General features: G+C 41.2%; 1 protein-coding gene across 1 annotated transcript; it reads right to left on the reverse strand.

Moving 5' to 3' along the window:
- Window positions 1–8,699: 8,699 nt before the first annotated feature.
- PHEX (phosphate regulating endopeptidase X-linked) lies at window positions 8,700–118,785 on the reverse strand. Its single transcript, XM_075775052.1, has 22 exons — window positions 118,122–118,785; window positions 114,033–114,101; window positions 111,635–111,796; window positions 95,677–95,763; window positions 94,396–94,622; window positions 91,120–91,188; window positions 86,272–86,388; window positions 83,365–83,448; window positions 82,921–83,066; window positions 76,092–76,185; window positions 71,606–71,734; window positions 68,059–68,160; window positions 47,253–47,330; window positions 45,519–45,622; window positions 38,381–38,439; window positions 26,939–26,993; window positions 23,644–23,711; window positions 21,858–21,988; window positions 18,494–18,559; window positions 18,287–18,391; window positions 16,423–16,499; window positions 8,700–12,987 (listed from the first exon to the last, which is right to left on the reverse strand). The coding sequence occupies exons 1-22, from the start codon at window positions 118,231–118,233 to the stop codon at window positions 12,885–12,887; spliced, it is 2,244 nt and encodes a 747-aa protein (XP_075631167.1). The 5' UTR covers window positions 118,234–118,785; the 3' UTR covers window positions 8,700–12,884.
- Window positions 118,786–121,896: the final 3,111 nt, after the last annotated feature.

A 121,896-nucleotide genomic window follows, 5' to 3' on the forward strand; every position in this document is an offset into this window, starting at 1 on the left:
ATCTCACAATGCACATTAATTACCAATTGTATTTTAACATTCTGCCAGCACATTATATCTATTTTCACTTGGAAAACTTTTGTTTTTTCCCCATGGGGCATTAAGATAAGCACTTTATTAATTAAGCTGCCTGGAATTGGATTCAGATGATTGGGAGTGCTACCACTTCCGTCAAGTGTGAGACATCATTGTTTGGAAAGATGGAAGACAGCTCTGGGAAAAAAAAATTAAAAATCCATGGTTGAGCACACACTGAGGGGACAAAGCACTGTGTCCTCCAAATCCTTGCTCCCTAAGGCCTTCCTAGGAGAATCTTGGTGCAAACAAAATTTTGGAAAACAATAGAGGTCATATTCCCCTTTGTCTTCACAATGAAAAATGGCAATGTTTCCAACATGTAAATATAACAAAATCTAGGAGAAGATAAAATGTGCTCTTGATCTTTCCTTTAAAGATTCTAGTTTGCTGCCAGGCATCAATCTTCATATTTCGTGTGAACTAGGCTGTAGCTCATAGAGGGTTCAACACATTCACTGTCTTCACTACCAGAAATTTGTGACATTTTCTAACGAAATACATCAGGTGTGAAAATGACAGGAAGAGAGAACAGCGACTATCAATGAGTTGCTGCCTGGACTCCTGTCTTTTTTTCAAGTGACTTTCCAGCCTGAGGTTGTCACTGCAAAGCTAAGAGAAGAACTGATATCAGCTATCTTGCCAAAATTATCTCTTCTTGCCTTTGCTGGCAAATGTTTTATCTCTTTTTAAATTTTTGCAGTGATGCATAAGGGATGAGTTCCAGCTTCACTTAATTTTCCACTAAAACAAAGCACAGACCTAGTCACACATTTATGTTTGCTACTTACTCTCTTAACATCTAGAGCCAGCCTGGCTCCTCCTTTAGCCCCTGCCTTCAGGCACACTGCTCTTTCCATGGTAGGGACCTAAGGCAGCAGGTCTCCAGTTGTATTCCAACTTCAAATGGCAAAATAGTATATTGCTTTGAATTGCTTATATATTTGCTATATATCTCTTGTGCTGTCGTCGATTGCCCCTGTGAAAGACTCTCCTGCGATGATATGACTGTTACTGTCTGCATTTCCTACACCGTGCATGTTTTTTTAGCTATTGAAGCCTCTTCCCACATCAGCTGGAGAATCACCTTTCTGTTTCTCATTTCATGTGGTATTTTGGCTGATGTCCTCCCAGTTAATGATTGTCTAACTGCTTCAGTCAAGGCCTGGGAGCTTCACCTGGCAAATGAAAAGGCTTTCATCAGGCATTAGTTTTAGATCTTCCAGTATTCTTGCTGCATATTTTTTCCCAAATCCCACTCGGGACCTGCTTTGCTAACGCTTTCTCCTTTTGGCCAGCTTGCAAGAACAGCTTTTAAATCCTTCCTTTAAAAACATTCATGAGCTCTATTGTAGATTCACATCTCTGTTGTACCACACTTTTAAAATCATACTGCTTATGTGTCATCTTGAAGTGCAGAGCAGGGCTCTTCCCATTCCTGTACTACATAATCATAGTTAGTTAATTCCTGCCAGAATTATCTGAGAATTATTTTTTAAATCACATATATCAAACCCAACTGTTTTCAGGACTAAAAGTGTTCCTTCTAAACAGTTGTATTTATTGGTGATATCCACCTTCTGCACAAGCAGAACCGAGTAAGTCTTGGGCACTCTTCAGGTGCCCTCTGAACTCCTGGGAAATTTGACTTTGATGAGGAGACGTTCAGTGTTTCTCTTCTATCACTTGGGACCTATCCCACTGGACTCCTGACACCAAGGATATTTCACTCAATCACCCGGAGAGAAGAACCTGGACAGAGACCTGCCACCTTCAATTCTACCTCATCTGTCTTTGTATCGTGAGCTGTTGCCTACTGTAACGCCGGTCCAACAAACTGATCTGGAAATGCCTTAAAATGAAAGTTTTCCACAGCAGGCATCCAACCAAAATCAGCCATTTCATAAGCCCATAAATTCATCTCTCTCTAGCTGAAACATGACATCCCTCGTGCACCCTCCCTGCCTTGCCAGCTGGTTAGTAGTAAGGTGCTCCCAGTGACCCGGCTGTGGTACAGGGGTTGGCAGAAGAGGAACAGTATGCGTGTGGTCCCCGTGCTGACATAGGTTTGCCCCTACCCAAGCTAAGCCTTCCTCTTCGGGACTTCCAATACTTTTGACAACGTAAACACTTGAAAAACATTGGAAACACCAATCCACTAGAAGTTGGGCTCTGAAAAGTTTTAACACTGAGGGATAAAAAACCTTTCTAAAAATACCTGGGTCCATTGGTGGAACATTGGTGGGAATGTTATTCTCTACAGAAAAAGAGAAAATGTGATTTTTTCAGAGACATAGAATTTCATAAACAAAATGATTCCCCAAAGGATAAGAAAAGGCACAGCAGGAATTATCCTTTTATTCATTGATTTTAAGGCCATAAGGGACCATTACGAATATCAAGTCTGAGCATCTGAATAAGGTAGGCCACAGATTTTCCACTTTAATTCCTCCATTAAGGCCACACTTTGTAGTTGAACAGAGGAACAGGTTTTAGACTGGCATCCAATTAGATCCATTAGCAAATGCCATTTCTCGCTCCAATTCCCTCTAGTAATTTATTTTTTTTTTTAATAGATACACTTAAAGTAATTTGAAATCTTTTAAAATGAATGTTCAACTTCCCATCAGAGCTGGACCATTTACACCTCCTAGAAGAGACCATTTGCTGTGAAGAGGACAAGTGCTCAGACTTGGGAAGCAGGTAAGACTGATCAGTCCTGCTAAGAACAAACCCCATCGGTCCCAGCTGAACATAGGGTAACCTAGGAGAGCAGGAAATTATTATTGGCAGGAACCATTATTATTGGCAGAAAAAGACGAACTTCAAACTGGAGTTCTCCATCTGACAGAAAGCAGAACAAAAATGGTATGTGCAGGGACAGCTCTGGATTCCAGACAGAAGGCAACAATTTCCCTGTGTGTATGGTCAATGTTCCTACACCTATAAAAGCAGGCAGAAAGCGGGGCTGGACCTGGGCAGCCCAAGGCAGCACATGAAGTCCCATATTTCTGAAGGTGTCTGTGATCCTTTGCTCACAAGGGATGTGCCTGAAGGCTCTTCACTCCTCTGGTGCATCATGGGGAGGTCACCCTACGTTTGCACCGTGGTGTAAGGTCCTGCTTGCAGGTGGTCTGCAGGAGGTGCTGTGTGAGCCGGCGGTGCTGGTGGGCAATGCACGATGCAGGGCTGGAGGAGAGGAGAGGAGCCGAGCCTCAGACCTCCAGGTGGGATGCGCAGAAGGTGGCTGCTGAGGCAGGGAAAATGCTGCTGGTGCTTTGCTTTTGGACCCTGATATGCACGCTGTAGGTAGGAGCAGGATGTTGGACAAATCCATCTAAAAGCTTTTAGGAGTGACAAGTAGCAAATTCACACCTTGCACACACCTTTCTTTTTTTTATGTAATAACGTAGTGGTTTACCCAGCCACCAGTGCCTGGCTCCTGATGACGCAGAGACGTGGCCTTTCGCAGCAGCGCAGCTCCACACTCCTTCCCTTTGCTGTGCATGTGTCACCCAACTCAAAAGGTGGCACTGGGGAGATGCTTTGCAGCAGCGAGAGTAAGTAGACAAGGAGCAAGACAAGAACATCAGACCCTGAAATTTAGGGGAAGACTGCAGCAGAGCTGCTAATCCCACTTGAAAGAATGGGCTCATGTCCAATTACAGTTTTTTTTCCAATCCACTGGGAAAGCCATTACACTGATGGCAATCGGATTGGTGCAGCTATGGCAATCTTGAAAGCATTTAGGATATCTTTGATTAAATGATATAGTGGGCAAAGACTGAAATTGCTTCTTTAGCAAAAGCCCAGCATGGATAGTTTTGGGTTTTTTAATTAAAATGAGCTAATATGGCACTTTTATTTGCAAAAACACATGAAAGGGAGAAAATAAAACTGAGGGATACAAGAGAGGGAAAACACCCCTTTGTTTTCTCTTCTGGCTGATTATCACCACACTGTTTTAAAAATCCCTTTGCTTCACTGTGTAATCGGGTTGATTAAAATCCTCCAAAGAAATAAAACAGCTGCACAGACCTCCAAAATCACACTCTTCTCTACTGCGTGTGCATTGTATTCTTTTCAACAGCTTTGTTTTCAAATTATTCTTTTCCCTTCATTGCTTCTGAAAGCCTATTACTGGATTTATTAAAACAAAGTCGAATAAGCATGCTGAATACAGACACGGTGATTGCCTCAACACATGTTGTTCTTGCAAAGAGTACCGTGCTAGCAGGTCTGAACTGCCGGCTGCTGCTGAACTGACTGTAGAACAAAGGAAAACCCAGCTGAACTAATGAAAGTATTCACTAAAGGAAGGCTCCATATTTTGCCTTTCTATCACATGCTGGAGAGCTAAAATAATAATTATTAGGCTGAAGTCAGACCATGATATTTTACTTCAGCCCAGGCTAGGAGGAGAAACGTTCCTGTATTGTCTCTAAGATGACCTGACCCTTCCCACTGTCTCGGGCTGGTACCAGGTAGTGCTGTTACGTGCGGTTGCTGTGAGCCGTGCCTTCCAGCAGATTGGGAAGGGGCCATGCTGCTTCCTTCCTGCTCCTGCTTGGCCTTGTTTTGCCTGGCTGCAGGAGGAAGAGGGCACGAGGAGAAGCTGGTGTGCAGGCTGGAGGCAGAGCACGCTGCAGATGCACGCTGCAGATGCACACTGCATGTACACACACTGCACGTACACGTACTGCACGTGCACACCGCACACATGCACGCTGCGTGTCTGCACGCCCCCTCCCCGCTGGCACGGCCCGGCTCCAGCAGAGCAGCTGCCGCTGCTGCAGGAGAGCTGACGGTGACAGCAGGCTAGCAGGCCTGGCACCTGACCGAAATGGCGGGGAGGGGAGAAACGCATGGACCCTGGCAGCTGGTCAGGTGGCACACCTGTGTTTCACCAGTCCTTGCACCAATGCTTCTGTGAACCAAGCTGTGCTCAACCCCTACAACAGATCTCTCTGTCCCCAGCCCCTTCTACCTCCCCATTCTTTGTGTTTCTTCGCAGGCAGGGTTCCCTGAGGAACCAGGAAGTTTAACCAAACGGGGTTAAACCTGACAGCGAGGAGGGTTTAACTGCTGAAGTGGGAACTGGTGAAGTGGGAACTGGTGCTGGAGCCACTGGTGACTCCTGTCTGGGTAGCACGGGGGGTGCCCTGTTCCTTACCGAGCCTTTCTTCTGTGCTGCTCTCCCCGTGGTGGTGGGGGTTGTTCCTCGCTCAGCCCATCCAGCCTTTTGCATCTTCTCCAAACGAAGGGGAAGACACACCTGCAGGCAGAGGTGGTTCCGCAGATGTCCATGGGTGTAACCTTCCTGGAGCCTGAACAAGCAAGACGCGGGTGCCCTCAGCCAGCATGATGGCTCAAGTTTCCCCTCCTTTTTGATCTTCACAAGCAATTTACTTCAATTTCTTGGTCAGAACAATAGATGTCATTGTTTTGCTAGGCAGTACCATTCAAATGACTTCGATGCAGTGCGAGGTGCACAGGGCAGGCACTCCCTGCCTTCTCACCAAGCAGCTTTTCCTGCCTGCGGTGGACCACAGGCCTCTTCCCCAGCCACCTCACGCACGGGCAGCACCGTCCCTGCCACGGGCACCGCTGGGTTTCCCTGTCCCTCCGGTAACACAAAACTTTTCTGTGTCATCATGGAGACAAAAACATCTCAGTGGCATAAATAAGCCTACACTTAGTTTGCTAGGACATACCGTGTTTACTTTAATGGTTAATAGAGCCTTATCTGGGAAAGTCAAGTTGAAAAAACTGCTTTGCAATTCTGAAACATTGATAAAGTAATTCTTCAAGTGTTTAAAAAGATGAAAATGCAATGCCTGCTAGATAAGAGTAAACACAGTCAGGCCTATGCAAATGACTGAGGACAAGGCAGCTTTTGAAAATCCCGAAGGCTAGAATATTTTTTTTTCTGGCTAGAAGAAAAAGTGTGTTCCAAATATTTTTAAATCAGTAAAGTCTATGTGCATTTATCTGGATGGAGTAAACTGCTGGCCCCACAGATGTTAATCACCCGATGAAGTTAGGGGGGTCAGAGTTCTACCCTGAGACTCTATTTATTTCAAAATAATTCATATTTCTGACATTTTTATATACACTTTCATAGCACAGACTTACAGACTTCCTGTGCTGTGCCCATATATATATATATATAAAATCTTTTATAGCAGTACTTGTACTAATGCTTTGTAAAATCTTTTAATGATTTACAACACTAAAGAAAAGAGTTTCTAATTTCTCTTTATCATCCTATTCAGAGGTCACTCCATATGTTGCTCTCCTCGCTCCAACACAAACCACTGAAGCTCTATTTTAGGAGAATAACATGGAAGCATATGTCTGGAAATCGTCTGATTAAGAGCAGCCCTATTCCAAAAAACATGCCAGTGTTTTTAAGAGGCGGTGATGCTGCATTCTTTTGCAGCATGGACCTATAAAGGCACCATTTTTTTTCCTTTAAAATGCCATGATAGGGAGATTGGTTGATTTATATGCCTGTTACGTACTTGGGAGAAAGGAAAAAAGGATGCATAAAACTAGGAGTCGGTGACAGACTAGCACACAGAGCCTTTTGGGGTCTCTGGACACCCTAGAAAAGGCAGATAGCCCCTCCAGCCCACTGGCCGATGGGGCGAGCTCTGAGCAGGCGTGGTGCTGGGTCCTCCGCACAGGAATGAGCTGTGGCGCCCACACACTTCCCCGTGAGTTAAAAGGCAGACAGGTCTCCTGCGCTCAGGTTTTTCTCTTAGCAGAAATGATGTGGCAAGTTTGTGAACCATTCCCCTGGCCCACTTGGGCAACTGCATTTTCTACAAGAACATTTTTTTTTAATTGCACAGTGTGCCATATATTCATAAATGCATTTTTCTGTAATTGTTGTATTACAGAAGATTGGGGGGGGGGGGGTTGCTGGTTTTACCCAAATACTTCCCTAGTGTTGAAGTAAGAGGATGTAACATTTTTTTTTCAGATTCCTGTACTGAAATCTCTGCTACTCACATTTCAGAAGGAGAGTATGTATTGTCCATATAAACCACCCAACACTGTCATTGCTCAAAGCAGCGCTGGTATCTTAAATAAACTTTGTGGCAGAAAAAGTTTTAAAATCCCTTTTGAAGCCTTTCCCCAAGCTTTGTTAAACAGGTCACTTATTCACCAGTTCCAACAGTAGATAGAGACATTTTTAAAAATCTGTGTCTAAGTTCACACCCGCAGTTAATATCTGCATCTGTGTATGTATCTAACCTCGTACGTAAAACTGTTTCAGCCGTGGTGCTTATGGATGATTAAAATTATATCATTATATCTCTTTCTTTGATCACAAATTAGTGTAACACATTATCTTGATTCTCAGTAACTTCCAACTTTGATGTAGTATTTAATAAAACATAATGCTGTGTTGGAGAATCCCTCTGGAATCTTTAATTTCTTTTCTTTTTTTAATATATATTACATTTTAAATGGGATTAAATTGTCTGATTAGTGAAGCAGGCTCTTGCTGTAGCAGATAAACCCTGAATTCCTCAGGGTGATCTACAGCCATTGTTAAAGCATCTTTCCAAGATGCCAGCAAGCTCAGCAAACCCTGCAAGAGTTAAGCAAAACATTTTCCTCATGCTGAGGCTGGTTTCATGCTCCAACCCCAACCTCTGCTTTTTTGCATTCATCTTTCTCCATGCAAACTTCTGATTTTGCCTGTAGAAACGCTGGTAACGCTGCACTGTAAAGTAGGCGACAGAACTGATGCAGGCTTTCAAAGACAAAATCTCCCTGCCATCCCAAGTCCAAGAGCTGTGTGGAGAGTTGCCTGCACAAAGCTACGGGCTTTGAGAGGTTGCGTCGCCACAGAGCGTCACTCAACAGATGCAGCAAGGCCAACTTCAGCCATCGTCCACAAGGGCTACAGTTGCACAAGGGGTACAGCACCGCTGCTTATGGGAACCTGAGCAGTGTCAGGGAACTCGTCAGAGCCCAAGAAATAGGGCAATTATTAATGTGTAAGGCCTTGGCACAGTCCCTGTGCCTGAACAGCCCTTGAGCAAGTGTTCGGTCAGGCTCATGAGGAGCAGGGTGAGGAAGAGCAGCAAGCTAAGCTACCTGTGGTCACCCCCCCGCCTGGGAAGGCAGTGAAACCCTCCTTTGTGCTGGCTGGGAAGAGATGCCGCTGAGCTGCTGTTCAAGCTCGGGCATGGTGCTAGGGGTATCCTATTAAAAACACTTCTGGAAAATGCTTAAAAGCATTTGAAAAGCAGGTGAGGCTACAAAGGGTGGGTCGATACAGGAGCAGACTGGGGCAAGAGGAGAAGAGTGAGGCTGACAGGCAAGTGGATGTTCTCCCAGACCTTCTTATCCTCCAGCGGCTTATGTTTGGGACAGCTCAGCCACCTGCCTGTCTGCAATTTCTGCAGCTTCCAGCCATCATTCACAGTAGTTCCTCCAATTTTAACTTTAATTTGAATTTTAATTTTACTTGCCTCCAGCAGATTGGTGGAGGCAAGTGAAGCTTAATAAACTCTGGCTGAAAGGTCTAGATGACTCTGAGAGAAGAGGTCCTTCTTAGGCTGTCAAGCAGTAACAGTAGCCTTGAGAACCTGGGGCCATGTCATTGTGCTCTTTACTACATTTTATAAAGACGAAATATTACAGAAGGAACATCGTAGAGTTCGACAGTAGCTTTTGCCATACTGCAACATAGGAGAATTCTTCATCACTTTGGCTTTTATTGGCTAACACAACTGTCTTTAAAACAATCAACATATTATGCAAGAAGAAATATTAAAAAGTACAATAGACTGACTAGTAAAATAAAAAACCAGATTGAAAAGACATAAGCACAAAAGACCTTTTAACTCACTATAGTTCTGCTTCTTGAGTCGTCAGGTTTTTAATATTTCTTTGGAGACAGATATATATATAAAAAACATTGTTGTGAGATATACTTCCAAGCATGTAATTTGTTGAATAATACTCAATGAAAAGTTATACATAAAACCACCTGATTATTTTATAAATAATTCAAGCATTTAGCATCATGATAGCGTTCCTACCTAAATGCTGAAGTCCCTCTGCATGAGGCACAGCTTTATAATGCAACTGGGTTTTTTGGTCCTTCAGCATCAAGACCCAGCTTGGACGTCATTTATATACTGAAGCGGTTTGCACAGGTGAATAGCACAGCCATCTTTTCAGACAGCTACTCATGTGTAAAGCTAACTCTTTCACAATGCGATCGGCAGAATTACTCACAGTGTGTAAGGTGGTGTTTTAGCATTTTCAGGGTTGGACCAAAAAAAGGAGTAGAGTAGAGTAGGAATAGAATAGAGTAGAATAGAATAGAATAGAATAGAATAGAATAGAATAGAATAGAATAGAATAGAATAGAATAGAATAGAATAGAATAGAATAGAATAGAATGTTTACATATTTTCAGGACCCAAGAAAGGGGATGTGGGACAGGAGTAGGGATTGTTGCTTTATGCCTACACAGTACAAAAATATCTCTTCAAATTTACGCAAGTAAAAATATTTTGTTCATAGGTGATTCTTCCTCTCCTGATCACTGGAAGAGAAGATTACCAAGTCAACAGGAAGAAGCATTTCTCAATATGCTTAAAGGAAAAAGAGTTTTGACATAATTACTGGCAATTAAAAAACCACACCAATTTAAAGCTCTGGGAGAAGAATATATATGATGAATGATCTGTTTGCATAGATTAACAAGTGAGCCTGATAGCAACACAGCAAGGCATTGCTAGCATAGACCCAGGAGGCACAATGTGAAAGCAAAGCAGGGCCAGGGAGTCTGGTAAAACAGACGCATCGGGAAGAGCCCTCACAAACCATCACTATGCTTTAGCTACCTTTGGTGACCAAGTTTTAAGAATGCATTTCATTACTTTCTGCTTTGCTTTCCAACTGGTACCTAAATAGCTGACTCCAAAGTGAACTATAAATTGCATCATCAGCTGTTTGGTTTGAGGTAAAAAGCAGGCAGGTAAGGCAGGACAGGATCCTCTCATGGGCATATGCAAGACCTAAGCCCAAGGCACTGAAAACCTGCATCAACAGCAAGGATTCCCCAAACTTGGATACTACTGATGAATGTGCCAGTCAGCAGCAAGGACTTCTGTCCTTCCTGGCAGCGTCTAGGCCCCCTCTCAGCTGCTAAAATCAGGGTGCAAAATTTGGCCATGCCCCCTCTTCCTCCCTCCTAGTGCATTACCTCCAAACCCTCCAGCTCTCTGCGATCCCCCCCCCGGCCCAGGACCCAGCCCCCTGCCTGCTGTCGGAGATGGGTGCTTGCCCTAGCAAGGATGAGACCATTTTGCAGCCGTTCCTGTGCTGTTTGGCATACGTATACCACAGATCAAAAATCCTTGGTACTAAATGTGAAAGACCCGAGCCTAGCAAGGAGCAGCAAGAGTGGTGTTTAAGGCAGTGAACATCAGGCGTTTTGGCAGAAATCGCTATCCAGTACAGAGAAACAACCTCATAAAACACAAAATGACAGAATCTGTCCCACTGGAAAATAGCCATGAGAGAGAAGCTCTTGCAAATGGATCTCTGACCTGAGAGATAAAATTAGAAAACCCAAAGCTGACTGTTGTGAAACCGGTTTTGCATAGTCTAGGAATTTAGAAAGTTTAGATAAGTGTTTGAGTTGATGGCCTGACTTTTCTGAGGACAACGACCGTATTGGTACTACCTTTAATGGGGCCAGGATATCACCCCTGAACTTCGTGCTGCTGATCCAAAGCAGCCAACATCAAGTCATGTCAGTGCTCATATGAGCACAGGAATGGATTCAGTACAGTACTCAATTTGCTAAGGAGCTTTCCCATCAGTAGGCAAGCAGTATCACTTTGCTCAAGCCCCATACCTGCTTGTTTGAGGAAAGTCTCTATGAAAATGTTGCCATCTAAACAGTTTATGTGAAAAATATCTCCAGAAGAAAAATTTAGTTGTGGCAATTCAAATGACAAACTGCAATCCATGGAACTCAAGAACAGAGCTGGCTTGAAGGGAGCAAAAGTGCTCTTCCTCTTAAGAAAACTTCAACTTTTTCAGGGAAAATTTGAAAAAAAAAGAAAGTCCTGGTCCCAAAACATAATATTTTGTTTCTAAGAAGTGGCAACAGTGCCTTGAGTTCAGGAGTCTCTGCTTCCTTCTCTCTGAAAAGTAACTTGAGGGCCTGTCTCCTTCCATAAAATATATTTCCATGATGTCCCCCTTCTTTGTAAACAAACATAGGAAACTAACTCCATTTGCAAAAACTTAGCTTCACTTGAACCTTCCTTCACCTTCATTGTTGAACAATATTTCACCAATCCTTGTAAAAAAAGTTTATCTTACTAACATTTCTATACTGATAAAATTTAAGGAAATAGAAGAATTTATATATTTTTGAATATATATATATAAAAGTATATACACACAGAGGCATAGAGATTTGCAGTAATTAAATCAATCTAAAGAAACTCTCTCTCTATTTGAATCAAGTCCACCATGTGAAAATGAATTAATGCACAAGGTATAAATAAATACCAGTTAAATATGTATCTTTCTGTTGGGGAAGAAATGGCTGTTTGGTTTTTTTCCCCCCTTAGTAGTAGTTATGTGTTAAAATTTTTCTGCTGGAATAAAATATGGATTTTTATGAATGGTGTTAGAAATCAAATGAAAAACTCAACTGGCCTGCATGTATACTGTATTTAAAAGTCCTCTACTCCTGAATTGCTCTTTTATCCAGACAAGTCAAGTGATGGTACTCTGTTTTTCAATCACATATTCTTTCCTTAAAATCACAAGTCACCCTGCCCCATCCAGAACATGAGGACAAACATACACACTACTTACGTTCCTCTGTAAGACCTTGACACTAAGAAATCCCTAAATTAAAACTGGCACAGTATTACAGGCTTAAAAATAAATTTAGGTGAAGCTACCTTCAGCACAAGGTAAAAATCCCTCTTGGAAAAAAAACTGCCCACACCGTAAACAGGAATAAGTGCTATAATATTTCTGAGTATCATGGTGCTGGGAATTCCATCTGTTAGCCTCTGATATTCACCATACATTGATTTTTATCATAAGTTGTTCTAAAATTAGAAAAGGCCGTGATCTGACAAGTATCCTTTCTGTGTAGTCCTAGCAGATGGAAGTCATGAGGTACTTTCTCAGCTTGAAATTGCTCCAAAACCTGAGGCACTAATCTGACATATTAAACCGAATTTATATAAAGTCTTGTGTCTTTACATCATGCAACATCGTTTATGGCACGCTGGGCAGCGACAGCTTAAGTTATGAAAATGCTGCATCACACAGCAGATCAGAGCTGGCTTTATAGCAGGTCTCGTGAATTTCTTCATCCAGAAAGAATAAATTTTGTGTGGGAGCATTCTGCTTAGCACCCCTGCAGAGCAATACATTAAAACTGGATTTTAGCATTTACCTCTTGCTCAGCTATAAATCAGGAATTAGAATTGATAATGGCAGTTATCCATCAACAGCAATGCAACTGCAGATGAGCAAGAGCAGTTTTATGGATAAAAGAAGTTCTCTTTTTATTATTATTAAAGAAAATCTATCCTCTTCTATTTCAAATGTTTCTAGGCTCTGAATAGAGAGTGATTAGATCCACGCAGGTCATCAGCATGGATAAGGAAGATGCATTTGAAGTAATGCCTCTCCAGACTGCAGAACGTTATTCTGATACTCTAGCAGTGGGCTTGAGCTCAGGTGCAGCAGTTCACATTGCAGACCCCTCTTGACAGAAGACCTGGAAGAGACGTCTACCACAGCCGGCAGGATTCTGCCCCTCGGTTCATCGTCGTATTTGTTGGGCAATTGAAAGCTTTACGAAACTCTTCAAAGTTGCTCATGGCACCGATAACTCTGCAAAAAGAAAAGTGATTGACATGCAGGTTGTCCTCTGTTAAACACTACAGGACCGCAAGTGTTTCTGCGTGTTCACTTCAGGTTGAATTTTCAGGCTATGTCATTTTTCCACAAATAAAACAAAAAAGTTCAGGAGAAGCACTCCCACATAAAGTTAATGTGAAGACAATGCTATTTTATTTGGTGCTTTGCGAATCATCTTACTTTGCTAGAAACTCAACCAAAACCAATTGCGTTTTGTGGGTACTAGGTCGTTTAGAACAATTTTCTAATCCGACCCTTGGCAGCAAAGGTGGGAGATCAGCGGCAGCCTTGCACGGTGGGATCCTTCCTCCGGCACCTGCCCAACCGCTGCAGTCCAGCAGGCAGGAGCACGTAAGCACACGCTGTGGTTGTGCTGGAAGTGGCTTGATTTAGCTCATGCCTTGTAACAACACCCGCTGCACACCCACCTACCCACGTACACACACGCGTGCGCACACACACGCTGGCTCCCTGGGACTTTGCAGCCTGAGGCTGGGGGCAGGCAGAGCCTTTCTTACCGGCCACCTCAGCCTTACACCTGTGAGCACCTCAACTCCTCTGATATTTTGGAAATACATTTTCTGAGGCTTCTGCCCTGACGAGCTCCCAAGCTCTCTTGCTTCCACCACAGACAGAGTGATACTGAAAGAGCAGCACATCCTGCCTCACACGAGCTAGACGATGCGTCTGCATCCCAAACTGGCACCTTCAGGCACAGGGGAAGAGCTCGCTGTTTGTATGCAGTTATCCTTGGCTCCTCCTTTCATGTTTATATTATTTCATGCAGTCAGAAATTATTATTTTACCATCGCTAGATTAGGATTGTGGTGTTTGGTGATTTTTCCTATGCTTTTAAGCGTCTTGGAATTTACTAACATGGAATTTGCAATAGTATTAAAGTAAACGTTTTCCCAAGGTAAAAGCAGAAAAGTATCTACTGAGATATTAATTGTATGCCTTTCCACCCTCTTTGTTATGCAGTGGGAAGGCATTTTTCTCCATTGCAGACAATCAGCTTCTCAGCATAGCTCAGCGTGGTACAAAACATTCTTATTACATTAATTAGACTTTCTGTGGGTAAGAAAATTTGCAGTCAGCTGGTGCAAAAATGTCTAAAGGTCAGTTTTGTTGGGTGAATTACAAAATGATGTTAGGCTTCAAATAAGATATACAGCTTTACTGTAAAAACATTGCAAATTCATATTCAGGGATTCAGGAACAGCAAGAGCTGGTCATGCAGAACTGCTGCTGAAGTTGTTGGGAGTTCTGCCTGCCATGCCAGGGATTTCACTCTGAAACAGGCATTCAAAAAAGGTGAAGACACCTGCTAATACAGAAAATCTGCCAATTAAAAATAAATAAAACCAGAATCTAGCCAGCAAAAGATCTTTATGTGTCCATGCATGTGACTTTTCTACCCATGGTTTGACATTGTCACACATTAACTGTGGAATCAGAGTGGGCTGTCTCGATTTCATCCCATTGAACTACAGCAGAGACACCTTCCCCTGAATGAGTCACCCTGGGCTCCCTTAACAGTCAATAGAAAGATGTACTTGCAGAGTATAAATAATCCAAATTTATTACTTACAGAAGATTATACATGTGTGCACGCATTTGTGTATGTATGTATTTCAAAATGTCTATTCTTTTTTGACTGTGAAGAGAACCTGGGGTGACTAGCTCAGATGCACACACTGATGCTCAGGATATGTGTTGCTCATTTCTATAATCTTTTATACTTACTTTTCATAATTACTTTAAAAAGGGCTGTTTGGGCTTTTTGGATAGCAAGAATTGTCAATGTTGAAACTAGCTGTACTGCTGTTATAATGGTCTTGGGATATAAATGAAGCAAAGTTGTGGGAAATAGATAATATAATTCGTTAGCCCAGTTGATGGGATTTACAAGAAGAGACAAGCATCACAGTTTCTCTTCAGGTCTGAAACAGCAGCCTATTCTGAATATCTCACATCAAAACTAAGAAAAAGTTTTGTCTGTATTTTCTAGACCCCAAATTCATCTAATCTCTGGAATTTTCTTCCTTAGCCCGATTCCTTCATGAGCTTTCCTCATGAATGCTCTAGACCCAGATTTCTGTGTATATTTTGTGATATGCACCATCTCATGGGACTGTAGCTATGTAACGAATATATAAATATATATATAGGTAAATCAATCTGAGGACTTTAAAAGGCAAGAGATGGTTATTTTACCAAAATCTTAACAAGTGTAAGAATTAGAAAAAAAATAGTGCTCTGTAGGCTGACGATCAGACTGATACTTCTGTCCTCATTGTCATGATGTATTTTCCATTGTTAAAAGGCATACAGATTTGCATACTGCACTAGTTTTACCCTAGCTAGCTGGTGTAACAGGTAGTGCAAAGGTACAGTAGCGCAGGTTTCAGTGCAGAGTATGGAAGTCTACCAAGACCAAGCATATACATCTGCAATGCTTATATTAAACTTGTGTCATCATGTTTCCAGTTCCATTATTTCTTAACCCATTCTGGTTATAAGTAGCCTAAGGTGTGTTATGCGTGCCATGTTTATATCTTCAGCTTTGATGCAGCTGTGTCAAGGGAATATGTCAGAGTACCTGTGAAGCAACCTCACACCTCTCCTGTGAAGGTAATGTAGCACTTGACTGAGGACAAACTCACAATTCTCAGGTAAGTAAATACAACTGACATGAATCCCAGCAGAAAACCACTTGCTCTTGGTCACACAAACTCTGTGGAGAAGCAGAGAAATAAACTCTGGCTTCCTAACTCTTATGAAGCCTTGAAACCTTCCTCCTTTTCCAGCCTTTCTTTCTTGAAGTTGAGGGGTGTTGGTGGTTAGAAGAGCCTGTGGGGGTCCTTTTGGGCAAGGAGACAGACATGCTGTTACGGCTGGACTACCACAGCTCCTTCAAGCAAAGTGTCTCTTGAAGGGCAACTCAAGAGTTTAATCTTGAACTGAACTTACCGGGCATGTTTTGCTTTGCATTGTCAATATAACTCAAGGTACTCACTTTAAAGCTTTTCATGAACTCAGGTAGATTAAATCAAGGACCCTCCTAATATTCATTGTTTTCTAAAGTAGAATTGCGTAGGAAAAAATAAAGTGATAGATTAAACATTATAGATACTCAGGGCATGATTATAGAACGTCACAGGGATCAGAATTGTGTTCTGGTTCAACTGCTTTTGAAGGTAGATGCAAGACCCTCATTTTTACAGAAGAGCATTTGTAATAGTGAAAGATAAGCTAATAGAAACAGTTCAATTTCAATCTAAGCCAAGAGCACAGTCCAATTTTGTATTTGCTCTTAAACCCCTCTTAACATGCTAAATTTCTGCACTTGTGTGCTGCAGTGATAGATTCTGTGTGTATACCAAGTAAATACATTATTTGCACTACCTGAACTGAGGAGGGCTGTGAGCTCCAATATATATTTGCTCTCTCGCAGATTCTGGTCTAAAGGAGTTGCATCTTACCTAATAAAAGATAAAAAGCAGAAATAGGCATGTTATCTGGGATGACTTTGGAAGTAAAGTAGAATGTAATGTTTCTGTCCTTAAGATGACTTACACAATGTACAAAATAGAAAGACACCATGAACTCCTGTTTTGTTTCACCTTTGCTAACCTGCAGTTTTCGTTGGTATATTCTCTTGTTTTTCAAATCCCTTACTGGATCCAGTCTTCATCCACTGTTATTCTCCACCCACTCATTCCCATCATCTAATCATAGTCACTTTAGTAGTTCTTTTTCTTGAGGTTCTCTATAACAGTGGCTTGCTTTTCAGCTTGTGCTGCAGCATCTGATGCTTAATGATTATCAATACTTCATGGTTTCAAAGCTATGTAATGTGTATAGAAGGTACACGTAATGATGCTTATCATCTCTAGAATGGCAGCTACATTACCTGGCACACTTGTTCTATGTTGGAATGTCAGTTTCTTTTGAAATTACACATTTTTTCAAGTTTCCATCAGTGGTCCCCAATTCACTATTCCTAATACAATACTTGACCCAGTTGTAGTGAGCACAAAACAGGGTAGGGAGAATATTTGCACAACTGAGTAATCCCTCTTATGGTGTACCCATCGCATGAAAAATCTCTTTTAAGCAGCCCCTGCCTTACCTAAGCCCCTGTGTTGAATATTTCCTATCGACAAAATCCTTTAGGCCAGACTGCCCATAGGACGTGTGTACTTCAGTGCAATTTTGTCTGGCTGGAGACAGCCCTGGCAGTTTGAATGAGTCTGTTGAGTGTCTTGAGCTCTGTGGAAGTAAGCTGAGTTCAAGGGTAGCTGGCATGCACTGCTCTCACTGTGCATGTACCTCCCCTCAGAAGGTCCACTGGATGTATGATTCCTGCAGTGGTCCTGTAAGACCCCAGAGCTTCCATATGGCGTCAAGGTTTTCCCAGGGGAAAAACGACACAGTGTAAAACTCAACTCAGCGTAAACAACCAAAGTGAAGTCTTTTCATTGGTGAATGTTGTCAAGCTTAACTGGCCATAGACCCATACACAGCTGCTACACTGGCTTTTGGCAGAGAAGTGATTTTCAGCCAGGGCTGGTTATAAAACAATATTGGTTGCATTGGGTCCCATTTCTTCAGTTTTAGATGATTCATTCCTTCAACTGGTGGGCAAAGTTTTATAGCCCAGCTCTTATTCCTTGTATAGGGAGTCTGTCCCAATTCTTTTAACCAAATAAATAATTTCTGATTCTCTCTCTTGTTCTCTGAATATCTCACATCCCCTATCAAAGTTTAACTAACTACAGCATATTCAGTGTACAGCAAAGAAAGATGGGGAAAAATAAACTAAGATTTTCTTCACTACTGCTTAGTTTCCCTGAACAACATGCTCAGTAAAGAATGGTGAAGATATACTTGCAACAGGAGTCTGTGGTGGAAGCAGTCAGAAACTGCTGCATATGGCAAGCACCAGAAAATTGGGAATCTAAAATGGAAAGAGGTTAAGGAGTCAATACATGCAAGAAGAGCCTTGCAGCGGAGGGAAGCAGTGAGAGGAAAGAAAGCTGCCATGACAACGCTGTGCAAAACCAAGAGTAATTTCAGCAGTTCTAGCACCATGGTTAGATGAGAACAAAGAGAGAAAGAGAAATGAAATAATAGTCCTGGGAGAAGTCTCTGCTGATACCCTGAAAAGTCTGGGTTTGGCTGGTGTTGAAACAAAGCAGTCTCATCTCTGCACTGTACGTTGTGCAGATTAATAGATGGGAACTTGAAACACATTTGTACTACTCACATGGGCATAACTCAGAAAGAAAAGCTGGTTGTGTGTGAACTCAAGGCCTGGCAGTAAAGGCTCTTCTTCTCCTCCCCTCTTTTCTGCAATCCATCTCCTGTATGCCTGGTAAGAAAGAGATACTGAGCACCTTTCGGCAACATGGAGCCTAACCACAGCTTTTTCTTTAAAATAATACTATGTTTCAGATATTTTTCATCTACTTACCCTGAAAGCCTCTCGCAAACCTCCATTATCTGCAATGTTCTCTGCCAAAGTCCTCTTGCCTTTCACCTGGCAGAATGAAAGATCATCAGTCATTTGACCCATTTCTGAACTTCCTTCTTGATCGAATTTAATGTAGGGACAGGACAAGGGGTAATGGCTTTAAACTGAATGAGGGTAGATTCAGATTCACTGTGAGGGTGGTGAGGCACTGGAACAGGTTGCCCAGAGCAGCTGTGGATGCCCCATCCCTGGCAGTGTTGAAGGCCAGGTTGGATGGGGTTTTCGGCAACTTGGTCTAGTGGAGGGTGTCCCTGCCCATGGCAGGGGGGTTGGAACTAGGTGATCTTTAAGGTCCCTTCCAACCCAAACCATTCTATGATTCTATGAATCAAGAAACAGGGGAAAAAATAGAATAACGCAAAAACAAGCTCAGCCAATTTCAACCATCATATGTCCAGTTAAAAAAACTGTTTCGATGTGAAAACTGTCAGTAAACAATTCTCCATGATGAGTTATCCTGGATCTGGTCCTAGATCTCTGTAGCACAAAATGTAGTAGATAAAATGCACTCAAGAATCCAGTCCCTAATCTTTGATCTGAGCATCAATAATTTTCCCCTGAAGACTGTTTTTCTGAGGTTACATGTGAGATCCTGTAGCCCCTTTCTTAAACTTTTATCTAAGGTTATATTTGTTTCTCTATATAACTCTTTATATATTACTGGGATGCTAAAATAACTTTTAAGTCATAACCTAAACCAGCATAATTAAAAATAACTGTCAGCGGCAGAATTGAAATTGATATTTGAATTGAATTCAGAGCTCTAAAAATATCTGCGAAGGAGTTGCATGTTGCTTTTCCCCAGTATTGATTCCAAGGGCAAGAGCAATAGCAACAAGAATATATTGTGCGAAGCAGCGCTACCTAAACTTTCTGAAAAAGCCAGTCTCCTCGTATTACCAAGTGCAATATCATTATAAAGAAACCCTAATTTCTGCAAGTGCAGCATTATCTCTGATCACCCAGCCTACAAGGGTCTTGGTGTTATCAAACTGTATTTGTACTTAAGCAGTTTTACTCTCTACTATGCCTTGAATGAGCAAGGTAATTGAGCACAGTTTTGAGCAGAGCTCTGAAGGACAACGCTGTCCTGCAGATCCTCTGATGACAGGCTGTCCCATGCCGCAGGGATGAGTATAGGAGGGTTGGTGTCAGGACCCACCTTAGTTTCAGGATGGTAAAAGAGGGGAAAATGGGGGAGAAGAGATAAAAAGGACCTGGAGATACCTAGGTACATGTGCGCAGCCCCACCACTCAGTGGAGACGAGCACTCAGATTGGACTCAAGGCATTTTGCTTGATGCCTTGGGTCCAACGTTACGCCCAAGAGCGTAACAAAGGAGAAAAGGGAGCAGTGGAGGAAAGTGCACCCCTTTCCTGCCAGCCCTCCCTCCTCTCAGGAGGCTGGGGATGGAGGTGGAGGGAGGCATTTAGGAAAAAAGGTGCTGGGACACCAGCGAACACGCACGCACAACAGCTGCCTTTTTTTCTGGCCTACCTACTCATACATTTTTTCTTGCAGTGGGCTTGTGAAATAGACTGATTTAGAGCGTAAGATGAGAGAAACCTAGCAGTGGCACTTGGGCCATAGGGCATTTTAATAAGTGGAAGAAATCTTTCCGCTGATTTCAGGCAGCTCTGGGTCGGGTATCTGAGCCTACTGTGTGCAGACAGTTCGTGACAGGGCTCAGGGACCATGATAAGCCCTTTATTTGATCAGATGACTTTATTTGATTACTGCACTCTGAAGCTATTTCTATATCCACTTTTTCTTTCATTATGCTTCTTTTCTGGAGATATTTTTATTGCAAACTGGATGAGAAATGAGAAGAGTAAATAGGTTTCTTGATCCATGTAAAATATTCGTACAGGGGTAAAAATTCTGCAGAATGTACACATATTGATGTAAATGACAGGCAAAAAAAAACCTCATTGCGTGCATAGCTCTTCATACAGAAGCTATAAAATATGGCAGAAAAATATCAAGATTCTTCTTCTATCATCTAAAAAAGGGGTTTAGGTTATCCCACGGAAATAGGAGGAAAAAGCCTTACAAATGCCAAGGCTGTGGGTAACAGAATGTCTCCAGTAAGCCCATCCATGGACTTCAAAGGCAATAGCTGCATTGGAGGGGAAATTCAGATCTACCCCATCTCAAGAGACACCATAGAAAGTAAAGGAGATGGCCAAGCCGATGGCAGGAGCATGGGAAGAGCTTAGTCACACCCTTGGGGAAGGTTTTAATGACCTTCTTTCAGTGGCATTTTTGTATTGACAGTTTTTGTCCTACAGATATGCAGGAATGAGCCTGAGAATTTTTATTGCTAAATTAGCTTATATGAAGTACTTCAAGACTGAGTTGTTGGACTTCAGACTGGACTACGATATGGCCTTGTTATCTCTGAGACTAATACAAACAGCCTGGGGAAAGTGTTAAAATTATTCCTAAGCATTCAATGTGACCAACTATTCTTAAAAGGCAAAGAGGTAATTGTATTTCTGATTCTAAAATATAAGTAGAGGTGGTAGAATTGAGTGGGGGGTGGGGTATGTGTTTTATCCTGAAAATTAAGATTAAAATCATGTCCCAGCCAACATTACTGAATTTTAGCTATTGATTTCTGAAGGTCTGGAATTTATCCTTCATTTTGGACACTTACATAATGTGCACATTTTCAGGGAAGCCCATAGCTCTGATAGACGATGCAACAGAAACCATTCCCTTGCACTTCCTTTCTCAATCCTTTTCTATGAGCTACTGCTATCATACTCCCTTCATTTGAGATACAAATTGGGTCTGCGCGCACACGTGGAAGAAATAGCAAGAATTGAATCAGAAATAAAGTAGGGTTTATGCATCCGTTTTATAGCTGTAATAAATAACAGGTGGAATTGCTAAAGGAATCTATAAAACATGCTATTATATTCTTTTTAGAAAGAGTGGCTGCTCAGTTTTCATTATGGACCTCATTTTCAGAAGACACATAACATGCTCATAGTAATTAGACCAGCCCTGCTGAGTGGCTTCATCCTCTTTCTCCAATTCCAATACAATGTGTTGGGAAGAAGAGGTTTAACCCTGTCGCCAGGGTGTGGGCAGTGGTATTTGACTGGACTAATCAAATCTGACAGACAATTTTTATCACAATTATTCACTTCAAAAAATGATTAGTTGTAAGAAATGAAGTTGGTAGCCTAATATCCCAATATATTGGGATTTATAAAAAGATAACTTCAAAAAACAACCAAACCAAAAACCAAACTTCTAATGCACCACTGCTTTCAGTCACTGATGTTCCACATACATGTAAGCCAGCTCTCTTCCAGTAGTAATTGCTGTATTGATCAATCATGCATTTTGTTTTCTCTTTAAATTTTTCTTCAGAGTCTGTTGTCCACCAAGGGTCTAAATTTCCATTTTTGTCATATTTCCGACCTCAAAAAAGAAAGAAAGAAAACAATTTTTTTTTTTTTGTAGGAGAAAACCCCATACTTTTCCAGTTTTGGAATCTATCACCAGTGCAGAAATGAGAGGTGAATATACTCACCAAGTATGTATACAAAACGGGTAAGATCAGATGGCAAAATCTTGACCCCACTCAAGTCAATGGTGAAAAGCTGACATTCTATTTATTGTCATAATTTCCATTTTCAGAAAAAAATAGTAATGACTAATGAGTTCTATAGTACATTTTATAATTACATAGTATAAGAGGCATATGAGTTTTCTTGTAAGTATAATTACAAGTATTTTTCATCCTCAGCCCATATGTCTTTGACTCTGCAAACGTGATGATAACTAATTTATTATTAATTAATTATACGCTTGACCAGAAGAAAAATCCACTTCATGGGAACTTCTGAAGTTTCCATTTTTTGCATTGGAGCAAAACCAGAACATTTGAACCGTATTCATGGAAGCAAGGAGAATATATATGTATATCCCATTCCCTAGACTTATGGTTACAGCAATGGCTTGTGGAAGATTCAGCCTCAGGTGCCTGAACCACCTCATTTGTAGGAGAGTATCTAACCCTCAGTGTGTCTCCAGCCAGTCACAGAGGAACCTAAGATTTGCTCCCCTGGTTCCAGAAGCCAAGTTTATCAAATCAAACTATCCACTCAAATACACGGATGTACTTGCTACACCATAACCCGTATGATAGGGAAGCAGTAGGGCAGATGGGAGTTTGTGAAGAAACATTTCCCCGTTCAGGAGTGTTTAACTATGCAAAATGTGGCAGAGCACTGCCAACAGGATACAAGGTTTTCCTTTTATTTTTTAAAAGGTATTCGAAGCAACGCAACATAAGCAACCTAACTTTAGTTATGCAGTGAGCTAGAAGCCTGCTTTTCTTTAAGCTTCCTATATTTTCAGTGGAAAGAGATTTCTCTAGACAGTGAGTCAGACCAGGATATCAAGTCAGACAACCAGAATTGCTCCCTGAAGGAGGAGGTTTATATTCTCTATCCCCCTCTCTCTCTGGAGCTCGATTTTAAAAAGCACTTCACTGAGATAGCCAAAGTTAGATGATGGTAATGCCCCACTCCACTCAGTTTTTCAGGACAGTTAGTTTGATGGTTTTTCTTTCTCTCCCTGCCCCCCCCCCCCCCCCCCCCCCCCCCCCCCCCCCCCCCCCCCCCCCCCCCCCCCATACGTTTTCTGTTCCACTTTTGTTCTGGTATTGTATTTTAATATTTGTCTATAATTGTCTATCAAAAAAAGTCAAAAACTGAAATGAAAAGTTTTCTTGGAAGACATTTTTATCAATCAGAAGTTAGCCCTTTGCCTTTCCCACCCCCTACCCTCCAACCAGGATTTTCTGAATCTGTTGTTGATTTAATTTCCATTCAAAACAAAAAGAAATAGTCAAACTTGTGATATTCCTTACCAAATAAAATCTGGTTCAGACAAGTAAGATTGTATGTAAATAAATAAAAATTTACAACTTCATAATTTTTTTCACAAAATTCAGCATGGTTAAAAACCAAAGCAATAAAAAAGCTAAAGCATATACAAGTCAGCTTTCTAACCTGTCAACTCTGTTAGAGGGAAAAAAAAAAGTTATCAACATACAGAAAAATACTCACCGTTGCTATCAAATCCATGAGTAAACTCATGGCCAACAATTACTCCTATGGCACCATAGCTTAATGACCTGTAATGCAAAGATGCAGTTTCTTCAGAAAGTGTCCACACTCATGAGCATCGAAGGACAGAAGACAGAAGAATCAAACAGATTTCTCTCTCAGGAAAGATCATTATTTATTTAAACTGATGGTGGGGTCGGGAATGGGACTAAAAATCATACCTGCGCAATTTTGACAAAGTTGTTGAAAGTCTGAATGTTAAACTCCTGCTTGTTTCAAAACAATCTTTAATATAAAACTTTAAAAAGCATTGTGATGGTTCACCCATCTAACCAAATATGTTGTTAGCATCATTGGCACTCCAAAATGTCTCCTTCAGCTGACTGCATTGTGTATATTCTAACTGCGAACAGGACCAAGTTATAGGTGAAATTATTCTCTTAGCGTCATCATGAAAAAAGAATATATCAAAGGCTGCAATAAGTTTCCGTAATGCCAGCTCCAATCATTCTTCACTGGCATGCAACAAACAGACTTGCAAATGACTGACTCTAGTTTGTAAAGCGTTAAAGAGATCTCCCTTCTGAGATCTGTTTTTAAAGAGGGGTCATACAATTTCCTTGCACCTGCCCAGGAACAGGACATGATCTACAGTCAGATCTAGCGCACCAGAGAAACAGACTAGAAAGAAATATTTTGTATTCCTGATTGATAATTAATTATATTTTCCTCATTGTAGCCAGATAAACATGCATCTGGGAGAAATAGGGATGAAAGAGGGAAAGGTTCAGGGCTTTTTTATATCAAATGCAGTGGATATCATGGGGGGGAAGTGATCCGCTAAACGCATCTTTCATTTGTGAAATTGTTCTTTGTGATTTTAATTATTTCAGTTATTGAGATGACATACTTCAAAGTAGCTTATAGTACTTCTAACACATTATATTGAAATAGGAGAAAGGAAGAGGGTTTTGAAGTAACATGTTATTATTGGACCTAATGATCCATAGCACACTAATTGCTCATCTCAGTCATGCCCAAAAAGTATTATATCATTTAATTCCCCTGCTCCCATGACAATTCTTCACTTTGTTTTTTTCTTTCCTGAAAGGTAATTTGCATGTGATAAAATCTTCCCTACTGTTTTTTTCCCCCCAAGTACTATTGCAAACCTTTACTAAAAAATGCTGGTTAAAATTATATATTTCAGCAATGGAAATATCATCTTTTCATGTGACAAATTTGTAATCTTGTGTAGCACACAGTGATAATTATCCATACTAAGTGTACTATATTAGACTTGTCTTCTAGATCTGAAGTGGTTATACAGGATCTTTTGCAGCTGGAGAAGTATAAAAAGAATGGCGCAAAACATTTAAAGAGGTCAAGAAGAACCAATAAAAGCCATATTACTAAATGCATCTGATTTTTCCTCTAAGGTTCTTGGTCACCGTGAGTGGCAGGGACGAAGAACAGGCTGATGCCCCAGCACTCCTAGGGCTTTCCCCAGCTCCAAAAGACGGGGTGAAGTTTGGCCTTTGATTCTGTGAATCCCCTTTAGCATTTTGTCCAGCTCAACAACATTTTTGCCAGAAACGCTCCCAACTCTGTTCATGCTCTTCACTTCTGAGGCAGAGCTGGACAGAGGTGGAGGGGGTCAGGTGCAACCCAACAGGTACCATATTAGAGGGGAACTTTGTGGGACTGGGGAGGCTCAGAGAACTGTGAGGAAGCTACCAACTCAGGTGGTTTGAAGTCTCTATTTCAATATGTCTGGCATTGAAGACTCGTAACTATGAAAGGTGGCAGCTGAATAGTGTTCTGTTTCACATACTGAGATGTAAAGTGGTAACTTAGCTTTCCTTTATGCAAATAGGTGCAGCTGCTTTATGGTGGTTATGCTGGAACTGAACACTAAAATGCCACTAAATGTTAAATATTTGCTAAATAATTTTTTTCCAGCAAGTGCTGATGACTTTTTGATGATTTTTCTGTTCCAGTGCCATATACTGTTTCTTTTAAGCAGACAGAAGACAGATCCAGACTATTTCAAGGACAAAAGCAATCTGTTGTCTGCTATAAAACAGCTACATTTGTTTACTAAATTTCATTTTGATACGTACTCAAGCAAAACCAATTTAAGCTAAGGTAACCTTTAAAGAAGAGAAATGAGCAAAGTATAATTCTTTGAAAGAACCACGATTTTATCGCTGTGACAGAAGGTCAGGTTACAGAGAAATCACTTCAGAAAGCAAAGCTGGAAACAAGTCTACAATAACCACAGCAGAAAATAAGTTCACCTTAACAAAAAAAGGACTTTCTTCTCTCCCCAATTACCACTTAGAAAGTCACCTGGCTCATAAGAATTACCTTTGAATGCAAATTCATTTGTTCCTAAATTGAATGTGTCTCTCTGCATATATTGCCAAATTTCCTGTTTACAAGGACACATACAGATTGGAAGTTGGCAAACCCCAAATGTTTCAAATGTTTGATTCATTTTTTTTTTTAACAAAGATTTATTAAGGATACTTTTCACCAGTAACTGGCTTTATATAACTGCAAAATAACTTTCAGAAACTACTGTCAGAAACTTTTCATGGTCTTATCCTGCCCTAAAATAGAAAGCTATTGAATTGCACAAAAGCAGTAATTTTTCAAAATTAAATATATGTGACCTATAATTACTCTTCCTCAGCTATAGTAGCACATGGGCCTGCTCAGGCAATCACTTATGCACAGGGAGATATTCTCATCTACCTCAACAGGCACAGGCACAGGCCAACTGTTAATCTTAGATATTAGCAGAAAGTGAACAATAAACTGATAATAAATGGCTTCTCGGGGTATTCACTTCTGTTCAGGAAGTGTTAGTTACCTGATTTACAATTCCCTTTAATACCTGCCATGTGCACACTGCTGCATCTGCATGCTATAGCACTGAAACACTTCCACTCAGGTGCACTTAATTAGCAATTCCTGTGAGAAATCAGTCATCAGTTTAAGACAACACCAACACATACAGCTCCCAAGGGTAAGAAAAGTTATCGCACAAAGCAGCAGTTTTCAAAGTCTGGTTTTTCAAGAGTAAAAGCAGGACGTAGCAGGGAAGAACACACAATCCAAGGGCCAAGCTTTCCCTACAGGACAATTCAGTACTCCTGTGCACTACCTGTTGGTCATCTTCAGCAGTGTAGCCTTCTCCTCCATGCCCTCTTCTCTGTCTGTATTTCCAGTACCTTTCCCTGTTATTCCTCATTTCCAGGTGTAAGAGCTTCCCTCGTGCAGTACTTACCTAGGATACTCTGTTCCCCAGAAGAAAGGCTTTTGCAGTTCTCCTGCTGGGAATCCTGCAATAGCAAAAACAGTAATAGTGAGGTCCCTAGTTCCACACAGCTGAACAACAGTCACAAAGCCCAAGGATTTGGATTTTATGACCTTTTCTGTTTAGTTTCAGAAGGTTTTGCTAGAGGAGCTTTCCCTCAGGCGGTAGTTTCAGAATGCGGTAGAGAGGATCTTTGAGAAGAAACAGAGATCCTCCCTCCTTCAGGACCACAATGGCAACAAGATGCTGCACTGCAAGAACTTTATTTTCTTCTGTGGCTACACACATGTCTGCGTGTGTCAGTGCATGTGTTCCTGTGAATAAACACCTAGTGTTTCCTGTGAAAAAGAAGAAAACTATTGCATTGCCCTCAGATGTTGACAGATCAATAGAGAATATATAGGCAAAATGCAACAAGAATTAGGAAACTGCTAGCTTAGTGAGGCTTCAGTGCGGCAAGACATATGGAAGTGGTAAAATGTAAGCCTAGTTCTATATAGTCTATGAAAAACAAAGGTAAATGGATGTACTTAAGCACTTTGTTAAAGGAGACCTGTAGACTATTAAGGCTGTAGAGTCAGTCTAGCTACAGGAATTACTTGGCTGCTTCTGGCAGACTAGCTAGTCACCAAAAACCTGTAAATGGAGACACTCTAGAAATGATCCACTGATGTTGCACATAGAAACCAAAATGTTCCTCAAATCCAAAGTCATAGGTCTATTTCTAATTCCTGGATGACATTTCAGTGCCACGATTCTGAAGACAGCGGAGCTGAACATGGTAACAGTTTAACAGCCCAAAGGACTGCTAAATAAAAGACACCTATGGTCAAAGTTTTCAAATTCTGGTGAAAATTGCAGTCCTTCCAGCACCAAATGTGGAATATGATGTCTCGTGTCAGGAATTCCCATGTATCAAGTACAGGCATATACCTACTTTGAAGGTTACCTGAGATGGACATCACCTTGTCAATGAGGAACCAATTTCCTCTGGTTATTCGCTTGCTTTCCCAGGAACCTCTGCTTCAGTCTCTCTTCAAGAAATCAGCTGGCCACTCAGATAAAAAAAAACCCAAACCACACTCATTTGATTCTGACCCTCTGCAGGTTTTTGTTGATAAATAGGACATGGATTTCTTTATATCTGAGATAAATTGTCAGGCAAGATTTGTGTCCTTTCCTTACAAAGTCTTTAAAGACAATATGCTGAGTGTAATTCGTTTCAAATTATGTGGCAAGTGGCATGTCCTCCTGGCCTGCCCATCTGCTTTTTTCTGCTGCTCCTCCCTTGCTGCCTTGACCACCTATTTGCAATTAGCTTACAAAAAGTGTGGGTTTCAAACTTATTTTCTAAGTGTGGTTTTTTTTCTTTTACTTCTCCACATGCTGCTTTGTTGTTTCAAGCATGTTGTCATTTGCTTTTCCAGTGCTACAAAACACAATTGTACCAATGTCAAGGACAAAGTTTTCCTGATCTAACTCCTTGCCTCCCAGCATGCACCGAAGAGTATTTAGTATTTACTATGTACATTTTAAAACATCTCACAACTATGGTACACTCACGCAACCTGCTGAAAACTGCTTATTAGTACAGTAAGTTCAGAGCTGGTGTTAAGAGCTGGAAATGTAGTCTGAATTACATTGCCTGGTTCCTTCCAAATATTGCACCTCAGGAAAGGGTTTTGGACATGCTAAAAAGATCATTTAATGAAGGAATCATTAGGGGCTGCTGACCCCGAATCATCCTCTCCCCCCAACAGTAGATGAGAGGAACAGTGGCCAAAATGAAGAAATGAGCCCATACTGAAGATGGTATGCACCCCACAAATCACGTTTAGGGGTCACACAATCCTGTGTGCCTGTCACGGCACCAAGAGGCTATCAAGATCTTGTAAGGAGCTGCAATTATTTTGTCCAGTTATAGACTTGTGTGGTGAATTTGCACTTGTCTGTGTGCCAGGTGGATGTAATATACATTAAACTAGGTACACTAGGTGCAAACCTTCACTCAGGCTCATCCATCTAAGAAACATAACCTGAAGGTGTCTTCATAGGACACACAGTCTGAAACACAGTCAGATATGAGTTAAACCATGAGGTAAAGTTTTCACTAAACAAGTGACGTGAATGCACGGGAAGAAGCTCCAATCCTGAGTCCATACAACAGGTTGATAATTATTTTACTCAAAGTCAGGATCCATTTTAGGTAAGACATGCCTGAGCGTAGAGCTTGCTGATGGAGTGGTTTCTGCTTCTGGGCAGCTGTGTGAAACACCTTTGTATCTTCATTGCAGTAGAGTAAGCTTAGGAGGTATTTTCAGGCTAAAGCAGTGTCAGAAGCCACTAGAAGGTAAGACACATTTAAAAAAACCCTCAGGGAACCAGAATGTATTACCCACAATAGGATTTTTCTTTTCTTTTTTAAGAAAAAAAATACCTAGTTTTGAAAGTGATTCTTGGGCAGCTAGTAACGCAAAAGTGTCCTGTTCTCCAGAGATTAGTAGCACTAAATGAAGGAGGGTGCTTGTCCACTACTGCAGCAGTACAAGGAACAGATTTGGAGTTGGCAACACAGGGCATCACTTTATGCAATGTCTCCCTCAGGCAAGCATCAACCAGATCGTCCTTGCAGGGAACAAGGATAACAAAGTCCTAGACCTAGAATCTCCTAGAAATTATAACAGGAGAAAGATCACCTGACAGTTTCTTATTTTGTGCTGTTTTGAATCTCTCAATTTAGGCAATTCCCTTGTGAAGTCTGTTTCTTGCTTGCTTGGCATATTGTACCTGAAAGAATTAATGACAAAACTCAGAGAGCTCATAGTAGGCTGTAGAAGCAATAAATACTAACGGGATTATTTACATGCCACTGGAGTTCAAGCAAGCAAAGTACTGATCTGCAGGAGTAAGTCAGCCAGACTTCAGAGAGTTTCACATCTTAAGGAATGGATACAGGCACTGGGAAGGTACTTTAAGCTAACACTTCACCATAAATTTAGCCCGTAGTGCATCTTTTCATGCTTTCTCCCTCAACACAGCCCCAAAAGAGGGATATGAGATGAAAGCCTCTCAATAAAGTGTATGTGTACACTGCATTGCCAGTGCAGGCTCAGCAAGGTCATTACTCACCAACAGCAGATGGAAAGAAAACTGTGTTGTCTTATTACAGACCCCACACAAACCTATCATCTGCCATATGTAGGACCTGGACTTGCAGAATCAGGCTTGCCTACCTTCTTACAACCTACCTACTGCTGGAACAATCATAGGACTGCAGCATCATTCTGAGATGGGCACTGGTGTCACATGCCACAAGAGCACTGGAGGTCTGGGGTCAGCACCGTTCAAGCTGACACAGAACAGCAGTGATATCCTACATCCATGCATCTTACAGGTGGCAAGGTGGGACAGCCAGGCTAGACCATCCTCCAGATGGACTTTATGCCACTGACCACAACACTTTAGAGCCCAGCAGTTCTAATCACAGCTCTTTTAGCCCAGCAGTTCAACCAGTTTTCAGTCCACCTCAATATCCACTTGTCTAGCCCATTCTTCAGCAGTTTGTATTTGAGAATGTTATGGGAGACAGTGCTTAAAATCTTGCTAAAGTCAAGATGAATCACATTCATGGCTTTCCGCTCATCCACCAAGCTAGCCATCTCATCATAGAAGGCTGGTCAAGGAAACTGTTTTCAGGATTTACTCCATCATGTAAACAGGGGTTTACATGTGAGGCTGATGTGAGGCTTGCCAGCTTGTAGTTCCCTGGATCTTCCTTCTTGAAGATAGGAGTGACATTTGCTTTCTTCCAGTCCTCAGGAACCTTCCCCAATCACCACAACCTTTCAAAGATAATCAAGACCCTCACAAAGGCATCAGCCAGCTCCTTCAGCACTCAAGCACTTGTAGGTGCACCCTGTCAGAGCCCATGGACTTGTGTCTGCCCAGGTCTCTTTAAATATTCTCTAACCTTCTCCTCCTCCGCTGAGGATAAGTCTCCTTGCTCCAGGCTTCCCCTCTGGTCTCAAGGGCCTGGGATTCCTGAAAGCCAGTCTTACTATTAAAGACTGAGGCAACGAAGGCATTGACTACCTCAGCCTTTTCTGTTTCATTTGTCACCAGGTCCCCTGCCCCATTCAGCATTGGACCACATTTTCCCTGGACTTTCTGCTGCTGCTGCTGCTACACTTGCAGAAATGTTTCTTGGTGCCCTTCACATCCCTCGCCAGCTCCACCTCCAGGTAAGCTTTGGCTTTCCTAACCCCTGTGTCAACAGCGACTCGTTGCTGAACTTTCCTCTTACTTACCTTACTGCTCTGGAACACAGGGGCATTTGTACCTCTGTCTTTCTTCAAATATTTCACTCTAAATTTATGCTGATCTTGAAGCTCTGACAGCACTCTTTACCTGTGCAGGACTGCTTTTAACTTAATTGAAGGCTTCTAGATTAATTTTATCCATTATATCAATTTTCAGCCTCTCTCTGCAGCAAGGTGCTATAAAGCTTGTTAGAATGTATTTCAAATTTGAAACGTTAAATATTTTTTTTCCTCACTTTTACAGGGGCTTTACTGCCATTAATGAATCCATTTACCAGCTAATACCTTTATGGTATTATTATACACATTTTGCAGATGAGCGCCCTGAGACTCAGTGTAATATTGTTACTTCACTGAGGAGACACAAGCAATCACATTTCATCTGATATTTCACTGAAATGATGCAGATTAATAACGGATGAAGTAAACTAAAAACACATGAGATGGCTCACCAAATCATAAGGAAATTTGGAGTTCAAATCTAAATACGAATTCAAATTATATAGTTCAAGTGCATTATTCAGTTATATTGAATGAAATTTTTAACTGAGCAAGAAAAGACCTAGTAAAGCCTTATTCCAAGTCAGTGCATTTACAGTTTCCAATTATTAGTTGTCTTTTTTAAAGCAACTTCTGACAGGCTAGTGAATCCAGTATGTAAATAGTGGATATGGGAGACAGCTGTGCTAAACTGTGTGATATACAGGGTGCTCTGCTGACTGATGTACTGGCAATTCTCAGATGTGTTTAAAAGCTGTAACTTGTTTTTCAAGAGTCATTGAATGAATTCAGGTGGAGAGTTTTAGAAGGATAAGATATAAGCAGAAGATTAACTGCTGGTCAGTAAACAAAGGATATTTAATTCACATAAGGAATTAAACATGAAGATGATTAAGGTATTGGTTAGTTATCTGAAAACAGCACAAAGTGCCTACATTTATTTAAACCGGTTCCACAGACTTCTGTTTGGACAACTGAATCTCTTCCCAGTGCCTTTTGAGATCATTCTACATGTCCTACTTGGGCTCTGGGTGCCAGTCTTGATGGGCAAGGGTCTCCTGCAAGTTGTCTCTCAGATATGGCAGACATGAGGAAATGTATCAGATGCTATAGAGCATCCCAGACAGCTCTGAGCACCTACGTGTACATGATTAGGATCAAACTGTCATAACTTGGACCCGAATCCTACACTTCAAGTTTTATCCTGTGGACAAAAAGGATAGAAAACATAAATTGTGTAAGGATAGAAAATATAAATTGTGTAAGGCACAGTAACTGTGAATACAAAGCTTAACTTTCTGAGGAGTAGTGAATAAATTCATTAACAGACAAAGAGAAGAGATGGTCTTAAAGCAGAGGACTAGGCAGCCTCTGGTTCAACTCTTGGCTCAGTTTCTGCCTCACCTGACAAGAGGCTCTTTGCTGCTCATGAAGAAGAGAGAACCCAGCATTTCCCCGCCACAGTGGGGCAATGTGAGGAGAAACGAGATAGTTTGTGAAGAGCCAAGGAATGCTGTGGAATACTAAGGGACTAGGAAACCTCTGAAAACACCTGTAATCTTTATTTTCTAAAGGAAAAAAACTCACTAGATTCCGGGGGGGTGGGGGGAGAACAAGTTCTCCTATTTTATACATTTATAGATAATTATAGGAAGAAGAAATAAAGAATGGATGTAAGGATCATGCATAATCTCACCTGTGACCATAATCAAATAACAGACAATACTGGTCATTAGTAAATAGGGAAAATTGAAAATGAGGGCTCACTTAAGAACACTTAAAGCTTACTTAATAACAGGGCTCAGAAAGTGTTCAGTCCAAATCTGTTATGTTCATTAACCTCCTGGAAACTAATGGCACACTTGAAACTACTTCATCAATAACCTTCCAATTAGCCTAGTTCTTAAGGGAGGAGAAAGTGCCCCCAACGCACAAGTCCCCTCGTCCTCCCCCGGCCGCAGCACCGTGTGCTGTTTGCCAGCACTTCCCTGGCTCCTGGCAAGATAAGAGTTCTCCCTTGCAACTCGCAGCATCAGCAAGCTGCCAGCATCACTATCTGCATGCTGCTTTCCATAAAGATGACACTTATTGGCTAATATGAGCTCTCATCTGTGGTTTTCTCTATGGATGCTAATTCGAACGTAATTTTAAAATTGTGTTTCAGATTATATCTTCTTCCTGTAACATGTAATGAAGCTGCTCTGTAAAGAGGCCTCTTGACTTTCACTAGAGAACTGCAGTACAAGCACAAATGACTTGGAAGGAGCATGGGTATAAACTTACAGAGATAATATCAACAGCAGTTAATTATCCAATACATCTATTCAAGCTTACACCTCATGAGCGTATTGCTTGTATTTGACACAGTTCACTGTAAATCTCCCTTTCATTACTGTTCACAACTCACAAATGTTACTTTTTTGATATATTCTAGAGGCATATATATTTACACTTGGAAAGAAAATTAAATACACCAAATGTCTAATGAGCAGTTCCCTTCTATCCTTAACATATTCAAGGGCCAATATTTTAGTGCTGTAATGAAATAAAACTTTTTCTTCAACAGAAGTATGCTAGCATACTTTGATCATCATTTGTATCTATTTTCAGCACATATTTGTTGACTGCTCTAGAGCTCATTAAAACAAACAGAGCCTTTCAGAAAGTGGGTTTTTGTGTTCCAATAACGATAATTAAAAAGATAGTATTCATGCTGCTTAGATTATACAAGTATACTTAGGTACCTTTTTAGAATCTAAAGGCAATGACAGGTACCTGTTGTCCTTGCTCAGTACCTATAATTGAGGAGAAATTGATGAGCAAATGCAAAGAAAATTGAAAAATGATCCAAACTGGGATTGAGAAATTATTAACAACCATTATAAACATGCATGGTTGTTAATCTAAGATACTTTAAATTACGGAAAAAGAGGAAATAAATAAATAGAACTCATGTAGAGAACATCAGGAGTAAACTTGCATAATACTTTACTCTCATGTAAAGAGAACATCAGGAGTAAATTTGTATAATAATAAGATAAATTATATGTACCGTACTTAACTCTGCTCTTTGCAGCACATCTTATCTTGATACATCTACTTATTTCTCCTTTGCAGATATTAACAGAATTGTTGGCCATTCAAGTTATCAGTAGTTTAGTAATGAAAATGAAATGAAGCAATAGCAAATATAAGGATCCTCACACTAAAGTGCAGCAAAATTTGTTACAATCTACCACATATGCAAATTTTGTTGTATTCTCCTAAATCTAATAATTTTCTAAATCACCTTGTTTCTACTCTCTATTAATTTTCACTTTTAGTGAAGAAAGACCTTGTCTTTCAAGTAATTGAGTAGTCAAGTTAAAAACACTAACAGCTTGCCTGTGTATGAAGATTGCATGAACTTGTATGGAGATTGCAGTGATTTCTTGTTTAATGCTTATGTCAGTGATGCAGACTACAGAGACAGAAGAATTTTTAATCCTTCCATCAGCAATGTGTCAGACACCTCCCTGTGCTCTGAGCACAGAAATCAAAAGCATCTTCCTAAAGTTCAGAAGTGATCAGGACCTCCATGTTCTCCTCCAGTTCTGCAGGTACCTGATGATAGCTCCTTTTCAGAATCCATGGTTCAAGGCATTGATGTTGCTTTTTCTCAAACTCTTTCACAAAGCCTTCAGTGACTAATCAAGTTTGGAGTTGCTGTGGTTATGCTGATAACGTCACACAGTACATTCCCATTTCCAAACTGAATAGTCTTAATTTTTAGAATGAACTTTGGAACCAAGTATTTTCCAGTTAATGTAGAAGCTGCTTTCCAAAACCAATTTCTATTATGCATTTTAAAATCCTCATTTCTCAAATTCTCCTTCTTAGTAAACTCATTTACCAAAAGCAAAAACAGATATGCCTTTTACACACTAAAATCTAGTTTTCTCACTGAAGAGCAGGAGCACTCAAGCAGATGAAGAGCCTATCTGGTTCATTCTCTTATTTCCGGCAGTGATCAGTAGTAGATGTGTCAGGCACCTATCTGTGAGGTAATTCTTCTACTAGTGTATCTTTCTACCTTCCAGCAATCAGTAGCAGAGGGACCTGTCTTCCTGGACCAAGTGTATATCTATCTGCTCTTTTGCTCAGAACAGAACGTCCCCTTTTTCAGATCATCTGCTAATACAGTGACCAGCACAGGTCCTCGTAACACACCCCTCCAAATATTTTGATAACAAGTAATTTGTTCCTACCTCCTTTTCTTATCTCTAATTAGTCACTAATTTATGAAAGGACCTTCTTTCTTGTCCCATGGCAACTTCCAGTTAATAGCGTCAGGAAAGAACTTACTCTTATTCGTTCATGTTGTGGTCATGACCAGTTTCCTTCATATAGGGGCTAGAATGACTTTTTGTGCAGATCCTCCTAGATTATCTTTTGGGAAAAAAAAAGGATTTTACACTTGCCACACCTATTCTTCCTGAGCTAAGGCCACTATAAGTGATAAGCTATACATCAAAGCTGGTTGTTTGGCAATTTCTTGTCTAAGTTCCTTTGAAATACCTGAGAGAATATTATCTGATTTTTATATTTGCACACTTCATTTTATGAATTTCTTCCAAGTTACCTTCTATTGACACTCAATTTGAAACACTTCCTGGGATTTACCTCCCATAAGAAAAAGCTCCAGGATAAGAACTTCCCAAACCCTTCCAATGCAAAGAATTATCTTATTTTTATGCCTTAGAGACTCTCCTCTTTCAGTGTGTTTGAAAAAAGGTTTTATTATTAGTTCTTATGCTCTTAGAAAGTTGGTCCTCAAAATCTTTGTGGCTTGCTATATAACAACTTTACATATAACTTGCTAGGGTTCATGCTTATTTCTTCTTCTCAAATGACTCCTATTTGCAGAACTTTTTTTTCTGTTGTTTAACTAGGCCTTTAAAAAGGCCACAGTTTTTGTAGCATATCACCAGCCCCTACAGAAATTTGTATGGATTACTACTGGAAACATAGCTGCAAAGCAATAAGGTAACTGCTGGGTGTGAGATTTGCCCAGCAGATCCATCATGCAATAGCTGTATGCATAGGCTTGCAAGCTTCGGTCTCCCACAGTGCAGTTGCTTCCCAGCAGCATTAATATGAAGTCAGTAGCAATGTATCAAATATTTATCAGCAGCTTCAGACCTGAGCACGTTCCTTCCACATCTCATGGGGCCTCTTCCCCTGCAAATCACACCAGCCAGCAGTGGAAGACTTTTTGTACTGTGCATTTCTTTGAATCTTCCCTCCTATTGCGCATCATTTTTAGGGCATGATTGCATTTGTACCTCTCTTTCAGGTAGGAGAGGGTTTTGTTCAGAAAGAGTCACCTAAATCCTTTTCCTCTTAGGAACAGTCCTAAAAGGACAGTGAGCAGCACTATCCGAACTTCAAGGTCAGATGCCAGCAGTACAAGAAGGTCAGCAGTTATGACAGAAAATACAATTGCCTCTGCACCCGTGACTGATCGGTTACATTTGACAGCTCTCTGCTTCGTGACACCGTTAGACACAGCGAGCATGAAATTTCGCTTCAGTGACTCCAGCCTCTCCTTACAGCTTTCTCTAATGTGCCATGGCAGAGAGGCTGAGGGAGCTGAATGCTGCTGAGACTTCAAAGGACCCAATATTAGAGAAGACATAACAGTGATAGTTCTCGTCTCATGCTGGCTGGGATTCCTCTCCATTCACACGAGACATCTGAGGCAGCAGTGGTGGCCGGTGCTTAGTTGAGCAGGAACAGGAGCTGTGACGCTCCACATGTACCTTGGAGCTGCAATCAGGTTGGGGAAGTCTGCCTCAAGCGCTCCCTCAGACGATCAACAAAAATGTGGCTGCTTTATGATGGCAGCCTTCTAATTAAGTTAGAGCGGTCTAGGCCTAAAACTAATTTTAATCAAAAGAACTGCTTAATTATCACACATGCTTTACAAATGAGGTCACGCAGACACAAAAGAATTTAAGTGAGTGGTTCAAAGCCAAATATTGTTTACAGAAATTAGTAGGAGCTACCAATACCAGCAGACCCAGATTGCCAGTCCTCTGCTGTAACCTCTTCAGCGTGATACATTCATTTTGTGCCTTTCAAAAACTACTTTTCTCTGAGACAAACAGAGATTCAGAAAAAAAAAGAGGAGGAGTCACTCAACGATTTTTGACACACCTGCCCTTGGCAACCGAGATCACAGAGGTTATGGCAGCCGCTTTCCAGACCCTGGTGGCACAGAACAAGATGGCTGGTTTAACTTCCAAAGCTAATAAGAGCTAGGAGAAGCGTCAGGGTAAAGATAATGCTGTTGTACACAGAAATACCGGTGTAGACATTTAAAGCCAAACAGAAATTTTTAATGCAAAGTCCCATTAAAGCAAATGGGAATGAACATCCAAATCCATATGTTTCTTTCAAAAACTCAGGTCTTTTACCTCATATGCTTCCAAACCAGGATTTATGCTCTCTAAAACAAACCAGTAACTAAAATTAGCATAAGACAGGTTGTATTGTACATATCAGATAATTTCATCAAACTATACAGGCAAGAATTTTAAGTTAACTACAGATATCACCCCTTGTCCTTGAAGGTATTGAACAAATCTGCTGGACACCACTTCTTAGGTTTTCTGGTCTATATCACAGTTTCCTCTAGTCACATTTATTGCTACATATTTGTTAATACTAGACGACTGAGTTACTATCACTTAAAGAGTTTATATTTATGGACGTATGTGTACACATGTTTTTGCTACAGAAAACAGAAACGTAAAGCTTTAATAAAAATGATTTAAGCTAGCATTTTCAATGGACAGAGTACTCACACAAGTAGTCACTGCAACTCAGCTGACACAGGGTAACTCATTAAGCAACAGTAATTCAAATTTGTGGGAGCCCTTGCTTTTCCAGCACTATCCTCTCACTTAAGATGTCTCACAGCTGAATTACCAGGTTTGAGCTTCTGATTTTCAGTCACAAACACACAAACTGTACAGATATTATCTGAAACTTGATACATGCATTTGCCAAACAGGCACTTTATAAGAAGGCTCAGAAGTCAGATACTCACTGATCTGGTTGGTAGATGCACTATAAAAAGCATTTACAGTAGTTGGGCTTGTGAACCACCTGTAGTAAGAGCAAAAGAAATCAGCTGTCAGTACACTTACACATCTTTATGAATACAATGAGCAGAGATAAAAAGTGAACTCAGGGAAGGAATAAAAAATGTGAAAGTCCTAGGATACATTAAAGTTTACATATTTTTCCATTTCCACACCTGCTACCTAGTCTTTCTAGAACATTGAAATCTATTGTTTAATGGCTTTAAGTGTATATAGTCAATGAATGTTCAACAGGAGCGGCTGTTAAGCTTCCTATTATCTAATCTGTTTTATTTCTAGACGACCGCTGTGCTCGTGGGGTACGCCGCGCTGACAAACTGAAGTTCACCCAACAGAGGCTGCAACACTGACAGTAGCTGTGCAACTCTCTTAGGTGTCTTTCAACCATGTGTAGAGAAACTCCCTCTTGAAATTAGAGGAGAGCATTTTGAAAAAACTGAAGGGCCCTCAGATGTTTTGGTGAGCAACTACTTGAACAATTAAGATTATGCCAGCAACATGAGCAGGCGCTTTCTGGGAACCTAAATTCAAAATAAACAGCTTCATGTTCTGTACCCTACACAATGAACATGGCTATCAGCGTGTTCATAAACAAATGGACTTCTTGCAAGGCAAAACAAATTTAAAAAGGAATATTAGCATTTCTTCTCACAGTTAGATGTCTCATACATAGTGGAGGGAAACCTAGATTTGAATAACAAATAGGATTTACAAATTTCCTTAGCCTAAGCTCATCTGTATTGACACTGGTTTCACCAATATGAGTGGAAAGTCTCAGCTGGCGTCAGCAAGATCCAAATCCCCTCTGAGTTCAGTGAGGCCAAGATTTCACTTTATGATTTTATAAGGAATAACTGAGATAAAAGAAAAGTAATAAAGATGATCAGAATTAGTGGTTAATTCATAATAAATTAGAAGCAACTCTAGTAAGTGTCCAAACAGGAACATCCTGATGTCTTTACCAATGCATTACTCAGAATTTTTGTAAAGCCAAATGAATGCAATGCAATTGCTTTGGAAAATTTCTTTCAGAGAAGAGATGGGAGCTGCAAAACAAAGAGTAAGACAAAGGAACATCTATCAGAACATGGAAAATGTGTGTCGTCAGTGACATTCACGTACACGATCTGTGCTTTAAAATAGCACCATCAAATGAATGAGTTATCTGCAGATCCTGACTGTTTTTCTGGCAACTGATGTCCTCACGTAAACTACACAACAAAGGGGAAAGTTTTAGAATGACAGCATTCTGTCTTTTATCAATAAATTAATCGACTTCTCTCATCTTCAAAGCCAAGCAGCTTATTTTACAATGCAGCAACTAGAAAAACTAACCAATGAAAGCAAAAGGTGATGTCATTTAAATATCTTAACTATCCATCGCATTATAGGCTCTAATTGCCACAGATAACTCTGTTTTGTTTACTAGGAGATTCTGAAGAGGAGGAGCAGGGTGAGTTGTTTTCTGATGTGTTTTCTGTTTCCTCTATAATAAAGAAATTAAATGTTAGAGGTAATGTAGTGAGATAATGGAAAATTGAAGAAAGAATGCTTATGGTGAGGGGATAAGGAAAAGATTAGGGGACTTAATTAACCACATTTCAATTTCATGTTTGTTCACAGTAGCAATCAGCTGAACCGTTTCGAAGGATGCAAGCCAGCCACTTGTGCGATGGGACCTGCTCTCCAGGCTTAGCTGTAGCTCTGGAGGACTCTGTCCCTTTTTTGACAAGGAGAAAACCCATCTGAAAGGGAGTAATCTGAAACACTCAACACTTTAAGTTAGATTTTACTGTAAGTTTGAACAAAGACACATAGCGTTGTGACTTCCACCTCACCCTGGTGCCTTGTTCTGCTTACTACAGCCTTTCTGTTCTCTCGAACAGCAACTTTTAAGCATGAAAAAGGCTTCCGGGACAACAAATCCTCCCTTTTTGCAAATCCTTCTTAGAGCGAGTGTCTTAGAGTGCCTCTCATCTCCAGTCACAGGATCAAGGGCCTGAGACAGATAACAGATACTTCAAAACAAGCTAATGTGCTTTGCTCTTCTCCCCATCCTCTTTGCTGCTGCAGCCCCAGGGGCTCACTGCAGGTAGCTCAAGATAGGAACCACCACGAACAGAGGTAAAAGAGCTCTTCACTGACAAGCGGCACCTCTCTAAAAGTACAAGTTTGCACCCATTTTTATTGGGTGAGGAGCTAAGCAGTGATGCACGTACTTGTCACCACAGGAGTACCTCACTCAGCCCAAGAGCAACTGCAAATGGTGTTGCCATTTGGTCTGCAGCTACCGAGGAGGACGTCACACCACTGCTGGCCATGCTTTCATACCTGTAAACTCACAGACTCGTAGCTCATAGACTAGCTGCCAAGACTCATCACAACATCTCAGTCTGAGATTGCTTCTTCCTTCATGATCTACCACTGCAATAACAGAGTCCATCCTGCTTCCTGAGTCAGCATGAGCCAAAGACCGATAGCAGCCTCGATTTTCTCACTGTAAAACTGAACTGAATTCTTTATGAGTCACTCTTTCATAATGAGGCTTCAAGAATGACCCTGTATGAAGTTTGTTATGTTTTTAACAAGCTAGGAAGAAATGTAGCAGCCATACCAAGGAGTAAGGAAGAACAAGAGTTCTCTAGTGACAAGTATACTGCTGAATTTCATATTTGATGTTTAAACACTCGTCAAGGAGCATATTAACACTCCAGCATTTTGTTGTACCATTCTGAGCCACTCTCAAAAAGATTTAGAAAGCATTTTCCACAAAAGAGCAGAAATAACTGAGACTGCTTCCATTCAGGCTAGCAGAACAACTTCACCTCTCATCTGTCATCCTCCTTCAGTGAGCTCCTTGAAATGACTGACCCTTCAGTGACAGACCTTAACTAATAACACATCAAATTACTATATGAAGGCCTGTAATAAATAGCTGTCGCTGTTAAATTTTAAGGGGAAGCAAATTCAAAAATAGCGCTCTCATTCCTATTTGAAGTCAGGATGCCTGGGCATTTGCTCTAGGTCTGGTTACAAAGTGCATTTGATGTATTAGCAGAAGGACAAAAAAAAAAAGACAGGCATAACAAATTCTAAGCTCTTATTAATTACAAACTAAATAAAAAGATATCTAGAATTGTTTACACTTTTCCCATTTGCTATTAGCATGTGAAAAAAGCTTTGAATGATGTCCTGTAACATTACCTATCAACTACTACAGCAGTCAAAACCTAATGCTGCAGACTTGACACTTGTAAGTTTGAGATTTCTCTTGTAGAAATAAAATCCGAAACCTGTACTGGGATAGCAAGTGGGACATCTACTCTCTTAGGTTTTTGTTTCTTCAGGCTACAATTTTCTCCACTGTATCTTCCTTTCTGAGTTGAGTATAGCGTGATACATTGCCAGTCCTGAAGAAGGGTGACAGGGAACATTTACCATGCAGGGAAAAGTTTATTAATTTATTTAATTCTCTACAAAGCACAAACTGAATTTGCAATTTGTTCTCTCAACTTTTTGAGTTAGAAGTAATCATTCAGGTGGAGCAGAATTTGGTGTTCAATGTCCCAAGTAAGTGGTTGTTTTTTTTTTTAAATCATGTAAGTAAAGAAAATGAGCTTGTGAATGTAGAATGCACTTAAGCTGGTTAGAAGTGAAAGGTCCTACAGAGTTGCTAACAAAGCTAGAATCTGGAAAATCTCTTCTCAAGAAGGGACTACAAAGAAAATCTTCTAAGGGGGAGGCAGTCTTCAAAGTGACTTTCAAAAGTTTATCTCCTCTTCTCCTGTTTAGTCTGTTTTATGTGTTTTCCTGTGTAGAAACAGAGGATTAGCCTCCCAGGTCAGGCTGCCATGTCTCCCCTCAGGGCTGGGCAAAAAACTGGGATGATAAGGCTGGGCCCAGCCTCCAGTGCTACATCACTGCTTAAAATGAGGTTCAAAGACCAGGAAAAGGCTCCAGGAGGCTCCTTTCCAGCCTCTCCTCTCCAGGACAGGTCCACCCACAGGATTTCTGAGTCCTCCATCAGCATCTCCCCAACAGACAACAGCCTGCCCAGTGTCTTTCATGGCTGCTTTTCCCTTTTTGCAGAAGGAGCTTTTTCACTGTCCTTGATGGCATCCAACCCAGCACCTCTCAGAGCTGCTCTCCCCTGCGGCAAACCAAGAGCCAGGGCTTGCAAACAATAGTGTGTGGTCAAGAAACTGGAATAAGTCCTGGGGGAGACCCAAGAATCTTCTCATAGTACACTTCCCGTGTCATTTTATAGGGTTACTAGATGCCTACATCTCCAGCATTGAAGGTTGAGTGAAACATGAAGAAATATTTGGCCAGATCTAAAAATCTTTGTGGAGATGTCCTGACTTCAGAGGAGAAAGGTTAATAATAATGAAGTGGTACGCCCAAGAAGTACTCTGATCCCCTGCTATTTGCAAGTATGATATCAGTGTTAAGAAGGATAGACTCAGTCACTGTTAAAAAGGTGGTGGTGGGGCTGTGTTTATATATATATATATACACACACACGCACACACATATACACACACCTGTGCATGTATATTTATACGCATGAATGTATATGGTTCCACGGATGGATAAGCAAATGCCACTAAACCCCTGATTCTCCTTTATCTCTCCCTTCCACGTGGCCACCACTTCCCCATGCCTTGCCTTTCACCTCCCTCTGCTCTAGTCGTGTCTCACGTGGATTATTACAATTGTCTTCAAGCCTGGTCCCCTTCCTCCCACGCTCCCCGCTTCCAGCCTCGCCTCCTCCATTCAGCCCTCTCAATCCAGCCTGTGCTGTTTTGCGCATCATATTCCTCAGCTCCTGCCACAAATCCCTTTCGTACGTCTCCTCCTGATACCTGAGCACTTTTTGTCTTGTTTGATCGAACCAGCTGTGAAGATGATGGCCATCTCCCCAGCTGGCATCCAAAGCGGGTGTTGAGGACAGCAAGTTGCACCTCCTGCCACTGCGGTGCCCGCGGGGGAGCCTGGCCCTGGGACCGGCAGAGCAGGTGGCTCCGGCGCCCTGATGCCCCATCACAGCTTCTTGGTACCAGCTGGGCAGGTACGTGCCCCCATCCATGCCCCGAGCAATCCCTTGCCTGGCTGCCTCCATGCTCCTTTTTCCTGTAAGGCAGACAACTGCGAAGGAGGGAGGGAGCAGAGGAGAGGACAAAGAATTTCAATAATTACTCCTGCTTTGGGAGATTTTTTTTCCTCTTTTTAGATTACAAAATTGTTGAATTTCCAGAATAACTTATTTCCACTTTGATATCCACATTCCCCCTTGCTTTATCAAATTCCTTTGCCTTGTACCTCCCAGCTCCTCTGTCTGTCCCCTGTTCGTGTTTCACTGGTGCTTTGAGTGAATCATCATTTTGATTTTCCGTTTAGCTGACTACGCTGAGGAAAGTGAGTCCAGTTTGAAATAATATTGCTGAGAAATCTGGACTGTCTGTAAATGAATAAAGTGTTTTACCTCTTTAGGGTAATATTACTTTACTAGCTGGTAACTTTTTTCCTTAAACCCTCATTTTCTTATTTATCTATTTCAGTCCACAACCTGGACCACCTTATAATATCTATCTCTAAATATAAATGCTATGCTAAAAGCTACTGAACTAAGGAAAAGAAGAAATGAAGCAAACCGAAACAAAACCCCAAGGGTCATTCTCTATTAACACAGGCTTCGTGTAGACCAAAGAGTTGTGGAGTTCTAGGAAATGTAAAAGCATAAAGAACAAAAGCGAAAGCAATAACGAAAGCGAAAGCAAAAACGAAAGCGAAAGCAAAAACAAAAGCGGGAAAGGGGGAAGGGAAATAAGTCAGTAAAGACATGATGAAGTATTCAATCTTGTAGTGGGCAATTGGCTAAAACCTTCATTTTCTAAGCATGCCCACTTGATGTGACAGTTCTCAGATTACAGCCCTTGAGGCGGACAGTCAGGGATTAGCTGCCAATTAATTTCTTTACAGGGGAGATTTCCCACACGGTCTGCGTTAGAGATGCCGCAACACTGTTCGCAAGGTGGAAGGATCTCCGTTGCTACAGAGAGGCAAGTGTTACTTCACTGCTCTCATGGAAAGTGTTGGTCTGAAGAGAATATACTGTGGCGATCTAGCCCCGGCACGCAGGGCTGCAGGAAAGCCCACACAATCATCCCCTGGGATTAACCATTGCCGTGTCAGAGAAAGGTGTGGCGAGATGGAAAAATTCACAATTAAAATTTAGCTATAAACAACCCCTTGAAAATATGGGGCCACATTACAACGCTCTAACCAGGAACAGCCTGTGCCCGTCCTGCTGACGTTATCTACCTGCCTCACGGACAGCCCTGAGCCACCCCCGAAACAAGGCGCCATTCCGCTTGAGTGGGAATTTCTGGAACCCTAAGGAAAAGCCACCACAGAAGCTAAGCAGCAGCACTGATTTCAGAGTCTCTGTGTAAAAGGAGTCATTTTTAAGTAGCATGATTAGACTAATTAAATTCTGTTTAGGTTTTAATTTGCACTTTAAGGATATGATTACCCACCAGTAAGAAAAGAGACCGATTCTCTCATGTATTTGATGACAGTATGTGACAAATTGCACTCTCACGTTTACAAATAAATAAAAATAACATATGTAAATTAAATTATGTCTTATTCCATATCATTGCTATCAACAGCAGGTAACTAACAATGCTGATTACTATTACTAGTAATCATAATAATAACAACATTATCTCTTACTAATGGTTCCATTAGAAAATTTATTTCATAAATCCCTGCCGCACCATTTCAAATTCTAACTGTGACCAAGAGACATAATCCATTTTTAATTGAGATCCAATTACCCCTTTTTTCATTAAATTAAAAGTTAAAGCTGCAAGCATATGATTACTGTGCATCAGAATAGAGATACCTAGAACTTACGAGAAAAATACTCACAGGAGTTTCTGAATAACTGGGGGGGGGTTTGCCCATAGGCTTTTTGTATCATGATATGTCGCTGTGTCTCTAATTCTATTCAAACATAAATAATATAAATGAAAATACTGATAGAAGATTATGTAAATTTGGCTTTTGTCTACTCACTCTGTTTTTGGAACTTCTTTTCTAAGCCAGTAGAAATCAGATTGGGCTGCGTATTTACGAGTTTGCAACACATTGCCAAAATAGTCACTTTCTGTAAACTTCAGCTGTATAGATAAAGCACAGGTATTTTTAAAGCATGTCCAAAGAAACAAAAGCTGACATAAAACAATCAGAACTTTTATTTTAAACAAGGTAATCACCTAATTTTTTAGCTGTTATCAAAGCAAGTTAAATTTTCACACTTGGTAGGAAGAATAAATATTTTGCGAGTTTAGTTAAAAACAGTGGCTGAAGAGTTCTACACAAGGGATTGGGACTGGAATAGCTTTTCCCTGTGCAGAGAGGAGCTGAGGAAATCAGAAGTACCCAACAATGAATTGCAGACTGCACATTTCTATGGCTATTATTGACGGCCTCTTTTCCAGGAGGAAATAGGTCTACTTTTATTTTTAAAAGTGAATTTTAAAACCACTTTCAAAAAATAGAACAAAGCCCCGCTTTTCAGTTTGTTTTACATTTTATTACAAATACTTTGTACTCTGTGCCCTCCAAGGGTTCTGCCACTGCTTTCTGACTGTCTCACATTAAATATTTACAGACATAGGGATCCATGCTTCTATAAGCCTCCGAATCTAATAGCAACACCACCCCCCCACCACCACACACAACTAACCATGCAAGAAAAAAGGATGTTAATAGTTTATAAACCCAGCTGATATCCCTGTCACCAGTTTCAAGCAATGCTAGGACTTGTGAGGAACTTGCACTTCAGACGTATACTATGGTTTTGCAACTGTGATTAACAAGTGTTTTTCACTAGATATTACCATTTGACTGGGCAAATAATTCCATACACTGAGTGATAAAGTTGGTCATGTCCTCCATCTCATTACGCTGTCTTCGTAGCACCATCTCACCCTACTCTTTCCAGTTCTTCAAAGTTGACGGACAAAGAACTTCTTCAAAGTTTTCTCAATAAATTATGCCTCTGTTTAGTGTTTGTTCATGTTCTCTGGCAAAGATGACTGTCACTCTTGTATTTTACTGGTTCAGGACTGAATTTGTGATTCTACTTTGCCTGTGTCTTTCAGTAATACAATTTATCACATGCATCCAACAGTTGCGCCTTTGGAAAATGGTAAAATATATTGTTCTTCATCATCTGCCTTCTTTAGTCAGGCTGACCAGCTCCTGGGTCAGGAAGGAGTGCCCCCACAGTACCCTTGTCCAGCAGCCAGCACAGTAGACCTACACATTGGTTAGGACCTCTCAGCACAATTATAAGCAGCAATCATGAGTAAAATTCATAGCCTGGAGAGATGAGGACAGCTTATACAGGGCATCATAAATTGTGATATTCTGAGGAAAAATGCGTTAGTGTTTTTGAAGACCATAACTTTGAGGAGAAATGTTTTGTTTTGTTTTTATAACTAAGTGCAAAATGTATGACAGTATACATTTAACCTTTAAAATGCTTAATAGCAGGAAGGTTCTTTGCACCCAGGCACATTTTACTCCCAGCAGGCCTCGTGGTCATCTCTCTTACACACACCAGCATTAACAATTTAGACATCAGAGCTAGCGTACTTAATTCAACATCTAAAAATAACCAGGCAAACAGAACTCCAGATGCATGCCAAACAAAAGAGGAGCTTTGATTTTTAGACAGCAGCGAAACAGAGCAAAGAATGGCTGTAATATGTAAAAGAAGAAAGCTGCAAGTCTGACACTTACTGTTTTGATGTCTTCATTAATATATGTGTCATTCATTATAAACTGAGGGTAACCCACTTTTGCCATAACTGCTTTTGCCTTTAAAAAAAAAAAAAAAAAAAAAGAAAAAAAAAAGTGTTGGCAGATATAAGCATTTCTCAGCATATGGGGTTTTTTTTTTCCCCATTCTGTTTCCACTTTGTATTATTATGCCTCCCTGAAGGCATCCTAATTTAACTTCAAACCAACTTGCCTACAAGGTAAACTTGGAGCCGCAAATGAGCTTTGCGTCACAACGTGGAGGGTCCAGGTTCTGTTGTCGGATTATCACAGTGGGCCTGTTGTTGCCTGCAGAGCTTTTGCAGACTTACAGCAATCTGTTTGAGTGCAAAATCTTAACAGCTGATTTTCCGTACCGGATTTTGTGTTAATCAGATGGTCAAATGCCTGCTTTTACAACGTTTTCCAAAAGACAACAGTAAATGGCCCATTTCGCTATGGTGCAGTAACTGGTACACATCCAACTGTTAAAATAGATTTGATACACAGATATCCACGAATCTGGGTCCCAGCAAGTGCAGACTGGCATATTTCCATTGAGGGTCACTTCTATTTACACCTGAGGACGGTTGCACACTTTTCTGAGGGACACTGTATTTTCCTAAAACCATATGTCTAATCTTTGTTTCATTCTCCACTTTCATCTCTCTACTTTGCAGCCTTTGCCCTTAAGGTGATAAGACAAGAGACTTCCCTTTTCATTAACTTTTTTTTTTTTTTTCCCTCTTTCAGTCATGACTTGGTCCCAGTGTTTATGCACAATCTGTGTAAAGACTCTGGTGTGAAGCGATAGTAGCTGTAGATGAGTATTCCTGCTTTGTAAATCATGGTGTAAGTATATAAACAGCCTTAGTAATGTCTCCACAAAAAACACCAGCAGGCCACCCAGCCACCCAGAATCTCTCTGGAAACAATATATTTCCAGAAGAAAAGCAGAAGGACACAAAAAGGATAAGGCGACATACAAAGAAGTGAAATATGACAAGTCCATGGAATAAATTAAAGCCACGATGGACTATGATAGCACAAAGCCACTTTTTGTATGTTTTTGGGATTTCGGGATCATGAATGTAATTCATCCTTGAATCTCTGGAATTCCCCCCACCCCTCAAAAAATGCTCCTCTGGAAATTTTTTCTTCGAACTCAAGTGTCTAAACCCCAATGAACATTGCAGGATATGAAATGCAATAAATGGATTGGCCTTTAAACCAACCGCAGCCATACGAACTCTGCATTCTGCTCACTGTGAGCAGAGCCCGGACCTCTCTGGGGGCCCACCGACTTCTGTTTCCCTCTTGCTGCACTGGGTGGATGTTCAGGGGAAAATTCCCCTTTCTCCACAATGAAATACTTGTCCCCTTCTTCCCCTCCACAGCGTCTCAATACAACAGGGGGCCCTATGACAGCAAGAATTAGAAACCTCTGTTCCACGACTGTGTGAAGGAACCTGTTGGAGGACTGCCTCTGTTTAACCAAAATTATTTTGTCTCCTCTTTTATTTTCAAGAAGAAAGGCTTCTTTGCTTCTTCAAACTCCTTCAATTTCTCAATCTCATTTCCAATCCAAAGACATAATCCTCCATTTGTGACATCACAATTAATTGTGGTTGAGATAATTAAGATGTCACAAACAGAAGATTACAACTTCAGGTAGAAAATTAGCAGCAGGAGCAGATGAACTCTTAAGCAAGAAAGATCCCATTGTCATGCAAATATCCCTAGTGATAAAATAAACAATGGAAGACAAATGCTGAACAGGAAACATGAAATGAGCCAAATTAACTCACAACAGAATGTTTTCTCCTTTTTCCAAAAGGTAGAGCAGCCTTTCAAGATATTTTAAATGCCTAAGGGGATAAAAAGTGGGGGGTAGGGAGCACAATTCATCTGCAAGTTTGCATATAATCAAGAGCACCTATTTTTTTTCCTGGTGGTATTGTCAGGTCCAGCTGACTGAACTTTGCAAGGAAATGAAAATTTTCCATTTTCCATTGCAAATGTTTCAATCCTAGTTGTTATACAGTCTTGAGAAAGCAAGGAGTAAAAGCTAAAGCTGATGAGTTTTGTAAAGTCAGCTGCTTAAACAAGTTCAGTGAATCTCAAATGTTCTGCATGTGTTCCAGAGTACCCATCTGAATCACTTAGAGTAGTTTCTGTGTTGAATCTACTTAATTGAGCCCCTTAGCATTTTGATTAAACAGATTTAATTTAAAAGCTAACTTATATGATGAAGAATAAACCCTTTAAAAAAATTATAATGCAACTTGCAAAAAATCAACAGGGGCTTTAAAAAAAAAAAGTAAGGATTAACTGTGTCAGTACACTGTCATTTCACTAATGATTTAGCCAGTACAATGTTGATCAAAAATTGTTGATCATATTTTGGCACATAAAAGAGCTGTTTTGGCTTTGAGCTATATTATATCCTTTAAAACCACTCAATTTCTAGACTGCCTTCCAAATAAAAGCAAATAAAGTTATGCCTCACTGGCTGTAAATGCAGAGGACTATGAAGCCAACCTAGATCTGGCAGTGCATCTTTCCTGAAAGAAGCAGAGACGGAGCCTGCCCTCAAACCCATGGTGCTAGCTGTCTGGTTGTGACCACAATATGTCTATCTCCACTTCACCACATGGACATTTTGGGGTCTTTGTGGAATACAGAATCATAGAATAGTTTGGGTTGGAAAGGACCTTTAAAGGTCATCTAGTCCAATCCCTCTGCAATAAGCAGGGACATCTTCAACTCGATCACATTGCTTAGAGTCCCATCCAACCTGATCTTGAATGTTGTCAGGGATGGGGCACCTACCACCTCTTTGAGCAACATGTGCCAGTGTTTCACCACTCTCACTGAACACGTATCTGCCACATCCATCTCAGTGTCTTCTTCCATAGCAGCCCACAGAGTAGCAGCTTGGAACGGCTAGGTTTTTTCCCTTTTAGACCCCATTCCTTAACCAAACATCTTCAAGGGTGAGGATGATTCATCCAGCCTCCTTAATAGCAGGTCTGACATAGGTTGACCTAAATATCACATATAATCTATAATGTCATAGATAATCTATAATTAATATTTAACATTAATTTTATACTTTAGAGACACTTAAATCCTTTAGTCTTGTGATGACCCTGCTGCATTAGAAAAGGGAGATGGGAAGAGTTCTCTCAACCAGACTACCTCAGGAGAGCTGGGCTCACTTGTCAGGTCACACATACTCTTGCTTTCTGTCTTTGACAATTGACGTCATGAGCTGAAGATTTCCCTGTACAAGGTAAAAAAATGGTCAGGCACTACTAAGATACTTTGTTTTAAAGCCTATATAAACCTCAAGTAAATAACAGAGTTTGTCTCAAAGATCTTTTTGAAAGTAAACTCAAAAGGTAAGGCTGCTCCTAGTACTTTGATGTTTTACCAATGGCTAAAGCTGTCTATTTTCTAAGATATATAGATATATATGAAAGATGTTATTTTATTGCATTTGTTACTTAGAAGTTTTTGCCACAATATGTGTGTTTGAGAAGTCTGAGCAAGAGACACAGACAACTATATATTCTGTAATGACTAAACTCTGAGGTAGACCTTACTAGCACTCCTAAGACCTTACTACCACTGTAATTCTGATACCTTCTTAAATGTTCCACCAGTCATGTAGGTTAACAGATTCAGAAAAGTACACGCTTTGTTACTACACCACCAAGTTCATTTGTTATTAGAATACGTAGGTACATGCTTAAACACCATTACAAAGCTTCTGGGCCATCTAAAATCACAAATGAACAATATCCTTTAAGAGCCTTTATAAGAACATCTAGAACAAGAGCTGAAGGAGAACAAACTGGTACAAGGTTGTCATGTGCAATCCATGTCTTGCTATACATCTTCTCCCAGAAAAGGAATGTGTCTCAAATTGATCCTAATGGTATGTAAAATGGGGCCAAAAATTTAGTGGTGTGCCATGCTCCCCTGAGATCCTACTGAGCTAGTGGCCCACAGCCACCTTATCTCCACCATGAAGCACATACTGGTGTGGGAGGAATAGAGGAATAAGCTTGCTTGATCTGAAGAAGCAAGTGCATGTCTCTTTTTGAAGGACTCCCCCCCAACATCCTGACTCCAGCCTAGGATGAGGTCCAGGCCCATGCAGCCCATGCAGGCACTTCGGGCAGGAAGCGTGGGTGGCAGGCCAGAAGGCTGTGGCACACCAATAAGTTCCCTGATGCTGACAGTGAAGGACGTGTGGCATCTGGTGGAGGGGACTGTTTCCTATAGCCAGAGCAAAACCCGCGAGAGGACCTAGGAAGCCCTCTGAAGTCCTCGGGAATCCTTCCAACTGGGATTCCTCCCAGGGGCTTTGTATCAGGTATAAACCTGTTCAGCTGAGCCCAGCACACAGACCAATTTATTTACACAACAGACAAGTTAGAAAGCATTGTGTTAAGAGCAGGTTTCTAAATTTGCGTGTTGGAAGTCTCTTGCTTCCTTGGCTATCTTTTCTGTTCACTTGAGTAATATTTAAGAGCAGTTCAAAGACTCTTTACTCATACAGCACAAGAAAGTGGAAAACTCTTCTATGACTGGCTTGCTCTTTGATAATGAAGTCAGTATTTTCCCCTTGATAAGATTAAAAGTATGTTTAAGAGACCAGCCTTCCAGGAGGCATGCGCACACATACTGGGAAAGCAAATGAAATGTGACAAATGTACAGGAACCAACCATGTGGTAATTGCACTTGAATCCGCCGTAAACGCACCATGCACAACTTTTTATGGCTTAAAGGCTCATTTAATTCCTGTCTCTAATTTGCATATTAAATAACCACGCGTAGAGGGAGAAAAGGGGTGATAGGGTATTTCTCCCAGCTATTGTTAAGTACTCAGACTACCTTAGGCTGTTGGGTAAATTAAGAAAACTCATCTCCGCAGGCTTCGTCTCCTGCCACGGAAAGAGCGAGGCTCTTGCAGGAGGTGACGCAGAGCATCGACATGCTTTAGAGTAAGTCACGATAACACGGTAACTGTTTTCTGTCCCAGCAGCCAGAGAGAGCAGGCTCCGAGGCAGAGGACCCCAAGTGGGACTGCTCCCCCGACACTGATTACACAAGGAAGTTTCCCCACTGAATTCAAGACAGCCAGGATTTTATCATCAGCATGTCTTTCTGTCATTGTGAGAGCATTGCAAATCAGTTTACTACAGAGACAAAATAATAAAAGACCTTTCACTCTTGACTTAACAACTTGCCAATGTGGGACTGCATACATGCGTTTCAATGCTACAAAGCATCCCAGTTTCCAGTCCGGTCAAATTCCCACTTGGTAACCAAACCTGGGATGTGAGCCTTCCAAGAGCCCTTTTTGCCCATCAGAGTATGATTTGGATATTTTGTAGGCCTACTAGCAACACCAAGTACTGACATATTGTACTTACTGTTAAAGAAAAAAAAAAATCCATCTATTTCACGACCAACAAAGTTTTATGAGTCTGACACAGATCTTCTGTATATCATCTTGACTCACAATAACTTTGTGAAGATCATTTTCAAGTTTCTAAAAATATCAAAAATTAATACAATTACAGTTCACTGAAAAATTAGCATGAAATACATTCTGAAAGCTAAAATCATTCACAGCAAAGTAATGTTCCATTTAATTACAAAGATTAATTCAGCCTTTATGTACGTGTCTGGTCTTTTCATTTTTCATTGAAAACAGATGATTCAAGAGCCATCTGGTAAAATTGCTGCATAAATATCACTGCATCTATTTAGGTTTTACTTATAGAAAAACTAGGAAAATAGAGTGATGGATCTTGGTAAAACAGAAAAGTTCCACCACAGGGCTAAAGCCCAGTCCTACAGATATCAATAGGAAGTGACCCACCAACTTGAGTGGGAGATGGACTGGGCCCACCTTAATAGTGTATTTTACTTCCTATGCAGGGGCCACATGAAATGTCAGGGATCCGCACATCGTGAACTGCAATCAAAGGTGAAGTGGCAACTCAAACACAAACATTTGGCCTGAAATGATAATTTTTAAGAATACTTGATCTACAGTGAACTGGCTATGATCCATACTCCAGACTATAGCTAAGCATCCAAGTATTTATTTTTAAACTTTGCCTTTAACTTTCCTCTTATATTTGCATATCACAACAATACACACTGTGTAGACTTTTTAAGATTTTTCAGAGCTAGTGTTTCATTTAATAATATTGCACATACCACCACCTCACACTGCAACATAATGCTCCCCTCCATATTTCAATAATTGTTTTGAATGTTCTACATTAATCAGTTATGAAGATGGAAAATACAGCTATTGCTCTAGTCTTGTAATAGCTTGAGTTCAGGGATAAAAAAAAAAAGTGACTTATATAAATAATCACATCCATGAAGTACACATAAAATTGTTTTCAGTTAAATACACACTGTGGTTTCAAAAGTAGCTGACTCCATTTAAGAGCTTTGTGCTGCCAAATGAAAAAAAAGGGAAAAAAAAATCCTAGTCCTCGGTCTTTTCCCTTGCTCCTCCCATCTCTGTCTGTCTATCTGCTCATGCTGCCTGCACCCACAGCCTCCAAGGAGCCTCAGCTCCTTGCCACATCTGTCTGGGAGGTTGCTTGGCTCACTAACATAGCAGAAATTTATCCACGTTTTTCCCCAGCTAGTTTTCTGCCAGATTAGTGAGCTGAATCACTACACAGAGACACTCAGCAAGTGCTGGAACTAGCACCAGACAAGTGCTGGGAACACATAATGTGGGAAAGTAGAGAATGAACAGCAAAGGGGTTATGTGTTACATTTGTTTCCCTCCTCTTCTGAATCATCTTTTGAAACCAAAGTCTCACTCAAAGAAAACTTCCTGACAAGAAAATATTACCTAGCACACTTAAAAAGGCACTATACCATACATTACCTTCCTAGGAAAAGGAGCGAAGAAAAAGGGACAAAAATTTTCTAAGCAAATTGTTAGTTGAGATTATATATTCAGTCTTAATATCCACTAGCTATCAAGACAATATCATTATTACTAACCATAAAGTTGCAAGCACCTAGACGTTTAGTAGAAACACCATGCACAGAAGAGAGTCAACCATGTCAACAACATTAGTGCCACTCTTTCCTGTCCCAAATCCCTTTTGCTTCTGGCTCTCTGGAAGACAAAGACTCAATCATTGGTTCAAGCACTGTGACGGTAGTTTCACTGGAATTAATTTTTCAGTTTAAACTACTTTTTTTTTTTTTTTTTTTTTCCTAGCAATAGAACTGAACTAAAACACAGAAAATCTGAAACAGTCCTACTTATATAAAAATACAAACTGACTGTGGTATTTTCACAAGCATAACTTGTTAGGTCAATGCAGCAGTATAAATAATAGACCTACGCATATTTTCTCCTACCAGCTTGGTTCCAAACTCATTCTGCTGCCAGCAATGCTTTAATTTTGCTAAGAAAAAGAATTCCTTTGTCCATTTTATTTTAATTCCCTTTTTCATTTGAAATCACTGTACGACAGTTATCACGATTCCATTATTTTATACATAGAATATTATGTATGACAGACATAAATGCTGTCTTTCATGAGCAGAACCACAGCTCTGTAAATTGAATACATTTCTTCATGGCACAGAGCAAATATCTTTGTTATTATATGATACATGAATGCACTCATACAGCAGATCAGCACAACAGAGTAGCTGGCCAAAGATGTGTTTAACATCAAACCATCACTGTCCAAAGCTCCCCAGATAGTTTTAAGGACCTCTGGGTTATCAGTGAAGCTGGGATCATGCCTGCAGACCAGAAGAAAGGATGGTGCACATCTATGCAGACTGACTCAGCCTGCGGTAGGTCCAACTATGGCATCACATCACCACGCCAGCAGTGACTCCAGCACGGGGAGTTTTGCACTGGATTCCCCTCTGTGCACCTGTGGATCACTTAGGGCATGACTACACCGGGGGTTGGGGGGGTGCGGACAGCTAGGAGCTCCTCCAGCTGCACTTCACACAAGCCAGAAACAAGCGTTGTGGTCTGAAGGCACAGACCATCATTACTATCATGCTGGTATATGTATGCCCCATAGGATATGCTGCTAAGATACCTTTGACGTGGCCCTAATAGCTCACGCACCTCAGTTAAACTTAGACACATCCTTAGCACTTTAGAAGACTGTAACCTCCTCATGCTTTTGTTTTCAGGCAATGCTCTATGTTTTCCAATACGATTGTCTCTTAAAATAAAAAACAAAACAAAGCAAAAAAACCCCAACCAACCAAACAAAAAACCCTCTACAACTCAAAATTCTCTTCATCTGTCTTTAAAATTATATTAGATAACTTCACCCAACAAATTTTGTACCGGAATCCTAAGGATTTGCAATGACACAAAATAAAATCCACCTTTGACTGGCCTTTGGCACATAAGTGAGCTGCAGAAATTATGATGTTGCATTTTTTGTAGAAACTCCTTCCTGGACTCATTTTACTGCTCACCGCCAGACCTCCTCATCAGTTGACCCATACTCCCACTGTCGTGGCACCTCTTGCTAGAAACACGCCCACCTTGCTGCAAAATCTTTTCTGCTGTTTTTGTTTTAGCTCTGGGAAAACAGTAGGTTTAACAAAAAAAGCACTCTGCTGACAAAATAAAGGTCTCCAAGAACCCAAAAAGCCCGGTGTGCTGAAGATATCTCTGGCACGGCAGGCTGAGAGGAGGACAGCCCCAGGGACTGGGGAAGGGAAAGGAAGGTCTCTCCCCATCACAGCTGTATGGGATATGAGTTACCACAGCATGTCTTTTGGCAGTTTTATGCAAAACTCTGAATAACCTGTTCCAGAGAGGGACAACTTCTGACCTTAGCCTCTGCTTGCATCAGTTTATTTCATTTAACATTTTCAGGGTTATCTTTCCTTAGCAAAGGTTGCAGAACAACTTTTTTTTTTTTTTTTTTAAATTAATAGAATGTGAAAAATTCTCTTTTCATTTCTAGCCACAAGTGAGCATCAGACCATCTAGATACAGCTGAGATCAGACATGGCAGAGACTTATTCTTACACTACTCAAACTGAAATGGGGACTGAGGACCTAAACACAAGCATTACGTGGCTCAGGACCTGGAGGTATTCTCTCACTCTGGGGAGAAATTCCTTTTGCTGGAACAGGGACCCTGACCAACAGTGTATCAGTAAGCATGCCACCATCAGTTGTACGTGCCATATAATAACTGGGGAGAAAGCAGATGCATACATAGACAAAAACGTAGGCTGCAGAATACAGAAAAAACATATGCAGGAAATGCTCTACTTCCTACTCAAGACCAAATCTCTCTCTGTTCCAAATCTTTGCATATTTTATATTTAAATAAGTTATATTTATGTATTTATTTCCACATTAATGGAACTCACCACTTACCCAGAAAACTGAGCACAAGTCACCTCACAGCTCCCTCATGAAGGCGCACAGCCAAGGAAGCCTTTATTCTTAGGCACAGCGTCCTGGCTTCTGAAAGGCCACTAAGGAAGCAAATTTCCGTGTCTGATGACCTCCTTGCGATAAAGCTCTTCTAAAAGCAAACTCCATAAACACCAGTACTTGAAGCCATTTAGACATTTCACAACTTTTCCTCAGACCTCCGTGTCTAGTACAATACCTGAGCAAGTTGAAGTGCTGCTAAGGCTCCTGGTCCTGGACGGCTTGGTGCCTGAGGGTCCATGCCAGAGCCCCAGCCCACATCCCTGCCTTGCCACGCTTCCCGCCTGCTCCCAGCGAGCAGGAACCTTTCCTCTCAGTGGCTCAGGTGGGCATATACAGGACATGGAGATCACCACAGCCAGGAAATGCACATTCGTTGGAAGCAGAGAGGGAATACCAAGTAGATACCTGAGCATGCCCTCACAGACTCCTCCTCCATACAGAGGATGGGTCTCCCACACCTCAGTATCTGTTACTGTTGAGCTGGGGCATTATAATGTCTGTGTAACTGTTCCACTACAGAAGGTAGTTTTACTTGTTAAAACAACAAAGACAACAAAAGTTAAAGCTGAAACTGTCTGAGACTTCCAGGGAGTGGTGGAGGACTTCCTGCCCTTTGGAAGAATTAATCTGTCTTTTAGCATACCAACACTTTCATGTTGCATTTCTGCCACAAAAGCTTCAGATTCACCCCAGTCCCCAAGCATCTGCAGGTAAGTCCATCCATCTGTCTCCTCTTTCTATTTCAAGCATGAGATTTGTCACAAGTGTTTTGATGTCACACACCCATTCTGGCCTTATGGAGTCATGGCGGAGTCTGAAAAATGACAGCTGCAAGATCAGGGTTAAATACAATTTCCTCTCCCTTCACCTGTTTTCCACTATCTGTTTGCACGGTGCTCAGGTTATTAATGGAACTGACATCCCTGCACAACTGAGTGAGCAGTAGCAGCAGCCAGATAACAAGGGAGAAGCTGACAGCAGCGATCCAACCCCAGAGATAAGAGATAAGCAAACATGCCATGGCTATTAGTTTCAACTCTGGCCAATGTAGAAGAACATCTCCTGTGGTTACTGAACAGGAAAGCCCAGTCCTCCTGAGATGGTTAAATTAAATTCAGGATGTGAGAGAGATTATTCTTTGAGTTCAAAAATTAAAGTTTGTGATGAGCAACAAACATTTGACTTAAAAAAAAAAAAAAAAAAGCAAAAGTGGTGTTAATCTGATGGAAAGTGAAGACTTATTTTTATTCAGATGAAAGCATGGGACACATCTATGCCAGAAGGAAAGTACCTTTCATTCGATGTGTCTTCCAGGTGAAAAATGTTACTCTTAACACTGGCATTTTCCAAACAGCTATCTCAGGGATGGTGTGGGAGTGGTAGCCTTAATGTCTTGATGAGATTCCAAACTAGGTAAGTAGAACAAACTTTTCAAATTCCCTACGTCGTTTCTGAGCTGTGCAACATCTGCTTCTCTTCCTGCATCCTATCAAGTTGTCCCCTCCTCTTTGCATGTCCATGCACACGGTAGGATTAAGATGAGTTACACCATGAAGATAAGCTCCTGGTGATACATCTAACGCCCAAGGAAACTGTAGACATGTAGGAAAAAAGTTAAAATGGGGCTCTGCCTCTTCCGAACTCCACCCACGTTTCAACTTTATCAGGAGACTTGCTCATTGCTCCCTGCAGTGCAACTGCTACAACACAGGCAGAACCTTGCATTTTTTTGCATCCAGACAGAGACTACCCTAATTTCAGAAAGTGCACTTCCACAAAGCAAAAGTGTGGCCAAGATTCAATTGGCACTAAGCAGAAGTACGCTTTCCAGTTTAGAAATGAGGAGGCTGTTTCAAGAAGATCTGAATCAAACTTTCTAGTAAAACCAGTAAATTTGGAAGTCAGCGGTCGCGCCTATTGGCTTTTGAACAGGGATGAAGTGCTTAAATGCAATTAGAGCCTTTGGAAATTTCTCCCTCTTTTCCTAGTTCTTCTGAAGTGAGTCTGGCAGCTTCTGTTAGTGCTCTGAAGCAGTCTTACACTTTGTGAAGTTGAAACAAAGATATAAAGTCATCTTAAAAGAATCTGTAAAAGGTGTCTTGGGATCTTTGATTTTGAAACTCCATCCCCCTCTTTTATGAAGTGTTATTCTGTCAGCTTTGTGCTGGCCTTCATTCCAGAAAAAGCCCACTTGAGATATGGGAGGTGTTGAGACTCAGGGCTGGTTCCTCTGCCGTATTTCTGCGTTATTTTACATAGGATGGGTCCACAAACCCTACAAGGCACAAAAGGCATTTTTTTCTTTTTGCAGAGCACCCAGTGACCACTCTCAAGATTGGATGCTTTGTCATCTTTGTGCAAAATTAGCATGGCATTAAGCAAGATTAATTTCACCTCCTACAGTTGTAGTGTCTGGCCTTTTGGTCTGGGTATGCCTCAGATCTTATTGAAAAGTTATTTTCAGAACTGTATCTAGTGCACATCCTGGGACAGTCTATGTGAACAAATGCAGGAGGCTCCATACTCCCTGGATGTATTGCTGTGCCAGGGTTATACGGAAGCCAAAATGAGCACAAAAAACCAGCAGGCAATGATGATTCTCTGTTTTCCCCACTACAAGAACACAGGGGGAGAAGGTGACATTTTCCAGACAAGCAAAAGGAGATACTTTCTCACACAGATCACAGTGAGGCAGTGGAACTCATTGCCTTGGGAAGCTGTGGATGATAAAAATTGTTGTGGGTTCAAAAAGTCATTAGACAAACTCACAGCAGAAAAATATGAATAAATGCAAAGACACCACTTCTGGCTCAGGAAGCAACCGAGCTGCAGACTGTCAGCGGCCAGGAGAGGCTAGCGGGAATGTATTCCTTTATGCTTTCCCTGTCCTTATGTTCATCTCTAAACATCTGCTACTGTTTGGCCACTGTCCGAGCCAGACATTGGACCTCTGGTCTGAGCAGTATGGCTGTCATGCTTGTAGTGAAATCACCCAAATGTGAAGAGAGAGAGACCACAGAGAACTGGGAAAGATGGCAGGGGCTCAGCTAATTGACTGGAGGGCTGGTTACGGCCAGTAAGTTCCAGGTGAGAAGCAAATGGCTTCAGTGGGATAACCCATGGACACCTACCTCTTTTAAAGTACCTATACTTTGTTAAATTGGGGCTTGTACAGATGGATCTTGATTTCCTAAGGGCTATAGGCCTAAATTACACTGCATTATCTAGGGAGGTTTGCTGTAGCTCTCTGAAGCAGCGGAACAAACCCCGTAAGCTAAACACAGGTACCTAACACTGCCTGAGAGAAACACCTATAGCTAGACACTGTCCTTATATTTTCCTGTGGACGGCTTGCCTCAGTCTTCAGACTCAGAAAGATTTGAAGAAAATAAATGTTGCGTATATGACTTCCTTAGAGAGAAATAAAGCCAAGCAGCAGGCAAGTTCAGTAGGCAAAAAATGATTGCACAGTGACCTTGGAATTTGTGCTCCATGACCTAAAGAGGTTAATATTGTTACAGAAAAATCTTATTAGAAGAAAAACAAGCTTTTTTGGCTTATCACCCATGCTTTAAAAATAGTATTGCAAAGCAAAAAAATAACTTCCTACCATACAGGCTATTTTACAGGAGATTTGCAAACATTCAGAAAACAGGCTTTTGTGTAAAAGTCTCTTTTTCAAACCTCGAGTTAAACCCAAGCACAAAGGGCATTTCAGGAAGGAAAAAAAAAAAGTCATTAATAAAACAATGGCTGCTGCCCAGGAAAGGGAATAATTTTACATCTCAGTGATGATCTTCCACTGAATTATCCTTTGAAGAGCAGCACCAAAAATTTACCATTTTAAAGATGAGAGTCATGCCAGTGGAGTTTCAGTTGTGGGTTCTCCCTTTTCCCTGTGGCCCACTGTTAAAAATGCAGCTGTCGACATCATTAGGCTGACACAGCCAGCTGCAATCTGCACCTTCATTGCAAGGGAAACAAAAGCCTCTCCTCTCCCCCCGCACCCCCATCTGCCATCCTTCTGCAGGGTGGCCCAGAGCTCCCCAGTGCCAAGACAGCTGAGGAGGGACCCTCTTGCACGGCCCCTGTAACTCGCAGACCACGTACTTGAAGATTGTTGCCAGACACACCCTTGGAGCTGTGCTCACCTGAATAATTTCTCTGTTCTTCAAATGAGGGCAAAATTTAACAACCCTTGCAAAAGAGAAGCTAAAAAGGGCAGGAAGACGAACCTTTTGCTTTTTTAAAAAAATCTGAGATCTCCATTGAAATTTCAGGAGGTTAACGGGCATAGTTTAAGCAAATTTCACATGATAGTCAAATACAAAGCAGCAAAGCAAGGCTTGCACTGAGCAGAGGAGGAAAGACAGGGTAGAAAACAAAGCATCACAGCGCAGAGCTGCGTGCTCCTCTCCGACTCGGAGCTCCTTTGGAAGCAGCATGAGCTCCATCCAGAGAGCTAGGTGAGAACTGCATGTAGAGAGAGAGCGAGTCACCTAACCCTGTTAAAAAAACTTTCTTTGCAAGATTGGCTTTCAGACGGTCTGGTTTAAATCCATATTTCAATCATAGAAAGAGAGAAATGAAGGGAGGAGAGAAGGAAAAATCAAACCTTAACTCCAAAGTATACAGGGGCTAAAAGGGTGATTCCCAGAAATCAAGGCTGCAAGACAACTGTCCCCTATGTCACATGGACTAGTTGATTTGATCCTTTTAATATGGTTTGGGCTCATCAAATTAGGAGTGTCCCCTCCAAGTAGCTTAGAACAACAGAACAGACACAAAGGGAGTCATATATGGAGAAACATTTTAGTGATTAGATAGAGAAGACAGGCTGCCTAAAGCAAAATTCAAGCATCGATCCTACCAGAGGGCCTTTTACAAGTCCTTTAGAGGTTGATGGTCCCTTTAATTGCAAAGCATCAGGCTGACAGCAAAATATACAAGTCTGGCCTCAGCCAAGTGCACAGGGTGGGCATCAGTCAGAAAACAGGCAGCAGAAAACACGCAAAACAGTGAGTATCTGAATCACAGAGAGGATTTGCTGTTAATTCTCTTCAAAGCCTGCCAAGTCATTTGCATTACAGTGTTGTCATCTAAAGATACAGTCACCATAAGGAACAGAAGAGTAGCCTAAGATAAGATGTTTTTCTAGGAAGGCTTTCCATGCTCACAGTCCAAACATCCGGAACCCACATTGACCTTATTCTTTTTTCAGGAAATCAGTAAAAACTTTGTTAATGACCCAAATATGCCTGAAGTTAAAGAGCTAGAGACAAAATAAATGGATCACATGGAACATGCCCAGTAAACAAAACCCACCAATTCCTTTCTTTCCAGAGCATTTGAATAATTCAAGAATGCAATGAGATGAAAAATATGGAGGAAAAGCAAAATATATGAATCCATTTTCATGCAGCTTATGGTTCTTCCATAGAACTTCAGGCAGAAGCTCTTCTCTACATTACTATAAGGGACAATGTGACAGCTACTGATGAAAACATAAAAGACAAAGACATTCTTTACCTAATAACTTCCTTCCTTTACTTAATTGATGATAAGAATAGAATATAATAGACTAGAGTACAGAAGATTTCAATTGGAAGGAACCTACAAAGATTGTGTAGTCCAATTTCCTGACCACTTTAGAGCTAAACAAAAGTTGAAGCATATAAAGAGCTTTGCCCAAATGCCTCAATAACTGACAGGCATGAGGCATCGCCCACCTCTCTAGGAAGCCTGTTCCAGTGTTTGACCACTCTCTCTGTAATCAAATGCTTCCTAATGTCCAGTCTAAACCTTCTCCGGTGCAGCTTTGGACCATTCCCATGCATCCTACCACTGGGTACCAGGGAGAAGAGCTCAGCACCTCCCTCTCCACTTCCCCTCCTCAGGAAGCTGTAGAGACCAATGAGGTTGCCCCTCAGTCTCCTTTTCTCCAAACTAAATGAACCCAGAGTCCTCATCTGCTCCTCATAGGACATGCCCTCCAGCCCTTTCACCACCTTTGTTGTCCTCCTCTGAATGCATTCAAGTACTTTAACATCCTTCTTAAATTCATAGAATCATAGAATGGTTTGGGTTGGAATGACCTTAAAGATCATCTAGTTCCAACCCCCCTGCCATGGGCAGGGACACCCTCCACTAGACCACGTTGCCCAAAGCCCCATCCAACCTGGCCTTGAACATTTCCAGGGATGGGGTATCCACAACCTCTCTGGGCAACCTCTTTCAGTGCCTCACCACCCTCACAGTAAACCATTTCTTCCTTATATCAAATCTAAATCTCCCCTTCTTCAGCTAAAAGACATTACCCCTTGTCCTATCACTACATGCGCTTGTAAACAGGCCCTCTCCAGCTTTCATGCAGGCCCTCTTCAGGTACTGGAAGGCTGCTACAAGGTCTCCCCAGAGCCTTCTCTTCTCCAGGCTGAACAACCCCAACTCTCTCACAGCCTGTCCTCACAGGAGAGGCGCTCCAGCCCTCTGATCAGCTTCGTGGCCCTCCTCTGGACTCACTCCAACAGCTCCATGTCTCTCTTGTACTGGGGCCCCCAGAGCTGGATGCAGTTCTCCAGGTGGGGTCTCACAAGAGGGGCAGAATCACTTCCCTCGACCTGCTGGTCATGCTGGTTTTTATGCAGCCCAGGACATGGTTGGCTTTCTGGGCTGCAAGTGTGCACTGCTGGCTCACGTTGAGCTTTTTGTCCACCAATACCTCCAAGATCTGAGGCCCAGAACTGTACACAGAACACAAGGTGAGGCCACACCAACACTGAGTACAGCAGAATAATCACCTCTTTTGACCGGCTGGTTACGCTGCGTTTGATGCCCCCCAGGATGTGGTTTGCCCTCTTGGCTGCCAGGGCACACTGCTGACTCTGGTTGAGTCTGCTGTTGACCAGCACCCCCAGATCCCTTTCTGCAGGGCTGGTCTCCAGCCACTCCTCTCCCAATTTACACTTGTGCCTAGCGTTACTTCATCCCAGGTGCAGAATCTGGCATTTGTTCTTGTCAAATTATGTCAGTAATCATTGCCCAATGCTCCAACCCATCCAGGTCTCTGCAAGACCCTTCAGAGGGTCAACAGCACCTCCCAGTTTAGTATTGTCAGCAAACTTGCTGAGGGTGCATTCAACTCCTCCATCCAGATCATTGATAGACATATTGAACAGAACTGGCCTGAGGATTGAGCCCTGAGGACCACTGCTGGTGACTGGTCACCAGCCAGATGTAGCACCATTCACTACAATCCTTTGAGCCCTGCCATTTGGCCACTTCTTCACCCAGTGCACCATGTACCTGCTCATCTCACAGTTGTCCAGAAGGATGCTGTGAGGCACAGTATCAAAAGTCTTACTAAAATCCAGAAAAAACTATGTACACCATCTTCCTTTCATCCACTAGGCAGGTGACCTTAACATAGAAGAATATCAGATTACTAACGAAGCAGGTGCTATCTTTTGTTCTGGAAATAGAAACAAGCAGAATATGCTCACACAGGACTAAAATTTATTTCCAAGTAGAATATCCTACCCTAATAAAAAAATTCCACAGAGTTGTTAGTAACAAAAGAGAACTAGAACAGTTGTTTTATGTGTTATTTGGCTCAGCCCAGCAATAATTGGGTAATATTACTACAGTTTGCCTATACAGAAGTGTGTTGGTTTTGCGTGGCAAGGTTTTGGTAGCGGGGGGGAGGCTACAGGGGTGGCTTCTGTGAGAAGCTGCTAGAAGCTTCCCCTGTGTCTGACAGAGCCAATGCCAGCCGGCTCCAAGACGGACCCGCCGCTGGCCAAGGCCAAGCCAATCAGCGCCTCTGGGATAACATATTTAAGAAAGAGAAAAAACAGTTAGAGAGCACTTTTGCAGCCGGAGAGAGGAGTGAGAAGATGTAAGAAACTCTGCAGACACCAAGGTCAGTGCAGAAGGAGGGGCAGGAGGTGCTCCAGGCGCCGGAGCAAGATTCCCCTGCAGCCCGTGGTGAAGACCGTGGTGAAGCAGGCTGTCCCCCTGCAGCCCATGGAGGGAGGATGAGGGGGTGTAGAGATTCCACCTGCAGCCCGTGGAGGGAGGATAGTGGGGAATAGAGATTCCACCTGCAGCCCGTGGAGGACCCCACGCCGGAGTAGGTGGAGGCACCTGAAGGAGGCTGTGGTCTGTGGGAAGCCCACGCTGGAGCAAGCTCCTGGCAGGACCTGTGGATCCGTGGAGAGAGGAGCCCACGCCAGAGCAGGTTTGCTGGCAGGACTTGTGACCCCGTGGGGGACCCACGCTGGAGCAGTTTGCTCCTGAAGGTCTGCACCCCGTGGAGGAGACCCACGTTGGAGAAGGTCATGAAGGACTGTCTCCCGTGAGAGGGACCCCACGCTGGAGCAGGGGAACGATGAGAGGAGTCCTCCCCCTGAGGATGAAGAAGCGGCAGAAACACCGTGTGATGAACTGACCGTAACCCCCACTCCCCGTCCCCCTGTGCCGCTGGGGGGGTGCGGAGGTTGAAGCCGGGAGTGAAGTTGAGCCCGGGAAGATGGGAGGGGTGGGGGGAGGTGTTTTAAGATTTGGTTTTATTTCTCATTCCTCTACTCTGTTTTGCTTAGTAATAAATAAGATGAATTCCCTCTCTAAGTTCGGTCTGTTTTGCTCGTGATGATAATTAGAGAATGACCTCTCCCTGTCTTTATCTCGCCCCATAAGGTTTTTTTTAGTTATACCTTTTCTCCCCTGTCTAATGAAAGAGGGGAGTGATAGAGCGGCTCTGGTGGGCACCTGGCCCCCAGCCAGGGTTGACCCACTACAAGAAGATCAAAGCAGAGAGTCCTTTCTGGCCTTCGTCTGAAAGAAGGTACCTTCAGCATCCCACTGTGTTCTGTCATAACACTAGTTTCTGGTTTTGATAGTAGTCCAAAATGAAGAGTAAAAGTGAGAAGACCGCCAGGACAATACAGCTTGCTCTTCAATTCAAGAACAGACTAAGCTCCTTCCTAAACTGTGAAATCCATGGCCCTTGCAGTACTCTCACAGATGTGGATGACACTTACTGATGAAGAAATGTCCCTTTGACAGATCTATATAATAAAAGTAATAAAGTAATACTGTTTATTTTTTAAACAACCAAACAATGCCCACTCCAAAATTTCCACTGTCTGTGATGCTTTATTAAAGTGTAGGTATTAAAAAAAAATGACAGCATAATGTGCTGGGCTTATGAGATTTAATTGGAACAGAGTAACAGATTTTGAAGGTTCTGTTGTATTATAAATTTTAGATTTCCCCAGTGAATTATCTGACCATACATGTAACAAATCTATTTCTTGAATTAAAAACATGCCCATCCAAATGTCCCAGGAAAAATCCAATATCTATTATTAGCAATAAATAGTATTTAATAAACATGTGCAAACTCAATGTCTGGAAATCTACCAAAATATCTCTCTAGACTCTTTCCTTCTAGCCAAATAACTGTTTCTGTGACTCTGAACTTAAACTTACAGTCCTAAGTCCTACCGCATATTTGTTAATGCAATTTCTGTCATTATATAACACTTGTATCTTACAAGCTTGACCTTGTTCTTATGTCAGTAAACTCTAAAATTGTTGCTCAAATCAGTGAGAACAGATTTAAACTATTTGCTATTCATATACTATGGCTTGTATCATTTTTATTGTACTGTTTGAATTGAGTTTGTCATGTGTTTTTCAGCCCAGACTCACCCCATTAGCTTGAGAAACTTAAATGAGATGCCTAAATTGGGAGATTCCTAAATGTGTCAACAGAGGGAAACAGGTATCTCTACCTACAAAAGTTCTAACCTACCTTCTGAACAAAACTGTCCCTAAACTGGGAAACAGAGAGCTTTTTAGGGGGTTTATTAGTTTGCAGCTATGCTTGTATTGTTTCTCTGCTGAAAGGCAGGTAGCAAATTTTGAATAAAAGGGTTAAGCAGATTGTTTGCTAGAGAAATCGACATCAGACTTGCATATACCTGTAAAGGTATATAGAAATATCTCTATTAAGGAAATAATTAGAAAATCTTCCCGCTCTTCTTTTTTCACCAAATTTGTCAAGTATCTGAATTACAGATCATTACATTTCTAAGGGTGTTTCTAGGAAAAAAAAAAAAAAAAAGTATAACAGCCAGTAAGAAGTAATAACTGCAGGCCATTTACCATCAGGTTAGCAGGAAAAAAAATGACATCTTACTGTTGTTCTCTTGCTATAGAGTTTATTGGTGCATTTATGCAGCTCTATTTCATTTGCACATCTGTGAAGAGCACTGCTGTATAAAATGCAAATGGACTGTATATGGAATTTAAAACTTTCCAATGATAAAATCTCTCAACAGCCTTTTCACTGGAATCACCAAAAAACTTTGAAGTCCGTGTTTTTTTTAAATCAAAACACTGTTACTTTTATTCAAGCACAGTGAGCAGGAACAGTTCAGCTGCACTTGCATGTCAGTTTATTCAAAGAGGGTATTTACTAATTCACTGATATTCCATTGCTTCATCAAATAATGACACAGTCCTACACATTGACCTCCACTCTTATTTGTTTATGCCTCTTCCAACTGCTGCTCTGGGGGCAGAGATCTGCTTTAGGACAAGCTCTGTTTCCATGTATCACATGCTGTAAACGTGGGAGCTTTGAGTACCTCCTCCTGCCTTCACCTTTACCTCCTCCATTTTATTGTAACTCCATCTGAAAGTAACCAGGATCGGTAATGCCATCCTTGACCACAACACTTCATAACTGGCATTATTCTAGGAGATGGGTGTTCAGCTGGGATGGCCATTGCACTGCTGGAAGATGGCTTTCAAGGTAGGCCTCTCACCATGATGCTGGAGAAGGTACAAGACCTGGGCTATTTTCATAGTCCCTTTCTAGACTGGAGCCTCCATCTTCACACTGAATACCCAAATTTTTTAGACATCATTTTTGTAGGTTGGTGCACCTTTGACATCCCAATCAAGGCTGAAGACCTTATCAAGAAAAGCCTCTTTACATGCAAATCTGAAATGAGCTCCCAGTCTACATCAGCCAGAGCCAGGTGGGGAAAGATAGGGGCAAGGGAGGAAGAATGAGGTAACAAAAATAACTTCAGCAGAGAAGCAGGAGCTCAGGTGGCTCAGCTTCTAGCAAAACAAATGTGGCACATGTCCTTTCACAAAAAAAAAAAAAAAAAAAGTAACTGGAACTGCAAGTACCATCCATGACATTCTGTTCTCACTCAACTCAGATCTTTACCGTAACATGAATATACCCACCCACTGTTTTTATTTATTACCTTCTCATAAGCTTTTCTTTTTGTTTGAGAGTCCATCCAGTCATTTTCCTTTTCCAGCATGTCAATAAAAGCCCAGCGAATTCCTTCAGTCAACTCCTCCATCTGCAAAACATTTAGCAAATCACTCCCCAGTAAAATATGTCATGCCAGAATCATTATAAGAAAAGGTTTGGTGCATGCAGGAGCAATGGATTTGGTTAGACCATGAATGATTCTGAATCAGTTGCTGCTGTTCTTTCTTGAAGGCTGATTTCTTCTTTCTCCAGTCCTCAGATACTTCTGAAAATAAGTTTCTTTACGTTTTCTTTTCCTTCAGTTGTACCACACAACCTGTTCATTGCTGATCCTTTCATGTCACAGCTGTGAGAATGGCTGCCTTGAAATCATAAAAAATACTGGGAGAAATGCAGTGATTTGGGGAGATTTCTGACACTTTGGTTCTAGAGCACTAGCCCATGCAGAAGAATACGCCATCTGCAAGGCAATTGCACAAATAAAGCATTTTCTGTCGAGAGAGCATCTGTAGCCTTGTTTGGTTTATGTCAGACTGAGAGACGTCTTATTAATATTGCCAAAGGACCAAATTTGGGCTGACACTATCATGATCCAAATACAAATCAGTGACCAAATATTTAGCCCATATTTAGCTTTATTTGTGAATTACTCCTACCCCTTTCTTACTGCAGGGATAGAGGCCATGGCTCACAACAAAGAGCAGCGTTGACCGCTTCTGTGGTCTTGAACCACCAGAGCGAGCTTGCTTCTGCGCAAAGCCAGGAAAACCCACAACCGTTTGAGCTTGGCTGCTTCCTCACAGGTTCTCTACAAACAATAGTTTTGCGGACACCTGTACAAAGCCACGAGCATATCACAAGTGAAAAAAATAATAATAGGAGTGTTTAGTGAGTATGCACACTAAGAAAACCCTGAAATGACAGAGAACAAGAAATTTAATGAATGAGGTGCATTATACCAGTCTAAAGAGCAGCAATGTCCTCACGCTTATGCATCTGTCTGGCAGCACAGACCAGAAAGGCACACGTAATCAGCTGCTTCTATTTATGTCAATAGGTGAACCTCATGACAGATAGCCACTGAGAATATTGCAAGAGTGAGGCGATTCGGGGGATCCAGCCATCACTGGAGTCCCTTAGCACAGACCAAACCAGAGTTGAGATAGCACAAGACATGACAGATAATCATTACATGAAGACTTACTGGATCTTTGTGTTATCAGTTATGTTACATTTAAAAATAATGAAAATGTCAAGTACCAGAGATCTATATAATTTTATTCTGTAGATCTGGTAGTTCTGAAATGTCATTAAAAGTGAGGACTAAACCCTGGAAAGTAACGTTACCTTTAGCTAAATTGTCATTTATGTATCAGATGTATATTTTAATCTGGAACTGTTCGTTATTTGGGGTGGAGCCAGGCAAAATATAGCAAAGCTCCTTTGATTATTCATTTTTTCCTACCCTTTACAAAAAACATTTTTGTATTTTTAGAGACAATATGGGACAACTGGAACAGGTCTAGCATTAAATATGACTGAACAGTCAACATTCACAGTAAACTGCAGCCCAGGGAATAGGGTAACTTAAAGATATTGATGACAGAGCACTGACTCAATTAACTTAGTGCACTAATGAGGTGAACTCCCTATATTTGGAGGTTACAAGTTCAAACTCCAGCTCTACAGCTGGGCCCTGGTGTATACTTAGGCTTCATGCACCAGCTGTAGCTGCAGGGGGCAGGGGGAGAAACCTATTCCTGCTATCAAAGTTATTACTGAAACTGCTCGGGCATAGCTGTAAGAAACGCTGCAGGCACTCTGGGTTAGAAACAGTGCTATATTTAGACACAAATAATGTCTTTCTTGATAAAAGGAGAGAAGTATCTAAGGCATGAAACATCAGTGACTAAACATGGAGGAAAAAGAATCCGTATTATCTATAACTCAGAATTTGCTTATCATAGACAGATATATGCCACGAGCATAAAAAAACCCCCAAACCTATATACGTAAGAGTGCTTTTCTCAAGTGCTTTCTTATTGCTTGAGAAAAAGAAATAGAACTGAAAACAAGTGAAATTAAAATGATAACACCACAAATAATTAACTTGAAAAGCACACTTCTGGATGGACTGCAACAAATTTCACTTGCATCTGATTTTATCTCCATGGGCAGTTCACTATAGATCTGAATCTTCTGATCTACACTATGGATACTACTGTGAATTCAGACTTGATAATTTTTTAAATATTTGGTCTGAAAAGAATTTGCATACTAAGAAATATTTTAATTAGGTCACATTTCAACAGAAAAACATTCTCTATCAGCTTCTCATAACTTTCCCTCATATATGAGGGGAAAAAGTGCCCATCCCCTCCATAAAGCATACATTTCTCCTTCTCTTCCCACTTAGCCTGCGCAGAGGTCACTGAAATATTTTGGCCACTAAACTGCCAAATAGCACATTACAAATTCAGTCAAGAATCAGGGAACTGAAAAGATGGAGACAAGTAGCAAAAGGAAATGCAGAACCTGAGAGGGAAACACACATCACAGAGATTTGGAGAAGCCAAATCAGAGTGTTGGTCTGTCTAAAATGGAGTCCTGCCCTGAGAAAAGAGCCAAACTAGATAGTCAGACAGACAAACTCAGGCTACTGAGCCAGGGCAGTGCAGGACTATCACAGAGCTGTCGCTCCCAGCACAGGATGCTATTTCACATGTTTCCTAAATGGTTGTGCCTCTCCTGCACATCGAGAGCTAAATTCAATGACTAAATTAGCTAATTTTAATTTGATTATTGTGGGAAAATCAATGGCTGAAAAAGCAGATATTGGAAAACCTTATGAAAAAATATAAACTGAAAATATGTCATAAATTATTGTGAAGGGTAATTAATCATTTGAATAAGTTATTAAGAGACGTGATAAAGTAGCTATGTTTGAAGTTTTAGAGTGAGGATCAACATCCAGCTAAAAGCTATTCTCTCGACTCAGGAGTGCAGAAGAATACTTTCTTTCACTGTTGAGCAAAACCGATTTGAATCACGAATATAAACTCTCACTATGTGGCTCTAAGTTTCTCTTAATTTGGGCCAGATATCAGTTACATTTTTCTTGCTTAGAGTATGGGTGTAGCACAGTCGGCTTTAAAGGGGGTGCCCTGAAGCAGAGAAATCTTGACTAGTCTTTTAACTAGTCAGTAAAAACTTTACTATAATGAGTTACACTAGCTATACTAAATCATTTCTCATCAATACCCATCACACTGTTCCTGCACAGCCTGGCTGTCATTTATGCAAATTAATGGGGTTCACCCTGGTTTTGATCTGGCTACATATTTGTCTGAAGGGCTGCAGATGCAAAGAATGGGCAGTGCCCAGATGGACAAAAACGTGACTTTTTTTTTTTTTTTTTTTAGTTCAATTAAACAATTTTTAAGAATCTTGTTTCTTTTTTTAACTTCAGTCTAACATCAGAGACAATTTGTGAGACCTTAAAAGTTTCTAGACAGAGATCTCAGAGCACTCACCATCTCTTTCTTGTCTTCTTGAAAATGGGCATTCACAAACATCTTGCCCACAACGTAAGGGAGCGCACTTTCAACAAGGTCCACACATTTATCCCACTGGGGCAGCAAAGTTGTGGTTCCATGGATCACCTGTTGGCAGGTGCATGTAGGAAGTCATAAAATCATACTGTTTAAGAAGAACAAGTCTGCATCCACATAAAGTATAATGTAAAGCATATTTGTCAAAGAGCTACCAAAAAGAAACAATAGCCATACTTTACAGTTATCGACAAATCTTTTGACCCCCACAAAATAGCTGTAAGATTTTAAAGTTAGAAATAGTAAAATGGTAATGACCTAGAGACTAGACTTAGAGGGTTAGTTACAGGAAGGCATTCCCAAGTGAAAATTTTAGACTAATTTTGGAAGTCTTTCAGTGTTCAATCAAGAGACACTTTCCTCCAGCAAATCCCTGCTCTGAGATATGTCCAAAATTTTTTTTTCCTCTCTCCACTGACTAGGTGAGAAGCCTCGGGAGACCATCCTCATGAAAGTGAGGTCAGTCCTCATGAAACACCTCCTACAGAGCCCTCCGCTGCCACAAACTTATCTGTCTAACTAATGATGTCTAACATTGGTAGGTATGTGTCCATACCTTTTTGCCATTTACCTGTCTAGTTACTCTTACCACAGCCTGTGTAAAAGACATAGTTGCTTTCAGTCCCTTTCCCAAAGTATTTTCAGGAGAAAACAGATGTGAACGATCAAGAACACTGAATATGTGTTTGTCCCCAAAAAATCTTGCTTCATGTTACAGTAGAAAGAGGTTGCATAGTTTACTAAAAGAATGGTAGTTAGACAGACCCTTCCAGGCTTTGTTGATGTCCCTATAACGCCATGCATGACCTTCAAAAGAGAAATAGCCAAGAATGGTCAACACACCAATGAACAAGGCAAAATAGAGCTCAAGCACATTGCTGCCTTGGTTTCAGTTTCTCACGGGAAGAATGTTGTTACTGGGGACACTTACCCAACTAACATTACATTTTCTTGTCAAGGTAGAAGTTCATTAAAAAAAAAAAAGTACACACAACACAAAATATGAGATGGGTTCATGTAAGCAAATAGCAAATCCAGTGCTGATTTAAGAAACTTCTGTTGTTTTCAAGGTTCAAAGAGTTCCTTTTCTGCTTAAGGAACTTATTAAGCTTTTTGACAGAGAAGCAGCAAAATCCCAGTCCAGTAGTTAACAGCTGTCAGCTGTGTAAAACCAGAGTGCAGTCACCACCAGATCAGCTCAGACGGGATAGGATTTTGGCCTCTCACAGATTAAACAAGCCTTTTAAGCACTGATCTAGTAGTTTCTAAGCCTACTATTTTTCCCAGCCTTCTCTTCCTTTGAGCCCAAGATTAAATTTCTAGCAAAACTGAAGGGTTTGGATTTGTTGTTTTTCCAATAGGAAAAGATTTCATTGGAAAATTCCAGAGTACCTTAGCACTCAGCTATTGAAGGTCAGATATTTTGGTAGTTCAAAGATTGATTTTCTCCATCATATTGTCTGTAATTAAGCTTAATCAATGACTCATACTTAAATACACCAGTGAATTGCATTTTCAAATGCTTTTTATTAATACTGTATGTGCACTAATAGATTTTCAATGACAGAGAGAACGCTGCTTCTGTAAGAAAACCACAATGGGCAAACCAATATATAATAAGAAGGTAATAGCTTCCTAAACAGAGCCAAATTTGAAAATAAACTCTTTTTCCAAATCCTTCAACCCTCATATATAACACAGCAAAGAAAGAAGGAAGGAAGGAAGGAAGGAAGGAAGGAAGGAAGGAAGGAAGGAAGGAAGGAAGGAAGGAAGGAAGGAAGGAAGGAAGGAAGGAAGGAAGGAAAAAGGGACACGAAAATTTGTCTCCAGGGTCCAAGTAAAACCACAATGGAGCTTTTTCCTAGCACAGAGGAAGAAGGGGAGTCATAGCATTAGTCATCAGAGCTTGAAATTCCTTCTGGAAGCTCTGACTACACATCAGCTGCAGAAAGAATCAGGAGACGGAGCTGGCTTTTAGACTGTGACATATTATTATTGCAACATAATAATTATTGTTATTTTGAGGGAGGCTTGACTGTAAGGAGGACAGAAAGGCAACACAGGTTGTGAGACCAATAAAAATAGAGCTGAGAGGAACAGATTACATCTCACAGCTGCTTTATTGATATTTATGTTACAACAGCCAAATAGAACTCCCTCAAAATCGTCCTCTTAATATTAATGTACCACTTTAAAACACAGTGCTCCAGGTAGCAACAGTGACTATAAATATGAGGTTTCAAGCCCTCCCAGTCAATGCAGAGCTCCACAACACAGTTAACTGATCTCTTCCCCAGGCACCACCGCACATTTGCTAGGACTCAAAGCACCACCGCAGAGGAGCTGGTGATAGTTGCTGATGTGGTAATCAAAGCACTTTCTGTAGAGTCAGAAGGTTTGTCCCATTTCTCAACCTGAAGGTTTTTGAAGTTTCATCATGGCTTTTTCCCTCTCTTTGCAAAGAGTTTCAGTGTCTTGATGCTACGGTTTCTACATGTGAGATGTTAAAGCCACCAACAGAAAATGAGAACCTGGTGAAAAAAATACTATGCTCACGATGGGTGAGGCTGACCGGCTGACTAAATGAATAAAAGATATCCTTTGCTTTAAGGGTCACCAAAATTCATCTCATGGTCGTGTCTTTTTAGTAGTCATTCAATGTTTTCTTCACTTACCTGGCAAGAGGTTGGTGGGTCCTTTTTATGATCCCAAAGGACCTGTGTGCCTTTACTCCTCCAGCCTCTGACTGAGCTAATCTGTTCTCCACAGCCTTTGCCTAGGACTCCACTTCTCATGTCCTTTCTGCTGACTTGTGAAGTCTGTTCCCTGAACTGTTTACCATGCTTAACTTTAGCTATTAACGATTAGCTATTGCTGTTTACTGCACTTAACTAACTCTCCATCTCCAGGTCCCAGGGGCAGATAATAGGAATAAGCTGCTGGCTCACTGCCCTTACTGTGCTGTTAAGTTTTCACAACCACTTACATGAAACCCTTGATGATATTATTAATAAGCATTGAATCAACTTGAATTAGATTTCTCCCTAAGGTTCTGAAGAAAGTATCCAAAGAAGTGACAGCAGCTAGTTACCACATTGAAACACACAGTATCCAAAGCTTAAAGTTTCCTTCCAGGAATTTTTCTAGCCATAGTATAACTCAGTATAACTCAGTATTATGCTGCAGACTGGCTGATGGCCAGCATCAATCTATTTTACCTGGCTAGCAAGGAACGTCACAGGAGAGGACACACTTACAAACTTGTGGCTGTGGTTCTGACAGCCAGTTTCTCACATTTTTTGCATAAAGAAACAGGCATCTTTAACAAGACTAATTTGAATATGATTTCAGAAGTATAAGAGACTGCCTTTTCTGTGTAGTTCCCATCAAGCTCTTTGGAGTTTATTTTTAGGTATGTGATCAGCTCAGAACTATTCCAGTACCAGTCAAGACAGACATTATGGGTGCTTCAATTAGCCACCTGCATGCCTCACCAGGGAGGACTGAACACCCACACCTTCTGTGCCACATCACTGGCAGCATCATAACAGCCTCCTGTTGTCGTGATGTCACCAAGCAGCTAATTTTCATAACAACAAACAAAAAGTTCACTATCTAAACTAAGGTGGCATGGAAACAAGGTGACAAAGCACCTTTCGGTTTCAATTTCATCCCTGGTTTGCTTAAAGACCCCTCATGCTGCCCACAGGATTATCAGGGTGGCTTTCTATTCAGGGTTCACCTAATCAAATGTGTGTGTTTTACATAAATGCCCACATTACTTAAGAGATAATTAGCTCTGCTCTCATAGCTTGGGGCAATGACTAACTAACGTCTTCTGGGGGTTCTGCAACCCCAAGCTAAAAGGCACCTCATTGGATTCTCTGTGGAAATGGCTCATGTATATATGTTGGAGAGCTCATGTAATGCTGGCACTAGAGCATGACAGCAGTTTGAGCAAGCTTAGAAAACATGAAATCTTAGACTTTTGCTTTACCAGAGCTATATTCATGCACACATAAAACAGTAGTTTTTTTCAAAAGCTTAGATTTTGGCCAAACCTGTTTGGCCTGCAGGAATAGTGCAAGTCACAGCCCTGGCACATAGCTCAAAAACTTACCAGCTTTCAAGTTTGTGCATAACAGGACTAAGCTTTTTAGGGGAAAGGTGTCCAAAACTCCTTAATATAACCTAAAAGACATTTTTTTCCTTAGTGTCATATACAGGAATATGTATGTCTTAATTATTTTAGAGACAGTCTTAAACAACAACAAAAAAAAAAGATTATTCAAGAAATTTATCCAGCATGGAAAATATTTCATGTTTTGCAAAGGTATAAGCATCTATAAGGGAAATCAATAGTGTCAACACTTGTACCATTGTAAATGCTATAAAAACTCTAACTTACCCGAGAAAATTCCAGCCACCGATACTGAAAGCGTCTACTGAGGTTAAATAACCTTGAATAAACCATTCTCCACACCAGATAGTTGGCAAGAGTCCTGTTAAATCAGACATATTTTTATCAGACATCTAAATGCATATGATGTACCGCAAAGCACTCAGAAATATCTCTACAAACATTTCAACTGAATGGTGGAAATTTCACCTTGAAAATTAATGAGTGATGACCAAATTGATAAATCCCTATTACACAGAAGAATCTGTATGATTACAGCCAGTTAATACATAATTGCACCATGATAACCATTTTCTAGGGGATATTTATAATGAGTCCATCTCCTAGTATGTCATTTTTAGGTAATGCTTTTTTCAAAAGGCAGTTTTCATTTTCCATAGAAGTGGCAAAACTGTGTCATAATAATAGTTGCATAAAAGTTCTATCCAGAGATATGAAAATAACTGATTTTTCTTTTGTAAATCAAAGTGAATGTTATCTCTTCTCATTAGTAGGGCACATGAATTGTAACTATAAAACAGAATAGATAACAGTCCATCCCATATATACCATCATCATCTCATATTTGTGTCTTTCATTAGAAGTTATCAATATGCTTTTAAAAGTTCTTACTAACCATACAGTTATTAAAAGTATTACCACTCTTATTTCGCAGATGGGTAGCTGAAATACCAAAAAAAGGAAGTCTCATTAACAAGAATCTCATAAGAGCTGAGGCTGAGAGATCCAGGAAGAACTTGTTCAAACTTCCCAGGAGACCTGACGTCCATGCCCCTTTTCTAAAATTTCAAGCACTTGACTGGAGGATTTATCTAGTCTAGACTGAGCTCTCTCCATGCTCAGCAGTGGCTGTATGAGGTAAAGGTGTATTGTGAAATAGGCAATTCAACTTCAAACAGTCTCATAACAAGGCCAGTAATGGCCTAAAAGTATTATCCTCATCTTGTCTTATAGATGACATTTTTCAAGGGTAGTCATTGCTCTAAAGCTACAGAAATTGAAAAATTGTTTGCTGTACGTTGGGATATACATAACATTTTGGGCAGCCACAGACTTCTCCATAGGGATGAAAATTGCTCCTTTGCAACAGAAGATGCTGTTATGGCTGAACAACTCTCCAAAAAAATCTCTAAAAATCCCATTTCTGCAACCTCCTGTAGCCATAGGTGTGGAGCTGCATAGCTGCTCCTACCCTGTCACTCCATCAGCTTCATTCATGGACACCTCCCGTGCTGTAGCCTCCTCTGAATCATAACGGGTTCTAAATACACTTTGTGGGCATGTTGTCTTCGCAGCAGCATTCACCTGAGCCGTAACGTGAGTTTTGCCTCTAACCAAGCTCCAGTTCATCCATACAAAACTTCCAGCTCAAGATATGTTTTTGCTGCAAGCTTACACTCTTGGTTGCTCAGGTGGGGAGGTGATAAAGAGGCAAGAATGGAGAGGTTTAAGGCAAGCTATAGCTATGTATTCTCTAGTAGTGACTGAGCACGTGCTAACCCCGTAATTCCAGCAGCACGCACACATCCAAGTGGGACACTACACCAGGAGCAGATGGGTGGCTGCATGCTCTCCACCAGCTGGCTGAGACGTGCACTGGGGACCAGTCTGGTCAAGCACAGCGCTGAGCAGCCGGGGAAGGCAGGTGCTCTGCATCACATCAGGATTTGGCCATCCCCGCAGGCTGCTCCAGCTGAACTGAAGCTAGCACACGCGTGCACACTCGTGTGAACCTGCATGGCAGTTGTGCATCGGTGACAGCTTGGGCAAAGCCGGTGCTTCTCATCAATTAAGTCTGCATATGCTTATAGGTCGGAAACATGGTCAACTCGTTTCACACAGGAAAACTGGGGGGTGCAATCTCAAGCCAACTGTCACCTCAAAGGCAGGCGCCTGTTACTCACTAGTCTTTGTGGACAGTGGCATCTTCTACAGGGGTGTAGAGAGTTGCTGTGATTTATAAATCCTGTCTTTTATACTCCTCCTCTTCTCTCACACTGTGGAGAGAGGCTTTCACAAAGCATTAATGTAAAGTCTTTCTCCCATTTCATTTCCTGGGCACTCAGGTCTGAATTCATCCCATCAAACTCGGTGTAACTTTAGACATGGCACATAACCCTGGGCATATTCCCTCTTTTAGTATGCACATATATCATATAGTACACAAAAATCCCCACAATAATCATAAAACATATCTGAAAAAGCTTTTTAGCATGAATAATGTACATTTATAACACAGTACACGTTAGGTTAGAAAAGCCAAAACAGTTAGCTCTGCTTAGATGATTGAACCATTTTGAGATAATGCTTAGGGCCATTAAAAATTCATTCCAATCTACAAAATACCAGAAAGTATAAATTGTCCCCTTAACACATTTCTCACAATGTGAAATTCCCTCACACAATGGCAACTGAAGCACCCTAGAAGTGCTCAGCTCTCACTGATTTTGTAAATGACTCGTACTCCACGTGCCTCACAACGCTCTGCCTCAGGTATTTCAGCACAGCTGAGGAGCATCCATGCTTCTGCGGTAACTACTCTCTGATTCAAATACAGTATTTATGCAAGTCCTACAGATTAAAAGGTTTAAAGATTTAATTTCGATCAAGTGTCTTAGGTAAAAAACCTCAGCTAAACAGACCGCCATCATAAACCAATTATTTGTTACAATTCAGTACTTAATTGCTACAAAAAAATCAATTCTCCCTTCTGCGTGCTGCTTGTTTTCTTCCGGCAGTGTTTCTCCTTACCTTTGAGTTGGGAAACCTCGGTCAAATTGGTAGCGAATGAAAGACTGAAATTTGTAAAGGATGAGTCTCAAAAAGGTGACTTATTCAAAGACACTAGTATCAATGGGAATTCAAAAACTTTTGTATCAGGCATAAGTAATGAAGGCAGCTGTCAGTTTCAGGAAATATTCCACAGTTAATTGAGGTCTGTTTTAATCTGGGAAGGAAAAGAAGGCTGACGCACCCTAAAACCAAGCTGTCTGATTAGATTGTAATAATTCCTGATTGTAATCGCACTAGAATCCACCGATGCATAAGATGCATAAAACAGGAAGGTTTCACTTCAAAGCCCAGAGGTAGGTTTATTTGCTGGGGGAGGGTGAAAAGGGGGAAAAGTTGAGGGGTATTGTTGGTTGTTTGAGGGGCAGTGTTCTTTGTTTTTCAAAACAAAACCAACCATATTTTATCTGAATTTGTTTACCTATTTGGGGGATGATAATTTTACCTTTGGGGCTAACTAAAACTTGAAATCAATTGGTCATCTTCATTTGGTTTAAAAACTGACAGTTTTTGATTATGAAATGCCTCCAGTGCATATCTTGCAGTGGTTTTCATACAGCTTTCACAAATAAGCTCAGAGAAGTTAACCTCTTCACATGGAGTAAAATCCAACACAAAAATAAAACATACAGGTCCTTTCTGCTCTTTCAGTAAGACCAGAGCATTTATTGTCGTAACCTTTTGGAAGACCACAGCACATAGTCCCCTATTTTAACTTCGAAATGACTGTTACAGAAAGAAGTGTAGGCTCTTTCTAAACCAATATGACCATTATTGCAATACACACTTCCAAAGGAAGTGGTAGAGACCTTGTTTGCTGGGACAGTTAAAATGATACCAGCGCTTATGAATATCTACTAAGGAATGCTCTACCCTGTCTGGGAATAAAGTAGGTTGCTCATGTAAAATTCTGTGAGTTTGTAATATTTTAATCAACCGACATGGTGGCAATTAAATAGGATAGATTTAATATGAGATAGATGGACAAATTAATTGACATTTTAGGAAAAAGATCCCTTTCACAAATTTTGAGATCTATTTGAAAATTGTATTCATAATTGAGTCATGAATCAAATTATAAGTACTGGAAAACTTCTGTCTCCATTGCTAGAGGCAGAAGTTCAAGTCAAATTACTGGAACTTCCCTCTCTAATTTTTCAGAGGCAGGCTAAGACCAGAAAGGACATCTAGTGCCCCCATCCATCTCTAAAGAAAATTCCTCCTGTGCTGCAGGAATTACAGAGTACTTCTCTATTAATTGTCCCACACTGCAAAGATGGGGTAGGGTAAGGCAAAGGAAACCAGTTATTCATTCTGACGTCCATGAGAATGACAAAGCTGCTTCCTTCGGCAGCTGCAAACGTCTCCAACGAGGACACAATTTACTGTATGCTATTTAAGGCTCACACTCAAAATACCAACACGCAGGTAACAGGAAAGGGATATAAGGAGCTCCTAACTGCTGCCAGCACAGTCCCATCTCCCCCCTCGCAAGGCACAGCTGTACTGGAGCTCTGCCATTATCTCATTTACACCACAGCTACATCTGTGTTTTCAACATACACCTCTTCTTCCTGTAATAGATATAAACTCCATTAAAAATCACTTGGTACACTAAAAAACTGAAGGAATCCCTAAAGACTTCTTACGAAGAAGGTGTGACTTTGGCACTGAACACCTGACGTGACCTACACTAGCTAGCCCAGGGCTGATGGAAGCTCCTGCAGGCTAGTTGTTCAGCTTCTTGGGCAGCTTGCTACAGAGCGCCATGCTCCTGGGCTGGATTCACAGCGGTGCCCTGGCTTGGGAATTTCAGACAGACCTCTGAACCACACCGCTGCACATATTTCAAGCTCCACACAGTAACCTGATTATATGCAGCAGAGTTGTCAAGTAAATAACAGCCTTATTCTACTAAATTCACTCTACACCCTGCCAGTGTGCTATTTTCTAGTAACACTGCCATGTGAATGATTTCACAATTCAAGATTGTTCAGCAGGTTCTCCGAGGGAGCAGTTTTTAATATGATGATTGTGAGTCCATATGATTTGTCACCTCCATCACCAAGAACTGCTCCTGTAGCCAGACTTAATTTTCACTCCATTCTTCCCTCCACCTGAAACACAAACTTCACAGAGTACTTTGCAGATCACTGGGGCATGAACCATCTTTTTGTGCCATTTTGAACAGTACCCATGCCAGCAGGGTGCTCATCTGGGAAGGCGACACACAAGGCATTGGAATGAAAGTATAATTTACAGATAGAAGGTTTGTGACTGAATATGAACTCGGTGAAAATACCTGCTGCTTCTAATGATGCTGCATCTCCTGAAATGATAAGAAGTTAATTCATGTTCTAATCATTGAAGCAAGTCTAAAATTTTGGAATGCTTTACTGGGAATTTGATTGATCTAGATATTTACTGTAACAAACCAAATTCACGTTGTTTGCATTAATTTAACTTTTAAAATATTATATGGAGAATGACAAATGAGATTACCTATCCTTGTTAAGCTTTTAGAGTTCACCCTACAGGGAAGTGTTAAGACCTCATCGTTAGGAGTTCACATTAAGATTATTTCCTAATTTTCTCAGGCCAGATAACAAGGTTATTTCTGGAGCAAACTATGACATTTTAAGTAATGAACATTATCATCTAATAGATAAACATGATCTTTGTTATCATGCAGTGACTGTTTGGATGGATTTTACGTACAAGAACTTGCAGTCTGCTTGGGTTGAGTTTAGCACTCTATTTGCCATTTCTAGCATTTTATGATGCAAATTTTTTAGGGTAAGACTGAGCAGAAAATGCCTAAACCATCACCAGATATGCGTAAGACATGCAGCCTGAATACAATGGAAATCAGACACTGCTTTTGCCCACCCCCATGACCCGTGGGAATTAGAAAGTTGGTTTCCACCTTTGCTGACGGCAGGCGTTGCCATTCCTTCTGATTATTACTCCAGCCTCCCTCTGCCATGGCACACAGGCTGGCTGAACTTCTCTTCAACACTCAGAGACAGATTTTCCCTGAATAAGATGACCCTAATGGAAAGAGCCTCCAGGTATTTAGTCTGTAGTTGCAGGATATATTTGCATGTAGGTGTATTTGTATACAGGGAGTAACTAATTCTCTGTTGTCTGGCTACATGTGCATCCTCTAAATCACTGCTCTATCTCCACTGACTTTGAGATACAAAGCATGGACAGCCCAAGCCATTTAGATGGCTTTTTGAGCAGATTAAAACTGGTGACACACTAACAATATTTGTCTGAATTTTATGAAGTAAGGATGTTTGATGATCTGTAGGCAGATCAATCATTTTTATTTTTATTATTGTTTGATCTACCTGTTATTTTTACAGGTACTATGAATTAATGCAAGCATTCTGTCACTGGAGACAGAGCAACAGTATAAGAATAATGCTTCTGAATTAGTCTTTTTTTCTGAAATGTAAATTTAGTTGAGGCCATACTGAACAATCAGCAAAGAATGATTTTTGGACACAACAGCCTACAATATTTTTTATAATTTCAGCAACACGCCTCAGCAGAGAGCAAATTATCACAGAAATCGCTTAGATGTCATCAATAATGGTGTTTCAAAAGGGGATATCATCTTCACATACATTTCTTTCATCACACTACCCAAAGGTACTTGCTTCCCTGTGCAAAGCACATCTACTATGTTTAATCTGAACTACCTGCGTTTTACCACTATGTTCTACATGTGTAAATGATTTCACAAGATACAAGACCCTACACGAGTAAGAGATGCTGAATGCATCTGCAAAAAACAGCTTTACTGCAATCTATGTTTTCAGTAAAAAAAGAAAGATATCAAAACTGCAAATTCTCCTGCTACACGCAAGTTACTATCTATATCACTCAGACAAAACCAAGCAGACTTTTGCCTAGATACTTGATTCCAAGAATATCTGAAGCACCTGAAAAACCCAGGAAAAGCCCAGCATTTGATGTCTCCTCATAAGTGTGGGTGGACCCATCATAGGAGCCTTACTTTTTCCTTTCATTTTCTAGTATCCTGAATAAATCTTTGAAGTACTGGGGAACACGGACAATCACATTTTCTGAAGGACCTATATCTTTGAGCTCAGGATAGAGTCTGGTGTCAATCACCTTCTTGATGTATCCCAGCCAGTCAAACTGCAATGACAAAGAAAAGGCTGGTTAAAGAAGATTATGAGGAGAGATTATTTATTAACGATGTTGCATCTTTGAGACTACTTGTTACTTATTAAAACTTCAGAAACTATTGCACTTTGTCATTACGTGTGTTTTCAAACCTCAGTAAAGTCATAACTATTTAAAAGAACATATGTTGTAATTGAGTGCACATATTCATAATGATAACCCTTTAACAGGCTGCTCTGTGCACTAAAGGCAATTTTAATTCTATAGGTCAGATGTTAAAAAAATAATTTTGCAATTATCCCCAACGAACCTGTGGTATCATGGTACTAAGCTCCGATATGTTCATTTTATTGTACATCACCTCGCTTGTTCGATTTTCATATGGAATCATGATCTGGGGGGGGGAGGGAAACAAGAAAAAAAACATCAAAACAAGGATTATCTTGCAAGGACCTGCTCTTACATCATTACTGTCCATCCTAATCCCAGTGCAGAAATATGTCACCATCTGTTTTTCAAGCATTCATGGCATTAACTTCACTTTCTGAGAATGGCATTTAACTAGGAGAAATGGAGCACAGTTCATTGTCAGTTTAACTTATTACTGGGGAATGTAATGAGCTGCATGTCGTCTTTGAAGATATTAGAACAATTTTAGCTCTGATTATACTAAGAAAATGCGTGTTGATTCAGAAGAGATAAAAACACACCTTGACCATTAATACTTATTCATCCTGACATGTCAGCCAGCTCCAAACTATACGGTTTAAAAGGTCAGATCTGAATAGGTACGTTGGAAGCCCATCTCATCTCTTGGATTTGAACACGTTCTTGCTATGGCCTGACTCCTTCTGAGGGAAGAGCCAGATACACACAAGTTTCTCCTCATTTTACACCAGCATCCTGATTTTCATAGCAGGAAACCTGGGTATATGGGCCAGACATGAATTAAAGCATTCTCCAACAAGGCCTCTCATCTGGGTGAGCAGAGGAGCCAGACCTCAAGATCCTCTGTAGTGTCAAAGTCCAAGGACACAGCCAAAAAAACCCTAAATAAAAAGCAAGTCCTTTCACAACTGACAAGGGACATTCAGATTCGAAGACATCAGTATGGTTCGTAACAGAAAAACAAACCAAGTGCAACATATAGCTCAACATTTTTCTCAGTGTTCAAGAGAAACGAGAATTCCCGATGGCAGCTCCAGCCCTGCTCTAAGCTAAATCCTATACAACTGGCTGTACGCTGTGCAGTTTAAAGAGGACAGAGATTGAAGCCAGACTAACCAGACAGCTGGCAGTTCTCCAACCAAAATTCTCCAGTAAGTGTCTGCGGTTTTACTATTGCTCAAGCCACACAGGGGAAAAAAAGAAAAAAACAGAAAAAAAACCTTTCTTCTCTCCTTCTGCAAATTTCATTTATCTGACAAAACTTTAAACTCTTCTTGAACCCATTTGCTCCCTTCCTCTCAAAACTTTCCCTCTTCCTCCAGTAATTCAAACCTCAAGATCTCTTGAACCCTGCCACTCCTTCCTATATCCAAAGTATCTTCCCTTTATTCTTGCTGTCTCTTTTCCTGAGCACACAAGTTCTCCATTATGTATGTTCACTTAAATCGAATACAGAGGAACAGAGGATACAGTAAAAGCCCAAGTAACAAACAAGACTATCTCCTTTGAAATCAGGGTAAGATGTTTATATAATTCATTGTGCTCATTAGGCATCATGCAACAATCCATGCCCCTCAACTCATGCCTAATATCCAGCTATATTTCAGGAGGATTATTCATAGTAAAGGGAAATTAGGTAACCGTGAGCAAGTATGGCTTGTTGCATAATGCTATGCATTTCTGATCCTGAAGGCTGCACATGATCCAAGTCATCTTATATGACAATTTCACCTATATACTTTGTGGATTAAAGCTCTGTAAAATATTCATTAAGTAAAACATTAAAGCTACCAGAGGTAGAAATGCATCTTCTTTTCACATCACCAATAAACAGAAGAAACATTTCCTGGTTTTCGAGTCTACTGGGTCAAAACAAAGTATCTGCTCATTAGTCCATCTAGGCTAGGTAATTGAAACTAAATATTGGGGTTTATTTAGAGGGTTGACAAAAGGTCGTCTCCTCTTTCAGCAAAGAGATGGAAACACTGATTTACTACTATTGTGGATGGCCCTCAATTCTGCACACAAGCACCATTAAGAAGCATCACTGCCTTTCCTCCTGTAGATGGCAACAGCCAGGGAAAAGTCATTTTCTGCTGCATCACCTGTCCTGTGCAACAGGCTTCTCTGCTAACAGGACACCCAGCACTTCACAGGGGACAGTGGGAAAGATAGCTTCTTTCCCTGGCAATATGAAAGAATCCTCAGCTCAGCTGGCAGTTCTGCAAATCAGCATCAAATCTGTAGACCTAACTTTTGCTGGATTCCAAGTGTTGAGGCTAAATCTTCCCTCCCACTTTGGAAGAAGCAGAAACAATAGTGGACTTAGAGTTCCCAGGAGCTGGATTCCTCCAGTATCCATACTGAAACAGGGATATGGGAAAGGAGAAATGCTCTTTCAGCCTGCACAAGTCCTAATAAGTAAATCAAACTCTCCTATGGGGCAAAAATGTCACCAAGTAAATCAGTCAGAAACAAGTGTCAGATTTAGATCTGCTTAACTCTATTAAGTTCAGTTGGTCCCCTAAATGAACACTCACGGAGTTTCTTGTCCCCTCTCCAGGGCAGGTGGTGAAAGCAGCTCAGGAACTAACTGTGGTGCTGCTGTAACCACTGCCCTCTCACTACACCAAGCATCAATATCCCACCTCAGTGCTGCCCTGCTTTGAGACTGTTCCTCAAAGAATCAGCCTGGTCTGCTTCTTGAATAGAGAGTAATGCATTCACAACATAGCTGCACCCCTGGGACTCAAATTCTGCTCAACCTCAAAATTAAGAAATATTAACGATTTAAAGGACTGAGGGTATTTGGCTAAGGTTTTTTCCCCCAAGAATAAAAACAAAAAAAAATCAGTTTAACAACTAAGGGGAGGAAAATCGTTCATCCTTTCTTCATCAGGTACTGCTTCTTCACTTCTACTTCCGAAAACCACTATTGCTAAGACTGTTGATGTAACGGCTTTCCATTTTGAAAGAGGATTGCACTTATTTTTCTTTTTTTCTTTTTTTTTTTTTAAAGCTAGCTTCAATCCCACATTAAGTTACCAACCTCAGCTATTTTAACTTCCAGTCTTAGAACCGACTTCATATCAGATTCAGCTCGTGAAGCATTTGCACCCAGAAGCACTGCTGTATCAATCATGAACTGCAAAAAGGCATCTCTGTACTGTAAAGAACAGAAAAAAGAAAAAAAAGAGTGAAATGACCACTGGATTTGCAATGAGCACAGCTGTAGTAGTAGGCCAAAAATGCCCAGCTATAGCAAGCAGTACAGTACTTTGTACTTTTATGCCCTAGCAACGAAAGTCATACTTTCCTTACCTTGAATGCCTGCTGCCATCAAGGAGAAAAGGAGAAATAACACTGTAAACATATTGTGCACAACAGACATCTGCAGTGGTTCACAGAGCATAAACCTCAGGAAATGCAAATGACTCTTTGGGATTAGAATGACAACACTTACAGCTCTTACAGCGGGATTAAACAATGTGTATGAGTATACACCAATATTTTACACAAACTCATATAGTAAAAGCGCAAGACTGAAGAAGTACGTACATACCAGTACAAGCTTAGTGGCTGAAAAGATAGGGAGTTGAAGGGACGCTCCACTGAGCTCTCTCCTCTATTCTTGCCACAGCACTGCAACACACATACCTGCTACAGTGCTCTGCTCTGCTTTCCCTAGGCTATTGTAATAAAGCATATTTTAGTCTCAGCATGTATACACAGCCTTCCAGTACCTAAAGGTGGCCTACAGGAAAGCTGGCCAGGGACTGTTTACAAGGGCATGGAGTGGTAGAACAAGGGGGGATGGCTTTAATTTGAAGGACGGTAGATTTAGATTAGGTATAAGGAAGAAGTTCTTTATTGTGAGTGTGGTGAGGCACTGGAACAGGTTGCCCAGAGAAGCTGTGGATGCCCCCTCCCTGGCAGTATTCAAGGCCAGGTTGGATGGGGCTTTGGGCAACCTGGTCTAGTGGAGGGTGTCTCTGCCAGTGGCAGGGAGCTTGGAACTAGATAATCTTAGGTTCCCTTCCAACCCAAACCATTCTGTGATTCTATGAAATGTTAGCAAAATACACTGTATGTAATGATACAGTAGTGATTTCTATGCTACCTCTCCCTCAGCATAATCTTTCATGCATTTTGAAGGTATCAGATTGCTCCTCATCAACTCCTACTAGCCCACAGTCCAACAAAAGCAAAAATATATCCCAATGCATTTCCACCTTTAATCTTTTAGTAGATACATTTCTTTGTATCCTGGCATCATCCGGTCTGATAGATGTAGCTAAAAATCTTACTAACCTCTCAGGGGATTTAAAAGGGAAGCAAAAAACATCAATGGGTAAAAAGCTGGATGGATGGCCAGGCCCAAAGAGTTATGGTGAGTGCAGTTAAATCCAGGTGGTGGCTGGTCACAAGTGGTGTTCCCCAAGGCTCAATACTGGGGCCAGTTCTCTTTAATATCTTTATCAATGATCTGGACAAGGGGATCAAGTGCACCCTCAAGTCTGCAGATGACACCAAACTGGGCAGGAGTGTTGATCTGCTTGAAGGCAGGAAGGCTCTACAGAGGGGTCTGGACAGGCTGGATCAATGGGCCGAGGCCAACTGTATGAGGCTCAACAAGGCCAAGTGTTGGGTCCTGCACTTGGGTCACAACAACCCCATGCCATGCTACAGGCTGGGGGAAGAGTGGCTGGAAAACTGTGCAGTGGAAAAGGACCTGACGGTGTTGGTTGACAGCCGGCTGAATATGAGCCAGCAGTGTGCCCAGGTGCCAACAGCATCTTGGCTTGCATCAGACATAGTGTGGCCAGCAGGACTAGGGAAGTGATCGTCCCCCTGTACTCGGCACTGGTGAGGCTACATCTTGAGTACTGTGTTCAGTTTTGGGCCCCTCACTACAAGAAGGACCTTGAGGTGCTGGAGCGTGTCCAGAGAAGGGCAGCAAAGCTGGTGAAGGGTCCAGAGCAGAAGTCTTATGAGGAGCACCTGAGGGAACTAAGGTAGTTTAGTCTGGAGAAAAGGAGGCTGAGGGGAGACCTTATTGCTCTCTACAACTACCTGAAAGGAGGTTGTAGCCGGGGGGTATTGGTCTCTTCTCCCAAGTAAGAAGTGATGGGATGAGAGGAAATGGCCTCAAGTCGTGCCAGGGAAGGTTTAGATTGGCTATTAGGAAAAATTTCTTCACCAAAAGGATTGTCAGGCATTGGAACAGGCTGCCCAGGGAAGTGGTTGAGTCACCATCCCCGGAGGTATTTAAAAGACGTGTAGATGTGGTGCTTAGGGACATGGTTTAGTGGTTGACTTGGCAGTGCTAGGTTAACAGTTGGACTTGAGGGTCTTAAGCATTTTTTCCAACCTAAATGATTCTATGAAAACTATAAAAACTTGATCAGTAGCAATGACTTGTCCCCCCTGACAACTCAAGGGGGTTGTTTTCTTTGAGCTTTGGGCTGTGTGTGCTGGGTACTGCCCACAGAACTTCATCAAGTGAGGGGGAAAAAGGTGCTGCCATTGTCAAATATTGATACATTAAAGCCTTTGATAAACATCATTGGTTCATGACTGCTGTTCACAGAAAAGCAGCACAAAACTAAGCTGTAGCAAAGAAATCAAAGACAGGAGGGAGAAAGGAAATGAATACTCAAAATCTGTTGAGGAACTCTTGTTCCCTTCATTAAATGAATTCAGGTTAACTTGATGATAATAACCTACAGTGGGGGCTCTTGAAACGTCCTCAGCCTTCCAGCCTAATTCAGCCCAAGAGGCAGGCCTGGAGGGCAGCTCATCAAGGCAGCCCACAGGCACAGCAGCTTCTGGGCTCCCCTTTGTTGACATGTTCTTGAGCATCTGTGCATTTTGTCCAGGATCTGGGAACAACTGGGACCTCCCCGAGGGACATGAGAACTGCCTTCAGGTCAGGCAAAGGCTAAGGTGCAGGTAGCTCCAGCAGGTGCTAACAAACTGACAACTGTGCTTGATCAAAGGGTGCCCACAGCCTCTCTTCCAGCTGACTCCTGATTACAGAATCAGAGAATATATCTCATAAGGATCATGGAGTCCAACTCCCTGCTCCTTGCAGGACTACCTAAAACTAAACCACATGATTAAGAGTGTCACCCAGATACTCCTTGAACTCCAACAGGCTTGGTGCCATGACCACTGCCCTGGGGAGCCTGTTCCAGTGACCACCCATCCTCTCAGTGAAGAAAGATTAGGGAGGGTCAAGCACCCTTTGAGGACCCCATGCCAGAGAGAGTCCTACATTAAAGCCAGGCCCAGAGCACAGCTCCCAAAGGCTATTAATAGATGCAAGCAGTTCATAGAGAAAAGGACAGTGAATTTTGTCTGACACACCCATCCTTAGATATGGTGGTCGCACACCACAGGACATGATCCCCAGGCACCGCTGGTGTAACTATCCCTTTGTTTTTGGACTCTTGGACTCAGACGGGAAGGATGCAGCTCTGCAAAGTCTCAGGCCACAGGGAGTACCTGGAGCCTCTTGCTGAGGCTAGGACACCATGGTCTTCTAGCATGCAGGTGTGCAGTTGTTGAGATGCTGTGATGCCAAATGAAAGAGCTGTGAGAGGTCAGCAGACCACACAGCCTCAGAGGGGATGAGAAAGATCAACCAGATCTTCCTTGAGACCCTGCAGCTTCAAGAGCCTGGACTTTCAACTGCAGCAGAAGAGCAGGAAGAGCCTATGCCTATGAAAATGGAAAGCAGAAACTCCCATCACAGTGAAGGCTGGAAGTCCACTGCCCTTGTAGATGTTGAGGACCCAGGAGCACTATCAATTGGAGCATCTGCTGTGGCTGAGACTGAGCCCCTCAGGACCACTAGAAGAAAGAAGCAAGTGACAGTGTTAAGAGACTCATTACTGCAGGGGATGGAAGCCCCCACCTGTCAAACTGATTTGTCATCTAAGGAGGTTTGCTGCTTGCTGGGATCTCACATTCAGGATGTTGTGTAAAGGCTGCCAAGGCTCGTTCAGCCTTCTCACTACTATTCCCTGCTGCTCTTCCTGATAGGCACCAATACAATTACCAGGGGTGACACGGAGAGTATCAAGCATGACTACAGGACTATGGGGACAGAGCTCAAGGGCATGGGGCCCAGGTGGTGCTGTTCTTGGTTGTGGCCACAATTGAGTTCTGGGTCCAGTTCATGGTTCTCCAGTACAAGAGAGACATGGCTGTACTGAAGCGGGTCCAGCACAGGGCAACAAAGCTGATAAAGTGACCAGAACATCTTTCATGCACTGAGAAGCTGAGAATGCTAAGACTACCCAGCCTAGAGAAGAGAAGGCTCAAAGGAATCTCATCCCCATGTATGAATACCTGGGGGGAGAATAAAGCAGCCGGAGATCCAGAGTGTTTTCAGTGTTGCCCAGTGATAGGACAAGAAGTAATGGCACAAACTGAAACGTGAGATTTCATCTGAACACAAGAAAAAACTTTTTTACTGGGGGGTGGGGGGTGCCACAGGGTACCCAAAAATGTTGTAGAGTCTTCATCTATGGAGATATTCAAAACCTGACTGGACACTGTTCTGAGAAACCTGCTGTAGCTGACCCTGCTTGAGCAGAAGGATTGGACTAGATGAACTCTAGAGACTCCTTCCAAGAGGGAAGAAAAGCAGAAGGGGTCCCAAATCTTACAAAAAATCTTCATTTGAGAAATTTTACAAGAATGTTTGTGGTAGTGATGCTGGTGGTGGAAGATATTCTGAAAAATCTAAATCCAAACAAGCCACAACGCTTTCTCAACTTGGAGCTCAACAAAACAAAAGCAACAATGGGGAAAAAAAAAAAACAAAACAAAACCCAAAAACAACTGAGGAGAAAAATGGTCACTCTGAGTTCCAGTTAGTCATACTTACAGATTTAGCTTCTGTGGTGTTTTCTAGGTAATCCTCTCGAGATGCAAGAGAGAGGCTTGCTTGATCGAGCTGTTAAAAATAACAAGAAAAAGCATTTAATAGGTAAATTCGTCAGAATGCAAAGGTAGCCCTATAAGCAACCTTGGAAGAGATCATGTTTTTCTGGCAATTATGGCAGATGTGTGTAAATATCTAATACACAATACATTGCACCAGCCTGAGTTCCAGAGGATTTCCAAACAACAGAAAAATGCGAACACCAACAGACATTACCTAAATCACATTACTGTGATCTGGGGAGCCTCAGACACCTCCTGCAATATCTGAGCCACCTACTACAGCAAAGAATCACCCATGTGATTTATGTCTTTATGGCTCCATTAGTGCATAGGTAATACAATAGGACCGGGTCTACAGGATCAAACGTTTTGGGCTGATGACTGTTCATGCTATAGATATTTCAGGGATGAAAAAGTCAGCTTGAGACAAACACCAGTCTAATGTATGGGCCCATTAGGTGCTGGAGCATGTTAGCTGCTGTATGCCTGGAAAGTATCGTCAGCTTTCTTTGAAACTGAGGTTACATTCTTGAGCTTCACCCTAGATCAGCATCAAGTGCTGCATTTGGCTTTTTGAACAGATGTACTGAAACAGCTGGATACCAGCCACAGAAATGATTGCATGCATGCACGAGAAATTGTTATGTCTCCAGAACAAAAATAAATACATCTGGTAGATCCAGGTGGATCTTTGACTTTCACTTATCTTTTTGATCTAAACATGGACCAAATTTGTTGGTCTGTAGGCACACTAATATTGGAACAAGGTCCTCAAGGTAATTTCTAAACCAGTCCTGGAAATTCACCGAGATCTGCACTTAGTCTTTTGAGTGAAATGACTACAGGGGAGTATTCATGTACTGTTTCAAGTTCCTAACCAGGCAAAAATCACTGTGCACCAGATATCTTAAAATTGCTACTAGAAACCGAGTTTTCCCAAACCGCTTCAAGGCGATCAGGTTAAGTTGGGGTATGGAAGTTGAAGCTGAAAACATAGTTCAACCAGCTTCCAAACGCTGAATATGATACTGATGGAAACAGAAACAACAGTTTTGATGTTCTGAAATTATTATTTTTATGCTGTATTTGTAGTGAGGAGAGATTTTATTTATTCATGCAATTTCACATAAGTCTTTTTTAATCTAAATCCTACACCATTTATATTTCACATTTTATACATTTATAAAAATGACAAATAAATACAACTAGAATCTCAAAAGAATGAATAAATGTAATCTTTCCCCCTATTGACTGATGTTCTCAACCTTTAAAATAAACCATAAACAAAATAAAACAAATCATCCACTAAAAGGAGAGTAGCAATGATGCTCCGTGCAACTGTCATTCTTTGAAAAACAGCATCACCTTCTTTTTTCAGCATATTGAAGCAGAAAGAATATACTCTTATGCTTTGCATATGTGTGTCCTGGTAATAGTTAACTTCAGATGATTTGGTCTATTTCAATTATATGACTGTTGCATGAAATGCTCATCCAAATTTTCCTGGCTTAAGAGTTAGATTTGACAACCCATTGAAAGCAAGAAAGCACAAATATGAGGAATAAACAAAAAAGTTAACCAGCTTCTTCAGCCCTCCAGAAAAAAAGATCATGTTGAATGCTAAACAAATGTTTATTTGGAGTTTCTACTTTTTTCTGATCCATTCATGATTTTGCAATGCTGAACAAAAAAGAATTTTGCAATAGAGCCATTTTCACAAGCAGATTGAAACACTCTGTCGCACATCTGCACCCCTGGGAATTCGTTTAAAAATGGACAAAATAGAATACTGGCTGATGCATTCTGCAGATCAAGTTCTTAATCAAATTAACAGCAACAGAATACCCTAAGAATAATATGTTATCCATAGCAAGTAACGCTTCAGTTATTTAGATACGCAATTCTTAGGTGCCAATAAGCAGACTGAGTGAAGATACTGCCGGGTACAATTCATTCCAAAAGACCAGCAATAAAGATATAACTGCCTGGCCCTTTGCTGACAGGTGACTCAGACTGAAATATTATGGCAGGAGATACCTAAATAGCTCTCCTGATTCTACTGTTTCAGTTCTTTTAAACAAATCTCCAACTGAAGCAATCCTGACAGGATCTGAGCAGCATCTTAGCAGAATGACATCTTTAATACAGTGAACTGTTGATCTGCTGTTGACTTGACTGTTCAGAAAAATGTCCTAGAGGTGGAGAAAAGTTACCCTTCACTTTCACACCAGTTAAATGCCTCCATCAAAAGACATTTTAAAGAACTGACTCAGAATTGACATCCACTCCAGTACCACCACAGTTAACTGTTGTTTGAACCCCAAATACAATGTATTATTGGCTAGATTCCTACAGCTAGTCAAGATGCTAGCAACGTAAGGATCTTAGATCCTATTCTGCTGTGATGAGTGTCATCATATCTTTCTTCTTTGCCCCTTCTCTCTTGCCTTCATAAACTATTTTCTTGTAGCAGTGGAGGGCTGGTCTATTCTGGCTACTCATCTCTACTTCTTAAACAACAGTGCATTTGACCCAAGCACTCAGTCTTGCCATGGTGACATGCAACAGTCACAATTCTCTCCAGAGTTTTGTCAGACTACAGTGAGGCAACGTTGCTTGGGTCTTTTTCTCACTAATCTAAACTGTTGTGTAATGCCATGCACTGTTAACAAATTGGTAATGCCTTAGTCCAAAAGCAATAGCTTTTCAGTAAAAAAGTAAATTCTGTATTTCAGGTTTGGGATACATCCGTGTTGTAAGGTGCTGTATAAGCACAAGATAACGCATTTCCATCTCAAGAAAAATAGCTCAAGTTCAAAATATGTGCTACTGATGCACCATTCTTCATGTTCACAACAAAAAACATTCTTCATGCTACTGATGAGTCATAAGCAGCACCCAGGACACCCCCAGGACTGGATAACTGCCTCTCTCATTTTTACGCACATAGACGTTGGACATTGGTCCACTGAGAACATATTTTACCTTTTTTTGCCACTTGAAAGGAGATAATATCCTGTACAGAAATATTTTTCAATAGCACATGGTTCCTAGTGGCTTCTACACTCCCATAAGTTGGCACCTATCTACATCTGTAAGTCAGTAGATAATAGCAACAATAATCAGGTGAAAACATTTGGCACATAAACATGTTTTTAAAAAAAATGAGACCACAAAATACCATGCAAAGTGACCTATTAGATATGCTATATTTTACCTTCAGGATATACCGATTGGAGATTTTGTCATCAGCAGCCACATATAAACGGATGAAGACAGAGTTACTGTATTGACCACGAAGAGTTGCCAAGGCTTGGACTAAGCTAAACCTCCTTTCTGACCACAGTCCTTCAGGTCCAATGTTGGAGTCCAGCACAGGCCAGCGAAAAGGTGAATGCCTCAGTATACTTAACAGGGGTTTCACGTCAGCTTTTTCAATTTTATCTGAAATGTCAAAGTGTGACAACAATTACATTCCAGACAATTCAAATCCAGCAGCAGCCACACGAGACAAAAAGATTTATCGGCGTTGATTGATTTCTAAGCAAGACAAAACACAATAGCTGAAACCCAAAACCTCTGCTCTGCCTCTGAGCATAGAAGTGCGGGAGTCCAACCCAGTTTATCTGAATCAAGAATAAGAGAGCTAAATAAGTTCCTCTCAAAAAAGGCAAAGAGCTGGAATTAAGTCAATTAAAAAAAAAAACATTCCTTGCTTAGGAATTAGCATAGAAACTTCACTGGTTCTGAGGGGGTTATTGTACATTATCAAAGCTACAGGGCGCAGCATCCCAGCACCGAGACTGGGGGGGCAGGCTGTCTCAATTGCTGAGAGTCTCAGGCCATGCTGGAAGAAATCTGCTCAGGAAATACAATCTGAAAGAGTCAGAAGGACAAAGGGCACTTTGAAGGACAAGGTCCGCTGCCTCCCAACTCATCTTTCACCCATGCAGCTGCATAAAGGTAGTGATGTGTCCCAACCTAGCGTACACCACCTCACAGCAACATTTACAAGCTCAGGAAAAGCGTTCCACAAACGTGGCTATAGGGCTCCCCATCCAAACTTGTTTGACATCCAGATAACTTGAAGCTAAAGACTCCACGGCTGCCTATACCCAGCCCTGTGGAAGTGTTTTGATTAAATGTATATAGAGAAAGCTAGAAGGTGCTGAGCAACAGGCTCTTGAAAGTATCAGTAGGAAAATTTCACCAGAGGGCTCCTCTGATTTACCAGGCACTACCCCTGCATCCCTGGGGCAGAGTTTTGGCATCCTTTTGCACAGATAAATATCCCTTCAGAGTTCCCCGACAAGCAGGGGTCTCTGTCAAACTGACTTCTTGTGCCTTGGTGTACCTCACCGAGGCAGCTTCAGAAACCAGTGGAAGACACTGCATTCAGTTGAATCCAAATCAGCAAAACCTGTGCATCTGCACAGGGCTTCACAGAGCTCAGCAAAGAGGTAGCACATATGTGTCCATCTCAAGTCAGGCCACTTACTCTCGTTCATGCAGGATGCGTAAAGGATCTTGGCCTTCTGTACAGCTTCACTGTCTCGTCTTTTGCTGATGGGTTTCTCGAGCAATGCTGGAAAAAGAAATTATCTTTTTTTTCAATATGTTGGAAAACTTAGGAACTGTCTGTTTGCCTGCCTCAGCATTTGCTTTAACCATAGCATTTATTTAATTAAGGATGAGGTTCCACATGTATTTTCTTAAGCAGTAACACAGACATAAGAGGTATTTGCACTTCTTCCACCCCCAATAGAGGATTATTTATTTATTTATTAAGAGGGTTGTTTTAAAGCCACTTGATAGATATTGTTTGTTGCTCATCCTCACAGACAGCCAACCTCAGCAAACTGAGGGGACAGGGAATCGTGAGGCAAGGGTGGGAACCAGCGCACGGGGTAGGAAGTCAGGAATTCTTGGTGGCTCAGCTTCTGGTGCCGGTACGTTGTGAAATTGTAGTCTAACAGAAAAGGTAACGGGATCCCAGGAGCAAGACTGCTGGCATTCACTTTTGCCAGCTCTGCTGCTGCTAAAAGCAAACAGCAGAGAACTGCCCTGTTGACTGTCAAACACACACAACCTCAGTCTTTTAAATGACACAGAAGGCCAAGTGTCCAACTACTATTTGAAAACTGCGCAGCTCCTTCTTACTATAGGTGTCAACATACTTCGTGCCTAAAAGCCAAACTAGCTTTTCTAAACTGTCATCTCTCTGCATTCCTTGCATTCCTCACATTATGTTATGGAAGTGAAATAGCATGAAAAGCGCATCTGAATCTCAGCAGTCTGCTCTCAGCTGTTTCAAGCCATTTTATCCAAGTTATAAATCAGCCATGATGCAGTTGCAGATACACATACTATGGCTAAATGCAGAGGCAGCTTAGCTTCACTGAAATCTATAAGCTCTGGTGCAGCACAGCATGAGCACTTCCATGGCCAAGAGAAGCAGGGTAGTACTGGAGCACAGCACGGAAACAGGGCTAGCAAACCCTGTCAGACCTCATCTGGTTTTGTAAGACCCGGACAGGTCCTGCCCAGCATTAACCTTATTGTTACTGGGACCACTGGGGAGAGTGGCTTTGCTGGAACCATCCCAAGTCCCTCCTGTTGTACACTCAGTAGAGCTAAGAAGCCTTGAAAAATTCAAGAGTACCTTCCCTATGCTCCCCAGTGCTCTGGGTGTCAAGAGGGTTTATGAGCAAAGGCACGGTGCAGATCGGCCCTGTGTGATGCTGTGCCTGAGCTAAGCAGCACACCCCACACAAAAGAGGGAATAAAGGGCAACACAGGAGTCCCTGTGGCCCTATGCCGAAGTCAGCAGAGGGCCACTGGGACTTCATAACACCAGCCGTGGCAAAACCAAACTGCTTCCAGCCAAAGTTTAATCAGGCGTCAATACAACATTTTTCTTCTCTGTCAGTACTGGCCGGGGTGATCCCGAGCACTGAAGAGCAGCACCCTCCCGCAAACAGGCATCAGCTGCTCGCTCTCCAGCCCCTGCCCTTCCCAGCAGATCACCAGAGTCCTCTCTCCAACGTCGCCTCTCACAGGAGGCAAAGCCCGGCTGGGTGGTACCACTAGATTCTGCAGCTGAGAACGGTCTGGGTTTGCACTGCTCCACTCAGTATTAGGAACTCACTGTTGGAGGTAGGATTTAAAGACATTTATTTCCCAGGATTTCCCTAGCACCTTGAAGAACCTGCCATGCTGGACCTTTCAGATATTCCCCGTCTGTGCTCACGTGAGCACTCAGGGGACCATACTGCTGACATCAAAGTGTTTATTAGTCAAAGAATATCCTAGTAATGAACAAATGCCACTTGTTCTCTCCCTCCGTTCACTTTTCTCCTTAAAAAAACCCCAAACCTTGTTTGCTTGGATCTTTGATAAATGTAATGAGATAATCCCTTTTAGTTATGGACAACCTTTTCCCTAAAAATGCTGCTGGACAGGATTCCCAATAGCTTTGGTTTCATAATCCTCAAATAGTTAATATTTCTCAGCTTGTTAAATACCATATAATATCAATCATTGACATGCAACTGCAATGTGCACAGTTCTTAGCAGAATAATCAGGCCTGCTCATGTTTTAAGAACAGCATTTAAAAAGAAACTATAAATGGAACCTACATAAAACTAAGGATGAAAAAATACACTCTTATTAAAGCCATTGCAATAACTTCTGTTCCTTGCCAGTGAGCTGCACAGCCATGAAATTTTGAAGCTAATAAAATTCAATGGCTAAAGCCCAACTAAAGCTCAGGAGAGATACAGAGGATGAGATCTAGTAAAATAAAATCAACTGTAAGAATGCACCTGCATAAAATCCTGTTAAACTTGGACCTGGTGTTTTCCCATCAAACCATCTCATTATGCAACAGAACGAAGCTGTAACACTCCCTGCACTTTTGCAAAGAATGAGGTGGGGTAGATGCTGCCACTTTGCTCAGAATTGATTTATGAAGAAAATTCTTGATTCTGATAACATAAAATCCAGTGATTAAACATGAAAGCCTTAAAGAGATGGTTGAATCCTGTGGACACTGAAATAGACGATGTGATCCATCTGCACTCTTTAGGCTATAGATGTTCCTCAAGCTTCCAGAAGGATTTAGAAGCTCAAACCCGGAGCACTGGTCAGATCCACTTGATTTCTACATTAGCTAACATAAAATCCAAATACAAGGTTTAGAAATTCTCTTATTTAACTCACAAATATATTGGGATTTTATAGGTCCTTGAATATTTAAATTCTTCTTCAAGAAGAGCAAGAAAAGGCAAGAAGCAATGCATACGAATCACAAATATTTGTAATCAGTTAGCCTATCTACAGGCTGCTGTATCCATGGGGAAAAAAAAAAATCACTCCCGTGATTGATTGAAATCAATGGAGAGACATCAAGCTCCCTTTAAAATAGCAGTGCTGGGTACCGTGAGTAGCCTGGCCGTAGCAGCAGGCTGCGACAGCCCCTCTCCTGCACTGAGCATGGGTCGTGGCACTCCGAGCTCCGCAGTGCAGCGCTTTGAAGAGCTGCAGGTCTCTGCTCCCCGAGGACCTCTGCAAGTTGAACAGACCTGCCTCGGGGCTATCCTGCTCTCACCAGCACAGAGAGGCACTCTGAATAGCGCTCCGGCTCTCGACATGCAATGTGGCATTTCAGGCTCTCGTCTACGCTGAGGAAAATGCCACCTGGTGACCCACAGAGAGCAAATCCGGTCCCTCTGCCAAAATTAAACTCAACTACAGCTGGCTGGGAGGATTGTCTTTCCAACTCGAAAAATTTTAATGGCTTCAGATATTTTCTGTTTGGACACCAGAACGAAAGCAAAACTTATGAGGTCTTCCAAGAGAAAGACCAGATCAGTTAACGTTCAGCCTGACGAGGTACTCACAGACCTGCTGTTGAGTTTCCTACTCTGCCTTTCCAAATGCCTGCTCTCACACCTCACCAGGGGATTGTGTGTATTCATGCAAATCCACTGAGAAGTTCGGTCTAATAGGTTTTCCTAAAGTTCAGTGGCTGGAATTAAAAACTGTGACCAAGCTAAGGAGATCAGGGTTACCAGCATTTTCACTAAAGCAGCCTGCTCAGCACTAGGAAGGACATTGAGTTTGTTGTTCTTGTGGTTTTCTCTATTATTATTATTTTTAACCGCAAGTTTTCTTGCTTCAAAATGAAAAGCTCCAACTCCCTGAAGTAATCTTCCATTTTAGGACTCCATACATCAACTGAATTCAACTTGAGTCTATAGACAGTTTCAACAGACCAAAAAAATATATCCTTCACCAGGTTCACTGATTGTGAAAGAAATTTTATCTAGCTTTGATCAGCATCTTTTAGCTTCATCTTTAAATAAGAATTTTTAGGAACAAATGGCTTTGACCAGCCTAGGAAACACACAGCACTCCAACGAGATTAAAAAAACTCCCTTGAAGTAACAGTTCATTTGTTAGCTCCCAGTTAAATGTTCCAGTGCTAGAGATGGAACAGCAATCTAGCTGAAGAGATTAAGCTGATTTACAGCCCTTTGAAAGAGCACAGGATTATTATTATTAGCAGTAACCACAATTTAAGAACTTATTGCCGCTACTGACTTATAACACTAGCCTGCCGCAATTGCAAATCGGAATATCATAGCCAAAGATCACCAGGACAAGCAAAGTGAACCAGCACAGCTAAGCCACCTTGAACATAAAGGCTGCAATCCAGCCAAACATAAAGTAGACATTTGAATGGCTGTTCTAGCAAAGCAGCTCTTCTTTAGTCATATCTTTTACCTCCTTTACTTTTGAATTAAGTCCATTCCCTTTAGGATAAAAGGGGTCTTGGCCTGTGCTACTGATCTTGGCACCTTGTTGTCCACGTTTCCGCATGCACATGATGCCCAGATGCAAGATTTATGTTTCTCTTCACATAAAACTTAGTCATGGCAAGTGTCAAAACCTATTGGTAATCCCGCTCCGCAGTGCTGAAATAATATAATGTAGTGGCTTAATGAGATAAGTCAGAAACTGGCTAAAGGTATTCATGATATCCCAAACTTTCTGAGGTTGGGAATTGCTTCATCATTTGTTTTCTTCTACAGAGAGGCTGAGGGCAGGGAGGTTCTCATTGCAAATCAAAGTTCTCGTATTTCTGGCAGCCCAGGTCCGGTGGGTTTGCATCATTGCTCTCCCTGGCTCTTGTACAAAACACAAAGACTCGGCCTGGCCAGCAAAAAAAAAAAAAAAAAAGCTGGGAACGATCCTCAGTTGTCTGAACTGAAGATGCTCAGAGAGACAGCCAAGGAAAAAAAGCCGCAGTGGGGGGGCGGGGAGCTGGGTTGGGAAGGAAGGAAGTTTATACTGAGTTGCCTGCGGACAGCTCTTTTCCAGGGCAAGAGGGCTAAAAAAGGCCAGCTTCCTGTGGTGCACTACCCTACAGTAAATAGCAATCATCTGCTGTTAAAAGTGAGAGCAAGGCACTTTACAAAGTAATCTTTGCTAGTGTGTGTGTATGTTTATTCAACTGCATACTATTCTGAAGCTACTAAGGATAGGCTTGTGGCTAAATGTTACCTTTAATCTTACTTTCCATTTCTAGCCCTTGTTGATTTTCCAGCCTACTGTCTTACACAGCTTCACTTTGGTTTTCAACCACTGTATTTTATTTATGGCACTGAGAAATCCTGTACCTTTCCCTCTTCTGACTTGGAGTGTATGAAAAAACAGATTGTACAGTCAGATTTGCAAGGAAAAGAAACATGCATACCACTTAGATTAGGAATATTCATTTAATTAATCAGTGTCCTGATTTACAGATTGTATATTTTCTGTATGCTAGCAGACAGTTTTCTACATATACAGTTGAGTTGCATTCCTGAGACACTATGTGATTCACTAAGCTTATTTCTTGTCCTAGAGAGAAAAAGGTAAATTTTTTCTGCAATTTCCAACCCTAGATATGGAGAATACATTGTGCTAAGAAAGATAGTATCATTTTTTTCCATTCATTTTTGTCCTTATCCTTTTACAAACATTTGCGGTATGTGGAAAGTGTTTGGACAGTGATATCTGATGGTGATCTGAAGTATATTATAATGCTTTGTATCAACAACAACTGCATGTGCAATTACCCCAGTGGGAATATGCTCGGACTTGAAATAAACAAATAAAAAAAGCTATACAAGAACCCCAAGGGGACATCCCATTTCCTGGAAAGTTGTAACCCTGGAGGAGTGAAAAGCTAGAGGCAGACAAGTAATTCAGTGTGAACTCCCAGGGCAATGCTAGAGAAACAGTGGTCTCGGACTGCAAAAACAGAGAAGTATCAAAGTGGGTAGATGATGATCTTCTTGTTGTACACAGGATGGTGAGACAGACTGGAACACTACCTGCCCTTCAGCTGTCCATATTTTAAAAACAATGTAGGACAGCTGGACAGGGTGCAGAAAAACATCACAACCATTTGGGTTTTTCTTTGGGGGGAGCGGCTTGAGAAATAGAAGGCGGCAGGGGGAAAGGCCATGTGGTGAGGGAGCATGATTTGTCTCACAAGAGATGGTGGAAGGGTGATGGAATCACAGTATGAAACTACTTCACCACTAGAAAATGCTTGGTGCCAAAGAAGTCTTTAGTCTATTGGCAAAAGGCACAAAGCAAGCCAATGGTTGGAAGATGAAGACAAATTCAGCAGTGACAGTGATTAACCACTGGAGCCAAGCAACCAGAGGAGATAGTGGTTTCAAGACTTGATGCTTTTTTAGAAGATAAACTTTAGCTCAATGTGAATTATGTTTCATCCCAGTGCAAGCTATTGAGCTGCATTACATGGGTAATGTAATTGTCTGTGATACAAGAAAGGTCACAGGAGATAATCTAATGGTTACTTCCGGCATTGCACTCTATACATTTAGGATAAAGATCTCAAAGCACTCGTAGACATGTGGGACCAAGGAGATACAGCCATTATCCTTTGTTACAGATAAAAAGAGTGAGCCACAGAGGATTAATTCCTCCTTATCTAACTCAAGTCAGAGTCCTACTGATTGGAACGGTGCTCCTTTTTGAGCATAAAGCTTGCTGAACTTGATCCAAACACTCAAAGACCTTGATCCTTTGGAGATGGTAAATGTCCCTCAGTCCCTTTAACATCAGTGACAGTGGGAGTTGCTCAGCATTGACCAGATGATGCTCAGTGCTACAACTGAAAGCAATTTGTAATGCACTGTTTTCAGTAACAGAATCAGAAAGCAGCCCAAGGTCTTCTCAGAAACCTGTGCCTACTCATTCACTGCACCAAAGGCAGAAGATGCTCTCTCGTCAGCTATGTCCACAGTAAGGCTCTATCAAAGCCACACACAACAGCATGCTCTCCCTTTGGTTTGGGTAGCAGTAGCTAGCAACCAGATATTTGCTCCATATTGCATGTTTATGGGCTTCAGTTTCTCAGACCAAATGCAGGAACTGTGCTTGTGGAAAGGGAGCTTCTTTGCAAATACCTGATGACAGAGAAGGTGGATTTCTCTTTCAAATTCTTGAGCAATAAAGACTCTGTTCTTCATCCTCCCCTCTCTGCTGCTCTACATCTGTAGGGGTCAGGTTTCTAAGCTGATGAGAAGAATAATTTAAAGAGCTGTTCACCCACCTCCAGCTAGCAGTCACAAGCTTTCCTTCCCAGATTAGCACTATTACATGCTACCTCTGAAGAAGCAAAACCCGAGTTATCTTTTGGAAATTTGCAGGAGATCATCTGACAGCAGCAGCAGGATGTTTTAAGGATGTCCTGTGAGGAATTTCAGCTTAAAAGTAGAGAAATACCTACTTTGAGTTTGGCAATCAAACCAAACACACATCACTTGTGTGCAGAATGTCAGTCCCTGAAGTCCCTGAACCATAAGGGAATTATCATTAATCTAGTCCTCATCAAGAATGTCTAACCCTTAAATCCCATATTTTCTTCACACTAAAGAGCTGTGGCAAAAGAGTTCCTGAAAAGCAACCGTAACCCCTAAAGCCCAAGCAGCCAGCTGCCCTTGTGCCACTAAGGGTGCCTAAGGGCTCCAGCTGTGGCACAAAGGCACTGCCCTTTCTTCAAACTCCCAGTGCGCTGGATTTAAGAAGTCAAGCTCAGTACAGTTCACAGAGCAATGATTTGGCCAGGATGCCAAAGGGCACACAAAAAAACCCCCTTCAGAACCACGCTGCTGTTACGGAAATCACAGCTAGAAAAATGTACAGTCTTAATTACAGTAATGCGAGCTTACATGTTCCAAGAGTGATTATTTCAGAATGGTTTGGGGTCAGCTGACATTCATTTAGAGTATCTGGTTTCCAATTCTTTTTTTTTTTTCCAGAGCCAGAAGTTAAGCGACAGAGAGTTGGCAGTGGTAAGTTTTATGGATGAAGGCCTACAAGGGGCACAATGTTCTACCTCAAAATAAAAGTACTGGCCACAGCTTCTAAAATTATACACATGACTTGTGATCACTTGAACAATGGTAACTTCCCTGTCTTGCTATGTGAAAATATGAGTTTAATAGACTACAACACAGTCCAGGTTATGATATCAGAGAAGAATATATGAGATATATATATATATTTATTCTCATCAGTTTGGAAACCTGACCCCTATAGCTGGAGAGGGGTATAGAGGGGAAGGTGAAGACAAAAATATATTATGTGTGTGTATATATATATGTTCTAAAAGGAAGTGACAGACTTAACTGACATATTTCAAAGCTGTACATATTTATTGGGAACAAGGCAAGTATAGTCAAGCCAAGATTATTCTTAGAGTTAAATCTGTTCTCTCAGAGCACGCTCCCAAAAATAACACGGACATCTCCTGCTGTAGGACGCAATGTTTAATGTTTCAGTACCACTTTATCCCTCTTAGCAGGTTTATCAGCACAGGTCAAACTCCCACACTAATGCACCTGCCCAGCTTCTGTTTCAGAGCTGGTTTGCATCTGGAAGCCCTGGGAGAAGAGCAGAGCAAGTTCTCACCTGCCTGGAAAACACCAGAGACAAACCTCAGTGGAGGGCACAGGAACCTACTAACATCTCTCTTCTGACACCACTGTAACCCAACTTCAAATACATAATTTCAAGGCCTGATTAAATTCCTTTATGCCATTAAAACACAAGTTCTTCTGAGAATTTCTCCTGCTGTGCAACTTTAGTGTACAGTACAACCCATTTCCTCTATTAACAACTGATAGCAATGTTTAGTTTTTGAGGCTTCCCTAAAATATGAACTAACCTAAATTTACTTATTTTTATAAACTACCAGTTCTACTAATTGTTTTTCAGTGCTTCTTCCTAGTTCAGGTGTCCGGTGCACAGTCTGGCACATGCACTCTGGAGCCCTTATCCCCACCAGACTTTTTACAGGAAGTGAGCTGCAAATGATTAGTTTTTAAATAAAAGTTTGTTTCCAGGATTCCAAAATAAGAGCATACACTGTTTAAAGATGCAATTTTTACTCCCTCACAACTAAAAAGACAAACAATAAAAAATTCTCACCACTGTAGTTAAATACTTTTTTTTTTAAAAATAGCACTTTACTGACATTAAGGCTCTTGCCTTTTTTTTTTCTTCTTGGTGGGTGTAAACATTGTTCAGTTTCAGAGGACTGGAAGGGAAGATGTCAGAGCCTAATGCACTACAAAAGTTATTTAAATGCATTTTAAGAACTCCTATTTTGAATTTCTAATGCATTATGGTCCAGATTTCCCTACCGTTTGCTAAATATATATAAAACAAACTAGCATGAAAGGCTTGCAAAAAAAAAAATCTTTCTCCATATGCTTAAAACTATCCTTGCCTAAATAAAGCTTTTCCCTTTGAGTCTAAAATAAAATAGCACGTCAATATAATTTTCTGGTGCTTATAATATAGCTTTTAAATTTTACCAAAGCATATATTATTTCCACTCTCATGTATTTTGTGTTCTGTCCTTAAGTCAGCCTTCTACTACTTCCTTACCTTTTTTTACCTCAGTTTCCCATTGTAGATAATCAAGTCACCAGAATCATCTTACTGGAGTACATAAGGACTCGAAATAATCACTCCAAGCAACTTTCCTAACAGCAAACTCCATGTTCACACAGGAATATGAAATAAAGCAGACCACTAGACACAATTCAGATTGTCCTACCACCTGCCATATTGTATATTCCCACTGCTTTGGAAGGCAGAAGCATCCAGAATGCCAATGAATGGGGCTATTGGTCCCCTTTGGAAGGCTTTGTGTTGGCTAACACAGCCTCAGATATGCCTTATATATAATAGTTTCCATATTTTCAAAGTATTAATTCTTTCTTTTTTTTTTTTTTTTTAATAAAAACTACCAGTGTATTCTGCAGCTCCAGGAGCTCATTCTTCAGAACAGTCCTTGTGGAGCTGATGCCTCAACCCAGGCCTGCCTTGTTTTGATAAGCTGCGTCTCCCCCACCTCTTGTTTTATTTTGTGGGTTTGGGGGCAGAGGGTTGTTTGTTTGTTTTGCTGGGTTTTTTACAAGGCATTTAATGATGATCAACACACCATTAATCAATTCGGGCAAACATGTTTCATATTTGATACAATTAATGTCCGTCAGCCTATTTCTTGATGGCAGTGTCCATCTCAACATGGTTAGACTACTGACTCTTGAAAATAACCAGCCCATCATTATTAATTCTTCTGACATTCTGATAGAACATTTAATCATTATGAATTAATTTTGCATTAATGAGGATGTAATTAATATGCATGTCCACAGGAATTCAAATATTTAGTAATTAATCAATTCATATAGGTTCTAATTCCCAAGGAACATAAATCAAGTAAATCAAAAAAATGTTCCCAAATACCAATTTCAAGAAAGGATGCTGTATTTACACAAATAAACCCAACTAATATACTGACATTTTAGGATTCCTCCTCACTCCTTGAGAAGAAATTCCCCAATCCTTTTCTTGAATATCCATTTTGGCAGTATAGAAGTTCTCATGGAAATGGCAAACAGCTGTGCTTACATAAATGCTTCCTAATGCTGCTCAGTGCCCTAATATACAGCACATTTCCTAAATGACAATGCTGTTTGTTTCTCACTTCAGCATTTTGTAAACTCTGAGTTTGTATATGAAAAGAAAAGCGCATCATGTGAGTTCTTCCAAAAGTTAACTAACATAATGGTACCAAAACTGTAACAAAACCAAAAATCATCTCATGGGGATGTGAGACCCTCTGTTCATAAATCTAATTTCAATAATAAATCTTCACCTTTTGAGCAATATTCCCCTCTTCCCTACCCTGCCCATCTAGCCTCCCAGTACTATGCTGTAGGGGATAACACATGTCATTATAATATTAGGCGCAAGAGCTTAAACTGCATTTAAATCAGAAGATTGCAAGATCCCCAATTGTTACAATATAGGTGGAGCTCTGTACTAAATGGCAGCATTAAGTTTTACTTCATTATATTAATTCTTTCAACATGTACTTGTGTAATTTTTTTCTTTAGTCAGAAAATAGGAAGCGAGATGCCTTCGATTGCTGTGCCTTCCAAGGAATGAATTCTCTTTCTGCAAAATTACCAGTCTGAAGTACAGTCCTATAGTAATTTTGAAATTCATTATCTGCAGATACGAACATATCGTCCTTCTGCAGGCAACAGCCAAAAGAGAGGTTCATTGTAAATCCAGGGGGAATGCTGCGCCGCACATGGAACGTCAGCGTGCCGTACGGCCCGCTCCCGTTCCGGCACAGGGCTCTCAGAGGGATGCCGCTCCAGTCGCCCAACCAGGGAGCTGCTGTGGGAATCCTGTGGCTCAGTGACTCTGCTGCCTTAAAACCTCATTTAGGAACCAAAATTATCTCCTTTCTGTACTCATGGTTTCCCAAAATCACCCATTACAAATACAACTTTCATTCTGAACAGCCACAAAGCCTGGAAAAAGTCCTGGCTTCTCCACCTTTGACTCAGGTACTTCATTTTACCAAAAAGCTATTAACTTGTTGCCCAGAGAGATTTACCTGACTTGTGCCATTTATGGTTTTTCTTACATTTAGATGAATAATCCATTATAGGAAAGACCTGGACCACTGAAAAAAAGAAGTCTGCACCATTGAAAAGATGTCCATTTGTAGTAGAAAAAGCCAAGCAAAGCAGTGTTAAGCGCTGTTGCTGTTTGCTGCTATCCTGTTATCCAGGAGCAGCTATCCAACAAGAAGATATTGGAGGCAATAACATAAATACCCTTTTTATTTTCTAAAAAAAACCATTGCAGATTATCTTGGGAAAAGTTGCCTACACTGCCAAGTTATTTTGTTTGCTGTCTGTCTCGTGTTCTTTAAAAACCCACACACCATATCCTCCTAAAAGGCCTCCATTTCTTTCTCTTTGCCACATTGGAAATTCCTCACTTTAAATTGATTGGCATTCAGAAAATAGCTATGCTAGAAAGCTTAGCACAGCAAATTAGTCTGAAGTAGGTGTCTCACTGGGCCAGGATCAGTATGGGTACTTAATCTGTAAACTGGTTTCCACAGACATAAATTAAATTTAAAAGGCCTGGAAGACTTATTCACAAATGATTCATGTAATTTAAATCAGCTCCTTTGCAGTGCTGAGATTTAGAAATGTTTGCATAGTTTTGGGGTTGTTTTTTTTAATTTATTGCTTCCTGCATGGCCACTTGAAGAAAAAAAAAAAAACAACAACAATCATTGTTCTGCAGACTTTAGAGAAAGGAAAAGAAACTGCTTGGTTCATAATCAACCTTTATCACAGATAATAGGCACTGATTTACTTGCCTCAGACTTGGAGTTCTGAATTATTCACAAAAAGCCACTTGCATTTCAATGTTAAGACAATAGTGCTCCTAAACTCTTAAGGTCACCAATAAAAATGGAAAAATCCAGCAGGAACACAAACTGTTTCGCTGGAAATTTTAGGGTGAGAAACATTTATTAACTCACAGAGACATTGCAATCTTGACCTGACGTAAGACTGAAACAGTTGCAGTTTGAGGTAGCTTTTGTTCATGCAACAGGGGCTACAGTCAAACCTTTTTTTCCATTTCAAAGGATTCCAAGAGCTTCCTCAACCTTAAACATCGAGAGGCACTTTCTAACATGCCTGCAGTGTATCTGCAAATGAAAGGCTGCCTTCAAGTCAGGGACAGTCTGGTCCAGCCAGGAATGGTTAACTGGAAACAGGAGTACCTTGGTCCTCCCCAGGGCAGTTCTATAAGGAACCAAGAAATCTTAACCTAAATATTAGATGTCCATTACCTGGATCTGGGTCATAACAAAACCCACAAGTGTCTGCTTTCGACATATCTTTAGCTCTCTACAACTATCTTCCATACACTCCTCCACAACGCGTGGAAACCTGCTGCTGCTGATGTCCAAGACCTACCACTGCTTTCACCAGGCTAGGTTTTTATCCATTTCATATAGCCAACAGATCAAAGCAAGTTATCCATGTAGTTTGTGCATTCCTTTGAAAGCAGAAAAAGAAATCCAAGTGACCCTCAAACAAAGGATGGAAAAGAAATTAAAGGGGAAATGATGATATAATTTTAGTTTGAATCCATCCTAAGACAGCTGGAGAAAGCCATGGGAGCAGTATATATTCCATTATAAACCCAAATCTTGGAAAAAAATAGGATATAACTATCACATTAAGTTTTGCAAATCTACAAGAACCCTGAAGTAAGTGTTTCTTCTTGTCCTGTTCCTTCAATAAACCAGATATGCAGGCAAAAAAATCTACCACCCGGTAGTTCTCAGCTATTTTCCATTGACCCATCGCCATTCCTCTTTGGAATTCCCCATTAAAGCATCAAACACCTTCACCAATATAGAAAACGTTCTACCCTTTCTTGAAGCCGACACCTGCAAAGTCATATGCTATTGTGTGTCTGCAACCTCAAAAAAAAAAAAAGCTTTGCTCTCAAACCCAGTAATACTTAATCCAGGGTTCAGTACATTATACAGCTACACCTACCACTTTTTGGTAAGGCAAAAGTAATTCTTACACTTGCTACCCATTATCACCTGGAAGATCTTCTTCCATAGCAGTTGCCCCTGCACAAAAAACGAAGCTTCCCGAAGTCTGAAGATACCCTTGTGTAACCAAGGCCGTACACGGGTCTTTGCACAAATACCCAAACGCCCTTTCTGCCTATGGCTCAGGAACATTCAGGGACCAGAAAACAGATTAGAAGTTCAAATAATTTATTAAGTAACATAATTTTTTAATATATTACCTGAATAAATACTTCCAACTATATCACACCATCAAAGAATATCAAATATGAAAAATGTGGCTTTCTGGCCAAGCCATGTTATCACTTTCAGATGAATAGTTTTCTTTAATATGATAAATATTTCAGAACACAGAACTTGCATAATAATCATCTCTTTAAAGAATGGGGCTTTTTTAAACTACTAAGTGTCAAACAGGGAGATTTACCATGAAATACAAAGTTCCACTAAGAGTTCTTTAGGAAGGAGAAATTAAATTGGCTTCCAAGGTCTGCTCAGCCATATGTCTGTGTTTCTCTATGCAGTAGTTCATCTTGCTAAAACTTTTGATAGCAAAGTTGTGGTCATCCACAAATGGGTAATTCAGTGTCAAGCTAATATACTGAAGTAATTCAAGTTAAAACACAAACATACATAGAAGCTGAAGTTATGCCTTGTTATTTCAGTTACCAACACTGACATGCAACAATACTTTTTTCCTTTTCCTTTTTTAATTAAAAAGAATATATTTGGAAAGTTTTTTAAGTAAAAAAAGATGACGATGTTATATTAAATCAACTCTTCTACACATTTCATATCTTTGTCCCCGTACCATGTCAAGGAACAGTTTAAGCCTCCTATTAAAGTAGTTATCAAGCACTTCATTACACCCCTTTTTTGATATGGGGTTTCCATTAAGCAAATACTTCTCACTTAGATGTTTCTTTCCTTGTCTTGTATTTTCCTAGCTATGTATTAGCAACTTCTAAAGGGACTGCAGTAAGAAAAACCATATAAAAGTGTGGTTTAGCATGATGTCCTTGATTAGGCTCTGTAAAAGGAGGAAATTGAGGATAAGAGTCACAGCTTGCTACTCTATATTCAATTAGGACTGGCTTCTTTGTGGTTGTGGTTCATGCAAGATGTGCAATTATCTAATACAGCCCAATTCTGGCAGCAGAACAATTAGAATGCATAGCGTAACTTAAAACAGGCTCTGGCAATAATTTTTTCCTTTGGTTGTGACATCTTCAGCAGACTTAAAACAGCAGTCATCAGATCGTATCCTATGCTGAAATTCCAAACTCATATTCGGAAACTGAATGCAGCTTTTAAAATACATAACAATGTGAAAATTGAATACAATATGACTGAAGAAAAGCAAGTAGAGAAGGGCTTTGATGCCTACATGTGCACATACGTACAAAAACTAAGAGAAAAATATACGCTATATTTAAGCCCAACATCCTAAAACTGACCTCTGTCCTGTGGTGAGCTCAAAGCAGGCTCTTATGTCAACTAACAGGTCAATAACATGCTCAAGGTGTGCAATGCTCAAGCACACCACCACCACCACCACCAATAAATCTTGCACATCTTCCTTTTTTCGCATGACTCACTTCTAGTGAAGATTCTTAGAATCTGGCAGAGTTTTCCTACCTAACAATAAACATCACCCTTTCTCCCCACTTGGTCTGCACAGCTTCCTGATGAGGTGGCCTTGCTGCAGAGTATAGGGCAAAGTCAAGTCACACACAGATTAAAATACCTCTCTTCCCACACGTTTCCACCCCGGGGCTATTTTTTCCTCCAGACACACATTCTTAAGCAGCCTTCTGTTTCACTGATGATAGCTCAGGTACTTCAATGTCAGCCTGAACGGTAACGTGAAGGAAACACAACACCCAAACAACCTCCGTCTCCAGAAGTCTGTAAATTGCCTCCTGCCAAGAGCTAGGTAAGTATACTGGAAAATATCACTCTGGTTTTGCCTTATTATATTCTTTTCCTGCTATTGGCCACTGTTAGAGAAAGTGCTGTCCTAGACTGATCTTTGTCTCGATCTGGGTCATTCTTAAACCTGCGTGCTGTGCTCCCGCACTCTGGTCAACTTGTCTACTGCAAGTGGGAAGGAGTTCAAATCCCCTTGACTTTTCCTTTGGTATAAAGAGTATCCATTCTTTCGTCCCTCCATTCTTAACTGGTAGAGTTTCCAGCAGCTGTATTCTTCCTCCCAAATTATTCTTCTGTTATAATTCACTATCTCCCAATGTTATTTTCAATAAAAAAACAACAAAAATATTTACTTAAAAGAGAACATCAGGTTGGGCTGTTGGATATTATCCAATGATCAGAAAGAAGTGTGGAGTCTTTTTTTATTTCCAAACAAGCCAATTAACAAGCTACAGTGACAAGCCAACCAAACGCTTTCAGAAATGAGATACATACCCTTTAGTTTGAGGTCCACATTGTGTCGCAGCCAAGGATAAACACCATAGTTTGACATGTCTTCAGGAATAGGGTGATTAGATATCCAGCCATCACACGCAAATCGATAAAAGTTCTCACACGGATCTACAGATTGATTTATCTTGCTTAGGATGCTAGCAGCTGTAAAAAAAGACACCAGACAGATTTTGTGGAACACTTCCTCCTAAACAGAGAAATTCACAAGGCCACAGTCCAGAAGTGACAATTAACATTTATCGGTCTCTACAACGTGATGCTGTCCTCACTCGCAAGCTAAGCCTTGCTGTTCTAGGACTGATGTGTGTCTTGATCTCTGCCATTTTTTTTAAGAGCAGCAAGAATACCACTCAGCTTCTCTAGCATCTAACTGTGCCTACATGAGAAGCTAAAAAAGGACAAAATATCTGCAATGAATGTTCTTGGGTGCTGTACGGCAGTGACCACTGAACTTAACACTACAGGAACGCGAACTGCTGCAGCCAGACACCTGGAGACAGGCTTTCCATTGTTGCCATGATAGAAATAATTGCCCGAGGAATTTAGTAGCAATGCATATCAAGCAGATTGTAATTAGCATTCTAGAAATTATGCACTGTTTACCTTTAGTTGAATAGCTGCACAAAAAAACAAATCAAGTTCTGATCTACCATTCATTGAAAAAGACTATTGTACTATTTTCAGCTCCATTTTGTGCCTGCATCCCCACCAGTTGCTATTGCAGGTGACACTGGTAAGAGAGAGATTAGTCTAATAAGCCAGAGATTTAATAGCTTTTGAGTATCTAATCGTAAAATGGTTTGAGTTGGAAAGGACCTTTAAAGGTCATCTAGTCCAACCCCCCTGCAGTGAGCAGGAACATCTTCAACCAGACCGGGTTGCTCAGAGCCCCGTTCAACCTGGTGCTGGATGTTTCCAGGGATGGGATATCTACAACCTCTCTGGGCAACCTGTTCCAGTGTTTCATGCATTATAGTGATTGTGGCATAAATTCACATACTGGGTCAAGTAACACAGACTATACGGATACTGGACATTTTTTGGCTAAATGACCATACATTTTGAGGCTTATCCAAATAACTGATTAAAAATTCCAGCAGAAAATCTGATAACTTTTACAGACTTTATGGTACTATTTCTAGCATCCAGCAACTCTTCTTCATCCACTTAGAATAACTCTTCCTATGATAATTTTACGTCTCAGCTGTAATTCTCTCTCTCGCATTATAAACTCTCAAACTGACTACATTGAAGACATTTTAGTCCATGGCAATTTTCTGTCACTCCTGAAAAGCTGTTCAGCAAGGCAAGGCTCAGGTCTCGAGACGCTACATAGTCACTACACAGAGCGCTCTGAGCTAAAACAGTCGGGTCATGTAGGTGTCCAAGTCTACCTTGGTGCAAAATCCCAGCTTCTGCTGAGCTTATAAAAAAATCCATGTTATTGCATGTGCACACAAGAATAAGAAAGTGAATTCAGATTCAAACTTCTTAAGTGACTTTTTTTTGTTCTGAAGTTCAAGATGAAGCCCCCACACTTTTTTTTTTAGGGATTTTGGGGGCAGTGGTGTTTTGATTGGTGATCCCACCTTACTTAGATATTTGCACTCATTCAAGAATCAGCTCTGGAGGGTGGTGCCCAGGGCAGCCAACAGTGCTGTCACGCAGTGCATAGCAGAAGCAGAGTGGCAAGAAATGTCCTGGTGATATTGAGATTCGCAAATTTTTCAATTTTGCTCTCATTACACTCAGTGATAAAACTCTCATTGATTTAGTGCAAATAAAACTGTCAGAACTGACCAGTGCAAAACAGGGGTGTCTCAGGTCCTACCAAGCCTGGTCCCTTTAGCTGGCATTTAATACCAATAAATGTCCCAGCCCTATAAGGGTTACCACATGTATCTCTGCATGGGGAAAAGAGCCTGCCAATATGGAAGTAGTTGTGGATTTTGAGTCGTAGTCACCACATTACAATTGTGCAAGTCTGTGCAAGATCTGGCCCTAAAGCATCTCTGTGCTTAACAATTGACTTGCTAGTTTTCTGACTACTGGAAAGGAAACAACAAAATACACCTGAAGGTCAAGTCATCCAATATTTTGTTTCCTATTAAAAACAATAAACAAACTCTACGGGAAACTTTGAGTTAACCTGGGTAGAATAGATTTTAAACGATTTGAAATGTGAATTTTAATTGTAGAAAATAAACAGATCTGCAGCAACTTAAACAGTGACTTTTTAAAAAGTTTGGGGTGTTTTTTTCCCCTTCATTACTAATGAAACTTTCTGAGTAAAATGTATGATGGAAAAAATTTAAACAGTATAAATATCCCATTAACATACTATAATCATGATATAAAAGAGGATAAAACTGTTGCTTACCAGCTTCAATGCATTCTGAGGTCAAACAGTACTGTTGCTTCGGATGAAATTTTACAAGACCTTGGCTAACTGCAAAATGGAAAATCGTAATGAGATCATTTGTAATGAATTTTGGCCATTGCAGCCAAGTGTCATATACTTGATCATTCAAATGTCAGTGCAAGCTCTGGCCCTAATGCATCGCTGACTACATTAATTTAAAACAGTTAGAACATATATTAAGTAAATACTGCAGCTCGTCACAAATAATCTTCCCCTCCTGTGCCTGCTTTCTCCTTCCTCTGCCTTTGCTCGTAGGCAGCGCGGAGCAAGGGCCGTCTCCCACCGTACGTTTGCACAGTGCCTGGAGCAACAACGCTTCAGCCTTACTCACGGACGGCGAGCGCCACCGTGATACAAACAATCAATCACAGTTGCTATCATCCTCCAGAAACGCACCTTCCACATGCAACCTAGGCACCTTCCGCAGGGTTTTCGCAGCTCCTCCCGAGCTGCGGGGCTCAGGCTGCCCTGCTGCACCTCCTCCTGCAGCAGCACTGCGCTGCCCGGACACACCGGCACGGCAGGACATTTTTAGGGTCCCCTTAATCCAGCTTGGAATCCACCAGATAGCAATGGGCACGGGGATAGCTGTGGTTTATAAGGCACAGCACGGTTTCTGTCTGAATCTGCTCCCAGAAGTATTGTAATTGTATCAGCTTCCAAAAATCTTGCTGACAAGAACCATGAAATTGTCAAATAATTTTGCTCATCTTTTAAAAACTTGTATTACAGCTGCCACTGAAATTTAAACATAGGAATTGCTGATTTTAGACACTGCTGTCAGGCAGCAAATATGCAGATAATTGATACTTGGGATGAAGATGGGAGAGTCCCAAGGGGTAGATGAAATAAGACTCAATAGATGTGCTCAGTAGACATAAAGAAACGTTTCGTTATATCCATTATCTTAATAACTCAGTCCATGGCAAAAATAAAAGAAATAAAACCCAAACAAAATATTGGAATATGGAAAATATGGAATATATTAAGGTATTATAGTTTTACCAGTACTGATAGTTATAAAGCAATTTCTCCTGTAGTTCTATATTGTTCAAAAGGGACAGGAAAAAGTGTCTATTTCAGCACAGGAAATATAAAAAACCTAAAGCTAGAATATAATATAAAGCTGTTCAATCTCTTCCAACCTCATATATTTAGTGATAATTATTGACAGCAATGGCTGGATTTCAATCAAAATTTCCTAGAAACTGAGGATGTAAAACTATTTCTGGACAACTTTACTAAAGCTTGCATTGACGCAGTGAAACAACACCTCAACCACCTTTATAAATTAGCCAAGAAATACACCAGATTTTGAGGCATGTAAAGATTGTAATTGGAATATTGAAGAATAGTAGAAAACAGGGAAATGCAGGTCTCTAGAATATGATTTTGAGCCATGTGAATTACAAATAATGGATAATGGGCCTATTAATTTTTGAAAGTGTTGCACTCCCCATTCATGGGGATTCACCTTTTCCTGCTTTAGAGTTTGCCTTTTAAAATCTGTCCAGGTCTTGAAAGTTTGCTAGAGTTTTTTTTTTTTTTTTCTTAATGAAGCAGAGAAAGGAGGGAAAATCCCAGACACTATTTAATTCTTTTGCACTTGATGGAAAATCAGGGAGAACTACAAAGAATCAGTAAAGAATCCAAGGTAGCCCTTGTGGTTTTGATACTTATAAACAAAAGCAAAATACTATTTCAACTGGTTTTGTTCCATTTACAACTTCATCATTAGAGCAAATTAAAAAAAAAAAAATTGGCACTAACATTTCCCTTTTAATTAACAGCTAATTTTGATTGAAAAAAAACCAAAAACCACTTTGCCTGGTTTTGGTCTCTCGCCTTTTTGCTGCTGTTAAGAGAACTAACCATTACGTTATTACCTACAGTTGTGGTTATAACACTCAGTGTCCCAGCTTCTTCCTTTATAAGCCTGTTTCCAGATTCTTCAGTAAACATAAACTGTAATTAAGTTCCCCCAAAAAATTTGAAAGGGGAAAAGACATGTAAATATGCAGACACAAATAATGTGGGTATTTCTATAATCTGAGAAGGGCTACCAGGTCAGTAGAAGAGGCTACCGAATTGAGGTTCAAAGCTGCCTGATGCCAAGTGACTCCCCGCTGAAGTCACGGTACGAGCAAGTAATGGTAAATAAAAATAAGTGATTCTCCCAGACTTCTCTTAGAGTTGTAGGAACTCTGAGAAGAAAGGAGACAAGCAGGAGGAAGCTACGTTTCATTGCTCAGGCTGTAAAAATGAGGAAAATTGTTTCAGGTTTACCAGAAACAGCAAGTTTTTCAGATTAAATGAAAGCTGAAGAAAAAAGTCATCCTGAGGTGCCTGAAATAATGATCTCCTTTTCTACAGTTTCACAAAACTGAAAGAGTTAAACTCAAACTTGCAGACAAAACACAGTGTCAATGAAACATGGAAACATTGGATTGACAAAATGTTAAACCAAAATAATTTAACTTTTTTCCTTTATTTTTGGTTGAAAACCTCAGACACTTTCCAAACAAATCCCAAAAACATTTTGGTTGATCCAAAGCCAGCATTTTTATTTTCTTAGCAGTTATGCCAATGAAAATTTTGACACTGAATCCCTGCCTATGGAATAGACCTCAGCACACTTAGAAAACTATCTCTAAGAATTAATATATTTGCTTGAATTTTCACATCTGGTCTATGGATGAAGTACTTCTATCTCTGACAAGCTATGGTGGTAAACATTGGTTGCTTTTTACAAGCAATAAACAATCTAGAGCTTAAAAAAAGAAATAAAGTCTCTCCATTATACTCCCTGGTGTTTGATATTGTATTCTTTAAGCGAAAAACATTATTTTTCATCTAGAAATAGTATTTTGCACTAACAACTTGAGGATTCAATCCTGCTCACATTTTTAAAGAGTTTTGTTGAATTGAGTGGGATTACTTACATACACAAAAGCTACTTGCCTGCAAATGTTTGTAGAACTTGCTCTAGAGCAGAAAAACACTGACCGAGTGTGAGCCTGGTGCTTGAAATATTCTATAGGAAACCTGGCATAGTTTTCTCTGTTGTGATTATAAACAAAGCAGACCTTTCAAACAAGATCACAAGATCCTAAAAGATCGGAGGGAAGCCGAAGATATGCTGAGAGGCTAAGTTCCCTCCAGTCCAGGGAAATCTGTGTTGGTCTAAAGAAATGAAAAGTTGGGCTCAATTATTTCAAAAGAGGATCTGTCTCCACAAGCTCTGACAGGATACAACACTGCTTGGTTTTTTTTTTTCTCTGCCTGGTAGTTCCTGGGTACATTTATACTTCTTCACATCATTTTATAGGTGTAGGCGTATGCTTCCATATGATATTCCAATAAAACCAATCTACAGATGATTCCAAATCCTGGCAAGGAAAAACTAATTCCTTTTCTATTGTGTCCAGTTACAGCTTATAGATCTGATCAAAACATTTTAATTTCATCCCGGATGCACTCTTTATGATTTTTGCAAAGACGACTTTGCAATCCATCGTAGAAGAACAGAAACATCTAAAAAATGTGCAAGCACATGCATTATTGAAGCCTTCTACAGGAATTTTAGTCAAGCCCTAAATGAAAACCAAATGAAGGAAAACCCAAAAGATTCCATAAGATGTGTGCGCTACAGATTCATATTCAGGAAACAGAGAATATTAGCCCACATCAGTCACAATCTGCAAGCTCGCAATCAGCACTACCAATGTGCATAATTTCACCCGTTTCTTCCCTTTCTGTAAAAGAACCCAGTTCTGGCTAGAACACATTCAACTGAGCATCCAAATTTAAATTCAGCATTCAAAAGTTACATGAGCTCACGTTGCAGCTTCCAGCTCTTATGATCCCACAGCAAATCCCTTTCCTGATACGTTTCCATTTCACAGCAAATATAAAACTCAGGGGTGGGGGAAAAGAAGAAGAGACCGAGATTTTCACCAAAACACGTTGTGGAGCACAAACACCGGCACTGAACGGACAGTTTCGGGGGAGGATTTTGTTCAGGTGAGCCTCGACCGTTTCACTTACCCAAGAAAAGCATGGTGCCAAGCACAACGGTGCCGCTCACAAAGACGCCGAGGGCGATGTGGGTGGCTTTGCTGGCGGCTCTCCTGGTCTCGGGTACCGTCTCTCCTTCCATTGGGATGGCTCAGGACGTGCTCGCTCTCGCAGAAGCCTGGTTTTCCTCTGCTGCTGCGGTACGGGTATTTCAACCGTTCACAAACTGCACGAGCTCTCCTCGTCCTCCTCTCTTCTATTTACAGCTCCAGGTTTCTGTCGTGAACCATTTCCTAGGCACTTCCTGCTCTCTCCCTCTCAAAGGAAAATCACTTGTAAAAGAGTAGCTGTCTCCTACGTTTTCCTCTGGCCAGGAGGAGGAAAGGCGAGCGGTGACCACTGCGTGTACAGCCCGTGCTGCCTGTAGAGCCTCTACGAGCCAATCGCTCGGCAGTCCCCCTTATCAGGGGTTCCGAACACCAGGATTTCACAATGTTGCTGAACAGATGTTTTAGCTATTCAAACATATAGCTGTAAACCCTTTACAATCAAAGCAGGATTGCTGACAACTGTACAAGCATGAGACTGGTGGAAGGTTTTGTTTTTTCCCCCCTTGCACTTATTTAAAAAGACTAATTATCTGCTGACTAAAGTTTCCTCCTCAAACCATTCCTGCTGCATCATTTGGCTTCACCAGAAGAGATACGCACTCAGCAGATAAATCCCTTTTTAAAGCTTCTTAAGAGCTCTTAGAATATCATGTAGCATTTTATTTTGGGAATTTGGTATGTGACACCGCATGCCAAAAATCACAGTCATGCAGCACAAAGCAATAATCAGCACAACCTACAGAACAGTGCTGCTTTAAGAGCTAGATTTCTCTTTTTTCCTGGCAAGATATTTCAGTCCTTGCTGATACACAATGAATCTTAGGAGATGATCCTATACTTCCAACTCAAGTACTACTATGAGCTTAGTGGAAAGTATCTATTTGGCACTTCAAGTTGATGGGGAAATAAAAAAAAAATAGAAGCCTTATTCTCATGAATTTCTTAGTTTCTGACTTAGATTTGGTGATCCCCTTTCCAGGTAGCAAAGTTTCTCCATTCATCAAGTAATGGAATTAATCATTTCAGGGTGAATCGTCTGAGCTGACTGTGACATTCAGCCTTCTGAGGAGCTCTCGCTTCCTCCAGAGCTGGACTCCCATGCAAAACATAAGGATGCTGGGAGAGGCAGCGCCATGCTCATGCTCCCAGTAAGAGTTTATGTGTCTGAGTTACTTCTATGCAGATTTATGAGTTCATATCTCAGCCCCCGCTCATCCCGATTTAAAAAACCCCCGCACAAGTAGAGAGAAGAAAGGCATGTCATAAGGTATGTGTGATGGCAAAGTTATCGGTTTGGAGACCAAACGTTTGTCCCTATGAGCACCTGCACGCAAATTGTCCTGGATCCAAAACGTGCATAAAGGGAAAACGCACTCCATCCACAAGAAAACTTAGAGTTTGAAGGTCCTGAAACCCCTCACCCCTCAACCCCCGCTACAGCCTAGCTAGGGTCCTGCAAACAGGATTCCTTCATTTCTTATTCCTGTCCCTCTTCGCCAGCAAGCTCCAGGAGGACATTCTTATCTCTGCTTGGCACAAAACAGGAAAACAGCATTTGTTTCTTTTCACCTGCTGTGTTGGTTTTGCGTGGCAAGGTTTTGGTAGCGGGGGGGGCTACAGGGGTGGCTTCGATGAGAAGCTGCTAGAAGCTTCCCCTGTGTCTGACAGAGCCAATGCCAGACGGCTCCAAGACAGACCCACCGCTGGCCAAGGCCGAGCCAATCAGCGCCTCTGTGATAACATATTTAAGAAGGAAAAAAAACAGTGAGAGAGCGCTTTTGCAGCCAGAGAGAGGAGTGAGAAGATGTAAGAAATTCTGCAGACACCAAGGTCAGTGCAGAAGGAGGGGGAGGAGGTGCTCCAGGCACCAGAGCAAGATTCCCCTGCAGCCCATGGTGAAGACCATGGTGAAGCAGGCTGTCCCCCTGCAGCCCATGGAGGGAGGATGAGGGGGTGTAGCGATTCCACCTGCAGCCCGTGGAGGACCCCACGCCGGAGCAGGTGGAGACACCTGAAGGAGGCTGTGGCCCCGTGGGAAGCCCGCGCTGGAGCAAGCTCCTGGCAGGACCTGTGGATCCGTGGAGAGAGGAGCCCATGCCAGAGCAGGTTTGCTGACAGGACTTGTGACCCCGTGGGGGACCCACGCTGGAGCAGTTTGCTCCTGAAGGTCTGCACCCCGTGGCAGAGACCCACGTTGGAGAAGGTCGTGAAGGACTGTCTCCCGTGAGAGGGACCCCACGCTGGAGCAGGGGAACAATGAGAGGAGTCCTCCACCTGAGGATGAAGAAGCAACAGAAACACCGCGTGATGAACTGACCGTAACCCCCACTCCCCATCCCCCTGTGCCGCTGAGGGGGGCGGAGGTTGAAGCCAGGAGTGAAGTTGAGCCCGGGAAGATGGCAGGGGTGGGGGGAGGTGTTTTAAGATTTGGTTTTATTTCTCATTCCTCTACTCGGTTTTGCTTAGTAATAAATAAGATGAATTCCCTCTCTAAGTTCGGTCTGTTTTGCTCGTGACGATAATTAGTGAGTGATCTCTCCCTGTCCTTATCTTGACCCATAAGTTTTTTTTCGTTGTACCTTTTCTCCCCTGTCTAATGAAAGAGGGGAGTGATAGAGCGGCTCTGGTGGGCACCTGGCCCTCAGCCAGGGTCAACCCACCACACCTGCCTACTTGTTCCATATTTAACCCGTGATTTTTGACATCTATCGGTTGAGGAAGAGGGAAATGATGCCATGGAACCAGGAGGACCACATACCTCCCAGTACAAGAGTTCCCATTCATGCACAAATGACTCCATGGGCGTGAGCAGATCCCTGGTAATAAACAATCCCCAGCACAAGTCTGTTACCAGCACAGGTTTGAAAAGGTATTTAAGTGACATTGGTGCTACTGAGTCTTCATATCTCAAATCACTAGGAGTCTCGAAGAGGCTGCCAAAAGGGCAGGGTGTTGACACAGAAAATGCATGGACATGCTGGGATCTCAACACTTAATCAACTTTGCCCATGACCCGAACGCTGAAGAAATCTCAAAAGGACCCTTTGACAAGCATTTGCTATTGTTGCGTGATGGTTTTCCTTCTATGTCAGTATTGAACCACTGACAGTACAAGTGCTGAACAGTTATTAGACCTATACATACTGTCCATCAGCTTTATATACCACCAGCTAACATGAGATGATCACATCCCTACTGAAATTTCTCCATTCTTTTTAACTTTAAAGTTTTGCTCCCTAGAGAAGTACTACAGGCTAACACATACTGAATATCATGCTCTATTAGTGTTTCACTAACAGCATTTTGCTTTCAAGATATGATCTCTTTCTAGGACATCATCAGGCCAGAAACCAAGAACAGATTTCAACACTGCAAAGCAGCAATCAGTTATTTCCCTTCGGAAATTTGGGGGGGAGGGGCAAGAAAGGGCATATAAGAGGGAGAGGCTGGACAATTCAGTCCCCTCTCAAATAGGAACCTTAGCCAAAATGAAGGTGTGGGCTATGGAAGCATGGAGATATCCCAACAAGAACCAGCAAGCTTCAACTACAGGACATCTCTGGAGAATCAGCACCAAGCAGCACATGATCCTTCTGGCAAGAAAATCACAAATCAGCTGCCAGAAACAGCGTGACTTCTCTAAGTTTGGGTTTGTGGGCTTATTTACACTGTGGCATAGCGTAAGTGTCTTTCCC

This window comes from Balearica regulorum, chromosome 1 (assembly GCF_011004875.1).
Source record: "Balearica regulorum gibbericeps isolate bBalReg1 chromosome 1, bBalReg1.pri, whole genome shotgun sequence".
NCBI lineage: Eukaryota > Metazoa > Chordata > Aves > Gruiformes > Gruidae > Balearica > Balearica regulorum.

Excerpts from the sequence above, each read along its gene's own strand:
- PHEX (XM_075775052.1), bottom strand. The coding sequence starts at position 118,233 with ATGGAAGGAGAGACGGTACCCGAGACCAGGAGAGCCGCCAGCAAAGCC. Across the intron at positions 71,735-76,091 it reads GGTGGCTGGAATTTTCTCGG|GTGATCCATGGAACCACAAC; the intron begins GTAAGTTAGAGT and ends ACCTGCCAACAG. Across the intron at positions 45,623-47,252 it reads TTAATGAAGACATCAAAACA|CTGAAGTTTACAGAAAGTGA; the intron begins GTAAGTGTCAGA and ends TTATCTATACAG.